Raw genomic sequence first — 137,043 nt, forward strand, 5'->3', positions numbered from 1 at the left:
GAATGATTTAATTCTATTGTTAACATTTGCTGATGGGACACATTCTTTATTACACCACAAAAGCACGACTTCATGTGCACAGGCTCCTCCTCATGTTAGAGAATACACATCATCGATCATCGCTTGCACTTTTAGGATTTGACAATCGTTCAGCGCAAACAGGACGGTAAAATATTTACTCGCTGTTGTGTGTCCGCATGTGCGCTGTCAGTGTTTTCTTATACGAATAGATTTTGCCACAAACTGAACAATCGAATACTTTTTCTCCTGTGTGCGCCGTCTCGTGCGCAATCAAAGTTACCTCTCTCACAAAACTTTTACCACATATCGAGCAACTGAAGCATTTTTCCCTCGTGTGCGTTCTCATGTGCGATAGCATGTTGGTCTTTTGAGAGAATCTTTTATCGCAAATGGAACAACTAAAAGGCTTTTCTCCCGTGTGTGTTCTAATGTGCGAGTTCAAAGTGGACCTCTGTGCAAATGTGTGCCTGCAAACCGAGCAGCTGAAAGGTTTTTCCCCCGTGTGCGTTCTCATGTGCGATATCAACGATTCGTTTCGAGTGAATTTTTCACAGCAAACCAAGCAACTGAAAGGTTTTTCTCCAACGTGTGCTCTCATGTGTGACATCAACGATACCTTTCGCGGGAATTTTTCGCCGCAAACCGAACAACTAAAAGGTTTTTCTCCAGTGTGTAACCTCATGTGTGTATTCAACGATACCTTCCGAGTGAAACTTTCGCCACAAACTGAGCAACTAAAAGGCTTTTCTCCCGTGTGTGTTCTCATGTGTGAAACCATATGGGACTTTCGAAAGAACCCTAAACCACAATCGGAACAACGGAAGCGTTTTTCTCTGTGTGTTCTCGTGTGTTTGGTGAACTTGTCCTCATGGGAAAAGCTTTCGCCACAAACTGAACAGAGCAAACATTCTTTACCTGTTTTCTTTTCAGGACATTCAGAGTGCTTGTTGTCCGTTTGAGTCCTAAGATCACCTTCACAGTCTGTATAGTTGCTCAAATGTTCTTGGGGATGGTCCCAGTCTTCCTCTTCAGCAGAATGTGACGACACGTCATCACTACATGACAGTGGAGCTGAGAGGTTGTCGGCTTGTGGTTCGCCCTCGTCGTCTTCCGTCTTCACAGAGACAACAGTCAGAACAGTTTCTTCCAGTCCTGGAAGAGGCTCTCTCCCCTGAGTGACCACAAGTTCCTCCTCTTCCTTCTTAAGCTGAGGGGGCTGTGGATCCTCCTGCCCCAAAGTGGAGCTCTCCCCATGCGACTGAGAAAGATGTTCTTCTTGATGACCAACCATTGCCTGCTAGAGGTCTGCAGGACACAAACAACCTGTATTCAACAGTCTAACAAATGTCATTATATTGAAGGTAAAATATTATTCATTACTATTCCAGTTATTTCCATTTCTATTTCCATTACTTTTTTTGTTGTTGTTCCCAGTGTCTGAAACATCCTGGGCGAAACGTTGGTATATTCACATACCTGCCAACTTTTGAAATCAGAAAAACCTAGTAGCCAGGGTCCAAGGGCCGCAGGCCCCGGTAGGTCCAGGACAAAGTCCTGGTGGGGGGTTCAGGGCTTCGCCCCCCGACGCAAAATGATTATTAGCATTCAGACAGGTTAAAATGTTGCTAAAACCATCACTTTTCTATCAGTCACAGTGACTTTTCAAAACAAAAATATTACAGCAAAAATCATAGGGGTTGATTGACATGTTTATTCTGTAAGCTAACTTCAATAGTTTGAAATTATTTTGACAGTTAATGCCAGTTATCCTGTCAACCTTTCACAAGACTTCAATTTGTTCATTGAAAGTATAAACAGTATAAACACTTTTTACAGTAAACAAATGGTAAAACAGTACTAAACAATTCCATAAAAAAAAAAATTGGTGTCATTATTAACTTTCTGTCCAAGCTTGTATAATCTACTGCCTTGTTCAATTGTAAAAAATATTCTGTGCCTAAAATTCACATTTCTATCTCAAGTATCATACTGTAAACATGGTAAGCTAACTTCATTAAAATTGATAGTCCTGTCAATAGCATGGAATTACAATTCAAATGTAGTTTTTTTGTAAGCCTTTCAAAAGAATTCAAAATATGAAAAATTAATGAAAATTAATTGAAGCCATCAGACACTTGAAAAGTGGCACATCACATCTCTAATGTAATCATTTGAACTTTTCAACAGAAATAGCACTGCAAAAATATTAAGGACATACTTCTGTATTTTGGTAGTTATGCTGTCAACATTTAACAAGATTTCTTCAACTTGGACTTGAAAGCATAAATAGTATAAACACTTTTAACAGTATAACAGTACTAAACAATTCCAATAGATAACATTGGTGTCATTACCTTTTTGTGGCTAAAATCCGAAAAACTTTGAAAGTTTTCCACTTGTATCGCTAGCAACGGCATTAGACTTGTGTTCTTTTGTCCCAACGTGGTCTTTTACATCGCTAATTCCTCCGTGTCCGATCGAAAAATCTTGTCTGCACAAGGTGCAATTCGCGTAGTTTTCACCCTTTTTGGAACGGATAATTATTCCCGGATAGGCTTTTGAATATTCTTCACGGAATGACTGCAAGTTTTCTTTTCGGTTTAAGACTCGTTTGCGATTTTTCTCCGGCTGATTCCATGATCGTTCGCTCGTTTGGAAAATAGCCTCGCGCATTTAAAAATTTTTTTTTTTTTTAATTAATGAAAACCCGTATTTTTTATCACTGCAACCGTAACCCGTAATAGGTTGATGAAAACCGTACTAATTACGGGAAAACCGGAGTAGTTGGCAGGTATGCATAGCCATAGCACACATAAACGTGTGTAAAGAGGGGAAACATCAAAAGACATTAAAGGGGAACATTATCACCAGACCTATGTAAGCGTCAATATATACCTTGATGTTGCAGAAAAAAGACCATATATTTTTTTAACCGATTTCCGAACTCTAAATGGGTGAATTTTGGCGAATTAAACGCCTTTCTAATATTCGCTCTCGGAGCGATGACGTCACAACGTGACGTCACATCAGGAAGCAATACGCCATTTTCTCAAACACATTACAAACACCGAGTCAAATCAGCTCTGTTATTTTCCGTTTTTTTCCGTACCTTGGAGACATCATGCCTCGTCGGTGTGTTGTCGGAGGGTGTAACAACACGAACAGGGACGGATTCAAGTTGCACCAGTGGCCCAAAGATGCGAAAGGGGCAAGAAATTGGACGTTTGTTCCGCACACTTTACCGACGAAAGCTATGCTACGACAGAGATGGCAAGAATGTGTGGATATCCTGCGACACTCAAAGCAGATGCATTTCCAACCATAAAGTCAAAGAAATCTGCCGCCAGACCCCCATTGAATCTGCCGGAGTGTGTGAGCAATTCAGGGACAAAGGACCTCGGTAGCACGGCAAGCAATGGCGGCAGTTTGTTCCCGCAGACGAGCGAGCTAAACCCCCTGGATGTCTTGGCTCACACCGTCCCTTATGCCACCGAAGATGATCAAGAGAAGAATATGGACCCTAGCTTCCCTGGCCTGCTGACATCAACTCCAAAACTGGACAGATCAGCTTTCAGGAAAAGAGCGCTGATGAGGGTATGTCTACAGAATATATTAATTGATGAAAATTGGGCTGTCTGCACTCTCAAAGTGCATGTTGTTGCCAAATGTATTTCATATGCTGTAAACCTAGTTCATAGTTGTTAGTTTCCTTTAATGCCAAACAAACACATACCAATCGTTGGTTAGAAGGCGATCGCCGAATTCGTCCTCGCTTTCTCCCGTGTCGCTGGCTGTCGTGTCGTTTTCGTCGGTTTCGCTTGCATACGGTTCAAACCGATATGGCTCAATAGCTTCAGTTTCTTCTTCAATTTCGTTTTCGCTACCCGCCTCCACACTACAACCACCCGTTTCAATACATTCGTAATCTGTTGAATCGCTTAAGCCGCTGAAATCCGAGTCTGAATCCGAGCTAATGTCGCTATAGCTTGCTGTTCTTTCCGCCATGTTTGTTTGTGTTGGCATCACTATGTGACGTCACAGGAAAATGGACGGGTGGTTAAAATCAGGCACTTTGAAGCTTTTTTAGGGATATTGCGTGATGGGTAAAATTTAGAAAAAAACTTCGAAAAATATAATAAGCGACTGGGAACTGATTTTTAATGGTTTTAACCCTTCTGAAATTGTGATAATGTTCCCCTTTAAGAGTGAAACTCATGTGAATAATCACTGAATGGAGAACTGGGGGTGGGATTAAATAAATTATCTTCCCACTCCCTTTCAAGCAAAACTGGACAATCATGCATTACATACTATACATTACCTTTTGCACTATATACATTTATATTATTATGTGCTGTCAACTTTGTACTTTTTTATGTCATTGCCTGAAATAAATAAATAAATAAATGAAAAAAAATGAATGAATGAAAGCTTCAGAATTAAAGCACATTCACAACTTGAATTGCCAACTTTTAGTTTTGTCATTATGTGCTGTCAAATGTTTAATATATGACTATTTATATCGACAATTAGATTTGTTTCTGTTCATCGGTTTCCCACCTTTTTCTGTAAAGGGCGCGGGAAGTTGGCAGACCTGTCAGTGATCCTTTTCTGTCTCCTTGTAATGTTTGTCTGAAAATCTCAATTTCCCCTTCGGGCATTAATAAAGTATTTCTGATTCCGAAACGTTTCAGATTGGCCATAAAAATGCCCCCACATTAAAGAGCGTTTATAAAACACCATTAATATTCACCACAGGTTTTTTTTAAAGAACACATATTTTCTATTGTTCTAATAGTGTTAAAACTAAAAGGCTACGGAACATATAAAGGTACATAAAAGACTTTGGATAGTACCGAGCACTTTTAATCTATGAAAAAGTGTTACGTAGGGGACTGACAAACACGCTGTTCACGTTTTTTTGCCATTTCCATATGTATTTTTATTTCATTCACTCAATGTGGAATAAAATAAATAATAAACATTAAAATAAATAAGGAATGAAAAGGAGCAGAAAGAAGTATAAACGTGCATCTTCTGTCCCCTATTCACACAAATACAACATAACTACACTGCAAAATATGAAATCTAAGTAGGATGAAATATCTCAAATAAGGGTGATATTTGCTTATTTTCTGTCTGATAAAATAATTATTCTCCCTAAGCAGATTTTATGTTAGAGTGTTTTACTTGTTTTAAGTGTCCTAAATGATCTCAGTAAGATATTACAGCTTGTTGCTGAGATTTGATGACCTATATTGAGTAAAACATGCTTGAAACTAGAATATTAACTGGTGCAAAGCTGTGTCATCAACACTAACATGTATAAAACAACTTTATTAAAGTAATAATGTCTTACTTCAAGCATGGAAAAAAAAATCATGATGTATGCATATCATTATGCCAAGATAATGGAACTAGCATTTAGAATATTTTTCAACATATTGAGCAAAAAGGTGTCTTTTTTTTTTCCTACCAAGAAAAGTGCACTTGTTATTAGTGAGAATATACTTATTTTAAGATATTTTTTGGGTTCATTTAGGTTAGCTAATTTTACTCGTTTTGGAAAGTTTTGACAAGCCGAATTTTCTTGTTCTATTGGCAGATAATTTTGCTTAGTTCAAATAAAATAACCCTCATTTTTGTATTTTTTTCCCTTGTTTTTGAACACTGACTTTTTGCAGTGTATTTATTTACTACCTACAAGAAAAGTGCACTTGTTATTAGTGAGAATATACTTATTTTAAGATATTTTTTGGGTTAATTTAGGTTAGCTAATTTTACTCGTTTTGGAAAGTCTTGACAAGCCGAATTTTCTTGTTCTATTGGCAGATAATTTTGCTTAGTTCAAATAAAATACCCCTCATTTTTGTATTTTTTTTTTCTTGTTTTTGAACACTGACTTTTTGGAGTGTATTTGTTTACTACCTACAAGAAAAGTGCACTTGTTATTAGTGAGAATATACTTATTTTAAGATATTTTTCGGGTTCATTTAGGTTAGCTAATTTTCCTATTTTTGGAAAGTCTTTACAAGCCGAATTTTCTTGTTCTATTGGCAGATAATTTTGCTTAGTTCAAATAAAATACCCCTCATTTTTGTATTTTTTTTTCTTGTTTTTGAACACTGACTTTTTGCAGTGTATTTATTTACAATTGTCGGAGGCAGATATTTACATATATCCGTATTTAAGTGTTACTTCTTTAATTTCATAATCATATTACAAAACAGCTAGTGTTTTTCTTCCAATTGTGGTCTTTTGGTTGTCTGCAAATACTGTGTGCTAACCTTGAGTGTGGAATGTAATAAAGAGAGATACTCCTTCTTCTTATCTATTCTTATGTCCAGGTGCGGAGGACAATGGGATGTGTTTTGGGCTGAAAAGACAAGACAGCGAGGGAGGGAGGGAGAGAGACTTTATAGGATAGCGGGTTTTCCATTTCGGGGGGGAGACCATCTTAGCTGCGCGATTGAATGTTCTATGCTGGACTGGTCTCAGTATATTTACAAAGCTTTGCAAATATATTACAAAATACCTATTCTGTCTCTGGTGGTTCTTCTACTCAGCTTTAAGTGTCGTAAAGAGTTTGGGAGCGACCAAGGGAGGAAGAACTGGTCCAAACGCAACACTACCTACAAGAAAACTGCACTTGTTATTAGTGAGAATATACTTATTTTAAGATATTTTTTGGGTTCATTTAGGTTAGCTAATTTTACTCGTTTTGGAAAGTCTTGACAAGCCGAATTTTCTTGTTCTATTGGCAGATAATTTTGCTTAGTTCAAATAAAATACCTCTCATTTTTGTATTTTTTTCCCCTTGTTTTTGAACACTGACTTTTTGCAGTGTATTTATTTACTACCTACAAGAAAACAGCACTTGTTATTAGTGACAATATACTTATTTTAAGATATTTTTTGGGTTCATTTAGGTTAGCTAATTTTACTCGTTTTGGAAAGTCTTGACAAGCCGAATTTTCTTGTTCTATTGGCAGATAATTTTGCTTAGTTCAAATAAAATACCCCTCATTTTTGTGTTTTTTTTTCTTGTTTTTGAACACTGACTTTTTGCAGTGTATTTATTTACTACCTACAAGAAAAGTGCACTTGTTATTAGTGAGAATATACTTATTTTAAGATATTTTTTGGGTTAATTTAGGTTAGCTAATTTTACTCGTTTTGGAAAGTCTTGACAAGCCGAATTTTCTTGTTCTATTGGCAGATAATTTTGCTTAGTTCAAATAAAATACCCCTCATTTTTGTATTTTTTTTTCTTGTTTTTGAACACTGACTTTTTGGAGTGTATTTGTTTACTACCTACAAGAAAAGTGCACTTGTTATTAGTGAGAATATACTTATTTTAAGATATTTTTCGGGTTCATTTAGGTTAGCTAATTTTCCTGTTTTTGGAAAGTCTTGACAAGCCGAATTTTCTTGTTCTATTGGCAGATAATTTTGCTTAGTTCAAATAAAATACCCCTCATTTTTGTATTTTTTTTTCTTGTTTTTGAACACTGACTTTTTGCAGTGTATTTATTTACTACCTACAAGAAAAGTGCACTTGTTATTAGTGAGAATATACTTATTTTAAGATATTTTTCAGGTTAATTGAGGTTCGCTAATTTTACTCGTTTTGGAAAGTCTTGACAAGCCGAATTTTCTTGTTCTATTGGCAGATAATTTTGCTTAGTTCAAATAAAATACCACTCATTTTTGTATTTTTTTTCTTGTTTTTGAACACTGACTTTTTGCAGTGTATTTATTTACTACCTACAAGAAAAGTGCACTTGTTATTAGTGAGAATATACTTATTTTAAGATATTTTTGGGTTCATTTAGGTTAGCTAATTTTACTCGTTTTGGAAAGTCTTGACAAGCCGAATTTTCTTGTTCTATTGGCAGATAATTTTGCTTAGTTCAAATAAAATACCCCTCATTTTTGTATTTTTTTTTTCTTGTTTTTGAACACTGACTTTTTGGAGTGTATTTGTTTACTACCTACAAGAAAAGTGCACTTGTTATTAGTGAGAATATACTTATTTTAAGATATTTTTCGGGTTCATTTAGGTTAGCTAATTTTACTCGTTTTGGAAAGTCTTGACAAGCCGAATTTTCTTGTTCTATTGGCAGATAATTTTGCTTAGTTCAAATAAAATACCCCTCATTTTTGTATTTTTTTTTCTTGTTTTTGAACACTGACTTTTTGCAGTGTATTTATTTACAATTGTCGGAGGCAGATATTTACATATATCCGTATTTAAGTGTTACTTCTTTAATTTCATAACCATATTACAAAACAGCTAGTGTTTTTCTTCCAATTGTGGTCTTTTGGTTGTTTGCAAATACTGTGTGCTAACCTTGAGTGTGGAATGTAAGAAAGAGAGATACTCCTTCTTCTTATCTATTCTTATGTCCAGGTGCGGAGGACAATGGGCATGTGTTTTGGGCTGAAAAGACAAGACAGCGAGGGAGGGAGGGAGAGAGACTTTATAGGATAGCGGGTTTTCCATTTCGGGGGGGGAGACCATCTTAGCTGCGCGATTGAATGTTCTATGCTGGACTGGTCTCAGTATATTTACAAAGCTTTGCAAACATATTACAAAATACCTATTCTGTCTCTGGTGGTTCTTCTACTCAGCTTTAAGTGTCGTAAAGAGCTTGGGAGCGACCAAGGGAGGAAGAACTGGTCCAAACGCAACACTACCTACAAGAAAAGTGCACTTGTTATTAGTGAGAATATACTTATTTTAAGATATTTTTTGGGTTCATTTAGGTTAGCTAATTTTACTCGTCTTGGAAAGTCTTGACAAGCCGAATTTTCTTGTTCTATTGGCAGATAATTTTGCTTAGTTCAAATAAAAAAACCCTCATTTTTGTATTTTTTTTTCTTGTTTTTGAACACTGACTTTTTGCAGTGTATTTATTTACAATTGTCGGAGGCAGATATTTACATATATCCGTATTTAAGTGTTACTTCTTTAATTTCATAATCATATTACAAAACAGCTAGTGTTTTTCTTCCAATTGTGGTCTTTTGGTTGTCTGCAAATACTGTGTGCTAACCTTGAGTGTGGAATGTAAGAAAGAGAGATACTCCTTCTTCTTATCTATTCTTATGTCCAGGTGCGGAGGACAATGGGCATGTGTTTTGGGCTGAAAAGACAAGACAGCGAGGGAGGGAGGGAGGGAGGGAGGGAGGGAGAGAGACTTTATAGGATAGCGGGTTTTCCATTTCGGGGGGGAGACCATCTTAGCTGCGCGATTGAATGTTCTATGCTGGACAGGTCTCAGTATATTTACAAAGCTTTGCAAATATATTACAAAATACCTATTCTGTTTCTGGTGGTTCTTCTACTCAGCTTTAAGTGTCGTAAAGAGCTTGGGAGCGACCAAGGGAGGAAGAACTAGTCCAAACGCAACACTACCTACAAGAAAAGTGCACTTGTTATTAGTGAGAATATACTTATTTTAAGATATTTTTTGGGTTCATTTAGGTTAGCTAATTTTACTCGTTTTGGAAAGTCTTGACAAGCCGAATTTTCTTGTTCTATTGGCAGATAATTTTGCTTGGTTCAAATAAAATACCCCTCATTTTTGTTTTCTTGTTTTTGAACACTGACTTTTTGCAGTGTATTTATTTACTACCTACAAAAAACTCACATTTCAAAATTTACCGTGAAGGGCTGACAACAAATAAAAAGATATTCCTGAAGTTGAAATAGTTTTACGGAGCGTTTAATATATAATAATACAATATATGACAGAAGTGCATTCATTCATTCATTCAGCAGCAGCAGCAGGTTACGTTATATAAAAAAAGGAAAGGGAATCTCCGTTAATGACGAATATTTTCCCGGCTTAAATTACTAAAAAATCTCATTAATAATCAATCAAAGGTTAATAGAAGCCTAAAAAAAAATCAAAACTGACCTAAATGAGAGAAAATAGGCGTAAAAGAGATGGTGTTTTAACTGTGTGCGTAGCTTTTACATGCCCCCCTCGCAACAACATGGCCGGAAACATGAATTATATTCGTTAACGATATTATTAGGCAGGTTTTGAGAACATAAAAACACAAAATACCCTACAAATGAATATTGACCGAAATCACGGACTTAAAAGAGTAGAAAGCTTAACAAAACGTCTCACCAGCTTCACAAGCCAACCGTTTTCTCCACGTTTTGTTTCCGGTGTGCATCGCTATAAAGTCCTCCTTGCAACAAACACTGAAATGAGAGACGTCGAGACACAATGTAAAAAAAACAACAACTAAATCATATTTACAGTTTACACATCTATTACTCACAAATTTCGCCCCAAAGACGAACAAAACAGATCTAGACGTATAATTAGTTGTCACTTAGAACTGGGTTACATATCTTCGCCGGATATTTTCTTCATCTCCGTTCTTCATCAAATGCGCCTTTTCCGGTATCCTTTCAAAATACACTTCTGTCTTCTACAGGAAGTGCAAATATATTTAACATTTAAATATTAATGTAAAAATAATATTTACAGTTTACACATCTATTACTCACAAATTTAGCCCCAAAGATGAACAAAACATTTCTAGACGTATAATTAGTTGTCACTTAGAACTGGGTTACATATCTTCGCCGGATATTTTCTTCATCTCCGTTCGTCATCAAATGCGCCTTTTCCGGTATCCTTTCAAAATACACTTCTGCCTTCTACAGGAAGTGCAAAAATAAAATCCCTAAAAAAAATAAAAATAAAAAATATAAATATATATATATATATATATATATATATATATATATATATATATATATATATATATATATATATATATATATATATATATATGTGTGTGTGTGTGTGTGTGTGTATATACAGTATATACAGTACAGGCCAAAAGTTTGGACACACCATCTCATTCAATGCGTTTTCTTTATTTTCATCACTATTTACATTGTAGATTGTCACTGAAAGCATCAAAACTATGAATGAACACATGTGGAGTTATGTACTTAACAAAAAAAAAGGTGAAATAACTGAAAACATGTTTTATATTCCAGTTTCTTCAAAATAGCCACCCTTTGCTCTGAATACTGTTTTGCACACTCTTGGCATTCTCTTGATGAGCTGCAAGAGGCAGTCACCTGAAATGGTTTTCACTTCACAGGTGTCACAGTGTTGATGCCTTCAGTTACAATCTACAATGGAAATAGTCAGAAAAATAAAGAAAACGCATTGAAATGAGAAGGTGTGTCCAAACTTTTGGCCTATATATATATATATATATATATATATATATATATATATATATATATATATATATATATATATATATATATATATATATATATCAGTGACGTGCAGTCATGGAAAGAAAAAAAATGTAAAAAGAAAAAAAAATAATTAAATTGTTATATGTATCCAGTGATTATACTATAAAGTTATTTTCCATTTAACTTCACCAGTCTTAGATTATTTCTATTCAAAATCGCTGAATTTTCACATTTGCCGTTCAAATACTGAGAAGAGACGGTGCGGTGAACAGCAGCCAGTTGAGGCACGTCACTCAGTGCCTCAACATGGATTGCGCAATGACTCGGCTAACTGCTGGCCTGCTGTGCAGTGAGACTGTATTGCTATATGAACTATATTATACATTTCCATAGTTTAGTTAGCTGAGGTGTATAATGTACAGTGTATTTTGTCAACAACTGTATGTGTGTAACGTATTTCTTGTGCTGAGCGATCATAAAACGGCTGCAAAAGACGCACTGTGTGAGGCTCGCCTCCTGCAACCCCGCCGTAGAATTGTTATATCAACTAAAGCCCACACTTAAACTTTCCACGTGCAAGATTGAATCTATTTAAAAAAATGATTTCATAAGAAGCCAAAAAGTGCAAAAACAATAATGTTGGTGTTGGAGGAGTTGTGAATGACTGCAGGGCCACAACATTAGATACACCTGCAGACTGCAGGTGTACCTAATTCACAACTCCTCCAACACAAACATTATAGTTTTTGCACTTTTTGGCTTCTTATTAATTAACTTTTGTAACCTATTTTCATGGGATTTCTTCTTTGTGATGTTAAGTTCCTGTTATGCGCTGTTATACAGTATATGCCTTGAGCTCTTATTTTGAAGGCGCTAAGAGCGGAAGTGATGTCACGTTGCGGAGGTTTTTGAAAGAAGGTAAATAAAGTGGTCCTCGTGTAAACTGGAGCCTCCGTGTTTGTTATTTTGTAGTTTCATACAGTATAGGCGACATTTATAAACCCTCGGTTACACTTTTTTAAATAGATTCAATCTTGCACGTGGAAAGTTTAAGTGAGGGCTTTAGTTGCGGCACATGGACTTAATTTCTAAGTACGGTAAAGGTAAGACCATAAAACGTTGTTTTTTTTAATTAAATGTGCTTTTTTGTGTGCTACAGTTTGTATGTGTAAAGTTAAAGTTAAGTTAAAGTACCAATGATTGTCACACACACACTAGGTGTAATGAAATTTGTCCTCTGCATTTGACCCATCCCCTTGATCACCCCCTGGGAGGTGAGGGGAGCAGTGGGCAGCAGCGGCACCGCGCCTGGGAATCATTTTTGGTGATTTAACCCCCAATTCCAAGCCTTGATGCTGAGTGCCAAGCAGGGAAGAATGCTGGTATGAGCTTTTAAACATAACCCGTTAACTGCTGCCAATCAAATGGTGAATAAGATACTCTTTAGGGTTCATATGTTTGTAAATCTGACTGTGATGAAGTCAGTGCCTCACCAGCCATCAACCTCACCGCACGTCACTGATATATATATATATATATATATATATATATATGGGGGCAGCACGGTGAAAGAGGGGTTAGTGCATCTGCCTCACAAGACGAAGGTCCTGAGTAGTCTTGGGTTCAATCCCGGGGTCGGGATCTTTCTGTGTGGAGTCTGCATGTTCTCCCCGTGACTGCGTGGGTTCCCTCCGGGTACTCCGGCTTCCTCCCACCTCCAAAGACATGCACCTGGGGATAGGTTGATTGGCAACACTAGATTGGCCCTAGTGTGTGAATGTGAGTGTGAATGTTGTCTGTCTATCTGTGTTGGCCCTGCGATGAGGTGGCGACTTGTCCAGGGTGTACCCCGCCTTCCGTCCGATTGTAGCTGAGATAGGCTCCAGCGCCCCCCCCGCGACCCCGAAGGGAATAAGCGGTAGAAAATGGATGGATACATATATATATATATATAGTAATGTAATGTAATTAGATAAAGCACCTAAATCGATGTGATAAATAAAACCCGACACTAACTTCAATTCAGAAATGTATACAGAAGGTTACAGTAGCTTTTTAGTAACAATTAGGAGACACCTCTGCTCAAGCCGATCAAACTTCCGGCCTTCACAATAATAGCGCTGTAGTCACATCCGGTCCAACTGCGCTCACAAAATAGAAAATGGCTTAAACAAATGTGCTTAAAATAGGTTAAATATCTTAACACTTCGAATCGGACAATTGTTGTGTAGAATTTATGTTGATCATGTTATCGTTCAAAATAAAACGGTATAAAAATGTACACCTTTCAACACGAGATATGTTGCGCATGCGCACGCACGACCACCATCTTGGAAACGTGACACATTGCACATTTGTACACATTAATACACACGACACACACACGCAAAATTGTACTATTGTTACTAAAGACCAAATAATTGAATACCAGAGTCAGTTGTATCATCATTTTTTAATATCTCGTCAATAATTTCAACTGGATGTCGCAAAAGAGGGAGCGTTCGATTGTTACACTGATTTGACTGAAGATGGCAGCATTCTTCGCATGGATGGCCCATAAAGATGTGATTACAAATGACTCAAATGTTGCCAATATATTGGCTATTTTCCCCAATTCCATGTAAAGTTATATCTTAATAGTATAAGCCGTCAAAAAGGTTGATGGGCCATTCCATTGCAAATAAAATAACATTTTAAGACATCAAATGTATGAGGCAAAGTGTCCTGCACCTTGATAGAATTATACTTTTAAAAATAATACCCGTTACCTAAATTATTATTTTTAATTTTATTTATTTATAACTCATTTTTGTTGAATCTCTGTAATTTAAACATGCTATATACACTATATTGCCAAAAGTATTTGGCCACCTGCTTTGACTCACATATGAAATTGAAGTGCCATCCCATTCCTAACCCATAGGGCTCTATATATACCTTTTGCAGCTATTACAGCTTCAACTCTTCTGGGAAGGCTGTCCACAAGGTTGCCGAGTGTGTTTATAGGAAATTTCCACCATTCTTGGTGAAGCCACACACTGATGTTGGTGGAGAAGGCCTGGCTCTCAAGTTCATCCCAAAGGTGTTCTATCGGGTTCAGGTCAGGACTCTGTGCAGGCCAGTCAAGTTCATCCACACCAGACTCTTGTCATCCATGTCTTTATGGACCTTGCTTTGTGCACTGGTGCACAGTCATGTTGGAAGAGGAAGGGGCCTGCTCCAAACTGTTCCCACAAGGTTGGGAGCATGGAATTGTCCAAAATGTTTTGGTATCCTGGAGCATTCAAAGTTCCTTTCGCTGGAACTAAGGACCTAGGCCGCCGTAGACCGGCCTTCACTTTCATTGCGCCTTGGGGTTTCGTGTCGAGCCCTTTGACTCGCGCGTGCGTTAGACTCCTTGGTCCGTGTTTCAAGACGGGTCGGGTGGGTAGCCGACATCGTCGCCGACCCCTGACGCCCGGTGTACGAGGGCTGGTCCCCGCCCGTGCGGCGCGACGCGGTTGGGGCGGTAGTCGCGCCGGGAGCAGAGGGGGCCCGTCCCTCCCCGCGGGGAGAGAGGGCGCAGCGATACTTTGTTCCATGGCCCCGGAGAACGGCGAGGTCCGGGCGGGGGACGCTGTAAAGCGCGCGGCGGGAAGCCCGGACGCGCCCAGAAGGACGCGCCGGACCCCGACTCGCGCACCATCTTCGTCCCGAGCCTTTCCAAGCCGACCTAGAGCCGGTCGCGACGCACCGCTTGGGGGAAATGCGCCCGACAGGGGCCAGCCGGCAAGGCAAGAGGGTCCCCGAGGGGATCCCCCACACGCCGAGTGGCCGTCCAGAACCCACCGGGTTGAATCCCCCGCGCGGACTGCGCGGACCCCACCCGTTTACCTCTCAACGGTTTCACGCCCTGTTGAACTCTCTCTTCAAAGTTCTTTTCAACTTTCCCTTGAGGTACTTGTCCTCTATCGGTCTCGTGCCGGTATTTAGCCTTAGATGGAGTTTACCACCCGCTTTGGGCTGCATTCCCAAGCAACCCGACTCCGAGAAGACCGAGCCCCGGCGCGCCGGAGGCCGACACCGGCCTGGCACCATCCACGGGCAAAGCCTCCATCAGAAGGACTTAGGCCCCCGCGCGGCACCAGGCAAAGCGGTCTTCTGTACGCCACATGTCCCTCGCCCGACCACCGGGCGGGGATTCGGCGCTGGGCTCTTCCCTCTTCGCTCGCCGCTACTGAGGGAATCCTTGTTAGTTTCTTTTCCTCCGCTTAGTGATATGCTTAAGTTCAGCGGGTCGCCTCGTCTGATCTGAGGTCGTATTTGAATGGGGGTCAGAGGGGTGGCTCCCCCCCGGGGGGGGGGGGGGGGGACTCACCCTCTGTCATCTCTCTTTCGCCGGGAAGCCCGCCGGGCCCCCGCGCGCACCGCCTCCTCCAAAGCACGCACCCGCCCGCCGCCCGTCGCACGCCTAACGCGGTCAGCCTGAGACGCGAGGTCCGCCGGCAGCCGGCCCAACTCCTGAAAAACAACCCCACACCATAATTCCTCCTCCACCAAATTTCACACTCGGCACAATGCAGTCCGAAATGTAGCGTTCTCCTGGCAACCTCCAAACCCAGACTGGTCCATCAGATTGTCAGATGGATAAGCGTGATTCATCACTCCGGAGAACGCGTCTCCACTGTTCTACACCAGGGCTTTACAGCACTGCATCCCACGCTTTGCATTGAACTTGGTGATGTATGGCTTAGATGCAGCTGCTCGGCCATTGAAACCCATTCCATGAAGCTCTCTGCGTACTGTACGTGGGCTAATTCGAAGGTCACATGAAGTTTGGAGCTCTGTAGCAACTGACTGTGGAGAAAGTCGGCGACCTCCTTGCACTTCAGCATCCGCTGACCCCTCTCTGTCAGTTTACGTGGCCTACCACTTCGTGGCTGGGTTGCTGTTGTTCCCAAACGCTTCCATTTTCTTATAATAACTTGCGGGGAAATATCACGACCGGATTTGTTGCACAGGTGGCATCCTATGACAGTTCCACGCTGGAAATCACTGAGAGCGGCCCATTCTTTCACAAATGTTTGTAGAAACAGTCTCCATGCCTAAGTGTTTGATTTTATACACCTGTGGCCGGGCCAAGTGATTAGGACACCTGATTCTCATCATTTGGATGGGTGGCCAAATACTTTTGGCAATATAGTGTATATATATATATATATATATATATATATATATATATATGTGTGTGTGTGTGTGTGTGTGTATGTATATATATATATATATATATATATATACAGTGGGGCAAAAAAGTATTTAGTCAGCCAGGAATCCAGGAATTCACATTGTAGGAATTTTAAATAATTTATTTGTAAATTATGGTGGAAAATAAGTATTTGGTCACTTCAAACAAGGAAGATCTCTGGCTCTCACAGACCTGTAACTTCTTCGTTAAGAAGCTCTTCTGTCTTCCACTCGTTACCTGTATTAATGGCACCTGTTTGAACTGGTTATCTGTATAAAAGACACCTGTCCACAGCCTCAAACAGTCAGACTCCAAACTCCACTATGGCCAAGATCAAAGAGCTGTCAAAGGACACCAGGAAAATAATTGTAGACCTGCACCAGACTGAAGTTTGCCAGAGAGCACATGGATGATACAGCAGAGGATTGGGAGAATGTCATGTGGTCAGATGAAACTAAAATAGAACTTTTTGGTATAAACTCAACTCGTCGTGTTTGGAGGAAGAAGAATACTGAGTTGCATCCCAAGAACACCATATCTACTGTGACGCATGGGGGTGGAAACATCATGCTTTGGGGCTGTTTTTCTGCTAAGGGGACAGGCCGACTGATCCGTGTTAAGGAAAGAATGAATGGGGCCATGTATCGTGAGATTTTGAGCCAAAACCTCCTTCCATCAGTGAGAGCTTTGATTGTCATGCTGGGTCTTCCAGCATGACAATGATCCCAAACACACCGCCCGGGCAACGAAGGAGTGGCTCCGTAAGAAGCATTTGAAAGTCCTGGAGTCTCCAGACCTCAACCCCATAGAAAATCTGTGGAGGGAGTTGAAAGTCCGTGTTGCTCGGCGACAGCCCCAAAACATCACTGCTCTCGAGAAGATCTACATGGAGGAATGGGCCAAAATACCAGCTACTGTGTGTGCAAACCTGGTAAAGACCTATAGTAATCGTTTGACCTCTGTTATTGCCAACAAAGGTTATATTACAAAGCATTGAGTTGAATTTTTGTTATTGACCAAATACTTATATTCCACCATAATTTACAAATAAATTCTTTAAAAATCCTACAATGTGAATTCCTGGATATTTTTTTTTCACATTCTGTCTCTCACAGTTGAAGTGTACCTATGATGAACATTATAGACCTCTGTCATCATTTTTAGTGGGAGAACATGCACAATCGGTGGCTGACTAAATACTTTTTTGCCCCACTGTATATATATGTGTGTGTATATATATATATATATATATATATATGTGTGTGTGTATATATATATATATATATATATTTATATATATATACACACATACTTATACAATGTATTTCGTGCCCTTGCTATTTCTATACTAAAAACCCCTGTTACTTTCAGTCCTGTTACTCAGATGAGTCATCTTGGGCTTAGGAACACCAATACACATATTGATTATGATCAGATTCAGAGCTGGGGAAAAAAACTCAAATTTCTATTTAGAGATTTACATCAGGCGAATGCTAGTGAGTCGGTGGAATGGTCCTCATTCAGCTTCGTGTGTCTGCATGTGAGCCGTCATAAAGGACTTGCGAGAAAAGCTCTCGCCACAAACTGAACAACTAAAAGGATTTTTACCCGTGTGTCTTTTCATGTGTGTGTTCAAAGTGGACCTCTGAGCAAACTTATCGCCGCACACCGAACAACTGAAAGGTTTTTCCCCCGTGTGTCTTCTCATGTGCGCGTTTAAAGTGGACCTCTGCGCGAAGCTGGCGCCGCAAACTGAGCAGCTGAAAGGCTTCTCCCCCGTGTGCGTCCGCATGTGCAAAACCATGCTGGACTTTCGAAAGAACGTTAAACCGCAATCGGAACAGCCAAAGGGTTTTTCCCCGTTGTGCGTCCGCATGTGTCGAGTCAAAGCGCTGTCGTGAGAAAAGTTTTCATCGCAAACTGAGCAAGTGAAAGGTTTGTCGACTGGTTGCTGTGTTCTGTGTAAAGGCACTGTTGACCTTGGAGACATTTGTTCCCCACAATCCAAGGAACCAAAGGGTTCTTCTTCTTCTGCAGTATGTTTCTGCATGTGTAGATTCAAACTGTACTTGTGTGAAAAGCTCTCATCACAGACTGAACAACTAAAAGGTTTTTCGCCCGTGTGCGTTCTCATGTGTGTTACCATGGTTATCTTTTGAGGGAATCTCTTATCACAGACGGAACATTGAAAAGGTTTTTCCCCTGTGTGCGTTCTCATATGCAAGACCATGCTTGTTTTCCGAGAAAATCTTTTGTCACAAACGGAACACCTGAAGGGTTTTTCTCCGGTGTGCGTTTGCATGTGCCCACTCAAATTGCTCTTGCAAGAAAAGCTTTCGCCGCAAACCGAGCAACCGAACGGTTTTTCACCTGTGTGCGTCCTCAAGTGTAATACCATTGTTACCTTCTGAGAGAATCTTTTGCCGCACACCGAACAACTAAAAGGCTTTTCCCCCGTGTGCGCGCGCATGTGTCGACTCAAATTGCGTTTATAAGAAAAGCTTTCACCGCAAACCGTGCAAATAAAAGGCATTTCTCCGGTGTGCGTCCTCGTGTGAGACACCAGTGTTACCTTTTGAGAGAACTGCTTACCGCAAACTGAACAGCTAAAAGGTTTTTCTCCGGTGTGTGTCCGCATGTGTGTAATCATATTTACCTTGAAAGAAAATCTTTTAGCGCAAACAGAACAACAAAAGGGTTTTTCTCCTGCGAAAGGTTGCACGAGTGTTTTCGAGCATTCCGAGTCCTCCATGTCATAGTGAACCCTCATATCGCCGTCACAGTCTGTATCGCTGCTTAGACGCTCGTTGTCCCGGTCTTCAGCCTCACCATCTGATAGTGGAGCTAAGAAGTTGTCTGCTTGCGGTTCGTCTTCGTCGTCTTCAATCTTCACAGACACAACAGTCAGTGGCAGCTTGGTGAGATCAGCCTCCTCTGGGCCGAGAAGACACTCTCCCTCCTGAGTGACCCACAGTTCCTCCTCTTCCTCTTTAATGTGGGGGATTAGAGCTGGATCCTCTTGCTCCGAAGTGGAACCCCCCTCCGGCTGAGGGGGACACTCGCCCTGACGACCAATCAGCTGCTGGACGACTGCGGGACAAAAACATCACAAACACACTTTAATTCATCCACCAATTTTTTTTACACCGCCTGTCCTCAATAGAGTCTAGTCAGCCTATTTAGCCTCTCTTGGCTTGTTGTGGATCTGAGATAGTTCTTAAAGGGGAACATTATCACCAGACCTATGTAAGCGTCAATATATACCTTCATACCTGCCAAATTTTGAAATAAGAAAAACCTAGCAGCCAGGGTCCAGGGGCCGCAGGCCCCGGTAGGTCCAGGACAAAGTCCTGGTGGGGGGTTCAGGCTTCGCCCCCCGACGCAAAATGACTATTAGCATTCAGACAGGTTAAAATGTTGCTAAAACCATCACTTTTCTATCAGTCACAGTGACTTTTCAAAACAAAAATATTACAGCAAAAATCATATGGGTTCATTGACATGTTTATTCTGTAAGCTAACTTCACTTTTTTATCTTGTAATTCTGACTTTCTAATCACAAAATTTCAACTTTTTATCTCATATTGTCGACTTTCTTATTTCATCATTTCAAATTTTTACCTCATAAATATGATTTTTTGTTTAGTGGCGGAAACAGGCTTCCACAGTATCTACTTTACATGTCAAATATAAAACCAAATGAGATACTGTACTGTCATTATTTTTATATTTCATCTTCAGATGCCTACTTGTGTGTTTTTATTTAAAATGAGCATTTATTCCAAATCAGTTTACCATTATTTTTTCCACTAGTGGGCTTATCAATAACTTACTTTACTTTGGTCGAGCTCCCTCTTGAATCATAGGTTCTTCCATACCTGCCAACTTTTGAAATCAGAAAAACCTAGTAGCCAGGGTCCAGGGGCCGCAGGCCCCGGTAGGTCCAGGACAAAGTCCTGTAGGGGGGTTCAGGCTTCGCCCCCCGACGCAAAATGATTATTAGCATTCAGACAGGTTAAAATGTTGCTAAAACCATCACTTTTCTATCAGTCACAGTGACTTTTCAAAACAAAAATATTACAGCAAATATCATATGGGTTGATTGACATGTTTATTCTGTAAGCTAACTTCAATAGTTTGACATTATTTTGACAGTTAATGCCAGTTATCCTGTCAACCTTTCACAAGACTTCAATTTGTTAATTGAAAGTATAAACACTTTTTACAGTAAACAAATGGTAAAACAGTACTAAACAATTCCATTAAAAAAAAAATTGGTGTCATTATTAACTTTCTGTCCAAGCTTGTATAATCTACTGCCTTGTTCAATTGTAAAAAATATTCTGTGCCTAAAATTCACATTTCTATCACAATTATCATACTGTAAACATGGTAAGCTAACTTCATTAAAATTAATAGTCCTGTCAATAGCATGGAATTACAATTCAAATGTAGTTTTTTTGTAAGCCTTTCAAAAGAATTCAAAATATGAAAAATTAATGAAAATTAATTGAAGCCATCAGACACTTGAAAAGTGGCACATCACATCTCTAATGTCATCATTTGAACTTTTCAACAGAAATAGCACTGCAAAAATATTAAAGACATACTTCTGTATTTTGGTAGTTATGCTGTCAACATTTAACAAGATTTCTTCAACTTGGACTTGAAAGCATAAATAGTATAAACACTTTTAACAGTATAACAGTACTAAACAATTCCAAGAGATAACATTGGTGTCATTACCTTTTTGTGGCTAAAATCCGAAAAACGTTGAAAGTTTTCCACTTGTATCGCTAGCAACGGCATTAGACTTGTGTTTTTTTGTCCCAACGTGGTCTTTTACATCGCTAATTCCTCCGTGTCCGATCGAAAAATCTTGTCTGCACAAGGTGCAATTCGCGTAGTTTTCACCCTTTTTGGAACGGATAATTATTCCCGGGTAGGCTTTTGAATATTCTTCACGGAATGACTGCAGTTTTCTTTTCGGTTTAAGACTCGTATGCGATTTTTCTCCGGCTGATTCCATGATCGTTTGGAAACAATGACAACAGGTGCCTCGTGCTTGGCAGCGGTGCTATAAATAGCCTCGCGGAATGGCTCGATAGGAAGTTACGGGAAGCAGGTCGAATGTCATTGTTGTTACGCGATTTCGTGAATAAAACTTAAATTTTTTTTTTTTTTTAATTAATGAAAAACCGTATTTTTTATCACTGCAACCGTAACCCGGAATAGGTTGATGAAAACCGTACTAATTACGGGAAAACCGGAGTAGTTGGCAGGTATGTACCTTGATGTTGCAGAAAAAAGACCATATATTTTTTTAACCGATTTCCGAACTCTAAATGGGTGAATTTTGGCGAATTAAACGCCTTTCTATTATTCGCTCTCGGAGCGATGACGTCACAACGTGGCGTCACAACGGGAAGCAATCCGCCATTTTCTCAAACACCGAGTCAAATCAGCTCTGTTATTTTCCGTTTTTTCGACTGTTTTCCGTACCTTGGAGACATCATGCCTCGTCGGTGTGTTGTCGGAGGGTGTAACAACACCAACAGGGGCGGATTCAAGTTGCACCAGTGGCCCAAAGATGCCAAAGTGGCAAGAAATTGGACGTTTGTTCCGCACACTTTACCGACGAAAGCTATGCTACGACAGAGATGGCAAGAATGTGTGGATATCCTGCGACACTCAAAGCAGATGCATTTCCAACGATAAAAGTCAAAGAAATCTGCCGCCAGACCCCCATTGAATCTGCCGGAGTGTGTGAGCAATTCAGGGACAAAGGACCTCGCTAGCACGGCAAGCAATGGCGGCCGTTTGTTCCCGCAGACGAGCGAGCTAAACCCCCTATCGACCCTAGCTTTCCTGGCCTGCTGACATCAACTCCAAAACTGGACAGATCAGCTTTCAGGAAAAGATAGCGGATGAGGGTATGTCTACAGAATATATTAATTAATGAAAATTGGGCTGTCTGCACTCTCAAAGTGCATGTTGTTGCCAAATGTATTTCATATGCTGTAAACCTAGTTCATAGTTGTTAGTTTCCTTTAATGCCAAACAAACACATACCAATCGTTGGTTAGAAGGCGATCGCCGAATTCGTCCTCGCTTTCTCCTGTGTCGTTTTCGTCGTTTTCGCTTGCATACGGTTCAAACCGATATGGCTCAATAGCTTCAGTTTCTTCTTCAATTTCGTTTTCGCTACCTGCCTCCACACTACAACCATCCGTTTCAATACATGCGTAATCTGTTGAATCGCTTAAGCCGCTGAAATCCGAGTCTGAATCCGAGCTAATGTCGCTATAGCTTGCTGTTCTTTCCGCCATGTTTGTTTGTGTTGGCTTCACTATGTGACGTCACAGGAAAATGGACGGGTGTTTATAACGATGGTTAAAATCAGGCACTTTGAAGCTTTTTTTTAGGGATATTGCGTGATGGGTAAAATTTTGAAAAAAACTTCGAAAAATGAAATAAGCCACTGGGAACTGATTTTTCTGAAATTGTGATAATGTTCCCCTTTAACTAGTTTCAGTTTCACTTTCTCCACCTGCAAGAGTCACAGGTAACGTTAAGGTTCTTCAGATATTGCGTACAGTGGGATCCAAACACTGGTTGCAGAATCTGATACACTAAATACAAACATTTTAATAGCTCCGATGTACATTAATTACAAGACAATAAGTTGCACAATAAGTCAGAGTACCGTATTTTCCGCACCATAAGGCGCCCTGGGTTATAAGCCGCGCCTTCAATGAACGGCATATTTCAAAACTTTGTCCACCTATAAGCCGCCCCGTGTTATAAGCCGCATCTAACTGCGCTAAAGGGAATGTCAAAAAAACAGTCAGATAGGTCAGTCAAACTTTAATAATATATTAAAAACCAGCGTGATGTGGGCGCGCATGGAGTCGTATATCAACATGGACGGAGCTGCGTGAAAAAAGCCACCCGGCCTCTTCGCGTAAACTTCCCTTAACCACTCGCTCATCTTTTCTTCATCCATCCATCCCTTCGAGTTAGCTTTTATGATGACGCCGGCTGGAAAGGTCTCTTTTGGCAAGGTCTTCCTTTTGAATATCACCATGGGTGGAAGTTTCTGGCCATTAGCATGGCAAGCTAGAACCACAGTGAAGGATGACTTCACTGTAACCCCCCCCCTAGAGGGGGGGGGGGGGTTACCCACATATGCGGTCCTCTCCAAGGTTTCTCATAGTCATTCACATCGACGTCCCACTGGGGTGAGTTTTTCCTTGCCCGTATGTGGGCTTTGTATCGAGGATGTCATTGTGGCTTGTGCAGCCCTTTGAGACACTTGTGATTTAGGGCTATATAAATAAAGATTGATTGATTGATTGATTGATGACTTCTCATTCCCTGTGGTGCGAATATTCACCGTACGTGCTCCCGTTGTATCCACAGTGCGGTTCACAGGAATATCAAAAGTCAGTGGAACCTCGTCCATGTTGATAATGTTCTCTGGCCGGATCTTTTTTTCAGCTATCTTGTTTTTACAATATGCACGGAAAGTAGCCAGCTTTTCTTGAAAGTCTTTAGGCAGTTGCTGTGAAATAGTAGTCCGTGTGCAGATGGAGAGATTGCGTCTTTTCATGAACCGGAAACCTGTCGCTTAGTAGGAGCCATTTTGTGGTCTTTACAGATGTAAACACACAAAGGAAATGAAACGTAATATCCGCGCGCTTCTTCTTCTTCTTCTACGCGGGCGGGTGGTTGCTTACAGTAGAAGAAGAAGCGCTTCCTGTTCTATGGGGGCGGGTGCTTACCTTGGCGGTTGCTTGCGTAGAAGAAGAAGCGCTTCCTGTTCTACCGGGAAAAAAGATGGCGGCTGTTTACTGAAGTTGCGAGACCGAAACTTTATGAAAATGAATCTTAATATTTATCCATATATAAAGCGCACCGGGTTATAAGGCGCACTGTCAGCTTTTGAGAAAATTTGTGGTTTTTAGGTGCGCCTTATAGTGCGGAAAATACGGTACCTTGATGTTGCAGAAAAAAGACCATATATTTTTTTAACCGATTTCCGAACTCTAAATGGGTGAATTTTGGCGAATTAAACGCCTTTCTATTATTCGCTCTCGGATGTTTGTAATGTTCTCAAACACATTACAAACACCGAGTCAAATCAGCTCTGTTATTTTCCGTTTTTTCGACTGTTTTCCGTACCTTGCTCTGATTATTACTTTGCACGCTCTTGGCATTCTCTCGATGAGCTCCAAAAGGGTCGTCACCCGAAATGGTTTTCACTTCACAGGTGTGCTTGAAGCTCATTTAGAGAATGCCAAAAGTGTGCAAAGCAGTAATCAGAGCAAAGGGTGGCTATTTTGAAGAAACTAGAATATAAAACATTCACACATTGTTTATGTAGCATGTATATTAAAGTTAAAGTTAAAGTACCAATGATTGTCACACACACACTAGGTGTGGTGAAATTTGTCCTCTGCATTTGACCCATCCCCTTGTTCACCCCCTGGGAGGTGAGGGGAGCAGTGGGCAGCAGCGGTGCCGCGCCCGGGAATCATTTTTGGTGATTTAACCCCCAATTCCAACCCTTGATGCTGAGTGCCAAGCAGGGAGGTAATGGGTCCCATTTTTATAGTCTTTGGTATGACTCGGCCGGGGTTTGAACTCACAACCTACCGATCTCAGGGCGGACACTCTAACCACTAGACCACTGAGTAGGTAGACCACTGAGTATATAACCTAATCATATTGTTTCTTCAATTTAAAAATAGCTGACCGTTTTTTTCCCCTTCTCTGGGATTATATTCCCAGTTTTTGATCTCGGACGTCTGGTCACTTACTGCAGTGTTTTTCAACCTTTTTTGAGCCGAGGCACACCCCCAGCAGAAATCATTAAAAAAACTAAACTCAGTTGACAGTAAAAAGTTGTTGTCGCAATTGTTGGATATGACTTTAAACCATGACCAAGCATGCATCACTATAGCTCTTGTCTCAAAGTAGGTGTACTGTCACCACCTGTCACATCACGCCCTGACTTATTTTGAGTATTTTTGCTGTTTTCCCGTGTGTAGTGTTTTAGTTCTTGTCTTGCACTCCTATTTTGGTGGCTTTGTCTCTTTTTTTTGGTATTTTCCTGTAGCAGTTTCATGTCTTCCTTTGAGCGATATTTCCCGCATCTACTTTATTTTAGCAATCAAGAATATTTCAGATGTTTTTATCCTTCTTTGTGGGGACATTGTTGATTGTCATGTCATGTTTTTACTCCAAAGTAAGTCTTTGCTGTCGTCCAGCATTCTGTTTTTGTTTACTTTGTAGCCAGTTCAGTTTTAATTTCGTTCTGCATAGCCTTGCCTAAGCTTCACTGCCTTTTCTTAGAGGCACTCACCTTTTGTTTATTTTTGGTTTAAGCATTAGACACCTTTTTACCTGCACGCTGCCTCCCGCTGTTTCCGAAATCTACAAAGCAATTAGCTACCGGCTGCCACCTACTGATATGGAAGAGTATTACACGGTTACTCTGCCGAGCTCTAGACAGCACCGACACTCAACAACAACACATCATTTGCAGACTATAATTACTGGTTTGCAAAAAACATTTTTAATCCAAATAGGTGAAATTAAATAATCTCCCACTGCACACCAGACTGTATTTTATGGCACACTGATTGATAGCATATAAGAATATTCTATTACTGTTAAGCAAAATATGCATAAACTATGGACATGAACCATGAAACTAAAAACATGAAAAAACTCACTAAACTGTGGCTTGAAACAAATAGCAAGAACTATGGACATGAAACAAAAAGACTTACTGGACACGGCATGAATCGAACAGCATGACTATGGCAAGAAAAGTCAGAACAGAGCATGAACAGATCATCAAGAACTATGGCATGGACAGAGCAAATACAGAGTAATGTCGCCAGGACGACTAACTGGCAAAACAGGCTTAAATAATAGTCTTTGATTAAAGCAGGTGCGTGAGTCAAACACATGAGACAGGTGAAACTAATCAGTCGTCATGGAAACTAAAACAAACAAGGGTGCACAAAAACAGGAACTAATTGGAGTCCAAAAGTAACAGAACATAACTAAACAAAACATGATCTAGACCACAGATCATGACACAAGACAGCAGCAACAGAGATACAGTCTGTAAGATATATAGATATCTAATGTATTCATACATTGTTTATGTAGCATGTATATATAACCTAATCATATTGTTTCTTGAACTTAAAAATAGCTGACCATTTTTTCCCCCTTCTCTGGGATTATATTCCCAGTTTTGATCTCGGACGTCTGGTCACTTATAGCCAGAGGTGGGTAGAGTAGCCAGAAATTGTACTCAAGTAAGAGTACTGTTACTTTAGAGATGTATTACTCAAGTAAAAGTAAGGAGTAGTCACCCAAATATTTACTTGAGTAAAAGTAAAAAGTATGTTGTGAAAAACTATTCAAGTACTGAGTAACTGATGAGTAACATACACACTCATATCACATATATATATATATATATATATATATATATATATATATATATATATATACACACATACATACATATACATTGATATATACAGTATATAATTTATATGTATTTATTTTGCTGTTTTTGTTTACATGTTAAAGGTGTTTTAATGAATATACATGCATGTTTAACATATAGATTCCTTTCTTTCATGAAGACAAGAATATAAGTTGGTGTATTACCTGATTCTGATGACTTGCATTGATTGTAGTCAGACAGTTGTGATGATAACTTCCACGTTTTCAAATGGAGGAGAAGAAAAGTTCCTCCTTTCTGTCTAATACCACATGAAAGTGGTTGGTTTTTGGCATCTTATTTGTCCAGCTTCCATATTCGTTTTTATACACTTTACAAGAAATATATTGGCGTCAAACTCCGTAGCTTGCTAGCTTGTTTGCGCTGGCTTTCGGACACTCTTGTTTTGAAAGCGCAGGCGCGATGGAGCGGCACTTTTATTGTGAAGACAGGAACGTCCTCGTGCGGTTGAAATAAAAAAGTATCTTTTTTCCTTCACACTTTTGATTGATTGATTGGAACTTTTATTATTAGATTGCACAGTACAGTACACATTCCGTACAATTGACCACTAAATGGTAACACCCCAATAAGTTTTTCAACTTGTTTAAGTCAGGTCATGTGACCGCCTGGCTCTGTTTGATTGGTCCAACGTCACCAGTGACTGCATCTGATTGGTGGAACGAAGTGAAACGTCACCAGTAAGACAGGCACTTTGAAGGTCTGTCTGACAGACCAAAACAAACAAAGCGTGCATTAACAGATCGATAAAAATTAGTAGCGAGTAGCGAGCTGAATGTAGATAAAAGTAGCGGAGTAAAAGTAGCGTTCCTTCTCTATAAATATACTTAAGTAAAAGTAAAAGTATGTTGCATTAAAACTACTCTTAGAAGTACAATTTATCCCAAAAGTTACTCAAGTAGATGTAACGGAGTAAATGTAGCGCGTTACTACCCACCTCTGTTTATAGCATATAAGAATATTCTATTACTGTTAAGCAAACTATGAATAATAAAACATGTGTCCTTTATCATAGCTACACGTATGACAAAAAAGCGCGTGAAAATCAGTGGTATTCAGTGAGGTAAGATGAATTAAATGCGCTGACAGTTCATTGCTCCTGCCAAATGAATTGCACTGATCACCACTCCAAGATGGCGGCCCCGCGTCTCGTCAGCGCCAGTAGGCAGTAGCGTACGTGTGTACATTGGCCGCCATCTTGGATTATATATTTCCACTTTGGTATGAGAGCGATTTTAAATCTCTCTCATGTTGTCTCCCGGTCTCTGTAATTTTTAGCGAGTGACGCAACATTGCGTGACGGCGACGTAAACAAACCTTTATCGCGGATCACGTTTGGAGTCTCGCTAACAGCGTCCAGTTGTTGTCGTTGCAGCGTGTTCTCCTCTCTCGTTCGAGCAAGTTCCTCCTCGTACGACGTGATCGTTGTCTCAAACATCTCGAATATTTCATCAGCCGCCGCCATGAGCCGCTCCCTCACAAACTGTTTGATGAACGACATTTCGATGACGTCTTTCCCGGCGGTTAAAAACAAAACACAACAGGGCGCGTTTGGTCTTCTCGGGTGCTATCGCTAACTTTCGTTTTTTTTCTTCTTCGACGGAGGATTTGCCGCAGCCATGTCAATGACGTCACACTGCTGCCATCCAGTGGCCGTAATGAATAGTGCTCATATTGTGCAAAAACAGACTTCTGAGGCTTTTTGTGCAGAACAGCGTGAAATAAAAACGTTGCAATATTAATAATTCAATGAAAATGTTTTAATTTAATCAAATATAGTAATTTTGATTGCCAGCACACTTGTGACGCTAATGAGGACAATTGCTCTATAGAAAAATAATCCATGGAACATTTTTTAGTTGGGAGAGTGGCCGTGCCAGCAACCTGAGGATTCCTGGTTCGATCCCCACCTTCTACCAACCTTGTCAAGTCTGTTGTGTCCTTGGGACAAGACACCTCACCCTTGCTCCTGATGGGTCGTGGTTAGGGCCTTGCATGGTAGCTCCACACTGCAAAAACTGAAGTCTAAGTAAGATTAAATATTTCAAATAAGGGTGATATTTGCTTATTTTGTGTCTGATAAGATAATTCTTCTCACTAAGCCATACTTGCCAACCCTCCCGAATTTTCCGGGAGACTCCCGAAATTCAGCGCCTCTCCCGAAAACCTCCCGGGACAAATATTCTCCCGAAAATCTCCCGATTTTCAGCCGGAGCTAGAAGCCACGCCCCCTCCAGCTCCATGCGGACCTGAGTGAGGACAGCCTTTTTTTCATGACGGGAGGACAACAGGGTGACAAGAACTAAATCATCCAGACTAGAGATAAATTGTATTATTATGTTTATCTTACCTAAAAATAAATATATTTATTAATTAAAAAAAAAAAAAAAACTAAATACATGTTTACTATATTTTGCTAAAAACATCAAAATTAATTTTATTTTTATTTGTATTTTTTCCTGACTCCTTATTACATCTAGCCATAGAATTATACATTAAAATAAACATGTTTGAAATAAGTGATTTTAAATTATCATAATAATTCATTTAAAATGACCATATTTAATTATTAAAATAATTGTTTGTTTATCAACAACTTTAGCATTTTATTCATTACATTTTGAAACTCTCAGAAGCCAAGTTATGTTATATTCCTTAATATTTATTTATGCAAGTTTGAAGTATCAATTATCTAAACACAGTTTTGTTTGCATATTTTCAGGATATATATATATATATATATATATATATATATATATATATATATATATACTGTATATATATATATATATATATGTATGAAATACTTGACTTGGTGAATTCTAGCTGTCAATATACTCCTCCCCTCTTAACCACGCCCCCAACCACGCCCCGCCCCACCCCGACCACGCCCCCACCTCCCACCTCCCGAAATCGGAGGTCTCAAGGTTGGCAAGTATGCACTAAGCAGATTTTATGTTAGAGTGTTTTACTTGTTTTAAGGGTTTTGGTGCCGCCTCGGGAAAAGACTTATCCCTGCAGCTATAGCCGCCCTAAACAGCAGGCCCGGGCGACCTGTCTGACAAGCCTGTAAATGTGTTGGTCATGTATGATGTCTTTTTGTTATTTTTGTTCGTGATGTGTAATGTCTATTGTTTAAATGTACGGCAGTGAAAATGAATTTCCCCAACGGGGACCAATACATCTAAATCATACTTGCCAACCCTCCCGGATTTTCCGGGAGACTCCCGAAATTCAGCGCCTCTCCCGAAAAACCTCCCGGGACAAATTTTCTCCCGAAAATCTCCCGAAATTCAGGCGGACCTGAGTGAGCCTGTTTTCACGTCCGCTTTCTCACAATATAAACAGCATGCCTGCCCAATCACGTTATAACTGTAGAACGATGGAGGGCGAGTTCTTGGTTTCTTATGTGGGTTTATTGTTAGGCAGTTTCATTAACGTCCTCCCAGCGCGGCAACAACAGCAGTCACGTTTTCATCTACCGTAAAGCAGTTCGTCTGCAGTAAACAGCAATGTTGTGACACTCTTAAACAGGACAATACTGCCATCTACTGTACATGCATATGTGACAATAACATCTAGGGCTTTTAGAGAGTGCAGTGCACAACTGCGCACACAACAAGGAGACGAAGCGGAATGCATCATCAGAGAGGGTGTTCAGCATGGTTAGAAAAATAGTGACAGAGAATAGAACAAGGATGGACAATTCAACCCTTAACTCAACAATGAGTAGATGAGTGTTATGTGTGTGTATATGTGTAAATAAATGAACAATGAAATTCAAGTATTTCTCTTATTTATGTATATATATATATATATATATATATATATATATATATATATATATATGTGTGTGTATATATATATATATATATATATATATATATATATATATTAGAGATGCGCGGATAGGCAATTTATTTCATCCGCAACCGCGGCAGAAAGTCGTCAACCATCCGCCATCCACCCGATGTAACGTTTGATCAGAACTGCATCCGCCCGCCATCCACCCGTTGTTATATATCTAACATTAAAAAAAAAAAAAAAAAGGGTGAAAACTACGCGAATTGCACCTTGTGCAGACAAGATTTTTCGATCGGACACGGAGGAATTAGCGATGTAAAAGACCACGTTGGGACAAAAAAACACAAGTCTAATGCCGTTGCTAGCGATACAAGTGGAAAACTTTCAACGTTTTTCGTCGCCCAAACAGATTCTTTGGATGTGATAAATGCCGAAGTTTTATTTACGGAGGCAATAATTGAGCATGGACTTCCAATCGCACTGGCTGATCACATGGGACAGTTAATAATGTAATGCAACCTTTAAAAATCATTACGCGGTGATCGCGATCCCAAAAATAAACTTTTCTTGCATGATAATGTCCAGAAAAATTCGCTTTATATTACTATAGAGTCCTTTTAACGAATGAGTTTGATGGTTTATCACAAACCTTAAATGAAAGAAGTCCTTTGTTCTCCTGCAGCATGCATGCGCTTTGGCCTTGCTTCGTGTTTGGTGCGCCATCCTGTCAGCTGTATTTCACAGCACGACATACTGTTAAAAGTGTTTATACTATTTATACTTTCAATTAACAAATTGAAGTCTTGTGAAAGGTTGACAGGATAACTGGCATTAACTGTCAAAATAATTTCAAACTATTGCAGTTAGCTTACAGAATAAACATGTCAATCAACCCATATGATTTTTGCTGTAATATTTTTGTTTTGAAAAGTCACTGTGACTGATAGAAAAGTGATGGTTTTAGCAACATTTTAACCTGTCTGAATGCTAATAATCATTTTGCGTCGGGGGGCGAAGCCCTGAACCCTCCACCAGGACTTTGTCCTGGACCTACCGGGGCCTGCGGCCCTTGGACCCTGGCTACTAGGTTTTTCTGATTTAAAAGTTGGCAGGTATGGTGAGGTTATAAAGCTTTTGCCTGTTAAAGAAAGGAGACTGATCCAACGCAGCACAGACTTGCGCGTGCCACGCTGTCACGACCCAGACGCACACCAGTGCGCAATCATATGGGAGCCGCGCTGAGCGCACCTCCAAGCGCATCTCGCTGCCGGCGGCGGCCAGGTATGGGCCCACGCTCCAGCGCCATCCATTTTCAGGGCTAGTTGATTCGGCAGGTGGGTTGTTACACACTCCTTAGCGGGTTCCGACTTCCATGGCCACCGTCCTGCTCTCTATATCAACCAGGGTGAGCCCCACCCCTTTCGTGAGCGCACTGCCACCCCTGTTACGCGCCCCCGGCAACAGGGGTGGCAAGCAGGTAAGCTGCGCGGGCGAAGCGCGCGGAGTGACCCCTGTTACGAGCCCCCGGCCACGGGGGTGGCGGGCAGGTAAGCTGCTTACCTGCTGCGCGTGACGCCGGCCGCGGCGAAAGCGGACGAGGCGGGGTGTCGGTGCGGTGGGCGCGGTGGTGACCCTGGACGTGCGTCGGGCCCTTCTTGCGGATCGCCTATATATATATATATATATATAAAATAAAATAAATATATATATATAGCTAGAATTCACTGAAAGTCAAGTATTTCTTATATATATATATATATATATATATATATATATATATATATATATATATATATATATATATATATATATATATGAAATACTTCACTTGGTGAATTCTAGCTGTAAATATACTCCTCCCCTCTTAACCACGCACCCGCCCAAACCCCGAACACGCCCCCCCCCACCTCCCGAAATTGGAGGTCTCAAGGTTGGCAAGTATGATCTAAATCTAAATCTAATCTAATCTAAATGATCTCAGTAAGATATTACAGCTTGTTGCTGAGATTTGATGACCTATATTGAGTAAAACATGCTTGAAACTAGAATATCAAGTGTTGCAAAGCTGTGTCATCAACACTCACAAGTATAAAACTACTTTTTTTAAAGTAATCATTTCTTATTTCAAGCATGAAAATAAAAAAATCATGACTTTGACACAATTGTGTCTCATACACCTTCCGCCTGAATGCAGCTCAGATAGGCTCCAGCGACCCCCCGCGACCCCGAAAGGGACAAGCAGTAGAAAATGGATGGATTAAAATAGATGACAGCCAAATGGACTTTGCTGTTTAATTTTCAATGAAACAATAGAAAATACATACTTGTATAGTAGTACAGTTGTTATTAGTGAGAATATACTTATCTTAAGGTATTTTTTGGGTTCATTGAGGTTAGCTCATTTTACTTGTTTTGGAAAGTCTTGACAAGCCAAATTTTCTTGTTCTATTGGCAGATCATTTTGCTTAGTTCAAATAAAATACCCCTCATTTTTGTATTTTTTTCCCTTCTTTTTGAACACTGACTTTTTGCAGGACACCATCAGTGTGTGTGAATGGGTGAATGTGGAAATAGTGTCAAAGCGCTTTTAGAGTACCTTGAAGGTAGAAAAGCGCTATACAAGTATAACCCATTGACCAGGGGTGCTCACACTTTTTCTGCAGGCGAGCTACTTTTCAATTGATCAAGTCGTGGGGATCTACCTCATTCATACATATCATTTATATTTACTTATTTATGAAATATATGCTTTTGTTAACAAGTTAAAGGTGTTTAATGATAATGCAAGCATGTTTAACACATATAGTTAATATTGTTAAAAAATTAAAGGTGTTTAATGATAATACAAGCATGTTTAACACATATAGTTAATATTGTTAACAAGTTAAAGGTGTTTAAAGATAATACAAGCATGTTTAACACATATAGTTAATATTGTTAACAAGTTAAAGGTGTTTAAAGATAATACAAGCATGTTTAACACATATAGGTAATATTGTTAATAAGTTAAAGGTGGTTAAAGATAATACAAGCATGTTTAACACATATAGTTAATATTGTTAACAAGTTAAAGGTGTTTAAAGATAATACAAGCATGTTTAACACATATAGTTAATATTGTTAACAAGTTAAAGGTGTTTAAAGATAATACAAGCATGTTTCACACATATAGGTAATATTGTTAATAAGTTAAAGGTGTTTAAAGATAACACAAGCATGTTTAACACATATAGATTCCTTTCTTTCATGAAGACAAGAATATAAGTTGGTGTATTACCTGATTCTGATGACTTGCATTGGTTGGAATCAGACAGTGGTGCTAAAAACGTCCGCATTTTCGAATGGAGGAGAAAAAAAGTCCTCCTTTCTGTCCAATACCACATGAAAGTGGTTGGTTTTTGGCATCTTATTTGTCCAGCTTCCGTACTCCTTTGTATACACTTTACAAGAAATACATTGTCGGCAAACTCCGTAGCTTGCTAGCTTGTGCACGCCAGCTTTCTGAGACTCTTATTTTGTTAGCGCAACTGTGCAACTGTGCAGTCGGTCTTTGGAGTTTTGACGACGGGTACGGCGCCAGAGTCTGTTGAAATAAAGTGTTTCTCGCCTTCCAGTCGGTAATTTTACTGAGCTGGCAGCAGCCAGCGTCATCTCAGAAGACCCTCGGGTGCCGTGAATGTCAATCAAGTGACGAAAGTGACGTCATAGTGAAGATTTATGATCGCTCATTTTTAGGACTATTTTTTTTAATGCCTGGCTGGCGATCGACTGACACACCCTCCGAGATCGACCGGTGGCTCGCGATCGACGTAATGAGCACCCCCGCGCATTGACAATCATTTTTAGATGGAAACAAACAGGCTTTCCGATTCTACAATATTTATTGGCAATAATCATAGTCAGAACAAACGAATGATCCACCAAACATACATTTCCAAAGTTTTGGTTACATGTTTATTGTGAAGATTGTGTGTACTTTGTTGGGGAGTTCTTAACACTTCCGTGTAAGCTTTTAGCACAAACTGGCCAGGAAAACATAAACCAGAAATGTTTTGACTTATTGGATTCATTTCCTGCAGTGGGTGCGTCTTAAACAAACGTGCATTTAAAATACATTCACTATGTTTTCTGGTGTACGCTGATTTCAATAGATATCATGTGTAGTATATTACTATATTTAAAACATCCGTGTTTAGTGCGAGCAGGCAAAGGTTCATTCTCCGCCGTGTGTCCGCATGTGCGCTGCCAAAGTTTTCTTATAAGAGTAACTTTTCCCACAAACTGGACAATCGAAAGCTTTTTCTCCCGTGTGCGTTCTTTCGTGGGCAATCAGAGAAACCTTCTGGACAAACGTCTCGCCGCAGATTGAGCAAACGAAAGGTCTCTCCCCCGTGTGCGTCCTCATATGCGACAGCATGTTTGTCTTCTGGCAGAATCCTTTCCCGCAGAGCGAACAACTGAAGGGCTTCTCTCCCGTGTGTATCCTCATGTGTGAGACCATGTTGGACTTCTGGGAGAATCTTTTACCGCAGACGGAGCAACTGAAAGGCTTCTCTCCGGTGTGCGTTCTCATGTGCAGCGTGAAATTGCTCTTGCGGGAAAAGCTGTCGCCGCACACCGAGCAAATGTAAGACTTTCCCTCGCCGTGTAAAACCAAACCGGAGCGGTGAGAGAATCTTTTACCCCAAACTGAGCGACCGAAGCTCTTTTTAGAGTTCATCTGCGCCTGCAAAGGTCTCCTCGTGTTAAGAGTTGCCTTCATTCCAGAGCATTCGGAATGTTTGTCGTCGGCGCGAGTCCGCACGTCTGCCTCGCAGTCTGTGTTGCTCAAAGGCTCCCGGTGGTCGTCCCGGTCTTCGGCCTCGCGAGAGTGCGACGTCGTGTCGTCGCTGTCTGACAGCGGCGCCAGGAGGTCGTCTTGTGCGTCGTCGTCCTCGGTCTTCACGGAGACGACGGTCAGATCGGCTTCCTCCTGAGTGGTCCACAGCTCTTCCTCTTCCTCTTTAATGTGGGGGAGCTGGGCGTCCTCCTGCTGCAGAGTGGAGATCCCCCCGTGTGGCGGAGGAGGACGTTGCTCTTGACGACCGACCAGCTGGGGGACGTCTGAAGGACATAAACACAAACACACTTTAGCTGAGACGTCAAACATTCTTGAAAATATAAACGTTGACAAGAACAAGAAAGTTTGATCATATTACGCCTATACTGTATATACCTTTATATATATATATATATATATATACAGTGGGGCAAACAAGTATTTAGTCAGCCACGATTGTGCAAGTTCTCCCACTTAAAATGATGACAGAGGTCTGTAATTTTCATCATAGGTACACTTCAACTGTGAGAGACAGAATGTGAAATAAAAATCCAGGTATTCACATTGTAGGAATTTTAAAGAATTTATTTGTAAATTATGGTGGAAAATAAGTATTTGGTCACTTCAAACAAGGAAGATCTCTGGCTCTCACAGACCTGTAACTTCTTCTTTAAGAAGCTCTTCTGTCCTCCACTCGTTACCTGTATTAATGGCACCTGTTTGAACTGGTTATCTGTATAAAAGACACCTGTCCACAGCCTCAAACAGTCAGACTCCAAACTCCACTATGGCCAAGACCAAAGAGCTGTCGAAGGACACCAGGAAAAGAATTGTAGACCTGCACCAGACTGTGAAGAGTGAATCTACAATAGGCAAGCAGCTTGGTGTGAAAAAATCAACTGTGGGAGCAATTATCAGAAAATGGAAGACAAACAAGACCACTGATAATCTCCCTCGATCTGGGGCTCCATGCAAGATCTCATCCCGTGGGGTCAAAATGATCATGAGAACGGTGAGCAAAAATCCCAGAACCACACGGGGGGACCTGGTGAATGACCTGCAGAGAGCTGGGACCAAAGTAACAAAGGTTACCATCAGTAACACACTACGCCGACAGGGAATCCAATCCTGCAGTGCCAGACGTGGCCCCCTGCTTAAGCCAGTGCATGTCTGAAGTTTGCCAGAGAGCACATGGATGATACAGCAGAGGGTTGGGAGAATGTCATGTGGTCAGATAAAACCAAAATAGAACTTTTTGGTATAAACTCAACCCGTCGTGTTTGGAGGAAGAAGAATACTGAGTTGCATCCCAAGAACACCATACCTACTGTGAAGCATGGGGGTGGAAACATCATGCTTTGCGGCTGTTTTTCTGCTAAGGGGACAGGCCGACTGATCCGTGTTAAGGAAAGAATGAATGGGGCCATGTATCTTGAGATTTTGAGCCAAAACCTCCTTCCATCAGTGAGCGCTTTGAAGATGAAAGCTTCCAGCATGACAATGATCCCAAACACATCGCCCGGGCAACGAAGGAGTGGCTCCGTAAGAAGCATTTGAAAGTCCTGGAGTGGCCTAGCCAGTCTCCAGACCTCAACCCCATAGAAAATCTGTGGAGGGAGTTGAAAGTCCGTGTTGCCCGGCGACAGCCCCAAAACATCACTGCTCTCGAGAAGATCTGCATGGAGGAATGGGCCAAAATACCAGCTACTGTGTGTGCAAACCTGGTAAACACCTATAGTAATCGTTTGACCTCTGTCATTGCCAACAAAGGTTATATTACAAAGTATTGAGTATAATTTTTGTTATTGACCAAATACTTATTTTCCACCATAATTTACAAATAAATTCTTTAAAAATCCTACAATGTGAATTCCTGGATTTTTTTTTCACATTCTGTCTCTCACAGTTGAAGTGTACCTATGATGAAAATGACAGACCTCTGTCATCATTTTAAGTGGGAGAACTTGCACAATTGGTGGCTGACTAAATACTTTTTTGCCACTGTATATATATATATATATATATATATATATATATATATATATATATATATATATATATATATATATATAAATATATATATATATATATATATATATATATACCTATACTGTATATACCTTTATATACATATATACATATACTGTATATATCAGTGACGTGCGGTCACTAGAGGCAGGTGAGGTGTGGCCTCACCTGCCATCATGGAAAGAAAAAAAATTTAAAAATAAAAAAAATAAAAATTAAATTGTTATATGTATCCAGTGATTATACTAAAGTTATTTTCCATTTAACTTCACCAGTTTTAGATTATTTTTATTCAAAATCGCTGAATTTTCACATTTGCCGTTCAAATACTGAGAAGAGACGGTGCGGTGAACAGCAGCCAGTCGAGGCACGTCACTCAGTGCCTCAACATTGACGGACTCGGCTAACTGCTGGCCTGCTGTGCAGTGAGACTGTATTGCTATATGAATTATATTATACATTTCCATAGTTTAGTTAGCTGAGGGATATAATGTACAGTGTATTTTGTCAACAACTGTATGTGTGTAACGTATTTCTTGTGCTGAGCATTCATTAAACGGCTGCAAAAGAGTACTGGCTGAGGCTCGCAGTAATCCGGCCTCCTGGTGGTAGAGGGCGGTAGTGATCCCAGAGATCATTCCTCGACCGCAGAAGAAGTGAGAACAAGCAACAGTTAGCAAGTCAAGTGCAGCGGTCGTTTATTATTTCCTCTCGCCTGAACTTTTATTCAAAACATGGAGGATTACATATGTAAAATAAAACAGTTTTCTAAATCGAAGCAGGAGGTAATAATCAAAGGTAGACCAAAAAGGTTTGCTTCAGACTTCGGGACAGAAGACCCGTTCTTTTCAAACGGCGTGGTACACACGCAAAGGCTGGCTGTGTGGATGTCCAGCAAGAAAGGTAAGACCATAATAATGTTTTTTTAATTAAATGTGCTTTTTTGTGTGCTACAGTTTGTATGTGTAAAGAATGCTGGTATGAGCTTTTAAACATAACCCGTTAACTGCTGCCAATCAAATGGTGAATAAGATACTCTTTAGGGTTCATATGTTTGTAAATCTGACTGTGATGAAGTCAGTGCCTCACCAGCCATCAACCTCACCGCACGTCACTGATATATATATATATATATATATATATATATATATATATATACACATACATACATACATACATACATACATACATACATACATACATACATACATACATACACATATATATATATATATATATATATATATATATATATATATATATATATATATATATATATATATATATATATATATATATATATATATTGGGGACGGCGTGGCGCAGTGGAAGAGTGGCCGTGCGCGACCCGAGGGTCCCTGGTTCAATCCCCACCTAGTACCAACCTCGTCATGTCCGTTGTGTCCTGAGCAAGACACTTCACCCTTGCTCCTGATGGGTGCTGGTTAGCGCCTTGCATGGCAGCTCCCTCCATCAGTGTGTGAATGTGTGTGTGAATGGGTAAATGTGGAAGTAGTGTCAAAGCGCTTTGAGTACCTTGAAGGTAGAAAAGCGCTATACAAGTACAACCCATTTATCATTTATCATTTATATATATACTGTATATATACCTATACTGTATATACCTTTATATATATATATACATATACCTATACTGTAAATACCTTTATATATATATACCTATACTGGCTCACCTGCACTGGCTTCCTGTGCACTAAAGATGTGACTTTAAGGTTTTACTACTTACGTATAAAATACTACACAGTCTAGCTCCATCCTATCTTGCTGATTGTATTGTACCATATGTCCCGGCAAGAAATCTGCGTTCAAAGAACTCCGGCTTATTAGTGATTCCCAGAGCCCCAAAAAAGTCTTCTATTGGGGCTCCAGTACTCTGGAATGCCCTCCCGGTAACAGTTAGAGATGCTACCTCAATAGAAACATTTAAGTCCCATCTTAAAACTCATTTGTATACTCTAGCTTTTAAATAGACCCCCTTTTTTAGACCAGTTGATCTGCCGTTTCTTTTCTTTTCTTCTCTGCCCCCCTCTCCCTTGTGGAGGGGGGGGACACAGGTCCGGTGGCCATGGATGAAGTGCTGGCTGTCCAAAGTCAGGACCCGGGGTGGACCGTTCGCCTGTGCATCGGTTCGGGACATCTCTGCGCTGCTGACCCGTCTCCGCTCGGGATGGTCTCCTGCTGGCCCCACTATGGACTGGACTCTTACTATTATGTTAGATCCACTATGGACTAGACTCTCAAACTATTATGTTAGATCCACTATGGACTGGACTCTCAAACTATTAAGTTAGATCCACTATGGACTGGACTCTCACACTATTATGTTAGATCCACTATGGACTGGACTCTCACTATTATGTTAGATCCACTATGGACTGGACTCTCACTATTATGTTAGATCCACTATGGACTGGACTCTCACACTATTATGTTAGATCCACTATGGACTGGACTCTCACTATTATGTTAGATCCACTATGGACTGGACTCTCACTATTATGTTAGATCCACTATGGACTGGACTCTCACTATTATGTTAGATCCACTATAGACTGGACTCTCACTATTATGTTAGATCCACTATGGACTGGACTCTCACACTATTATGTTAGATCCAATATGGACTGGACTCTCACTATTATGTTAGAACCACTATGGACTGGACTCTCACTATTATGTTAGATCCACTATGGACTGGACTCTCACTATTATGTTAGATCCACTATGGACTGGACTCTCACACTATTATGTTAGATCCACTATGGACTAGACTCTCACACTATTATGTTAGATCCACTATGGACTGGACTCTCACTATTACGTTAGATCCACTATGGACTGGAATCTCACTATTATGTTAGATCCACTATGGACTGGACTTTCACAATATTATGTTAGATCCACTATGGACTGGACTCTCACTCTTATGTTAGATCCACTAAGGACTGGACTCTCACACTATTATGTTAGATCCACTATGGACTGGACTCTCACTATTATGTTAGATCCACTATGGACTGGACTCTCACTATTATGTTAGATCCACTATGGACTGGACTCTCACACTATTATGTTAGAACCACTATGGACTGGACTCTCACTATTATGTTAGATCCACTATGGACTGGACTCTCACTATTATGTTAGATCCACTATGGACTAGACTCTCACTATTATGTTAGACCCACTATGGACTGAACTCTCACTATTATGTTGGATCCACTATGGACTGGACTCTCACTATTATGTTAGATCCAATATGGACTGGACTCTCACACTATTATGTTAGATCCACTATGGACTGGACTCTCACACTATTATGTTAGATCCAATATGGACTGGACTCTCACTATTATGTTGGATCCACTACGGACTGGACTCTCACTATTATGTTAGATCCACTATGGACTGGACTCTCACTATTATGTTAGATCCACTATGGACTGGACTCTCACACTATTATGTTAGATCCACTATGAACTAGACTCTCACTATTATGTTAGATCCACTATGGACTGGACTCTCACTATTATGTTAGATCCACTATGGACTGGACTCTCACAATATTATGCTAGATCCACTATGGACTGGACTCTCACTATTATGTTAGATCCACTATGGACTGGACTCTCACTCCTATGTTAGATCCACTATGGACTGGACTCTCACTATTATGTTAGATCCACTATGGACTGGACTCTCACTATTATGTTAGATCCACTATGGACTGGACTCTCACACTATTATGTTAGATCCACTATGGACTGGACTCTCACACTATTATGTTAGATCCACTATGGACTGGACTCTCACACTATTATGTTAGATCCACTATGGACTGGACTCTCACACTATTATGTTAGATCCACTATGGACTGGACTCTCACTATTATGTTCGATCCACTATGGACTGGACTCTCACACTATTATGTTAGATCCACTATGGACTGGACTCTCACTATTATGTTAGATCCACTATGGACTGGACTCTCACTATTATGTTAGATCCACTATGGACTGGACTCTCACACTATTATGTTAGATCCACTATGGACTGGACTCTCACTATTATGTTAGATCCACTACGGACTGGACTCTCACTATTATGTTAGATCCACTATGGACTAGACTCTCACTATTATGTTAGATCCACTATGGACTGGACTCTCACTATTATGTTAGATCCACTATGGACTGGACTCTCACTATTATGTTAGATCCACTATGGACTGGACTCTCACTATTATGTTAGATCCACTATGGACTGGACTCTCACACTATTATGTTAGACCCACTATGGACTGGACTCTCACACTATTATGTTAGATCCACTATGGACTGGACTCTCACACTATTATGTTAGATCCACTATGGACTGGACTCTCACACTATTATGCTAGATCCACTATGGACTGGACTCTCACACTATTATGTTAGATCCACTATGGACTGGACTCTCACACTATTATGTTAGATCCACTATGGACTAGACTCTCACTATTATGTTAGATCCACTATGGACTGGACTCTCACTATTATGTTAGATCCACTATGGACTGGACTCTCACACTATTATGTTAGATCCACTATGGACTGGACTCTCACACTATTATGTTAGATCCACTATGGACTGGACTCTCACTATTATGTTAGATCCACTATGGACTGGACTCTCACACTATTATGTTAGATCCACTATGGACTGGACTCTCACACTATTATGTTAGATCCACTATGGACTGGACTCTCACACTATTATGTTAGATCCACTATGGACTGGACTCTCACTATTATGTTAGATCCACTATGGACTGGACTCTCACTATTATGTTAGATCCACTATGGACTGGACTCTCACTATTATGTTAGATCCACTACGGACTGGACTCTCACTATTATGTTAGATCCACTATGGACTGGACTCTCACACTATTATGTTAGATCCACTATGGACTGGACTCTCACACTATTATGTTAGATCCACTATGGACTGGACTCTCACTATTATGTTAGATCCACTATGGACTGGACTCTCACTATTATGTTAGATCCACTACGGACTGGACTCTCACTATTATGTTAGATCCACTATGGACTGGACTCTCACTATTATGTTAGATCCACTATGGACTGGACTCTCACTATTATGTTAGATCCACTATGGACTGGACTCTCACTATTATGTTAGATCCACTATGGACTGGACTCTCACTATTATGTTAGATCCACTATGGACTGGACTCTCACTATTATGTTAGATCCACTATGGACTGGACTCTCACTATTATGTTAGATCCACTATGGACTGGACTCTCACTATTATGTTAGATCGATCGATTCTATGTTTGATCGATTCTATGTTTGTCCAAATGGTGTTGCCATAGAGATTCTGCAGCAGTTAGATTGTCATTGCATGGCCTATTTTAAATATTAGTGAACAATAAAGAAGTGAAAGGTTAGTCAACATGTAAACAACCTTTAACTTACTCCGATAAACAGCATCCAGTTGTTGACGCTGTCGCTCGTTCTCCTCTTTCGTTCTAGAAAGTTCCTCCTCGTACGACACCATCGCTCTTTCAAAAAGCCCGAATATTTCATCAGCGGCCGCAACGAGTCGCTCCCTCACCAACACTCTCAACATTTTTAATGTTGTTTTTTTGTTTTTGTTGTTGTTGTTTCGACGCTTTGTCCGTCGTCCTTTTTGACGTGTCGATGCCAACTTCCGCCTTTTTTCTTCTTCGACGGATGTTCGCGGCCGAAGGCTTCTGACGACACGCTGCTGCCACCTGGCGGTAGCATTGAAAAGTGCTCAAAATGGGAAGTGAGGGAGGAAAATATGACAGGATTTAAATGGTCTTTGTTGAAAATAATGTGCGCAATACGCTCAGGATATTATAAACAAACAATAATACTAAAAAAAAATACATACAAATAAAAATGTTTTAAAACCCCTCTTCTGTAACGTAATGGGTGTAGTGCAGAGACAAGCCAGCAGAGGTCAGTGTCTCGCTAGGCATGAAACGAAGAACTTTGGTTTGTACTTTTTTTGCGATGTTAATTTTTTCCAATCAAATCAGTAGTACAACAGTAGGACATTTGGATATCCCATCCATCTATTTCCTACCGCTTGTCCCTTTTTTTGCGGGGTCGCGGGGTGTGCTCATACTTGCCAACCTTGAGACCTCCGATTTCGGGAGGTGGGGGGCGGGGGCGTGGTCAGGGGTGGGGCGGGGCGTGGTTGGCGGCGTGGTTAAGAGGGGAGGAGTATATTGACAGCTAGAATTCACCAAGTCAAGTATTTCATATATATATATATATATATATATATATATATATATATATATATATATATATATATATATATATATATATATATATATATATATATACCACGCCCCTAGGCCAGCCTGTACCCACCCACTCTGTGCCCTATAAAAACCATGGTATGCGAATGCTCCCATTAAAATCTCCTGATGATTGAGGGTACCCCCCCTCATGAAACAGGCCTGTAGAGATGAAATAGTCTTGTGATTTTTTTCCCACACATACATATATATATATATATATATATATATATATATATATATATATATATATATATATATATATATATATATATATATATATATATATGTCTTAATAAGGTTATCCAAAAAATAGTGCTCGATACCGTAGTAGAGCGCAATATATGTATGTGTGGGGAAAAAAAATCACAAGACTATTTCATCTCTACAGGCCTGTTTCATGAGGGGGGGTTCCCTCAATCATCAGGAGATTTTAATGGGAGCATTCACATACCATGGATTATATAGGGCACAGAGTGGGTGGGTACAGGCTGGTGTAGGAGCGTGGTGATTGGCTCATGTGTTACCTAGGAGGTGTTTCCGTCTGTGGCGGCATGCTGTTACAATTTCGCTGCGCTTGTTGAGGGATGACAGGTCTGGACGGTAAATAATAAACAGTTTTTCTTTCTAGCATAGGTTGCATCTTTTATTACCACTATTGTAAGGTGTGCTGGATGCAAGAATTTGCCATGTTATTGAATATTCAACATTATTGTCTTTGAGGTCCCAAATGTGTTTGCTGAGTTCTGTGGTATTTCGCAGGTTTTGGTTCCTGAAAGAAGCCTTGTGATTGTTCCATCTGGTTTTGAACTCTCCCTCAGTTAATCCTACATATGTGTCGGATGTGTTAATGTCCTTGCGTGTTACCTTAGATTGGTAGACAACCGATGTTTGTAAGCACCCCCCGTTGAGAGGGCAATCAGGTTTCTTTCGACAGTTGCAACCTTTGTTGGTTTTGGAGTCGCTCTGTCCGGGGGCCGACGGCTCATTTGCAATTGTTTTGTTGTGGTTTGAGATGATTTGTCGTATATTGTTCATACAGCTGTAGCTCAATTTAATGTTGTTCTTGTTGAATACTTTTCTTAGGGTGTTGTCTTTGGGAAAGTGTTTGTCAATCAGATTGAGGAATTTGTGTCCAATGTTAGTTGAGACGTTTTTGCTGTATGGGGGGTTGTACCAGATGATGTCGTTTCGTTTTCTGTTCTTTTTCGGTTGGTTTCCTGGCGTGGGTTCATAGGTGTGGGTGAAATTGTATCCGCTTTCATCAAGGGCTTTTTGGTACGGGGGGGTTGCTTGGTCAAATTCAGCTTTGCTAGATGACAGCATCGATAGCCTTTTATTAATTCCGGTAGGTATTCTTTTCGTGGTGGTGGGTGGGTGGTTGCTGTCATGGTGCACGTATTGGAGTGTTGTGTTGGGTTTCGTGAATGGTTGGTAGCTGTTATTTCTCAGGTTGAAAGTGACGTATATATATATATATATATATATATATATATATATATATATATATATATATATATATATATATATATATATATATATATATTAATGTATGTGTGGGAAAAAAAAATCACAAGACTACTTCATCTCTACAGGCCTGTTTCATGAGGGGTTCCCTCAATCATCAGGAGATCATCAGGAAAAAAAATCTCCTGATGATTGAGGGAACCCCTCATGAAACAGGCCTGTAGAGATGAAGTAGTCTTGTGATTTTTTTCCCACACATACACATATTGCGCTCTACTACGGTATCGAGCACTATTTTTTGGATAACCTTATTAAGACATATATATATATATATATATATATATATATATGTATATATATATATATATATATATATATATATACATATCTACATCCTGAAAATATGCAAACAAAACTGTGTTTAGATAATTGATACTTCAAACTTGCATAAATAAATATTAAGGAATATAACATAACTTGGCTTCTGAGAGCTTCAAAATGTAATGAATAAAATGCTAAAGTTGTTGATGAAAAAGCAATTATTTTAATAATTAAATATGGTCATTATAAATGAATTATGATCATTTAAAATTAATTATTTCAAATATGTTTATTTTAATGGCTGGATGTAATAAGGAGTCAGAAAAAATACAAATAAAAATACAATTAATTTTGATGTTTTTAGCAAAATATAGTAACAATTTATTTGTATTTTTTGTTTGTTTTTTAATTAACAAATATATTTGTTTTAGGTAAAATAAACATAATAATACAATTTATCTCTAGTCTGGATGATTTAGTTCTTGTCACCCTGTTGTCCCCCCGTCGTGAAAAAAGGCTGTCCTCACTCAGGTCTGCATGGAGCTGGAGGGGGCGTGGCCTCCAGTTCCGGCTGAAAATCGGGAGATTTTCGGGAGAATATTTGTCCCGGGAGGTTTTCGGGAGAGGCGCTGAATTTCGTGAGTCTCCCGGAAAATTCGGGAGGGTTGGCAAGTATGGCTGGAGCCTATCTCAGCTGCATTCGGGCGGAAGGCGTCGTACACCCTGGACAAGTCGCCACCTCATCGCAGGGCCAACACAGATAGACCAGGGGTCAGCAACCCAAAATGTTGAAAGAGCCATATTGGACCACAAATACAAAAAAGTAATCGGTCTGGAGCCGCAAAAAATTAAAAGCCCTATAAAAGTGTTATAATGAAGGCAATACATGAAGTGTCCATATTAGCCTACTATCAAAATGACTGTGTCGCAGGCTGACGCAAATCTTTGTTGACAGAAATGTTGAAATGCAATATTTACTCTACACATTTTTACAACATTGGAAAACATTAGTACAACTTCTGGGAGTTGACGTGTCGACAGCCTGTTTTCACGTCCGCTTTCCCACAATATAAACAGCGTTCCTGCCCAATCATGAGGGCGAGTTATTGGTTTCTTATGTGGGTTTATTGTTAGGCAGTTTCATTAACGTCCTCCCAGCGCGGCAACAACACACAACAACAGCAGTCACGTTTTCGTCTACCGTAAAGCAGTTTGTCTGCCGTAAACAGCAATGTTGTGACACTCTTAAACAGGACAATACTGCCATCTACTGTACATGCATATGTGACAATAACATCTACGGCTTTTAGAGAGTGCAGTGCACAACTGCGCACACAACAAGGAGACGAAGCAGAATGCATCATCAGAGAGGGTGTTCAGCATGGTTAGAAAAATAGTGACAGAGAATAGAACAAGGATGGACAATTCAACCCTTAACTCAACAATGAGTAGATGAGTGTTATGTGTGTGTATATGTGTAAATAAATGAACACTGAGAAATTCAAGTATTTTTGTTATATATATATATATATGTATATATATATATATGTATGTGTGGGGAAAAAAATCACAAGACTATTTAATCTCTACAGGCCTGTTTCATGAGGGGTTCCCTCAATCATCAGGAGATTTGAGGGAACCCCTCATGAAACAGGCCTGTAGAGATGAAATAGTCTTGTGATTTTTTTCCCCCACACATACATATATTGCGCTCTACTACGGTATCGAGCACTATTTTTTGGATAACCTTATTAAGACATATATATATATATATATATATATATATATATATATATATATATATATATATATATATATATATATATATATATATATATATATATATATATATATATGAAATACTTGACTTGGTGAATTCTAGCTGTAAATATACTCCTCCCCTCTTAACACGCCCCCTCTGCCCCCACACACACCTCCCGAAATCGGAGGTCTCAAGGTTGGCAAGTAAGAGCTAGCCTAAATAGCATGTTAGCATGGATTAGCTTGCAGTCTGGCAGTGACCAAATATTCCTGATTAGCACTCCATAACAAGTCAACAACATCAACAACGCTCACCTTTGTGCATTCACGCACAGTATAAAAAATTTGGTGGACAAAATGAGACAAAGAAGGAGTGGCATAAAACACCTCTTTCTGTGGCAGCGTCGGAGAAAGTTATACATGTTAACAAACTGTTGAGTCACAGTCCACACAACGGTGAGTTCAAGGGCCGCTGAAATTAGTAGGACAAAACGGCGCTTTCCAAATACTCTCATCAGTGAAGCACAAACATATTAAACAGTGGGCTTTCCAACAATTCGGAAGGTTTGTGTCATGTTTGTCCTCCGAAAGAAACCATATTAAAACAAAAAAAACATTTTTCACCGCATTTTTTTGCCATTTCCATACATTTTTGAAAAAGCTCCATGGAGCCACCAGGGCGCCGCTCAAGAGCCGCATGTGGCTCTAGAGCCGCGGGTTGCTGACCATCGAGATAGACAGACAACATTCACCCCCCCCCCCCCCCCACAACCCCGAAAGGGACAAGCGGTAGAAAATGGATGGATGGATGTTTGAGTTGGTCCTATAAGTGGTGGTTGGATTAGATGAGTTTATTTCAAAGGGAACAATACAATTTCATTAAAAAAACATGACTACACATGGTTTTAAAAAAAAGCCAGAATTAGCCAGAAGGCTAATTTTCATCTGTAGTCCCTGGCCATTGATGTAAAAAAAAAAAAGCAGTAAAATTACAATTTAAAAGAAAAAGAGAGAGAAAAAGAAAAAAAAAGCTCACAATACATATACGATATGATAAAAAATAAAATCACAACATAACATTTATCTGGTAAAACAAAATATAAAAAGAAAACAAAGAAAAAAGAAGAGAATGAAGAAAAAGAAGAAGAAAAAGAAGAAAAAAAAGAAGAAAAAAAGAAGAGAAAGAAGAAAAGGAAGAAGAAAAAGAAGAAAAAATAAAAAATAATAATAAGTTAAAGAAGAATAAGAAGGAAAAGAAGAAAAAGAAGAAAGGGAAGGAAAAGAACAAAAAGAAGAACAGAAAAGAAAACAAATAAAGAAGGGAAGAAAAACGAAGAAAAAAGAAGAGAACGAAGAAAAAAAAGAAGAAAAAAAGAAAAAGAAGAAAATAAGAAAAAGAAGAAAAAGAAGAAAAAGAAGAAAAAGAAGAAGGAAAAAAAGAAGAGAAAGAAGAAAAGGAAGAAGAAAAAGAAGAAAAAATAAAAAATAATAATAAGTTAAAGAAGAATAAGAAGGAAAAGAAGAAAAAGAAGAAAGGGAAGGAAAAGAACAAAAAGAAGAACAGAAAAGAAAACAAATAAAGAAGGGAAGAAAAACGAAGAAAAAAGAAGAGAACGAAGAAAAAAAAGAAGAAAAAAAGAAAAAGAAGAAAATAAGAAAAAGAAGAAAAAGAAGAAAAAGAAGAAAAAGAAGAAAAAGAAGACGAAGAAGAAAAAGAAGAAACAATTGTAAAATTACAATTTAAAAGAAAAAGAGAGAGAAAAAGAAAAAAAAGCTCACAATACATATACGATATGATAAAAAATAAAATCACAACATAACATTTATCTGGTAAAACAAAATATTCAACAACTAGCCTGAAAAATGAAAGCATGCATAACGACTTTGATATTGTAATGATTAAAACAAAGCCTTGTCTTTAAATATATATTTAAGATTTGTATTTAATTAGTTATTAGTTTCAACATTTCAGTTTTTCCTGGTGTTTTGTTTTTTTTGCTTCATTTTTAAATTTTTGCATTTTTTTTTTTGTTCCCTTTAATGTTTGTTTCATGTTATTTCAACAATGTGCAAACCAAATCTGTGGTCCGCAAACAACCCCAGTGCTGCATTTTGGACATCCCTGTAGTGAAAATGAGGGGAATGAAAGTTTATTATTTTAAAGCTCATTCCATTCCTGATTCAGTATGTATTCATTTTGTCTTGTATTAAATGACATTGTTGTATTGCATTTAATAAAATACAATAATGTCCCGCTCTTCATGACAGGTGATCCAGCTTTCTACAAGTTAAGTATGAGATAGTCTGGAGTCGTTTTTGCACCTTCACCCTAAAAGAAGAAACAAAAAGAAACCCTCAGTGAAAAAGTGTCTACACTCATTATAGCCGATTACTTCCATTTTACGCTTAATTAATCTTATGAATGTTCTCTCATAAAGGGAACTTTCCATCCCACATCAGCATCATCAACAACAACAACAAAAATCCAATTAGCTCCCATGGGACTCCTTCACGTGTCCGGCACACTCAGCAGAGTTGGAACATTGAAACTTTGGAAGAAGAAGATGAATAAGAAGAAGAAAAAAAGAAGTGGAAGTAAAAGAAGAAGAAGAAGACGAATAATAATAAGAAAAACAGGAAGAAGAAAAAAAAGTGGAAGAAGTAGAAGAAGAAAGAAAAGAAAAAGAAGGTGGAAGAGAAGAAAAAGAAGAAGGGGTGGAAAAAGAAAAATAAGAAAAAAGAAGAAGAAAAAAGAAAATGAAGAAAAAAAGAAGAGAAAGAAGAAAGAGAAGAAAAAGAAGGAAAAGAAGAAAAAGAAGAAAAAGAAGTAGAGAAAGAAGAAAAAGAAGAAGAAAAAAAGAACAAAAAAAAAGAAAAAAAAGAAAAAGAAGTAAAAGAAGAAAAAGAAGAAAAAGAAGACAAAGAAGAAAAAGAAGAAACATAAGGTGGAAGAGAAAAAGAGGAAGGTGGTGGAAAAAGAAAAAGAAGAAAAAAAGAAAAAGAAGAAAAAAGAAAACGAAGAAAACAGAAGAGAATGTAGAAAAAGAAGAAGAAAAAAAAGAAAAAGAAAAAGAAGAACATAAGAAAAATAAGAAAATGAAGGAAAAGAAGACAAAGAAGAAAAATAAGAAAAATAAGGTGTAAGAGAAAAAGAGGAAGGTGGTGGAAAAAGAAAAAGAAGAAAAAGAGGAACATAAGAAAAAAGAAAACAAAGAAAAAAGAAGAGAATGAAGAAAAAGAAGAAGAAAAAGAAGAAAAAGAAGAAGAAAAAAAAGAAGAGAAAGAAGAAAAGGAAGAAGAAAAAAAAAAAAAAAAAAAAGAAGAATAAGAAGTTAAAGAAGAATAAGAAGGAAAAGAAGAAAAAGAAGAAAGGGAAGGAAAATAACAAAAAGAAGAACAGAAAAGAAAACAAATAAAGAAGGGAAGAAAAAACGAAGAAAAAAAAGAAAAGAACGAAGAAAAAAAAGAAGAAAAAAAGAAAAAGAAAAAGAAAAAAATAAGGAAAAGAAGAAAAAGAAGAAAAAGAAGAAAAAGAAGGAAAAGAAGACAAAGAAGAAAAAGAAGAAAAATAAGGTGGAAGAGAAAAAAAGAAAGGTGGTGGAAAAAGAAAAAGAAGAAAAAGAGGAAAATAAGAAAAAAGAAAACAAAGAAAAAAGAACAGAATGAAGAAAAAGAAGAAGAAAAAGAAGAAAAAGAAGAAGAAAAAAAAGAGAAAGAAGAAAAGGAAGAAGAAAAAGAAGAAGAAAAAAGAAGAATAAGAAGTTAAAGAAGAATAAGAAGGAAACGAAGAAAAAGAAGAAAGGGAAGGAAAAGAACAAATAGAAGAATAGAAAAGAAAACAAATAAAGAAGGGTAGAAAAAAAGCAGAAAAAAGACGAAAAAGAAAAAGTAAAAAACAAGGAGGAGGACAAGAAGGAGGAAGAAAAAAGAAGAAAGAGGAGGAGGAGGACAATAAGAAGAAGGAGAAAATGAAGAAGAAGAAAGGGAAGAGGAAGAGGAAGAAGAAGAGGAAGAAGAAGAAGAAAGGGAAGAGGAAGAAGAAGAGGAAGAAGAAGTAGAAGTCTTTTTCCTGCAGGGACGCTGGAACCAAACAAAAGCAAACAGAGTTAAAGAAACAGTCAGAAGTGAAAGTGTTTGCAAAGTACAAAGAAGAATAACTGATAAACATGTTGAACCTTCTTAAAAACGACATCATCTTCTTCTTCTCACTACGTCAATCACAACTTATTTACTTATCATTATATATTTTTAAAAACTATTATTCATAGAGTAAATTGTGTACACATGAGATGAAGAAGTGAATCCAATGTGTAAGTAAGTGCTATGCAATAGAATTCAATCAACTCTGCTTCTTCCAACTCCTTCTCCAACTTGGAAATTGTGACGAATAAACCGAAGCCATAAAGCATCTCGAAAAAGTACAAAGTATGAGTATTGCCATGGTCTAGTAGAGTACAGTACAGTATTGCCATGGTCTAGTAGAGTACAGTACAGTATTGCCTTGGTACAGTAGAGTACAAGTACAGTATTGTCATGGTCTAGTAGAGTACAGTACAGTATTGCCATGGTCTAGTACAGTACAGTAGAGTATTGCCTTGGTCTAGTAGAGTACAGTACAGTATTGCCTTGGTACAGTAGAGTACAAGTACAGTATTGCCATGGTCTAGTAGAGTACAGTACAGTATTGCCATGGTCTAGTACAGTACAGTACAGTATTGCCTTGGTCTAGTAGAGTACAGTAGAGTATTTGCAGTATCGTGCATGTGTCACGTGCATCATCGCCACCTACAGGACTGCAGAAAAACTGTATTTTCCATCCAAGCGGTCCAGCGGAGACTTTGTGTGTCGCTGACTTCAGCAATAATTTCATTCTGTCCTTTTTAAGGGACAAAACCACAGAAAGTAAAGCAGGGGTCGTACTTGAGAGTAGTCCGTGTACAGCTTGGAGAAAATGAAGGCTTTTCTTCAAACGTCTTCGTTTTCCTCCGCGTGGAGAAGAACGAGGAGTCCTGGTCCTCAGGAGATAATCAAGAGAGCGCTGAAGAAGACGTGATTGTGTCTTTTTTTTGCATCTTTGACAGCAGGTTGGAGTGGGCATCTTTCCTGGCATCCACTTTCGGCAACGGAACCCGCCTTTGTGGACGCGCTGGGGAAAAGCTCCCACGCGGGAGCAGCATGAAAGGAAGTTCCACAAAAAGCTCACCGAGGCAGCAACGGCGGGAAGAAGAAGAAGAAAAAAGGTGTCGACGCTACAAGTGGAACTTAAAAAGGGTAAAAAAAAGAAATGCTGATGCGGCTTAACGGGCTTCGCCATAATGTGGTGTGACACACATACACATGCAACAGAGAAGAAAAGAAGAAAAAGAAGAAGAAGAAAAGAAGAAAAAGAAGAAAAAGAAGAAAAACAGAAAAGAAAACAAAAAAAAAAAAGGAAGAAAAAAAGAAGAAGAAACGCACATGCGCACGTAACCGAGTTAAATTACACCTTTGTTATTTATTATCTTTTCTTTGTGAGTTTTATCTTCAAATAGTTCTCTTTTCTGCTCGAAGAAAAAAGAAAAAACAAAGAAAAAAGAAGAGAACGAAGAAAAAGAAGAAAAGAAGAAAAAAAGAAGAAAAAGAAGAAAAGGAAGAAGAAAAAGAAGACGAAAAAAAGAAGAAAAAGAAGGAAAAGAAGGAAAAGAAGAAAAAGAAGAAAAAGAAGAAAGGGAAGGAAAAGAAGAAAAAGAAGAAAAAGAAGAAAGGGAAGGAAAAGAACAAAAAGAAGAAGAACAGAAAAGAAAACAAATAAAGAAAGGAAGAAAAAAATAAGAAGAAACACACATGCGCATGTAACAGAGTTAAAATACACCTTTTTTATTTATTATATTTTCTTTGTGAGTTTTATCTTCAAATAGTTCTCTTTTCTGCTCGAAGAAAAAAGAAAAAAACGAAGAAAAAAGAAGAGAATGAAGAAAAAGAAGAAATGAAAAAAAAGAAGATAAAGGAGAAGAAAAATAAGAAAAAGAAGAAGAACAGAAAAGAAAACAAATAAAGAAAGGAAGAGAAAAAAGAAGAAGAAATACAAATGCGCATGTAACGGAGTTAAAATACACCTTTGTTATTTATTATATTTTGTGTGTAAATTTTATCGAATAACGAATAAGAAGAAGAAAAGAAGAAAAAGAAGAAGAAAAAAGAAAAGAAAGAAGAAAAAGAAGAAAAAAAAGAAGAAAAAAAAGAAGAGAAAGAAGAAAAAGAAGAAAAGGAAGGAGAAAAAGAAGAAAAAAAAGAAGAAAAAGAAGAAATAGAAGAAAAAGAAGAAAGGGAAGGAAAATAACAAAAAGAAGAACAGAAAAGAAAACAAATAAAGAAAGGAAGAAAAAAAGAAGAAGAAACACACATGCACATGTAACAGAGTTAAAATACACCTTTGTTATTTGTTATATTTTGTTTGTGAATTTTATCTTCAAAAAGTTCTCTTTTCTGCTCGAAGAAAAAAGAAAAAACTAAGAAAAAAGAAGAGAACGAATAAAAAGAAGAAATGAAGAAAAAAAGAAGAAAAAGAAGAAGAACAGAAAAGAAAAGAAATAAAGAAAGGAAGAGAAAAAAGAAGAAGAAATACAAATGCGCATGTAACGGAGTTAAAATACACCTTTGTTATTTATTATATTTTGTGTGTAAATTTTATCAAATAACGAATAAGAAGAAGAAAAGAAGAAAAAGTGTAACGACGTGGTCGCATAGTGATGCGGGTGTGGTTCTCCCAAGGATGCAGACGGCTTCGGACACAGCTTGCAGGTAGGAAAAATGATTTATTTTAAATATAAATCATATGAAGAATAAACAAAAGACATGCACGTAGCACAAAAGGCAAAACAAAAGGACTAGCGTGGGAGCTAGCAGGAAAAACTAGCATAGCATGAGATCTAAGTAGTCGTTAACAGTTGTATGAGAACAAACTACGAAGCCAGACCGAGTGAGGCCAGAGCAAAGACTAAATAGCCCTCTGATTAGCGCCCGGGCAACAGGTGCGCGTCCCGAACACTAACCAGAGGCAGGTGCGTACAATCTGCCGTCATGGCAACAGAAACAAACTAAACTCAAGGTGCTGAAAACACGTGACACAAACATAAACAAACTATGATCCGGGCAGCGGATCGTAACAAAAAGAAGAAGAAAAAAGAAAAGAAGGAAGACAAAGAAGAAAAGAGGAAAAAAAACAAGAAAAAAAAAGAGAAAGAAGAAAAAGAAGAAAAGGAAGGAGAAAAAGAAGAAAATAGAAGAAAAAGAAGAAATAGAAGAAAAAGAAGAAAGGGAAGGAAAATAAAAAAAAGAAGAAGAACAGAAAAGAAAACAAATAAAGAAAGGAAGAAAAAAAAGAAGAAGAAATGTACATGCGCATGTAACAGAGTTAAAATACACCTTTGTTATTTGTTATATTTTGTTTGTGAATTTTATCTTCAAATAGTTCTCTCTTCTGCTCTAAGAAAAAAGAAAACAAAGAAAAAAGAAGAGAATAAAGAAAAAGAAGAAAAGAAGAAAAAAAGAAGAAAAAGAAAAGAAGAGAAAGAAGAAAAACAAAAAAAGGAAGAAGAAAAAGAACACGAAAAAAAGAAGAAAAAGAAGGAAAAGAAGAAAAAGAAGAAAAAGAAGAAAAAGAAGAAAGGGAAGGAAAAGAACAAAAAGAAGAAAAACAGAAAAGAAAACAAATAAAGAAAGGAAGGAAAAAAGAAGAAGAAATGCACATGCGCATGTAATAAAATACAACTTTGTTATTTGTTATATTTTGTTTGTGAATTTTATCTTCAAAAAGTTCTCTTTTCTGCTCGAAGAAAAAAGAAAACAGAGAAAAAAGAAGAGAACGAAGAAGAAGAAGAAAAGAAGAAAAAGAAGAAGAAGAAAAGAAGAGGAAGAGGAAAAAGAAGAAAAGAAGAAAAAAAAGACGAAAAGGTGAAAAAGAAGAAAAAGAAGAAAGGGAAGGAAAATAACAAAAAGAAGAAGAACAGAAAAGAAAACAAATAAAGAAAGGAAGAAAAAAAAGAAGAAGAAATGTACATGCGCATGTAACAGAGTTAAAATACACCTTTGTTATTTGTTGTATTTTGTTTGTGAATTTTATCTTCAAATAGTTCTCTTTTCTGCTCAAAGAAAAAAGAAAACAGAGAAAAAAGAAGAGAACGAAGAAAAAGAAGAAAAAGAAGAAGAAAAAAGAAGGGAAAGAAGAAAAAGAAGAAAAAGAAGAAGAACAGAAAAGAAAACAAATAAAGAAAGGAAGAAAAAAAGAAGAAGAAACGCACATGTGCATGTAACGGAGTTAAAATACACCTTTGTTATTTATTATATTTTGTGTGTAAATTTTATCGAATAACGAATAAGAAGAAGAAAAGAAGAAAAAGAAGAAGAAAAAAGAAAGAAGAAAAAGAAGAAAAGAAGAAAAAAAAGAAGAGAAAGAAGAAAAAGAAGAAAAGGAAGGAGAAAAAAAAGAAAAAAAGGAGAAAAAAAGAAGAAAAAGAAGAAATAGAAGAAAGGGAAGGAAAATAACAAAAAGAAGAAGAACAGAAAAGAAAACAAATAAAGAAAGGAAGAAAAAAAAGAAGAATAAAAGTACATGCGCATGTAACAGAGTTAAAATACACCTTTGTTATTTGTTATATTTTGTTTGTGAATTTTATCTTCAAATAGTTCTCTCTTCTGCTCGAAGAAAAAAGAAAACGAAGAAAAAAGAAGAGAACAAGGAAAAAGAAGAAAAGAAGAAAAAAAGAAGAAAAAGAAGAAGAAGAAAAGAAGAAAAAGAAGAAAAACAAAAAAAGGAAGAAGAAAAAAAAGACGAAAAAAAGAAGGAAAAGAAGAAAAAGAAGAAAAAGAAGAAAGGGAAGAAAAAGAACAAAAAGAAGAAAAACAGAAAAGAAAACAAATAAAGAAAGGAAGGAAAAAAAGAAGAAGAAATGCACATGCGCGTGTAACGGAGTTAAAATACAACTTTGTTATTTGTTATATTTTGTTTGTGAATTTTATCTTCAAAAAGTTTTCTTTTCTGCTCGAAGAAAAAAGAAAACAGAGAAAAAAGAAGAGAATGAAGAAGAAGAAGAAAAGATGAAAAAGAAGAAGAAGAAAAGAAGAAAAAAAAGAAGAAAAGGTGAAAAAGAAGAAAAAGAAGAAAAAGAAGAAAGGGAAGGAAAAGAACAAAAAGAAGAAGAACAGAAAAGAAAACAAATAAAGAAAGGAAGAAAAAAAAGAAGAAGAAATGTACATGCGCATGTAACAGAGTTAAAATACACCTTTGTTATTTGTTATATTTTGTTTGTGAATTTTATCTTCAAATAGTTCTCTTTTCTGCTCAAAGAAAAAAGAAAACAGAGAAAAAAGAAGAGAACAAAGAAAAAGAAGAAAAAAAGAAAAAAAGAAGAAAAAGAAGAAGAAGAAAAGAAGAGAAAGAAGAAAAAGAAAAAAAAGGAAGAAGAAAAAGAAGACGAAAAAAGAAGAAAACGAAGGAAAAGAAGAAAAAGAAGAAAAAGAAGAAAAAGAAGAAAGGGAAGGAAAATAACAAAAAGAAGAAGAACAGAAAAGAAAACAAATAAAGAAAGGAAGAAAAAAAGAAGAAGAAATGTACATGCGCATGTAACAGAGTTAAAATACACCTTTGTTATTTGTTATATTTTGTTTGTGAATTTTATCTTCAAATAGTTCTCTCTTCTGCTCTAAGAAAAAAGAAAACGAAGAAAAAAGAAGAGAACAAAGAAAAAGAAGAAAAGAAGAAAAAAAGAATAAAAAGAAGAAGAAGAAAAGAAGAGAAAGAAGAAAAATAAAAAAAAGGAAGAAGAAAAAGAAGACGAAAAAAGAAGAAAAAGAATGAAAAGAAGAAAAAGAAGAAAAAGAAGAAAGGGAAGGAAAATAACAAAAAGAAGAAGAACAGAAAAGAAAACAAATAAAGAAAGGAAGAAAAAAAAGAAGAAGAAATGTACATGCGCATGTAACAGAGTTAAAATACACCTTTGTTATTTGCTATATTTTGTTTGTGAATTTTATCTTCAAATAGTTCTCTTTTCTGCTCTAAGAAAAAAGAAAACGAAGAAAAAAGAAGAGAACAAAGAAAAAGAAGAAAAGAAGAAAAAAAGAAGAAAAAGAAGAAGAAGAAAAGAAGAAAAAGAAGAAAAACAAAAAAAGGAAGAAGAAAAAGAAGACGAAAAAAAGAAGGAAAAGAAGAAAAAGAAGAAAAAGAAGAAAGGGAAGAAAAAGAACAAAAAGAAGAAAAACAGAAAAGAAAACAAATAAAGAAAGGAAGGAAAAAAAGAAGAAGAAATGCACATGCGCGTGTAACGGAGTTAAAATACAACTTTGTTATTTGTTATATTTTGTTTGTGAATTTTATCTTCAAAAAGTTTTATTTTCTGCTCAAAGAAAAAAGAAAACAGAGAAAAAAGAAGAGAACGAAGAAGAAGAAGAAAAGATGAAAAAGAAGAAGAAAAAGAAGAGAAAGAAGAAAAACAAGAAAAAGAAGAAAAAGAAGAAAAAGGACAAAAGAAGAAAAATAAGAAGAAAAAGAAGAAAAGGTGAAAAAGAAGAAAAAGAAGGGAAAAAAAAAGAAAGGGAAGGAAAAGAAGAAAAAGAAGAAGAACAGAAAAGAAAACAAATAAAGAAAGGAAGGAAAAAAAGAAGAAAAAATGTACATGCGCATGTAACAGAGTTAAAATACACCTTTGTTATTTATTATATTTTGTTTGTGAATTTTATCTTCAAATAGTTCTCTTTTCTGCTCGAAGAAAAAAGAAGAGAATGAAGAAAAAGAAGAAAAGAAGAAGAAAAAAAGAAGGGAAAGAAGAAAAAGAAGAAAAAGAAGAAGAAAAAAAGAAGAAAAAAAGAAGGAAAAGAAGAAAATGAAGAAAAAGAAGGAAAAGAAGAAAATGAAGAAAAAGAAGACAAAGAAGAAAGGGAAGGAAAAGAAGAAAATGAAGAAAAAGAAGACAAAGAAGAAAGGGAAGGAAAAGAAGAAAAAGAAGAAGAAGAGAAAAGAAAAGAAATAAAGAAAGGAAGAAAAAAGAAGAAGAAAGGTGTGTGCGTAGGTAACGAGTGTTATTCTGTGTGTTTAGGCGTAAGCCAAAGAAAGACGGGATATGGACATTCAAGTTCAAGTTGAAGTATTGTCTGATTGTTGTCTGCAGGTTGGAAGGAAAAGAAATAAAAGTGAGGACAGTGGAAAAAGTCTCATCGTCGTGCCGAGCCACAACTGTTACTCACACGCACGTGCGTCCATAACGTCTCATCGTTGTGCCGAGCCACAACTGTTACTCACACGCACGTGCGTCCATAACGTGCCTCCCCGGTGTTTCAGCGGGGAATTGCACGTTAATTATTTGTTTGACGTTTTTTGTGTTATCTTTATCTGCGCTTGTTGCGTAAGTTTTATCAGTTTTTTTCTCCACTTGTTGCAGCAGTTATTTGTACGCGTGTTGCGTTAGTCATTTATTTTCTTGTTGTGGTAGTTTTTCCTTCGCACGTTGTGTTCGTTATATTTTGGCTTGTTGTGGTTAGTTATTTCTTAGGTTGTTGTGTTCATTCTTTGCTTGTTGCGTGATTTATTAGCTTGTTGCGGTATTTATTCACTTTTTGCAGCAATTGTCTCCCTTTTTGTGTTAGTTATTTCTTCGCTTGTTGCTTTATTTCTTCCTTAGCTTGTTGCGGTATTTATTCGCTTGTTGTGTTAGTTTTTTCTTCGCTTGTTGCATCAGTTATTTCTTTGCTTCTTCCAATTGATTTTTAGTTCTTTCTCTGCTTGTTGTGTTAGTTATTTGTCCGCTCGTTGTATCAGTTATTTCTTTGCTTTATGCTGTACTTTTTTCTCTGCTCGTTGCATTCGTCATTTCTTTGCTTGTTATTTTATTTGTTTGTTTTACGTTTTTTTGTGCTACCTTTATCTCGGATGCGTATGTTTTCTCAGTTTTTTCTCCACTTGTAGCAGCAGTTTTTTGTTCGCTTGTTGCGTTAGTCATTTCTTTGCTTCTCCCAGTTGTTTTTTCTCTGCTTGCTGCGTTGGTTTATTTGGTTGTTGTTGTAGTCATTTCTTCACACGTTGTGTTCGTTATATTTACGCTTATTTTGTTAGTTTAGTTATTTCTTGTTGTGTTCTTTCTTTGCTTCTTGCGTGATTTATTAGCTTGTAGTGTTAGTTATTTGCCTTTTGTGTTAGTTCTTTCTGTGCTTGTTGTGTTATTTGCAGCATTTTTTTCTCCCCTTGTTGTGTTAGTCATTTCTGTGCTTGCTGCAGTCAGGTTCAAACACTGATGACATCTATTAAACAGACAAGAAGCAAGGAATCATGCAGAGACAAGAGTCCAATTTAGCTCATGAGGAGAACGCATGGAGCTGCACACTTAGTCAAAGTCTCGCCCTAAGGTACATCTCCCGCGTCCCTCTATTTATTCAGGAGTCCCACAGTCAACATCACTGAGGCCGCCTCTAAAAGGAGTGGTCACACATGTCATGCAAAGCAGCTCCAGTACGCACAATACGTGACGGAATGTGCTGGGGGCCTTGTGACTTCGCCTTGTCTCTTCTTCGTCTGCGTGCTGTCGTCTTATCTTCGTTGAGGTCCTTGAAGTCCTTGGCTGTTAGCGGGCTAAAACAGAGATAACATATGCGGCTGAGGACACCTCTCAGACAAGAAGTTTTTGTCCTTGCACAGATAGAAAAAGTCTAACTTGAGCACAATAGCTAATAACTATAGAAATGGACTTTAAGCATACTAAAGTTGTGTGATAACTTACACATAATTATTCTAACAGTTGCGTTATTTGCTCTTTGCAGCATTTTTTTCTCCCCTTGTTGTTAGTTTTTTCTTAAGTTGTTGCGTTAGTTCTCTCTGCTTGTTGCTTTATTTATTCGCATGCTGCGTTAATTCTTTGTCTTTTTTGTTGCGTTAGTTATTTGTTGGCTCTTTGTATCAGTTTTTTTTTTCACTTTTGAAGTTGTTTTTTTTCTCCGCACATTGCGTTAGTGATTTTTTGGTTTGTCACGTTATTTTTTCCAATGCTCGCTGTGTTATCGTTCCCTCTGTTTGTTGTGTTAGTTTATTAGTTTTTTCCTCCACTTGTTGCGGCATTTATTTCTTCGCTTGTTACGGCAATTTCTTCTCTGCTTTTCGCGGTTGCTTTTCCTCCACTTGTTGCGTTAGTGATTTTTTCATTTGTTACGTTATTTTTTCCAATGCTCGCTGTGTTATCGTTCCTTCTGTTTGTTGTGTTAGTTTGTTAGTTTTTTTCTCCACTTGTTGCGGCATTTATTTCTTCGCTTGTTATGGCAATGTCTTCTCTGCTTTTCGCGGTTGCTTTTCCTTCACTTGTTGCATTAGTGATTTTTTCGTTTGTTACGTTATTTTTTCCAATGCTCGCTGTGTTATCGTTCCTTCTGTTTGTTGTGTTAGTTTGTTAGTTTTTTTCTCCACTTGTTGCGGCATTTATTTCTTCGCTTGTTATGGCAATTTCTTCTCTGCTTTTCGCGGTTGCTTTTCCTCCACTTGTTGCGTTAGTGATTTTTTTGTTTGCTACGTTATTTTTTCCAATGCTCGCTGTGTTATCGTTCCCTCTGTTTGTTGTGTTAGTTTATTAGTTTTTTTCTCCACTTGTTGCGGCATTTATTTCTTCGCTTGTTACGGCAATTTCTTCTCTGCTTTTCGCGGTTGCTTTTCCTCCACTTGTTGCGTTAGTGATTTTTTCGTTTGTTACGTTATTTTTTCCAATGCTCGCTGTGTTATCGTTCCCTCTGTTTGTTGTGTTAGTTTATTAGTTTTTTTCTCCACTTGTTGCGGCATTTATTTCTTTGCTTGTTACGGCAATTTCTTCTCTGCTTTTCGCGGTTGCTTTTCCTCCACTTGTTGCGTTAGTGATTTTTTCGTTTGTTACGTTATTTTTTCCAATGCTCGCTGTGTTATCGTTCCCTCTGTTTGTTGTGTTAGTTTATTAGTTTTTTCCTCCACTTGTTGCGGCATTTATTTCTTCGCTTGTTACGGCAATTTCTTCTCTGCTTTTTGCGGTTGCTTTTCCTCCACTTGTTGCGTTAGTGATTTTTTCGTTTGTTACGTTATTTTTTCCAATGCTCGCTGTGTTATCGTTCCCTCTGTTTGTTGTGTTAGTTTATTAGTTTTTTTCTCCACTTGTTGCGGCATTTATTTCTTCGCTTGTTACGGCAATTTCTTCTCTGCTTTTCGCGGTTGCTTTTCCTCCACTTGTTGCATTAGTGATTTTTTCGTTTGTTACGTTATTTTTTCCAATGCTCGCTGTGTTATCGTTCCCTCTGTTTGTTGTGTTAGTTTATTAGTTTTTTTCTCCACTTGTTGCGGCATTTATTTCTTCGCTTGTTATGGCAATTTCTTCTCTGCTTTTCGCGGTTGCTTTTCCTCCACTTGTTGCATTAGTGATTTTTTCGTTTGTTACGTTATTTTTTCCAATGCTTGCTGTGTTATCGTTCCCTCTGTTTGTTGTGTTAGTTTGTTAGTTTTTCCTCCACTTGTTGCGGCATTTATTTATTCGCTTGTTACTGCAATTTCTTCTCTGCTTTTCGCGGTTGCTTTTCCTCCACTTGTTGCGTTAGTGATTTTTTCGTTTGTTACGTTATTTTTTCCAATGCTCGCTGTGTTATCGTTCCCTCTGTTTGTTGTGTTAGTTTATTAGTTTTTTTCTCCACTTGTTGCGGCATTTATTTCTTTGCTTGTTACGGCAATTTCTTCTCTGCTTTTCGCGGTTGCTTTTCCTCCACTTGTTGCGTTAGTGATTTTTTCGTTTGTTACGTTATTTTTTCCAATGCTCGCTGTGTTATCGTTCCCTCTGTTTGTTGTGTTAGTTTATTAGTTTTTTCCTCCACTTGTTGCGGCATTTATTTCTTCGCTTGTTACGGCAATTTCTTCTCTGCTTTTTGCGGTTGCTTTTCCTCCACTTGTTGCGTTAGTGATTTTTTGGTTTGTCACGTTATTTTTTCCAATGCTCGCTGTGTTATCGTTCCCTCTGTTTGTTGTGTTAGTTTATTAGTTTTTTCCTCCACTTGTTGCGGCATTTATTTCTTCGCTTGTTACGGCAATTTCTTCTCTGCTTTTCGCGGTTGCTTTTCCTCCACTTGTTGCGTTAGGGATTTTTTCGTTTGTTACGTTATTTTTTCCAATGCTCGCTGTGTTATCGTTCCCTCTGTTTGTTGTGTTAGTTTATTAGTTTTTTCCTCCACTTGTTGCGGCATTTATTTCTTCGCTTGTTACGGCAATTTCTTCTCTGCTTTTCGCGGTTGCTTTTCCTCCACTTGTTGCGTTAGTGATTTTTTCGTTTGTTACGTTATTTTTTCCAATGCTCGCTGTGTTGTCGTTCCCTCTGTTTGTTGTGTTATTTAATTAGTTTTTCCTCCACTTGTTGCGGAATTTATTTCTTCGCTTGTTACGGCAATTTCTTCTCTGCTTTTCGCGGTTGCTTTTCCTCCACTTGTTGCGTTAGTGATTTTTTCGTTTGTTACGTTATTTTTTCCAATGCTCGCTGTGTTATCGTTCCCTATGTTTGTTGTGTTAGTTTATTAGTTTTTTTCTCCACTTGTTGCGGCATTTATTTCTTCGCTTGTTACGGCAATTTCTTCTCTGCTTTTCGCGGTTGCTTTTCCTCCACTTGTTGCATTAGTGATTTTTTCGTTTGTTACGTTATTTTTTCCAATGCTCGCTGTGTTATCGTTCCCTCTGTTTGTTGTGTTAGTTTGTTAGTTTTTCCTCCACTTGTTGCGGAATTTATTTCTTCGCTTGTTACGGCAATTTCTTCTCTGCTTTTCGCGGTTGCTTTTCCTCCACTTGTTGCGTTAGTGATTTTTTCGTTTGTTACGTTATTTTTTCCAATGCTCGCTGTGTTATCGTTCCCTATGTTTGTTGTGTTAGTTTATTAGTTTTTTTCTCCACTTGTTGCGGCATTTATTTCTTCGCTTGTTACGGCAATTTCTTCTCTGCTTTTCGCGGTTGCTTTTCCTCCACTTGTTGCATTAGTGATTTTTTCGTTTGTTACGTTATTTTTTCCAATGCTCGCTGTGTTATCGTTCCCTCTGTTTGTTGTGTTAGTTTATCAGTTTTTCCTCCACTTGTTGCGGCATTTATTTCTTCGCTTGTTACGACAATTTCTTCTCTGCTTTTTGCGGTTGCTTTTCCTCCACTTGTTGCGTTAGTGATTTTTTCGTTTGTTACGTTATTTTTTTCCAATGCTCGCTGTGTTATTGTTCCCTCTGTTTGTTGTGTTAGTTTATTAGTTTTTTTCTCCACTTGTTGCGGCATTTATTTCTTCGCTTGTTACGGCAATTTCTTCTCTGCTTTTCGCGGTTGCTTTTCCTCCACTTGTTGCGTTAGTGATTTTTTCGTTTGTTACGTTATTTTTTCCAATGCTCGCTGTGTTGTCGTTCCCTCTGTTTGTTGTGTTAGTTTATTAGTTTTTTTCTCCACTTGTTGCGGCATTTATTTCTTCGCTTGTTACGGCAATTTCTTCTCTGCTTTTCGCGGTTGCTTTTCCTCCACTTGTTGCGTTAGTGATTTTTTCGTTTGTTACGTTATTTTTTCCAATGCTCGCTGTGTTATCGTTCCCTCTGTTTGTTGTGTTAGTTTGTTAGTTTTTTTCTCCACTTGTTGCGGCATTTATTTCTTCGCTTGTTACGGCAATTTCTTCTCTGCTTTTCGCGGTTGCTTTTCCTCCACTTGTTGCGGCAGTGATTTTTTCGTTTGTTACGTTATTTTTTCCAATGCTCGCTGTGTTATCGTTCCCTCTGTTTGTTGTGTTAGTTTATTAGTTTTTTCCTCCACTTGTTGCGGCATTTATTTCTTCGCTTGTTACGGCAATTTCTTCTCTGCTTTTCGCGGTTGCTTTTCCTCCACTTGTTGCGTTAGTGATTTTTTCGTTTGTTACGTTATTTTTTCCAATGCTCGCTGTGTTATCGTTCCTTCTGTTTGTTGTGTTAGTTTGTTAGTTTTTTTCTCCACTTGTTGCGGCATTTATTTCTTCGCTTGTTACGGCAATTTCTTCTCTGCTTTTCGCGGTTGCTTTTCCTCCACTTGTTGCGTTAGTGATTTTTTCGTTTGTTACGTTATTTTTTCCAATGCTCGCTGTGTTATCGTTCCCTCTGTTTATTGTGTTAGTTTATTAGTTTTTTTCTCCACTTGTTGCGGCATTTATTTCTTCGCTTGTTACGGCAATTTCTTCTCTGCTTTTCGCGGTTGCTTTTCCTCCACTTGTTGCGTTAGTGATTTTTTCGTTTGTTACGTTATTTTTTCCAATGCTCGCTGTGTTATCGTTTCCTCTGTTTGTTGTGTTAGTTTATTAGTTTTTTTCTCCACTTGTTGCGGCATTTATTTATTCGCTTGTTACGGCAATTTCTTCTCTGCTTTTCGCGGTTGCTTTTCCTCCACTTGTTGCATTAGTGATTTTTTCGTTTGTTACGTTATTTTTTCCAATGCTCGCTGTGTTATCGTTCCCTCTGTTTGTTGTGTTAGTTTATTAGTTTTTTCCTCCACTTGTTGCGGCATTTATTTCTTCGCTTGTTACGGCAATTTCTTCTCTGCTTTTCGCGGTTGCTTTTCCTCCACTTGTTGCGTTAGTGATTTTTTCGTTTGTTACGTTATTTTTTCCAATGCTCGCTGTGTTATCGTTCCCTCTGTTTGTTGTGTTAGTTTATTAGTTTTTTTCTCCACTTGTTGCGGCATTTATTTCTTCGCTTGTTACGGCAATTTCTTCTCTGCTTTTCGCGGTTGCTTTTCCTCCACTTGTTGCGTTAGTGATTTTTTCGTTTGTTACGTTATTTTTTCCAATGCTCGCTGTGTTATCGTTCCTTCTGTTTGTTGTGTTAGTTTATTCGTTTTTTTCTCCACTTGTTGCGGCATTTATTTCTTCGCTTGTTACGGCAATTTCTTCTCTGCTTTTCACGGTTGCTTTTCCTCCACTTGTTGCATTAGTGATTTTTTTGTTTGTTACGTAATTTTTTCCAATGCTCGCTGTGTTATCGTTCCCTCTGTTTGTTGTGTTAGTTAATTCGTTTTTCCTCCACTTGTTGCGGCATTTATTTCTTCGCTTGTTACGGCAATTTCTTCTCTGCTTTTCGCGGTTGCTTTTCCTCCACTTGTTGCGTTAGTGATTTTTTGGTTTGTTACGTTATTTTTTCCAATGCTCGCTGTGTTATCGTTCCCTCTGTTTGTTGTGTTAGTTTATTAGTTTTTTTCTCCACTTGTTGCGGCATTTATTTCTTCGCTTGTTACGGCAATTTCTTCTCTGCTTTTCGCGGTTGCTTTTCCTCCACTTGTTGCATTAGTGATTTTTTCGTTTGTTACGTTATTTTTTCCAATGCTCGCTGTGTTATCGTTCCCTCTGTTTGTTGTGTTAGTTTATTAGTTTTTTTCTCCACTTGTTGCGGCATTTATTTCTTCGCTTGTTACGGCAATTTCTTCTCTGCTTTTCGCGGTTGCTTTTCCTCCACTTGTTGCGTTAGTGATTTTTTGGTTTGTCACGTTATTTTTTCCAATGCTCGCTGTGTTGTCGTTCCCTCTGTTTGTTGTGTTAGTTTATTAGTTTTTTACTCCACTTGTTGCGGCATTTATTTCTTCGCTTGTTACGGCAATTTCTTTTTGCGGTTGCTTTTCCTCCACTTGTTGCGGCAGTTATTTCTCTGCATGTGTGTTTACATCCACAAATCCAAGGCTTTTTAGAAGTCAGAAGCAACCAAATCCTCAGAAAGACCTCGTCAATGTCAGAATCCGCCCCTCTTCTGGTGGATTATTGAAGGATTAGAAGACGCAGTGAGACTGGCAGGTACTGTGACGCTGCAGCACTCTTCTATTGGAAGTGTTTTTCAAAGTCACTCATTTTTTAAAGTCACAAACGCGTGGTTTTACTATGCAACCAACTTTCAAGGTCAGTGCGGCTTTAATTGGAGGCTATTTTTAGCAACGGTCTCCCACTGTTGTCTCTTAACAATAACATCTTGAAAAGACAAACGTGAAAAAATAACTAAGTGACAACAACATTTAACGGGATTTTTTTTCTCTCGATAAGTCCAGCTAATGATTAAATCAAGTCTAACAAAGTTTATTTTGAATGACGTTCTGTCAGTATCATGTAAGCGTGAGGAAAAAGCTATCATTTTGTTTGTGTCACTTTTGGCATACTTGCCAACCTTGAGACCTCCGATTTCGGGAGGTGGGGGGTGGGGGCGTGGTTGGGGGCGTGGTTAAGAGGGGAGGAGTATATTGACAGCTAGAATTCACCAAGTCAAGCATTCCATACACACACACACACATATATATATATATATATATATATATATGTATATATATATATATATATATATATATATATATATATATATATATATATATATATATATATATATATATATACATATATATATATATATATATATATATCTACATCCTGAAAATATGCAAACAAAACTGTGTTTAGATAATCGATACTTCAAACTTGCATAAATAAATCTTAATATAACATAACTTGGCTTCTGAGAGCTTCAAAATGTAATGAATAAAATGCTAAAGTTGTTGATAAACAAGCAATTATTTTAATAATTAGATATGGTAATTTTAAATGAATTATTATGATCATTTAAAATTAATTATTTCAAATATGTTTATTTAAATGTATAATTCTATGGCTGGATGTAATAAGGAGTCAGAAAAAATACAAATAAAAATACAATTAATTTGGATGTTTTTAGCAAAATATAGTAAAAATGTATTTAGTTTTTTTTTTTTTTAAATTAACAAATATATTTATTTGTAGGTAAGATAAACATAATAATACAATTTATCTCTAGTCTGGATGATTTAGTTCTTGTCACCCTGTTGTACTCCCATCATAAAAAAAAGGCTGTCCTCACTCAGGTCCGCTTGGAACTGGAGGGGGCGTGGCCTCCAGCTCCGGCTAAAAACCGGGAGATTTTCGGGAGAATATTTGTCCCGGGAGGTTTTCGGGAGAGGCGCTGAATTTCGGGAGTCTCCCGGAAAATTCGGGAGGGTTGGCAAGTATGCTTTTGGTCTAATTTTGGCTTTTGAAGTCAAAAGGCAGGTTTTGCTACACATCATAAAACAATGACAACTTAAAAGTAGGGATGTCCGATACTGGCTTTTTGCCGATATCCGATATTCCGATATTGTCCAACTCTTTAATTACTAATACCAATATCAACCGATATATACAGTCGTGGAATTAACACATTATTATGCCTAATTTGGACAACCAGGTATGGTGAAGATAAGGTACTTTTAAATTTTTTTTATAAAATAAGATAAATACATTAAAAACATTTTCTTTAATAAAAAAGAAAGTAAAACAATACAAAAACAGTTACATAGAAACTAGTAATGAATGAAAATGAGTAAAATGAAGTGTTAAAGGTTAGTACTATTGTCATGTCTGTGTAATCATGTTTTGTTTTGTTTCGTTATTGGACTCTTTAGTTTCTGGCTTTTCACTCCCTTGTCTTGTTTCCATGGTTACCCATTAGTTTCACCTGTTCCACGTTTGGACTCATTGTGCACTCTTGTTTGTCACCATAGCAACCCATTAGTTTTCACCTGCCCTCACGACTCACGCACCTGTCTTTAATCATGTCACTATTATTTAAACCCATTGTTACCAGGAAGTCTCCCTGGCGACATCACACCCCTGACTTTCTGCTTCTCACTCTGTTTACCTCTGCGCACTTCATGCCGTGTCAAGTAAGTTTTTTTCGATTCATGCCACAGTTAGCGACTTTTGTTCATGTACATAGTTTTTTGCCCAAGTGCAAGTCTTTTTGTTCCTTTGTTAGTGTAAAATAAATAATGTCTTCACCTTCACGCCATGTCTGGTCCAAATGTTCATTTGCACCACGGGAGAACAAACCACGCCATAGTCCAAGTCTTGACAACTATTAGTGGAGCAGCAGCACGCACAATCATGTGTGCTTACGGACTGTATCCCTTGCAGACTGTATTGATATATATTGATATATAATGTAGGAACCACAATATTAATAACAGAAAGAAACAACCTTTTTGTGTGAATGAGTGTGAATGGGGGAGGGAGGTTTTTTGGGTTGGTGCACTAATTGTAAGTGTATCTTGTGTTTTTTATATTGATTTAATTAAAAAACAAAAAAAGACCAAAAAAAAACAAAAACGATACCGATAATAAAAAAACCGATACCAATAATTTCCGATATTACATTTTAACGCATTTATGTCCGATATTATCAGACATCTCTACTTAAAAGTAATCCCAATCTTGCTTTTGTTTTTTCTGAACAGACAATAAAAATTGGTGACATTTAGGATTTGGTTCCAAGAAGTAATAATAATTAAAAAAGCAGGTTTGGCGACACATCGTATGGAGCCCCTAAAGGGACATGGGGGAAACACATTTTTTTATAATTTTTTTTTGTTTTTGTTTTTTTAGACATGTATCTTGTGCGCACGAGAAACTTTTTATAAAGTTATAAAAAAAAATTAAAAAAATTTACAATTGTATTTTTTTTTTTTTTTTTTCATACATGTATCTCGTGCGCACGAGAAAGTTTAGATACATGTCTTAAAAAAAAAAAAAAAAAAAAGTTTATTTTTATTTTTTATTATTATTATTTTTTTGACATGTACCTCTTGTGCACGAGATACATGTCTAAAAAATGTTTTAAAATAATAATAAAATGTTTTTATTTATTTTTTATAACTTTATAAAAAGTTTCTCGTGCGCACGAGATACATGTCTAAAAAAAAAATTAAAAATAATAATAAAATGTTTTTATTTATTTTTAATAACTTTATAAAAAGTTTCTCGTGCGCACGAGATACATGTCTAAAAAAATAAAAATAAAAAAATAAAAAAAATTTCCCCCCATGTCCCTTTAGGGGCTCCGTACGATGTGTCGCGAAACCTGCTTTTTTAATTATTATTACTTCTTGGAACCAAATCCTAAATGTCACCAATTTCTATTGTCTGTTCAGAAACGAGAAACCTTGGAGGGGACCGCAGATGTGGGGACCCCCCCCTGGGCGACCGGCGCAATGGACGTCGAGTGGATCTTGCATAATATTGTGAGAGTCCAGTCCATAGTGGATCCAACATAATAGTGTGATAGTCCAGTCCATAGTGGATCTAACATAATAGTGTGAGAGTCCAGTCCATAGTGGATCTAACATAATAGTGAGAGTCCAGTCCATAGTGGATCTAACATAATAGTGTGAGAGTCCAGTCCATAGTGGATCTAACATAATAGTGAGAGTCCAGTCCATAGTGGATCTAACATAATAGTGTGAGAGTCCAGTCCATAGTGGATCTAACATAATAGTGAGAGTCCAGTCCATAGTGGATCTAACATAATAGTGAGAGTCCAGTCCATAGTGGATCTAACATAATAGTGAGAGAGTCCAGTCTATAGTGGATCTAACATAATAGTGAGAGTCCAGTCCATAGTGGATCTAACATAATAGTGAGAGTCCAGTCCATAGTGGATCTAACATAATAGTGTGAGAGTCCAGTCCATAGTGGATCTAACATAATAGTGTGATAGTCCAGTCCATAGTGGATCTAACATAATAGTGAGAGTCCAGTCCATAGTGGATCTAACATAATAGTGAGAGTCCAGTCCATAGTGGATCTAACATAATAGTGTGAGAGTCCAGTCTATAGTGGATATAACATAATAGTGAGAGTCCAGTCCATAGTGGATCTAACATAATAGTGTGAGAGTCCAGTCCATAGTGGATCCAATATAATAGTGTGATAGTCCAGTCCATAGTGGATCTAACATAATAGTGAGAGTCCAGTGCATAGTGGATCTAACATAGTAGAGTGAGTCCAGTCCATAGTGGATCTAACATAATAGTGAGAGTCCAGTCCATAGTGGATCTAACATAATAGTGTGAAAGTCCAGTCCGTAGTGGATCTAACATAATAGTGAGAGAGTCTAGTCCATAGTGGATCTAACATAATAGTGTGAGAGTCCAGTCCATAGTGGATCCAGTTAATAGTGTGAGAGTCCAGTCCATAGTGGATCTAACATAATAGTGTGAGAGTCCAGTCCATAGTGGATCTAACATAATAGTGATAGTCCAGTCCATAGTGGATCTACCATAATAGTGAGAGTCCAGTCCATAGTGGATCTAACATAATCGTGAGAGTCCAGTCCATAGTAGATCTAACATAATAGTGTGAGAGTCCAGTCCATAGTGGATATAACATAATAGTGTGAAAGTCCAGTCCGTAGTGGATCTAACAAAATAGTGAGAGTCCAGTCCATAGTGGATCTAACATAATAGTGAGAGTCCAGTCCATAGTGGATCTAACATAATAGTGTGAAAGTCCAGTCCGTAGTGGATCTAACATAATAGTGAGAGTCCAGTCCATAGTGGATCTAACATAATAGTGTGAAAGTCCAGTCCGTAGTGGATCTAACAAAATAGTGAGAGTCCAGTCCATAGTGGATCTAACATAATAGTGAGAGTCCAGTCCATAGTGGATCCAACATAATAGTGTGAAAGTCCAGTCCGTAGTGGATCTAACATAATAGTGAGAGTCCAGTCCACAGTGGATCTAACATAATAGTGAGAGTATTAGTGCCCAAGGCATGGGTAACTTTAATGCTAAAGGGTACATACAGATTTTGGAGCAACATATGTTGCCATCCACGCAAGGTCATTTTCATGGACGCCCCTGCTTATTTCAGCAAGACAATGCCAAGCCACATTCTGCACGTGTTACAACAGCGTGGCTTTGTAGTAAAAGACTAGACTGGCCTGCCTGTAGTCCAGACCTGTCTCCCATTGAAAATGTGTGGCACATTATGAAGCCTAAAATACCACAACGGAGACCCCAGGACTGTTGAACAACTTAAGCTGTACATCAAGCAAGAATGGGAAAGAATTCCACCTGAAAAGCTTCACAAATTGGTCTCCTCAGTGTTGTTAAAAGGAAAGGCCATGTAACACAGTGGTACAAAAGCCCCTGTGACAACTTTTTTTTGCAAAAATTAATTAATTAAAAGTTAATACATTTAATTAAAGTGTGTTTCTGAGTTTGAACATGACATCTTGTCTTTGCAATCTATTCAATTGAATAGAAGTTGAAAAGGATTTGTTGTATTCTCTTTTTATTGACCATTTACACAACGTGACAACTTCACTGCTTTTGGGTGTTTGTACATTTTGGAGCTGATCCGAATCAGCGTCTGGATTCAGGAGATAGTGCCTGGCGGAGGTCTGCGCTCTCGGATTGCGGAAGCGTTGGCTTAGCCACCAAAACAAAAACTCTTTGCCGTCATAAAAAAAAATGAAAAAAATGCCTCCCCCAATGAAATCCACCCTCGTCCTAGAAAGTGCTCCATCTCTACAAACATGAAGTTGAGTTGGTGTTGATATCGATTAGCTGCAATGACAAAGCTGCAGGTGATACGCGTCTCATTTAGCGAGCAGCGGCCCGCTCTCTATTGAACTCCTCGCCACTTAAATGCTTTTTTTTTTTTTTTGTGGTAGCAGCCACTTTCTCTTGTGTTCAAACACAAAGAGCCGGCCATTATTCTACCCACTGATATTACATAACGCCCAATTAGATCATAGCTTGAAAGAATAGCACTCAATACCCGTGTCGGACAGTTGTGTGCGTTTAATGAATCGAGAGACGCTCGCCGTGTTTTCCAACTAATATGTAACATATCAAATGGAACTCACGGAATTCATCTGTTCCAAGGTCTGCACAGGCCATGTTTTTTAGTCACATTTGTGTACAAAACCCAAAAAACCAGTGAAGTTGGAACCAGGAACACTTCAGAAAACCACTGTCAGTAACTACAGTTTGTCGCTACATCTGTAAGTGCAAGTTAAAACTCTACTATGCAAAGCAACAAACATTTATCAACAACACCCGGAAACGCTGGGACCGAGCTCATCTAAAATGGGGCTGATGCAAAGTGGAAAAGTGTTCTGTGGTCTGACGAGTCCACATTTCAAATGTTTTTTGGAAACTGTGAACGTCGTGGAAAAGAATCATTCGGATTGTTCTAGGCGCAAAGTGTAAAAGGCAGCATGTGTGATGGTATGGGGGTGTATTAGTGCCCAAGACATGGGTAACTTACACATCTGTGAAGGCGCCATTAATGCTGAAAGGTACTTACAGACTTAGACCATACTTGCCAACCTTGAGACCTCCGATTTCGGGAGGTGGGGGGTGGGGGGCGGGGCTAAGAGGGGAGGAGTATATTTGCAGCTAGAATTCACCAAGTCAAGTATTTCATATACAGGTAAAAGCCAGTAAATTAGAATATTTTGAAAAACTTGATTTATTTCAGTAATTGCATTCAAAAGGTGTAACTTGTACATTATATTTATTCATTGCACACAGACTGATGCATTCAAATGTTTATTTCATTTATTTTTGATGATTTGAAGTGGCAACAAATGAAAATCCAAAATTCCGTGTGTCACAAAATTAGAATATTACTTAAGGCTAATACAAAAAAGGGATTTTTAGAAATGTTGGCCAACTGAAAAGTATGAAAATGAAAAATATGAGCATGTACAATACTCAATACTTGGTTGGAGCTCCTTTTGCCTCAATTACTGCGTTAATGCGGCGTGGCATGGAGTCGATGAGTTTCTGGCACTGCTCAGGTGTTATGAGAGCCCAGGTTGCTCTGATAGTGGCCTTCAACTCTTCTGCGTTTTTGGGTCTGGCATTCTGCATCTTCCTTTTCACAATACCCCACAGATTTTCTATGGGGCTAAGGTCAGGGGAGTTGGCGGGCCAATTTAGAACAGAAATAACATGGTCCGTAAACCAGGCACGGGTAGATTCTGCGCTGTGTGCAGGCGCCAAGTCCTGTTGGAACTTGAAATCTCCATCTCCATAGAGCAGGTCAGCAGCAGGAAGCATGAAGTGCTCTAAAACTTGCTGGTAGACGGCTGCGTTGACCCTGGATCTCAGGAAACAGAGTGGACCGACACCAGCAGATGACATGGCACCCCAAACCATCACTGATGGTGGAAACTTTACACTAGACTTCAGGCAACGTGGATCCTGTGCCTCTCCTGTCTTCCTCCAGACTCTGGGACCTCGATTTCCAAAGGAAATGCAAAATTTGCATGGTTGGGTGATGGTTTGGGGTGCCATGTCATCTGCTGGTGTCGGTCCACTCTGTTTCCTGAGATCCAGGGTCAACGCAGCCGTCTACCAGCAAGTTTTAGAGCACTTCATGCTTCCTGCTGCTGACCTCCTCTATGGAGATGGAGATTTCAAGTTCCAACAGGACTTGGCGCCTGCACACAGCGCAAAATCTACCCGTGCCTGGTTTACGGACCATGGTATTTCTGTTCTAAATTGGCCCGCCAACTCCCCTGACCTTAGCCCCATAGAAAATCTGTGGGGTATTGTGAAAAGGAAGATGCAGAATGCCAGACCCAAAAACGCAGAAGAGTTGAAGGCCACTATCAGAGCAACCTGGGCTCTCATAACACCTGAGCAGTGCCAGAAACTCATCGACTCCATGCCACGCCGCATTAACGCAGTAATTGAGGCAAAAGGAGCTCCAACCAAGTATTGAGTATTGTACATGCTCATATTTTTCATTTTCATACTTTTCAGTTGGCCAACATTTCTAAAAATCCCTTTTTTGTATTAGCCTTAAGTAATATTCTAATTTTGTGACACACGGAATTTTGGATTTTCATTTGTTGCCACTTCAAATCATCAAAATTCAATGAAATAAACATTTGAATGCATCAGTCTGTGTGCAATGAATAAATATAATGTACAAGTTACACCTTTTGAATGCAATTACTGAAATAAATCAAGTTTTTCAAAATATTCTAATTTACTGGCTTTTACCTGTATATATATATATATATATATATATATATATATATATATATATATATATAAAAGAAATACTTGAATTTCAGTGTTCATTTATTTACACATATACACACACATAACACTCATCTACTCATTGTTGAGTTAAGGGTTGAATTGTCCATCCTTGTTCTGTTCTCTGTCACTATTTTTCCAACCATGCTGAACACCCTTTCGCAGGTACCCAGAAAGGTTTCGAGTACCACCAAAAAAACTGAATCTCTGAAGACAGTATAAAAATCTGTGTTAAAGGTGTACAAATACTGTTTGTATAATAAGCATGTTATTTTTTTTTACAAATCAGGGTTAAGAGTTCAGTTCTAAAAAAAAAAGAAAAGAATGTGGCTTAAGTACAGTTTTTTAATTGAGCTGCTGCATTTTTTGGTTGGGTTGTTTATTTATTTTGAGTAACTTCTATACATTTCTAAAAGGGGAGGAATGTAATAGAGTGATCTATGTTTGTCTGTTGCCATCTCCTGGTGAATGTTGGCTATAGCGTACTGGGGTTACTTTTTGGTTGGCCAACGATTTACGTGGTGTTGCTCACCTGACGTCACTCGGGTCCGCATGGAGCTGGAGGGGGCGTGGCTTCCAGCTCCGCCTGAATTTCGGGAGATTTTCGGGAGAAAATTTGTCCCGGGAGGTTTTCGGGAGAGGCGCTGAATTTCGGGAGTCTCCCGGAAAATCCGGGAGGGTTGGCAAGTATGACTTAGACAAACTTAGACTTCCTTTTTCTTGTCATTCAAATTTGAACTTTACAGCACAAATAAGAACGACATTTCGTTACATAGGCTCATGGTAGTGCAGGATAAAAAAAAAGCAATAAGGTGCATATATAAATAAATAAATATATATACCGTATTTTTCGGAGTATAAGTGTCATGTCTGTGTAATCATGTTTTGTCTTAGTCATGTTTTGTTTAGTTATTGGACTCTTTAGTTTCTGGCTTTTCACTCCCTTGTCTTGTTTCCATGATTACCCATTAGTTTCACCTGTTCCACGTTTGGACTCATTGTGCACTCTTGTTTGTCACCATAGCAACCCATTAGTTTTCACCTGTCACGTCACGCACCTGTTTCACGTTTTGAGTCACGCACCTGTTTTCGTTAATCATGTCTGTAGTATTTAAGTTCATTGTTTTTCAGTTTGTCTTTCTGGTGACATCCCCACATTTATGCTCTGCACATTTCTGACTCTTTTTTCATGTCCATCGTTCACGCTGCTCCTTTTTGTCCATGCCAAGTAAGTTTTGTTTATTATTGCCACAGTTAGTGTTTTTTTGTTGTTCATAGTTTTTGCCTTTGTGCAAGTGTTTGGCTTCATAGTTTGTTCTCCGCCATTGTGCGCGCCTTTTGTTTACTTCCTTGTTTTGTATTTATAGTGTTTAAATAAGAATGTACCTTCATTCCCGTCTCGCCCGAGCCAACTTTCCGTTGCCGTCGAGAAAAACTAAACCCCAGGACCAAGTCATGACAATAAGTCGCACTGGAGTATAAGTCGCACCTGTTGAAAGTGCATAATAAAGAAGGAAAAAAACATATATAAGTCAAACTATGAAAAAAACTGCGACTTATAGTCCGAAAAATACGGTAAATAATATATGAATATATATATATATAATAAATGAATATATATAAATATATATAAATAAATAATAGATTGCTGTACAGATAAATATATTGCACTTTTTCACATGCGTCCACGTTTATGGATGTATGTTATATTGTCTTTTTTTTAAATTCCAGCGAGTTAATCCATTTTGGGGGTAGTTGAGGGGATAATTTAATCATACTTGCCAACCTTGAGACCTCCGATTTCGGGAGGTGGGGGGAGGGGGGTGGGGGTGGGCGTGGTCGGGGTGGGACGGGGGCGTGGCTAAAAGGGGAGGAGTATATTAACAGCTAGAATTCACCAAGTCAAGTATTTCATATATATATATATATATATATATATATATATATATATATATATATATATATATATGTATGTATATATATATATATATATATATATATATGTATATATATTTATTTTATTATATATATATTTTATTATTTATATATATATATATATATATGTATGTATGTATATATATATATGTATGTATATACATATATATATATGTATGTATGTATATATATATGTGTATATATATATATATATATATATATATATATATATATATATATATATATATATATATATATATATAAAATAAATACTTGAATTTCAGTGTTCATTTATTTACACATATACACACACATAACACTCATCTACTCATTGTTGAGTTAAGGGTTGAATTGTCCATCCTTGTTCTATTCTCTGTCACTATTTTTCGAACCATGCTGAACATCCTCTCTGATGATGCATTGATGTGTGGCACGCACAAAAGTGCTTTCATCAAATGCACTAGATGGCAGTATTGTCCTGTTTAAGAGTGTCACAACATTGCTGTTTACGGCTTTACGGTTTACAAAAACGTGACTGCTGTTGGTGTGTGTTGTTGCCACGCTGGGAGGACGTTAATGAAACTGCCTAACAATAAACCCACATAAGAAACCAAGAACTCGCCCTCCATCATTCTATAGTTATAACGTGATTGGGCAGGTACGCTTTTTTCTATTGTGGAGGACCTGAGTCCGCCTGAATTTCGGGAGATTTTCGGGAGAAAATTTGTCTCGGGAGGTTTTCGGGAGAGGCGCTGAATTTCGGGAGTCTCCCGGAAAATCTGGGAGGGTTGGCAAGTATGAATTTAATTATGATGCGTTCAAGAGTCTTACGGTCCGAGGGAAAAAGCTGTTACAGAACCTGGAGGTTGCGGAACCTCTTTCTAGAGTCCGGCAGTGAAAACAGTCCTTGGTGGGGGCGGGAGGAGTTTTTGCAGATTTTCTGAGCCCTGGTCAGGCAGCGGCTTTTTTGGGATCTCCTGGATAGGAGGAAGAGGAGTCCTGATGATCTTTTCCGCTGTCCTCACCACTCTCTGGAGAGACTTCCAGTCTGAGGCATTGCAGGCTCCAGTCCAGACAGAGATGCAGTTGGTCAGCAGGTTGGAGCAACATATGTTGCCATCCGAGCATCGTTATCATGGACGCCCCTGCTTATTTCAGCAAGACAATGCCAAGCCACGTGTTACAACAGCGTGGCTTCATAGTAAAAGCATTATGAAGCCTAAAATAGCACAACGGAGACCCCCGGACTGTTGAACAACTTAAGCTGTACATCAAGCAAGAATGGGAAAGAATTCCACCTGAAAAGCTTCAAAAATGTGTCTCCTCAGTTGCCAAACGTTTACTGAGTGTTGTTAAAAGGAAAGGCCATGTAACACAGTGGTAAAAATGCCCCTGTGACAATTTTTTTGCAATGTAAAAAAAAAAGTTTCTCAGTTGGAACATTAAATATCTTGTCTTTGCAGTCTATTCTATTGAAAATAAGTTGAAAAGGATTTACAAATCATTGTATTCTGTTTTCATTTACGAATTACACAACGCGCCAACTTCACTGGTTTCGGGTTTTGTAAAAGAAATGACAGTTTTTCAAACCTGCGTGTTCCCGAACATGCCGATCTTGCCGCCATGGTGGACCGTGAGCGCCGGGTGCATGTCCCTCACAGTCTTGAACAGGTCTTCAAACTCCTGGTTCACCGCAATGTCCTTGATTGCCGGCGGCGAACACGTGTTTAGAGGAGAACAACCACCGTCGCCCGGGCAACGTGTGCAAAACTTACGTAAAAGTTCAGTTCCTCCACGGCTGGATCCGGGTTCTCCTGGATGGACTTGAGGATTCTGGAACAGCCGACACTCTGGATGGGGTTCCGACCCAGCTGGAACATTACACACAAGGCATACATTGATTGCTGATATGTCAAAAAAAACAAGAACCAGAGTAGTAATAAATAAAAAAAATAAAAAAAAAATAAAAAAAAATGTATATATATATATATATATATATATATATATATATACATACCGTATTTTCCGCACCATAAGGGGCCCTGGGTTATAAGCCGCGCCTTCAATGAACGGCATATTTCAAAACTTTGTCCACCTATAAGCCGCCCCGTGTTATAAGCCGCATCTAACTGCGCTAAAGGAATGTCAAAAAAACAGTCAGATAGGTCAGTCAAACTTTAATAATATATTAAAAACCAGCGTGATGTGGGCGCGCATGGAGTCGTATATCAACATGGACGGAGCTGCGTGAAAAAAGCCACCCGGCCTCTTCGCGTAAACTTACCTTAACCACTCGCTCATCTTTTCTTCATCCATCCCTTCGAGTTAGCTTTTATGATGACGCCGGCTGGAAAGGTCTCTTTTGGCAAGGTCTTCCTTTTGAATATCACCATGGGTGGAAGTTTCTGGCCATTAGCATGGCAAGCTAGAACCACAGTGAAGGATGACTTCTCATTCCCTGTGGTGCGAATATTCACCGTACGTGCTCCCGTTGTATCCACAGTGCGGTTCACAGGAATATCAAAAGTCAGTGGAACCTCGTCCATGTTGATAATGTTCTCTGGCCGGATCTTTTTTTCAGCTATCTTGTTTTTACAATATGCACGGAAAATAGCCAGCTTTTCTTGAAAGTCTTTAGGCAGTTGCTGTGAAATAGTAGTCCGTGTGCGGATGGAGAGATTGCGTCTTTTCATGAACCAGAAACCTGTCGCTTAGTAGGAGCCATTTTGTGGTCTTTACAGATGTAAACACACAAAGGAAATGAAACGTAATATCCGCGCGCTTCTTCTTCTTCTACGCGGGCGGGTGGTTGCTTACAGTAGAAGAAGAAGAGCTTCCTGTTCTATGGGGGCGGGTGCTTACCTTGGCGGTTGCTTGCGTAGAAGAAGAAGCACTTCCTCTTCTACGGGGAAAAAAGATGGCGGCTGTTTACCGTAGTTGCGAGACCTAAACTTTATGAAAATGAATCTTAATATTAATCCATATATAAAGCGCACCGGGTTATAAGCCGCACTGTCAGCTTTTGAGTAAATTTGTGGTTTTTAGGTGCGGCTAATAGTGCGGAAAATACGTATATATATATATATATATATATATATATATATATAATTAATCTTAGTAAATTTAATTAAGAAATACAATAAAAATAAAACAGTGAATTAATCTTAAATTATATTACAAAACCCAAAACCAGTGAAGTTGGTACGTTGTAAATAAAAACAGATTTTCAGTGTTGAAAATCCTTTTCAACTTATATTCAATTGAATTGACAAATAGATATTTAATGTTCGAACTGAGAAACTTTTTTTTGTGTGCAAATAATCATTAACTTATAATTTAATGGCAGCAACACATTGCAAAAAAGTTGGCGCAGGGGCATTTTTACCACTGTGTTACATGGCCTTTCCTTTTAACAACACTCAGTAAACGTTTGGGAACTGAGGAGACACATTTTTTTAAGCGACTCAGGTGGAATTCTTTCCCATTCTTGCTTGATGTACAGCTTAAGTTGTTCAACAGTCCGGGGGTCTACGTTGTGGTATTTTAGGCTTCATAATGCGCCACACATTTTCAATGGCAGACAGATCTGGACTACAGGCAGGCCAGTCTAGTACCCGCACTCTTTTACTATGAAGCCACGTTGATGTAACACGTGGGTTGGCATTGACTTGCTGAAATAAGCAGGGGCGTCCATGATAACGTTGCTTGGATGGCAACATATGTTGCTCCAAAACCTGTATGTACCTTTCAGCATTAATGGCGCCTTCACAGATGTGTAAGTTACCCATGTCTTGGGCACTAATACACCCCCATACCATCACACATGCTGGCTTTTGAAATTTGTGCCTAGAACAATCCGGACGGTTCTTTTCCTCTTTGGTCCGTAGGACACGACGTCCACAATTTCCAAAAACAATTTGAAATGTGGACTCGTCAGACCAGAGAACACTTTTCCACTTTGCACCAGTCCAGCTTAGATGATCTTGGGCCCAGCAAAGCCGGCGGTGTTTCTGTGGCGAAGACACAACAAACTCCCTTCTTGTCTCTCATGGACACACACCTGTTGTTGTTGACTTTGGACTTATCGGCTGCACAACATCAAGGCCGCGGAACACACACGCATCCACAAAAAATATATGCCACACACACATACCCCACCCCCAATCCAACGTCCTCTACGCAAATCCCATAGGGGTGATGAAAGGATGGGCAGCGCCTGAGAGCTGCGGCCTGCCACCATGGCCCCGCACTCCCTCCCCTCTGTTGCTAGATATCTCGAGATGTACGTTGTAATATTTATATGTGCTTTGCTATGGAGGTTTTTTCCCACTCCAGACTGGACCCCCTTAGGAGTCGAGTCTAGATTGTATTTTTTTACTCATCCTTCCCCAGCGTTGACCTTTTCCTCATCTTTTACGGGACGCCTTGTGGCGACCCATCAGCGTTCTTGTTCTGTAACCCTGTACACTGTTTGTTTGTCTAACCTTGAACGGGTTTGTGCTGTAAACAAAGTTTCGTTGTACTTGTGCAATGACAATAAAGACCTATCCTATCCTATCTTATCCTTCTGGCCAGCACGTCATTATTTTAAGGTATATTGACAAAATAATTACATAACCAGGAAGGCCTCGCCAAGCCCATTAATTTGAGACGTGACTCAATTGGGTTTTCTGCGATACCATTTTTGACCTTATCGCAGCTAAACATCTGGCAATCTCCTTAAGATCAAGGGCAATGGCTACCAAATAATAATCAGTCAATCCACCAAGTTTAAGACGATCGGTCATAAATGTCCTCTTATTGGGTTCATTCATTTATCTTACGTACGTTCAGGCATCGGAGGGTCTTGTTGACTTTGAGGCCGCAGGCGAGGTAGGCGGCTCCTTCAGGGGGGATTCTGTTGTTGCTTGTTGTCAGACACACACACAATTAGTGTCACGTTGACTCTTTCCACAGTAACGGAATCATTTTATTCATCAGCAGACAAGTCACCAAAGCTCAGGGCGACGCCTCCTACCTGACGTTTAGCTCCTCCAGGACATTGTTGTCTTTAAGAGCTTGTCCTAAAGCCCGAGCTCTTTCCTTGCCAAAGCCATTATAAGACAAATCCACACTTCTTAGGAAGAAGTTTCCCTAAAAAGATAAGTGTGTGTATCCCATTATGTAGTTTGGCTTTTTTTGTGACGCCGTGTGTTACCCCGAGCCCGTTGGCCAAGACGGCAGCTCCTCTTCCTCCGATGCTGTTCCAGGCCAGACTCAACCATCGCAAGCCGGTGTTCTCCGACAGAGCGTCTCCCAGAGTAAGTCCTGGGAGGGTTGTGGGGACAATCAAAGCAAACATCGTAAATGTCAACGACCATTTTTGGTTGCCAGACTCTAAATCCGGGGTCAGGCCCGCGGACTGGTTGGATGAGTTTGCTAAGTCTAAAAATGTACCTGAAATATTTGACGCTGTTCTAAATGTGTCCAGTGACGTGCGGTGAGGTTGATGGCTGGTGAGGCACTGACTTCATCACAGTCAGATTTACAAACATATGAACCCTAAAGAGTATCTTATTCACCATTTGATTGGCAGCAGTTAACGGGTTATGTTTAAAAGCTCATACCAGCATTCTTCCCTGCTTGGCACTCAGCATCAAGGGTTGGAATTGGGGGTTAAATCACCAAAAATTATTCCCGGGCGCGGCGCCGCTGCAGCCCACTGCTCCCCTCACCTCCCAGGGGGTGATCAAGGGGATGGGTCAAATGCAGAGGACAAATTTCATTACACCTAGTGTGTGTGTGACAATCATTGCTACTTTAACTTAACTTTAACTTTACACATACAAACTGTAGCACACAAAAAAGCACATTTAATAAAAAAAAACGTTATTATGGTCTTACCTTTACTTAGAAATGAAGTCCACAACTAAAGCCCTCATTTCAACTTTCCACGTGCAAGATTGAATCTATTTAAAAAAGTGTAACCGAGGGTTTATAAATGTCGCCTATACTGTATGAAACTACAAAATAACAAACACGGAGGCTCCAGTTTACACGAGGACCACTTTATTTACCTTCTTTCAAAAACCTCCGCTCCACTCCGTGTCACATCACTCCCGCTCTTAGCGCCTTCAAAATAAGAGCTCAAGGCATATACTGTATAACAGCGCATAACAGGAACTTAACATCACAAAGAGGAAAGCCCATGAAAATAGGTTACAAAAGTTATTTAATAAGAAGCCAAAAAGTGCAAAAACAATAATGTTCGTGTAGGAGGAGTTGTCTGCAGGTGTACCTAATGTTGTGGCCCTGCAGTCATTCACAACTCCTCCAACACGAACATTATTGTTTTTGCACTTTTTGGCTTCTTATGAAATAACGTTTTTAAATAGATTCAATCTTGCACGTGGAAAGTTTAAGTGTGGGCTTTAGTTGATATAATAATTCTACGGCGGGGGTGCAGGAGGCGGGGTTACTGGAGCCTCAGCCAGTACGTCTTTTGCAGCCGTTTTATGATCGCTCAGCACAAGAAATACGTTACACACATACAGTTGTTGACAAAATACACTGTACATTATATACCTCAGCTAACTAAACTATGGAAATGTATAATATAATTCATATAGCAATACGGTCTCACTGCACAGCAGGCCAGCAGTTAGCCGAGTCCGGAATCCATGTTGAGGCACTGAGTGACGTGCCTCAACTGGCTGCTGTTCACCGCACCGTCTCTTCTCAGTATTTGAACGGCAAATGTGAAAATTCAGCGATTTTGAATAAAAATAATCTAAAACTGGTGAAGTTAAATGGAAAATAACTCTATAGTATAATCACTGGATACATATAACAATTTAATTAATTTTTTTTCTTTTTACATTTTTTTTCTTTCCATGATGGCAGGTGAGGCCCCGCCTCACCTGCCTCTAGTGACTGCACGTCACTGAATGTGTCCACTGGATGTCGCAATAGCAAGTCTTTGTATCTCTGTCGATGATATGTACAAAATAAACCACATGATGTTAGTGCATCAGTCGAGGAAAATGATCAATCAATGTTTATTTATATAGCCCTAAATCACAAGTGTCTCAAAGGGCTGCACAAGCCACGACGACATCCTCGGTACAGAGCCCACATAAGGGCAAGGAAAAACTCACCCCAGTGGGACGTCGATGTGAATGACTATGAGAAACCTTGGAGAGGACCGCATATGTGGGTAACCCCCCCCTCTAGGGGAGACCGAATGCAATGGATGTCGAGTGAGTCTAACATAATATTGTGAGAGTCCAGTCCATAGTGGATCTAACATAATAGTGAGAGTCCAGTCCATAGTGGATCTAACATAATAGTGAGAGTCCAGTCCATAGTGGATCTAACATAATAGTGAGAGTCCAGTCCATAGTGGATCTAACATAATAGTGAGAGTCCAGTCCATAGTGGATCTAACATAATAGTGAGAGTCTGTTTGTTGTTGTTTTACTTTTGTAACTGTATGTAGAAATGGCTGGTTGCATCAGCTCTGCTCTTTGATGTCCTTTGTGTTCTTTGATGTTTCCCTCTTACACACATGCTTATGTGTGCTATGGCTATGAGTTTTCCCCCCTTGGCCTCAGTCTGGACCCCCTCTCCAGGGGCCCAGGCTTAGACTGAATATTTTTTGTAAGGGGCGCCGGAATTTGGCAGACCCATCAGCGATCCTGTTTTGTCTTATCCATTTTTTTAACGTAATGTTTTTATATACATGTTACAGGTTATATATCCTTTATTATTGAATGTATCAAATGCGATGAATATTTTAATGGACCACAATGGAAACAAGCCTTTTGGCTTTTTGTGCCATCCATTCGCCTTTTTAAAGGGGAACATTATCACCAGACCTATGTAAGCGTCAATATATACCTTGATGTTGCAGAAAAAAGACCATATATTTTTTTTAACCGATTTCCGAACTCTGAATGGGTGCATTTTGGCGAATTAAACGCCTTTCTAGTATTTGCTCTCGGAGCGTGGCGTCACATCGGGAAGCAATCCACCATTTTCTCAAACACCGAGTCAAATCAGCTCTGTTATTTTCCGTTTTTTCGACTGTTTTCCGTACCTTGGAGACATCATGCCTCGTCGGTGTGTTGTCGGAGGGTGTAACAACACGAACAGGGACGGATTCAAGTTGCACCAGTGGCCCAAAGATGCCAAAGTGGCAAGAAATTGGACGTTTGTTCCGCACACTTTACCGACGAAAGCTATGCTACGACAGAGATGGCAAGAATGTGTGGATATCCTGCGACACTCAAAGCAGATGCATTTCCAACCATAAAGTCAAAGAAATCTGCCGCCAGACCCCCATTGAATCTGCCGGAGTGTGTGAGCAATTCAGGGACAAAGGACCTCGGTAGCACGGCAAGCAATGGCGGCAGTTTGTTCCCGCAGACGAGCGAGCTAAACCCCCTATTGACCCTAGCTTCACTGGCCTGCTGACATCAACTCCAAAACTGGACAGATCAGCTTTCAGGAAAAGAGCGCGGATGAGGGTATGTCTACAGAATATATTAATTGATGAAAATTGGGCTGTCTGCACTCTCAAAGTGCATGTTGTTGCCAAATGTATTTCATATGCTGTAAACCTAGTTCATAGTTGTTAGTTTCCTTTAATGCCAAACAAACACATACCAATCGTTGGTTAGAAGGCGATCGCCGAATTCGTCCTCGCTTTCTCCCGTGTCGCTGGCTGTCGTGTCGTTTTCGTGGGTTTCGCTTGCATACGGTTCAAACCGATATGGCTCAATAGCTTCAGTTTCTTCTTCAATTTCGTTTTCGCTACCTGCCTCCACACTACAACCATCCGTTTCAATACATGCGTAATCTGTTGAATCGCTTAAGCCGCTGAAATCCGAGTCTGAATCCGAGCTAATGTCGCTATAGCTTGCTGTTCTTTCCGCCATGTTTGTTTGTGTTGGCATCACTATGTGACGTCACAGGAAAATGGACGGGTGTATATAACGATGGTTAAAATCAGGCACTTTGAAGCTTTTTTTAGGGATATTGCGTGATGGGTAAAATTTTGAAAAAAACTTTGAAAAATAAAATAAGCCACTGGGAACTGATTTTTAATGGTTTTAACCCTTCTGAAATTGTGATAATGTTCCCCTTTAAATGGATTAAATTCTTTAAGATGTCAATAAACTTCTCAATCAATCAAAGTCTCCCTGTAATGTTTGTCTGCTCTTGAATGGGATTGTGCTGAAAATATTAATTAATAAAGTATTTCTGATTCTAATTCTGATATATATGAGCAGAAAAATGGTAATTGGACCTGGAAAAATGCTATCGCAACAAGCTGAGATATCATCAGAGGTGGGTAGTAACGCGCTACATTTACTCCGTTACATCTACTTGAGTAACTTTTGGGATAAATTGTACTTCTAAGAGTAGTTTTAATGCAACATACTTTTACTTTTACTTGAGTATATTTATAGAGAAGAAACGCTACTTTTACTCCGCTACTTTTATCTACATTCAGCTCGCTACTCGCTACTAATTTTTATCGATCTGTTAATGCACGCTTTGTTTGTTTTGGTCTGTCAGACAGACCTTCATAGTGCCTGTCTTACTGGTGACGTTTCACCCCGTTCCACCAATAAAATGCAGTCACTAGTGACGTTTGACTCCGTTCCACCAATCAGATGTAGTCACTGGTGACGTTGGACCAATCAAACAGAGCCAGGGGTCACATGACCTGACTTATTGGGGTGTTACCATTTAGTGGTCAATTGTACGGAATATGTACTGTACTGTGCAATCTACTAATAAAAGTTCCAATCAATCAATCAAAAGTGTGAAGGAAAAAAGACCCTTTTTTATTTTAACCGTACATCCCGTCAAAAGCCTAAAGACTGACTGCACAGTTCCTGTCTTCACAATAAAAGTGCCGCTCCATCGCGCCTGCGCTTTCAGAATAAGAGTCTCCGAAAGCCAGTGCAAACAAGCTAGCAAGCTAGCAAGCTACGGAGTTTGCCGCCAATGTATTTCTTGTAAAGTGTATAAAAACGAATATGGAAGCTGGACAAATAAGAAGCCAAAAACCAACCACTTTCATGTGGTATTAGACAGAAAAGAGGAACTTTTTTTCTCCTCCATTTGAAAACGTGGACGTTATCATCACTACTGTCTGATTACAATCAATGCAAGTCATCAGAATCAGGTAATACACCAACTTATATTCTTGTTTTCATGAAAGAAAGGAATCTATATGTGTTAAACACGCATGAATATTCATTAAAACACCTTTAACATGTAAACAAAAACGGCAAAATAAATAAATGTAAATTATATACTGTATATATCAATGTATGTATACATATATATATGTGTGTGTATATATATATATATATATATATATATATATATATATATATATATATATATATATATATATATATATATATATATATATATATATGTGTGTGTATATGTTACTCATCAGTTACTCAGTACTTGAGTAGTTTTTTCACAACATACTTTTTACTTTTACTCAAGTAAATATTTGGGTGACTACTCCTTACTTTTACTTGAGTAATAAAGCTCTAAAGTAACAGTACTCTTACTTGAGTACAATTTCTGGCTACTCTACCCACCTCTGGATATCATAGGTCTGATGTTTGGAAAAACAATGTTAGATTCTTTGAAGTCTCAACAGTCTTTGAAGTTTACGAAGAAAACATGTTAAGTTCTTTGATTGTATTTAGTCTTTGATGTGCCCAAAACACATAAAGTCGGTTTGATCTTTGGTAAAAAATGTGTTTGTTCGATCCGTTGAGGCGATGTTCACCCTGTTGGCGGCCATTTCAAAGAATTTGTGCAAAATAATATTTGGAGTATTCCGCAAACCTACCGTCCACTTTTGTAAATATCACATGATTATTATTCGGCATGATGTTGCATCCTTACAGCTACTGTGTGGAACAATTTCCCCTGTGGATCATTAAAGTTAGTCTAAGTCTAAGTCTAAGTCTAAATATACATCAAATACAGTTTTTTCCTATTAACGTATGTTTGAAAAACATCAAAGACAATTTGGAGCCTGCAATTAAAAATAAAGGTGTTATCGCCAACATCAAAGACCTCATAGAGTAACTGACAGCGTTCATCAAATTCATCATCGTCCGGAGGAAAGAAAACTTCGAGGCTTTGTCGGAAAAGCAATAAAGAAGGATGCGCGTGTTCGAGTCCTCCGCATTGAAGACCGGTAAATGTGCCGGGATGACATTTCAGCACAAGCGGAATCAAACATGCACGGATGAAATACGACCCAGCGTACGCCCCCGTCACAAACACACACACACACACACACACCAATACAACAAGCAATATCCAACGCGGTACATCCCGGGTGTGCGTTTCCTCCACCGGCGTCCCGTCAAAGAGCTCATAAGCATGATAACTGAAAGGCCTTTTAATGAGAGACAATGTTCTTGACCTTTGAATGCCACAGTCTGCTGCCGCCGCCCAAATAAGGACGCGGCCTCTCGGCAAGCTGTCGCCTCTTCCATCATCCCCCCCAAAAAACGTCCAATAAACCGGAGACGCCTTGTCATAGTGACGCTGAATGGACCTGATGCTGGTCATCAGACAACTTGGCAAACTACAAACCCCAAAACCAGTGAAGTTGGCACGTTGTGTAAATGGTAAATAAAAACAGAATACAATAATTTGCAACCTATATTCAATTGAATATCAATCAATGTTTACTTATATAGCCCTAAATCACAAGTGACGACATCCTCGGTTCAGATCGCACATCAGGGCAAGGAAAAACTCAACCCAATGGGACCATAAGAAACCTTGGAGAGGACCGCAGATACAAAAATACTACTCAAAGATCCTCTATAAGACAGGAACACTGCTATTTTTAAAGGACCAACTGCAAAAACACTGCTCAAAGATCCTCTATAAGACAAGAACACTTCTGTTTTTATGACCTACTGCAAAAACACTACTCAAAGATCCTCTTTAATACAGAAAAACGTTGCAGTTTTTAATGACCTACTGCAAAAACACTACTCAAAGATCCTCTATAAGACAGGAACACTTTGCCGTTTTTAAGGACATACTGCAAAAATACTACTCACAGATCCCCTATAAGACAGGACATTTTTGCTCTTTTTAATGACCTACTGCAAAAATACTACTCAAAGATCCTCTATAAGACACAAACACTGCTATATTTAAAGGACCTACTGCAAAAACACCACCCAAAGATCCTCTATAAGACAGGAACACTTTGCTGTTTTTATGGCCTACTGCAAAAACACTGCTCAAAGATCGTCTATAAGACAGGAACACTTTGCTGTTTTTATTACCTATTGCAAAAATACTACTCAAAGATCCTCTATAAGACAGGAACACTTTGCTGTTTTTATTACCTATTGCAAAAATACTACTCAAAGATCCTCTATAAGACAGGAACACTGCTGTTTTTATGACCTATTGCAAAAATACTACTCAAAGATCCTCTATAAGACAGGAACACTTTGCTGTTTTTATTACCTATTGCAAAAATACTACTCAAAGATCCTCTATAAGACAGGAACACTGCTGTTTTTATGACCTATTGCAAAAATACTACTCAAAGATCCTCTATAAGACAGGAACACTTTGCTGTTTTTATGACCTACTGCAAAAATACTACTCAAAGATCCTCTATAAGACAGGAACACTTTGCTGTTTTTATGACCTGCTGCAAAAATACTACTCAAAAATCCTCTATAAGACAGGAACACTGCTGTTTTTATGACCTACTGCAAAAACACTACTCAAAGATCCTCTATAGGACAGGGACACTGCTGTTTTTATGACCTACTGCAAAAATACTACTCAAAGATCCTCTATAAGACAGGAACACTTTGCTGTTCTTATTACCTATTGCAGAAATACTACTCAAAGATCCTCTATAAGACAGGAACACTTTGCCCTTTTTAATGAGCTACTGCAAAAACACTACTCAAAGATCCTCTATAAGACAGGAACACTTTGCCCTTTTTAATGACCTACTGCAAAAACACTACTCAAAGATCCTCTATAAGACAGGAACACGTTGCTGTTTTTATGACCTACTGCAAAAATACTACTCAAAGATCCTCTATAAGACAGGAACACTGCTATTTTTAAAGGACCAACTGCAAAAACACTGCTCAAAGATCCTCTATAAGACAAGAACACTGCTGTTTTTATGACCTACTGCAAAAACACTACTCAAAGATCCTCTTTAAGACAGAAAAACGTTGCAGTTTTTAATGACCTACTGCAAAAACACTACTCAAAGACCCTCTATAAGACAGGAACACTTTGCCGTTTTTAAGGACATACTGCAAAAATACTACTCACAGATCCCCTATAAGACAGGACATTTTTGTTCTTTTTAATGACCTACTGCAAAAATACTACTCAAAGATCCTCTATAAGACACGAACACTGCTATATTTAAAGGACCTACTGCAAAAACACCACCCAAAGATCCTCTATAAGACAGGAACACTTTGCTGTTTTTATGGCCTACTGCAAAAACACTGCTCAAAGATCGTCTATAAGACAGGAACACTTTGCTGTTTTTATTACCTATTGCAAAAATACTACTCAAAGATCCTCTATAAGACAGGAACACTTTGCTGTTTTTATTACCTATTGCAAAAATACTACTCAAAGATCCTCTATAAGACAGGAACACTGCTGTTTTTATGACCTATTGCAAAAATACTACTCAAAGATCCTCTACAAGACAGGAACACTTTGCTGTTTTTATGACCTACTGCAAAAATACTACTCAAAGATCCTCTATAAGACAGGAACACTTTGCTGTTTTTATGACCTGCTGCAAAAATACTACTCAAAAATCCTCTATAAGACAGGAACACTGCTGTTTTTATGACCTACTGCAAAAACACTACTCAAAGATCCTCTATAGGACAGGGACACTGCTGTTTTTATGACCTACTGCAAAAATACTACTCAAAGATCCTCTATAAGACAGGAACACTTTGCTGTTCTTATTACCTATTGCAGAAATACTACTCAAAGATCCTCTATAAGACAGGAACACTTTGCTGTTTTTATGACCTACTGCAAAAACACTACTCAAAGATCCTTTTTAAGACAGAAAAACTTTGCCGTTTTTAATGACCTACTGCAAAAACACTACTCAAAGATCCTCTATAAGACAGGAACACTGCTATTTTTAAAGGACCAACTGCAAAAACACTGCTCAAAGATCCTCTATAAGACAGGAACACTTTGCCCTTTTTAATGACCTACTGCAAAAACACTACTCAAAGATCCTCTATAAGACAGGAACACTTTGCTGTTTTTATGACCTATTGCAAAAATACTACTCAAAGATCCTCTATAAGACAGGAACACTTTGCTGTTTTTATGACGTACTGCAAAAACACTACTCAAAGATCCTCTTTAAGACAGAAAAACGTTGCCGTTTTTAATGACCTACTGCAAAAATACTACTCAAAGATCCTCTATAAGACAGGAACACTGCTATTTTTAAAGGACCAACTGCAAAAACACTGCTCAAAGATCCTCTATAAGACAAGAACACTGCTGTTTTTATGACCTACTGCAAAAACACTACTCAAAGATCCTCTTTAAGACAGAAAAACGTTGCAGTTTTTAATGACCTACTGCAAAAACACTACTCAAAGATCCTCTATAAGACAGGACATTTTTGCTCTTTTTAATGACCTACTGCAAAAATACTACTCAAAGATCCTCTATAAGACACGAACACTGCTATATTTAAAGGACCTACTGCAAAAACACCACCCAAAGATCCTCTATAAGACAGGAACACTTTGCTGTTTTTATGGCCTACTGCAAAAACACTACTCAAAGATCCTCTATAAGACAGGGACACTTTGCTGTTTTTATGACCTACTGCAAAAATACTACTCAAAGATCCTCTATAAGACAGGAACACTTTGCTGTTCTTATTACCTATTGCAAAAACACTACTCAAAGATCCTCTATAAGACAGGAACACTTTGCTGTTTTTATGACCTACTGCAAAAATACTACTCAAAGATCCTCTATAAGACAGGAACACTTTGCTGTTTTTATGACCTACTGCAAAAATACTACTCAAAGATCCTCTATAAGACAGGAACACTTTGCTGTTTTTATGACCTACTGCAAAAACACTACTCAAAGATCCTCTTTAATACAGAAAAACGTTGCAGTTTTTAATGACCTACTGCAAAAACACTACTCAAAGATCCTCTATAAGACAGGAACACTTTGCCGTTTTTAAGGACCTACTGCAAAAATACTACTCAAAGATCCTCTATAAGACAGGAACACTTTGCCCTTTTTAATGAGCTACTGCAAAAACACTACTCAAAGATCCTCTATAGGACACGGACACTGCTATATTTAAAGGACCTACTGCAAAAACACCACTCAAAGATCCTCTATAAGACAGGAACACTTTGCTGTTTTTATGGCCTACTGCAAAAACACTGCTCAAAGATCCTCTATAAGACATGAAACACTTTGCTGTTTTTATTACCTATTGCAAAAATACTACTCAAAGATCCTCTATAAGACAGGAACACTTTGCTGTTCTTATTACCTATTGCAGAAATACTACTCAAAGATCCTCTATAAGACAGGAACACTTTGCTGTTTTTATGACCTACTGCAAAAACACTACTCAAAGATCCTCTTTAAGACAGAAAAACGTTGCCGTTTTTAATGACCTACTGCAAAAACACTACTCAAAGATCCTCTATAAGACAGGAACACTTTGCAGTTTTTAAGGACCTACTGCAAAAATACTACTCACAGATCCTCTATAAGACAGGAACACTTTGCCCTTTTTAATGACCTACTGCAAAAACACTACTCAAAGATCCTCTATGAGACAGGAACACTTTGCTGTTTTTATGACCTATTGCAAAAATACTACTCAAAGATCCTCTATAAGACAGGAACACTTTGCTGTTTTTATGACTTACTGCAAAAATACTACTCAAAGATCCTCTATAAGACAGGAACACTGCTGTTTTTATGACCTACTGCAAAAACACTACTCAAAGATCCTCTATAAGACAGGGACACTGCTGTTTTTATGACCTACTGCAAAAATACTACTTCAAAGATCCTCTATAAGACAGGAACACTTTGCCCTTTTTAATGACCTACTGCAAAAATACTACTCAAAGATCCTCTATAAGACAGGAACACTTTGCTGTTTTTATGACCTACTGCAAAAACACTACTCAAAGATCCTCTATAAGACAGGAACACTTTGCTGTTTTTATGACCTACTGCAAAAATACTACTCAAAGATCCTCTATAAGACAGGAACACTTTGCTGTTTTTATGACCTACTGCAAAAATACTACTCAAAGATCCTCTATAAGACAGAAACCCTTTGTTTTTAAGGGCCTACTGCAAAAACTCTACTCAAAGATCCTCTGTATGACAGGAACACTTTGCTGTTTTTGTATGTTTTAATGATTTTTATGGCGCTATACCTGCTCGCTCTCCCAGAGCGTTGTGGCTCAGGTCCAGACGCTGCAGGGTGGCGTTGCGGTGCAGGGCGGGGCTCAGGTGATCCGCAGCCTGGTCGCCAAGACGATTGCCTGACAGGTCCAGACGAAGCAGGCTGTTGTTCTCCTTCAGCATGGAGGACACGGCCTGGCAGCCTACGTCCCCGACACGGTTGTCGGACATGTCCACCTCTGGCATACATTAGCAGACATGGACGTAAGTATTGGGACACATATAGACGGTTGTCGGACATGTCCACCTCTGGCATACATTAGCAGACAAGGACGTAAGTATTGGGACACGTACAGACGGTTGTCGGACATGTCCACCTCTGGCATCAGCAGACATGGACGTAAGTATTGGGACACGTACAGACGGTTGTCGGACATGTCCACCTTTGGCATCAGCAGACATGGACGTAAGTATTGGGACACGTACAGACGGTTGTCGGACATGTCCACCTCTGGCATACATTAGCAGACATGGACGTAAGTATTGGGACACGTACAGACGGTTGTCGGACATGTCCACCTCTGGCATACATTAGCAGACAAGGACGTAAGTATTGGGACACGTACAGACGGTTGTCGGACATGTCCACCTCTGGCATCAGCAGACATGGACGTAAGTATTGGGACACGTACAGACGGTTGTCGGACATGTCCACCTCTGGCATCAGCAGACATGGACGTAAGTATTGGGACACGTACAGACGGTTGTCGGACATGTCCACCTCTGGCATCAGCAGACATGGACGTAAGAATTGGGACACGTACAGACGGTTGTTGGACATGTCCACCTCTGGCATCAGCAGACATGGACGTAAGTATTGGGACACGTACAAGCGGTTGTCGGACTTGTCCACCTCTGGCATCAGCAGACATGGACGTAAGTATTGGGACACGAACAGACATGGACGTAAGTATTGGGACACGTACAGACGGTTGTCGGACATGTCCACCTCTGGCATCAGCAGACATGGACGTAAGAATTGGGACAAGTACAGACGGTTGTTGGACATGTCCACCTCTGGCATCAGCAGACATGGACGTAAGTATTGGGACACGAACAGACATGGACGTAAGTATTGGGACACGTACAGACGGTTGTCGGACATGTCCACCTCTGGTATCAGCAGACATGGACGTAAGTATTGGGACACGTACAGACGGTTGTCGGACATGTCCACCTCTGGCATCAGCAGACATGGACGTAAGTATTGGGACACGTACAGACGGTTGTCGGACATGTCCACCTCTGGCATCAGCAGACATGGACGTAAGTATTGGGACACGAGCAGACATGGACGTAAGTATTGGGACACGTACAGACGGTTGTCGGACATGTCCACCTCTGGCATCAACAGACATGGACGTAAGTATTGGGACACGAGCAGACATGGACGTAAGTATTGGGACACGTACAGACGGTTGTCGGACATGTCCACCTCTGGCATCAGCAGACATGGACGTAAGTATTGGGACACGTACAGACGGTTGTCGGACATGTCCACCTCTGGCATCAGCAGACATGGACGTAAGTATTGGGACACGAGCAGACATGGACGTAAGTATTGGGACACGTACAGACGGTTGTCGGACATGTCCACCTCTGGCATACATTAGCAGACATGGACGTAAGTATTGGGACATGTACAGACGGTTGTCAGACATGTCCACCTCTGGCATCAGCAGACATGGACGTAAGTATTGGGACACGAGCAGACATGGACGTAAGTATTGGGACACGTACAGACGGTTGTCGGACATGTCCACCTCTGGCATTAGCAGACATGGACGTAAGAATTGGGACACGTACAGACGGTTGTCGGACATGTCCACCTCTGGCATCAGCAGACATGGACGTAAGTATTGGGACACGTACAGACGGTTGTCGGACATGTCCACCTCTGGCATCAGCAGACATGGACGTAAGTATTGGGACACGAGCAGACATGGACGTAAGTATTGGGACACGTACAGACGGTTGTCGGACATGTCCACCTCTGGCATACATTAGCAGACATGGACGTAAGTATTGGGACATGTACAGACGGTTGTCAGACATGTCCACCTCTGGCATCAGCAGACATGGACGTAAGTATTGGGACACGAGCAGACATGGACGTAAGTATTGGGACACGTACAGACGGTTGTCGGACATGTCCACCTCTGGCATCAGCAGACATGGACGTAAGTATTGGGACATGTACAGACGGTTGTCGGACATGTCCACCTCTGGCATCAGCAGACATGGACGTAAGTATTGGGACACGTACAGACGGTTGTCGGACATGTCCACCTCTGGCATCAGCAGACATGGACGTAAGTATTGGCACACGTACAGACGGTTGTCGGACATGTCCACCTCTGGCATACATCAGCAGACATGGACGTAAGTATTGGGACACGTACAGACGGTTGTCGGACATGTCCACCTCTGGCATCAGCAGACATGGACGTAAGTATTGGGACACGTACAGACGGTTGTCGGACATGTCCACCTCTGGCATCAGCAGACATGGACTTAAGTATTGGGACACCTACAGACGGTTGTCGGACATGTCCACCTCTGGCATCAGCAGATATGGGCGTAAGTATTGGGACACGTACAGACGGTTGTCGGACATGTCCACCTCTGGCATCAGCAGACATGGACGTAAGTATTGGGACATGAGCAGACATGGACGTAAGTATTGGGACACGTACAAGCGGTTGTTGGACATGTCCACCTCTGGCATCAGCAGACATGGACGTAAATATTGGGAAACGAGCAGACATGGACATAAGTATTGGGACACGTACAGACGGTTGTCAGACATGTCCACCTCTGGCATCAGCAGACATGGACGTAAGTATTGGGACACGTACAGACGGTTGTCGGACATGTCCACCTCTGGCATCAGCAGACATGGACGTAAGTATTGGGACACGTACAGACGGTTGTCGGACATGTCCACCTCTGGCATCAGCAGACATGGACGTAAGTATTGGGACACGTACAGACGGTTGTCAGACATGTCCACCTCTGGCATCAGCAGACATGGACGTAAGTATTGGGACACATACAGACGGTTGTCGGACATGTCCACCTCTGGCATCAGCAGACATGGACGTAAGTATTGGGACATGTACAGACGGTTGTCGGACATGTCCACCTCTGGCATCAGCAGACATGGACATAAGTATTGGGACACCTACAGACGGTTGTCGGACATGTCCACCTCTGGCATCAGCAGATATGGGCGTAAGTATTGGGACACGTACAGACGGTTGTCGGACATGTCCACCTCTGGCATCAGCAGACATGGACGTAAGTATTGGGACACGTACAGACGGTTGTCGGACATGTCCACCTCTGGCATACATTAGCAGACATGGACGTAAGTATTGGGACACGTACAGACGGTTGTCGGACATGTCCACCTCTGGCATACATTAGCAGACATGGACGTAAGTATTGGGACACGTACAGACGGTTGTCGGACATGTCCACCTCTGGCATCAACAGACATGGACGTAAGTATTGGGACACGAGCAGACATGGACGTAAGTATTGGGACACGTACAGACGGTTGTCGGACATGTCCACCTCTGGCATCAGCAGACATGGACGTAAGTATTGGGACACGTACAGACGGTTGTCGGACATGTCCACCTCTGGCATCAGCAGACATGGACGTAAGTATTGGGACACGAGCAGACATGGACGTAAGTATTGGGACACGTACAGACGGTTGTCGGACATGTCCACCTCTGGCATACATTAGCAGACATGGACGTAAGTATTGGGACATGTACAGACGGTTGTCAGACATGTCCACCTCTGGCATCAGCAGACATGGACGTAAGTATTGGGACACGAGCAGACATGGACGTAAGTATTGGGACACGTACAGACGGTTGTCGGACATGTCCACCTCTGGCATTAGCAGACATGGACGTAAGAATTGGGACACGTACAGACGGTTGTCGGACATGTCCACCTCTGGCATCAGCAGACATGGACGTAAGTATTGGGACACGTACAGACGGTTGTCGGACATGTCCACCTCTGGCATCAGCAGACATGGACGTAAGTATTGGGACACGAGCAGACATGGACGTAAGTATTGGGACACGTACAGACGGTTGTCGGACATGTCCACCTCTGGCATACATTAGCAGACATGGACGTAAGTATTGGGACATGTACAGACGGTTGTCAGACATGTCCACCTCTGGCATCAGCAGACATGGACGTAAGTATTGGGACACGAGCAGACATGGACGTAAGTATTGGGACACGTACAGACGGTTGTCGGACATGTCCACCTCTGGCATCAGCAGACATGGACGTAAGTATTGGGACATGTACAGACGGTTGTCGGACATGTCCACCTCTGGCATCAGCAGACATGGACGTAAGTATTGGGACACGTACAGACGGTTGTCGGACATGTCCACCTCTGGCATCAGCAGACATGGACGTAAGTATTGGGACACGTACAGACGGTTGTCGGACATGTCCACCTCTGGCATCAGCAGACATGGACGTAAGTATTGGGACACGTACAGACGGTTGTCGGACATGTCCACCTCTGGCATACATTAGCAGACATGGACGTAAGTATTGGGACACGTACAGACGGTTGTCGGACATGTCCACCTCTGGCATCAGCAGACATGGACGTAAGTATTGGGACACGTACAGACGGTTGTCGGACATGTCCACCTCTGGCATACATCAGCAGACATGGACGTAAGTATTGGGACACGTACAGACGGTTGTCGGACATGTCCACCTCTGGCATACATTAGCAGACATGGACGTAAGTATTGGGACACGTACAGACGGTTGTCGGACATGTCCACCTCTGGCATACATTAGCAGACATGGACGTAAGTATTGGGACACGTACAGACGGTCGTCGGACATGTCCACCTCTGGCATACATTAGCAGACATGGACGTAAGTATTGGGACACGTACAGACGGTCGTCGGACATGTCCACCTCTGGCATCAGCAGACATGGACATAAGTATTGGGACACGTACAGACGGTTGTCGGACATGTCCACCTCTGGCATACATTAGCAGACAAGGACGTAAGTATTGGGACACGTACAGACGGTTGTCGGACATGTCCACCTCTGGCATCAGCAGACATGGACGTAAGTATTGGGACACCTACAGACGGTTGTCGGACATGTCCACCTCTGGCATCAGCAGACATGGACATAAGTATTGGGACACCTACAGACGGTTGTCGGACATGTCCACCTCTGGCATCAGCAGATATGGGCGTAAGTATTGGGACACGTACAGACGGTTGTCGGACATGTCCACCTCTGGCATCAGCAGACATGGACGTAAGTATTGGGACACGTACAGACGGTTGTCGGACATGTCCACCTCTGGCATCAGCAGACATGGACGTAAGTATTGGGACACCTACAGACGGTTGTCGGACATGTCCACCTCTGGCATCAGCAGATATGGGCGTAAGTATTGGGACACGTACAGACGGTTGTCGGACATGTCCACCTCTGGCATCAGCAGACATGGACGTAAGTATTGGGACACGTACAGACGGTTGTCGGACATGTCCACCTCTGGCATACATCAGCAGACATGGACGTAAGTATTGGGACACGTACAGACGGTTGTCGGACATGTCCACCTCTGGCATCAGCAGACATGGACATAAGTATTGGGACACCTACAGACGGTTGTCGGACATGTCCACCTCTGGCATCAGCAGATATGGGCGTAAGTATTGGGACACGTACAGACGGTTGTCGGACATGTCCACCTCTGGCATCAGCAGACATGGACGTAAGTATTGGGACACGTACAGACGGTTGTCGGACATGTCCACCTCTGGCATCAGCAGACATGGACGTAAGTATTGGGACACCTACAGACGGTTGTCGGACATGTCCACCTCTGGCATCAGCAGATATGGGCGTAAGTATTGGGACACGTACAGACGGTTGTCGGACATGTCCACCTCTGGCATCAGCAGACATGGACGTAAGTATTGGGACACGTACAGACGGTTGTCGGACATGTCCACCTCTGGCATACATCAGCAGACATGGACGTAAGTATTGGGACACGTACAGACGGTTGTCGGACATGTCCACCTCTGGCATCAGCAGACATGGACGTAAGTATTGGGACACCTACAGACGGTTGTCGGACATGTCCACCTCTGGCATCAGCAGACAAGGACGTAAGTATTGGGACACGTACAGACGGTTGTCGGACATGTCCACCTCTGGCATACATCAGCAGACATGGACGTAAGTATTGGGACACGTACAGACGGTTGTCGGACATGTCCACCTCTGGCATCAGCAGACATGGACGTAAGTATTGGGACACCTACAGACGGTTGTCGGACATGTCCACCTCTGGCATCAGCAGACATGGACATAAGTATTGGGACACCTACAGACGGTTGTCGGACATGTCCACCTCTGGCATCAGCAGATATGGGCGTAAGTATTGGGACACGTACAGACGGTTGTCGGACATGTCCACCTCTGGCATCAGCAGACATGGACGTAAGTATTGGGACACGTACAGACGGTTGTCGGACATGTCCACCTCTGGCATCAGCAGACATGGACGTAAGTATTGGGACACGTACAGGAAGTCATCTCCACAAGTATTTGCATACAGACAGCAAAGTCTTTGTCCAAATACCTTTGAGCCTAGAAATGTAACAAAACACTACATAGATTTCTCGTTTGATCTCACTTCTTATGTCGCAAGATTAGACACAATAGACATGAGGCGGTAAATTTTAAACATAGACTTAAGACAATTAAGAGACAAATGGCATACCATTAAATACTTGTGTGAGACATGATAAATAAAGCATGCTACAAAAGACATAAGGATATGAGACATAAAAACACATTAGACAGGAGACATGAGGTCTGAAATGTAAGATAAGCAGAGGTGGGACCAAGTCATTGTTTTGCAAGTCACAAGTAAGTCTCAAGTCTTTGCCCTCAAGTCCAAGTCAAGTCCCGAGTCAAGACAGGCAAGCCCCGAGTCAAGTCCAAAGTCAAGACTGGAAAGTCTCAAGTCAAGTCCTAAGTCCTGCATTTTGAGTTTCGAGTCCTTTCAAGTCCTTTTAACCACAGACTAATATATTAACACAGATTGTGTATGCTTTTCAAACGCTGTATTTATTTATTAAAACAAGTGCATTTTAAATTGCAGGAAAGAAAATTGTGCTGACATTGCACTTTATAATAGCACTATTAACCAGTCATTTTAAACATTAACTCATTCCTTTACAGAACAAACACATTGAAAAATAAAGTGCAAATGTACTTATTTGTACAAAAGTGTTAACATTGACAAAACATGACATATACGTGAACATAGCAAAAAAGTTGTACTTTTTATATGTCAGGGCCCTATGCTGCATTGCATTTGCAAAAGACCAAATTAGCCAAGAGTCTGTCAGTCATTTGTGCACGATGGGGGCGTAGTATGATGCCACCATGGCTGAAAACTCGCTCCACTGGAGCACTGGAGGCAGGCACTGCCAAGACTCTCATGGCCACTCGGAACAGTGAAGGAAGAGTCTTCATGTTCAATGCCCAGAACAAAAGGGGGGAGAGAGTTGTTTTGGGTTGGTGCACTACTTGTAAGTGTATCTTGTGTTTTTTATGTTGATTTAATTAAAAAAAAAAAAAAAAAAAAAAAAAAAAAAATATTTCTTGTGCGGCCCGATACCAATCGATCCACGGACCAGTACCGGGCCGCGGCCCGGTGGTTGGGGACCACTGAGGTAAACAACCAACAGTATGTCAGAAAGCTAGCTAAAACGGTACACTTATTCATAATATAGTATACATTTTAACTGACCTTTATTTTACTATTTTTGTCTTTTTTTAGGTGGCTAAAATACGCGGTGCTGCTGACCGCCGTCTAACGTTACGTGTGATATATTGACTAACGTAACCCTGCTTAAAAAAAATCACTGAACAAAAAGTATGAATAAGGTAGTGAACTGCAACAGATTCCCGTGTTTGCAATAACGTTATAACGTTAGCAGTGAGTTTACAGCCTCACTGATTTAACTACACTGCAAATAAAAGTCACGTTACTTAGCCAATAAACGTTATCTTACATTCAAAACTTACCCTTCTTTGTGCAACTTCAAATGCCGGACGAAGTTGGAAGTTGTTGCCTCTCCATCAGTCATTTTCGAACCGCATGTGTTGCATACTGCAAAACCGTTTTGTGTTGACCACCTCGTAATTTTTATACCCAAACAAAATTATTTTAGGTATCATTTTTTGTTCACTGGCGTGTGGTTTGGACATGTCTTCTTCGTTGGTTGTCCTGCAATTTGATTGGATGAATGCTGTGTGATGAAAACAAAGCAGATCTAATTTGATTGGCTGTTGTACTGAGAGCACACCAGCTGACACACGCAACGCTGATAGACAAGTACACAATGAAAAATACGGAGCGCTCCCGAATAACTTTTTCATCTTTGGGTTTTGGGGAAAGTAGCAAGTCATGTCAAGTCATGTCAATTCAAAAGGCTCAAGTCCAAGTGAAGTCACAAGTCATTGATGTTAAAGTCTAAGTCGAGTTGCAAGTCTTTTTACATTTTGTCAAGTCGAGTCTAAAGTCATCAAATTCATGACTCGAGTCTGACTCGAGTCCAAGTCATGTGACTCGAGTCCACACCTAAGACATAAGACAAAATACACTCATGAGATGAGACTTGAAACATGAAGCATGAGACATGAGATAACAAACAAAACAAAAGCTAAGACCCTGAGACAAGGCATGAGATGTAAGACATTTAAGATGTGAGACGTAAGACGGCATGAGACGGATGAGAATATTTAAGTAATGATGTTTTTTTAGGCACAAAAGTATTTGGACAAAATTCATGGAAAACTCACTTTTGACTGTCCAAATACTTGTGGACATTTTGTCTGTAGTTTAATGTGGAGACTGACATTTACCACAACAATGTGTGTGTGTGTGTGTGTGCGTGTGTGTGTGTGTGTGTGTGTGTGTGTGTGAGACGGAGACGAGCACCTGTAATGTGACAATTCTCCTTCAGCACGTCGGCGACGGCCGCTCCTCCCGTTCCCTCCAAGCCATTATCTCGCAGGTTGAGGCTGAGGATTGAAGTGTTGGTTGCCAGGGCGACCGCCAGCGCTTTGGCGCCCTACAAACATCATCAGCATCATCAGCGTCCTTCTTCGGCGTAACGATAAGAACGTGTCCAGCGAGGCGAGACGATTTGGGTCTTTTTTTTTCTTCTTCTTTTGGGACATTTAAGTGCAGGCGTCGCAGGTCACAGAGTCAACGTGAAAAAGATATTTTGTAGGAGAAGAAGATTGGACAACTTCTTTTTTCTTTTTTTTTTTTTTTTAACACAGCAGCATGACTGACAGCTGCACACGTCCAAAACCTGATTGATCACAGGACAGCGTCTCCAAGGACACGACTTGCCAAGAGACAAGTCCGCCCGCGCACACACGGGACTAAACATTAGGTACACCGTCCACGACACCAGTTAATGACACAAGGCAGATAGATATAAGACATACGGGGTGAGACATAAGACGGATAGAAAACATACCAGGCGAGACATGAGACATAAGGCAGATATAAGACATAAGAAGTGAGGCATGACACAGAAGAGGGGAAACACGATACGTAAGATAGATAAAAGGTGAGACATCATACGTTAAGTAGATATAAGACACGAGACAGACATAAGACATAAAAGGTGCGATATAAGACATATTAAAAGACACGAGACATAAGAGGTTAGACATGAGCCATAAGATAGGTATAAGACATAAAAGGTGAGACACAAGCCACATATAAACAGAGGTGGGTAGAGTAGCCAGAAATTGTACTCAAGTAAGAGTACTGTTACTTTAGAGATTTATTACTCAAGTAAAAGTAAGGAGTAGTCACCCAAATATTTACTTGAGTAAAAGTAAAAAGTATGTTGTAAAAAAACTACTCAAGTACTGAGTAACTGATGAGTAACATACACACACACATCATATATATATATATATATATATATATATATATATATATATATACATACACACACACACATATATACATATATATATATATATACACACACACACACACACACATATATATATATATATATATATACATACATTGATATATACAGTATATAATTTATATATATTTTTTTTGCCGTTTTTGTTTACATGTTAAAGGTGTTTTAATGAATATACATGCATGTTTAACACATATAGATTCCTTTCTTTCATGAAGACAAGAATATAAGTTGGTGTATTACCTGATTCTGATGACTTGCATTGATTGTAATCAGACAGTAGTGATGACAAACGTCCACGTTTTCAAATGGAGGAGAAAAAAAGTTCCTCCTTTCTGTCTAATACCACATGAAAGTGGTTGGTTTATGGCATCTTATATGTCCAGCTTCCATATTCGTTTTTATACACTTTACAAGAAATACATTGGCGGAAAACTCCGTAGCTTGCTAGCTTGTTTGCGCTGGCTTTCGGAGACTCTTATTTTGAAAGTGCATGCGCGATGGAGCGGCACTTTTATTGTGAAGACAGGAACTGTGCAGTCAGTCTTTAGGCTTTTGACGGGATGTACGGTTGAAATAAAAAAAATGTCTTTTTTCCTTCACACTTTTGATTGATTGATTGGAACTTGTATTAGTAGATTGCACAGTACAGTACATATTCCGTACAATTGACCACTAAATGGTAACACCCCAATAAGTTTTTCAACTTGTTTAAGTCAGGTCATGTGACCGCCTGGCTCTGTTTGATTGGTCCAACGTCACCAGTGACTGCATCTGATTGGTGGAACGGAGTGAACGTCACCAGTGACTGTATTTGTTGAAACGCAGGCACTATGAAGGTCTGTCTGACAAACCAAAACAAACAAAGCGTGCATTAACAGATCGATAAAAATTAGTAGCGAGTAGCGAGCTGAATGTAGATAAAAGTAGCGGAGTAAAAGTAGCGTTTCTTCTCTATAAATATACTCAAGTAAAAGTAAAAGTATGTTGCATTAAAACTACTCTTAGAAGTACAATTTATCCCAAAAGTTACTCAAGTAGATGTAACGGAGTAAATGTAGCGCGTTACTACCCACCTCTGCATATAAAACAGTACACATGAGAGGCGAGACATGAGACATAAGAGGGGAAACATGATACATCATATAGATGTACAAACCCCGTTTCCATATGAGTTGGGAAATTGTGTTCGATGTAAATATAAGCGGAATACAATGATTTCATTTACAACTCATATTCAATTGAATGCACTACAAAGACAACATATTTGACGTTCAAACTCATAAACTTAATTTTCTTTTTGCAAATAATAATTAACTTAGAATTTCATGGCTGCAACACATGCCTAAGTAGTTGGGAAAGGGCATGTTCACCACTGTGTTACATGGCCTTTCGTTTTAACAACACTCAATAAACGATTGGGAACTGAGGAAACTAATTGTTGAAGCTTTGAAAGTGGAATTCTTTCTCATTCTTGTTTTATGTCGAGCTTCAGTCGTTCAACTCCGCTGTCGTATTTTACGCTTCATAATGCGCCACACATTTTCGATGGGAGACAGGTCTGGACTGCAGGCGGACCAGGAAAGTACCCGCATTCTTTTTTTTACAAAGCCACGCTGTTGTAACACGTGCTGAATGTGGCTTGGCATTGTCTTGAAAAAGACGGCGCTTAGATGGCAGCATATGTTGTTCCAAAACCTGTATGTACCTTTCAGCATTAATGGTGCCTTCACAGATGTGTAAGGTACCCATGCCTTGGGCACTAATGCACCCCCATACCATCACACATGCAGTATCTAGCTTCAAGTGCTATCGGCACCTTGTTCCGTCGGTTGTTTTCTGTTTTGTACCTCTTTAAGTCTTTTTTCAAGATTAAATCATGTTCCTACCTGCAAGTCCTGTCCGGAGTCGTCCGTTTGCATCCGGGGAGAACGAACCTCGCAGTAAGCTGCGACCCACACGTAACAAAGATCTTCAATAGTACTGAAATCGTAGCCTCTAGCAAACAAGAGTATGACCATAATAGAACAACATAAAGTTGAAATACATGACGAAGATAAAGATTGTAAAAACCAACAGGGGTAAAAGTTAGGACCACAGTCCAGATTGTGAAGGGGGGGTAATATATGTTAGCTAACTAGACAATCAGATGGACAGTGGCTATACCGTATTATTGTATATAGTTCTCTGCAAACCTATGAAATGTTCTATTTTGTCTTCATTATTTTGTCAGAATGCACCAGAATGCTTCATTTGTATGTGAAAATCACAAATAAATCATCTGGGGGAGGATGAACCCCCCTACAGGGGTTTGGTTTACAAACTTTCAGCCCCACCTAAAACAAAATTCACCAGCCGCCCCTGATTATGATGCATTCTCATTTTAGGCAAAGTATAAGACAATACTTTCTTAACAGTATAATTGTAACCAGGAATAAGTCTTCAAGTAACAATATTCAAATACTAACATTGTTGGGTAAGCCAGAATGTGGTTTTATTCTGAATCCAGTGAAACAGATTGGTGGTTTATGTTTTAAGTATTTGGCAGACGCTTTTATCCAAAGCGACATACATCAAAAATACATATAAAACAATCACTGTAAACATTATAATTTAAGGGAAGAATGTAATACAAAATATCAAAAAACATGTCAAAATGTCAAGACGTGGATTTTTACGCAGCTTGCTGCAAGATTTGTTCTCCCGGGATGCAAACGGACTAAACCGGACAAGGCTTGAAGGTAGGAACATATTTTAATCTCTACTCAAAAACTCAACGAAGTACAAAACAAAAAGGCGCACAAGGCGAAGGCAAGCTTAACGCAGGAAACAAAAGCTAAGACTTAGCATAAACTATGGACATGAACCATGAAACTAAAAACATGAAACTAAAAACATGAAAAAACTCACTAAACTGTGGCTTGAAACAAATAGCAAGAACTATGGACATGAAACAAAAAGACTTGCTGGACACGGCATGAATCGAACAGCATGACTATGGCAAGAAAAGTCAGAACAGAGCATGAACAGATCATCAAGAACTATGGCATGGACAGAGCAAATACAGAGTAATGTCGCCAGGACGACTAACTGGCAAAACAGGCTTAAATAATAGTCTCTGATTAAAGCAGGTGCGTGAGTCAAACACATGAGACAGGTGAAACGAATCGGTCGTCATGGAAACTAAAACAAACAAGGGTGCACAAAAACAGGAACTAATTGGAGTCCAAAAGTAACAGAACATAACTAAACAAAACATGATTTAGACCACAGATCTTGACACAAGACAGCAGCAACAGAGATACAGCCTATAAGATATATAGATATCTAATGTATTCATACATTGTTTATGTAGAATATATGCATGTTTATATAACCTAATCATATTGTTTCTTGAACTTAAAAATAGCTGACCATTTTTTCCCCCTTCTCTGGGATTATAATCCCAGTTTTGATCTGGGACGTCTGCTCACTTATAGCATATAAGAATATTCTATTACTGTTAAGCAAACTATGAATAATAAAACATGTGTCCTTTATCATAGCTACACGTATGACAAAAAAAGCATGTGAAAATCAGTGGTATTCAGTGAGGTTGCTTCTGCCAAGTTAATTGCACTGATCACCACTCCAAGATGGCGGCTCCGCATCTCGTCAGCGCCAGTAGGCAGCAGACGCATGCTGCGTCTACTTATAAGATGTCTACGGTTGGACATGTCTGAATCCAAACAGGAAGTTAAACAACAACAACAACAACAAGGTAATGTCTTCCTCTTGCTGCACCAAACCTAATTCCAGTCAGCGGAGGCTAGCAGATGTTAGCGTGCAGTTAGCATGTAGCGGGCTGTCAAGTTATGGACATTCATGATCTGCTGGAATGAGAGGCTTTAACACGTTCTCTCCTCCTGGCGGGGATGTGACTTGGAATTAATGAGCCACTAAGTCTGCACTCGGGTCAGATAACACCAATTTCCAGTTCTCGTTCAGCATTTTAAAGTGGAAAAATAAGCAAATGTTTCCTCACGTCAACAAACGTGACGTTAACAAGCTAACTAGAATACGGGAAGACCGTTTGGGAAAGCGTGTTACGGTTGGGTCGCATGTTATTGGCGGATCGTTTCCCCAAGATGTAGATGGAACTCCGGAGGCAGGGTTCAGGTATACGGCGTCTCCAAAGGGACATAGGCGAATTTTGTTTTAAATAATTTTTTTTTTTAAATTTATTTATTTTTTTAGACATGTATCTCGTGCGCACGAGAAACTTTTTATAAAGTTATAAAAATTTTTTAAAAATTAAATAATTTTTAAAAATCTTTTTTTAGACAATTATCTAATGTGCACAAGAAAGTTTATTTTGCCAAGAGATACATGTCTAAAAAAAATATATATATATTTTTAATACTTTTCTTGTGTGCAAGAGATACATTTCTATAAAAAATAAAAAATAAAAAAAATAAAAAAATTATTATTATTATTTTTTTTTTAGACGTACGCACCAGAAACTTTCTGGTGCGCACGAGATACATGTCTTGAAAAAAAAAAAAAAAAAAAAAAATAATAATAATATATTATAATTTTTTTTAATTTTATTTTTTTTAGACATGTATCTCGTGCGCACCAGAAAGTTTCTGGTGCGCATGTCTAAAAAAAAAAAAACTATCTTGTGCGCAAAAGAGCAAAAAAAAATAATTTAAATAAAAAATATATATTTTTTTTAGACATGTATCTCGTGCGAGATAGTCTAAAAATAAAAAATAAAAATTATTACATTTTTTATTGTTTTTAATTCAATTTAATTTAACTTTATAAAAAGTTTCTCGTGCGCATGAGATAGTTTCTCGTGCGCACATGTCTAAAAATGTTTTTATTTTTATGTTTAATACTTTTCTTGTGCGCACAAGATAGTTTCTCATGCGCAAGAGATACATGTCTAAAAAAAAAAATATATATATATATAAAAATTTTATTATTATTATTATTTTTTAGACGTGCGCACCAGAAACTTTCTGGTGCGCACGTCTAAAAAAAAAATTAAATAAATAAATTATTATTATTATTATTATTATTATTATTTTTAGACGTGTATGTATCTGTTGCGCACGAGAAACTATCTTGTGTGCAAAAGAGCAAAAGAAAATTATTTAAAAAAAATATATATATATTTTTTTAGACATGTATCTCGTGTGAGATAATTGTCTAAAAATAAAAAATAAAAATTATTACATTTTACATTTTTTTTTAATTCAATTTAATTTAACTTTATAAAAAGTTTCTCGTGCGCATGAGATAGTTTCTCGTGCGCACATGTCTAAAAATTTTTTTTTTTTTAATTTTTAATACTTTTCTTGTGCGCACAAGATAGTTTCTCGTGCGCAAGAGATACATGTCTAAAAAAAAAAAAATAAATAAAATAATTAATTATTATTTTTTTTTTTTTAGACGTGCGCACCAGAAACTTTCTGGTGCGCACCAGAAACTTTCTGGTGCGCACGAGACACATGTCTTAAAAATAATAATAAAATAAAATAATAATAATAATAATTTATAATATTTTTATTTTTTTAAATTTTATTTTAGACATGTATCTCGTGCGCACCAGAAAGTTTCTGGTGCGCACGTCTAAAAAAAAAAAAAAAATAATAAATTTAAATTATTATTATTTTTTTTAGACATGTATCTCGTGCGAGATAATTGTCTAAAAATAAAAAATAAAAATAATTACATTTTTTAATTTTTTTAATTCAATTTAATTTAACTTTATAAAAAGTTTCTCGTGCGCATGAGATAATTTCTCGTGCGCACATGTCTAAAAAAAAAAGTATTTTTATTTTTAATACTTTTCTTGTGCGCACAAGATAGTTTCTCATGCGCAAGAGATACATGTCTAAAAAAAAAAAAAAAAAAAAAAAAAATGTAATTATTTTTTTTTTTTTAGACGTGCGCACCAGAAACTTTCTGGTGCGCACGAGATACATGTCTTAAAAATAATAATAAAATAAAATAATAATAATAATAATTTATAATTTTTTTTTTTTTTTTTTTTTTTTTAGACATGTATCTCATGCGCACCAAAAACTTTCTGGTGCGCACGTCTAAAAAAAAAAATAATAATAATAATACATTTAAATTATTATTATTATTTTTTTTTTTAGACATGTATGTATCTGTTGCGCACGAGAAACTATCTTGTGCACAAAAGAGCAAAAGAAAATCATTTAAAAAAAAAAATATTTTTTTTTTAGACATGTATCTCGTGCGAGATAATTGTCTAAAAATAAAAAATAAAAATTATTTAATTTTTTAATTTTTTTAATTCAATTTAATTTAACTTTATAAAAAGTTTCTCATGCGCATGAGATAGTTGCTCGTGCACACGTCTAAAAATTTTTATTTTTTTATTTTTAATACTTTTCTTGTGCGCACCAGAAACTTTCTGATGCGCACGAGATACATGTCTTAAAAATAATAATAAAATAAAATAATAATAATAATAATTTATAATATTTTTTTATTTTATTTTTTTTAGACATGTATCTCGTGCGCACCAGAAAGTTTCTGGTGTGCACGTCTAAAAAAAAAATAATAATAATAGATTTAAATTATTATTATTATTATTATTTTTAGACATGTATGTATCTGTTGCGCACGAGAAACTATCTTGTGTGCAAAAGAGCAAAAGAAAATGATTAAAAAAAAAAAATATTTTTTTTTAGACATGTATCTCGTGCGAGATAATTGTCTAAAAATAAAAAATAAAAATTATTTAATTTTTTAATTTTTTTTAAATTCAATTTAATTTAACTTTATAAAAAGTTTCTCGTGCGCATGAGATAGTTTCTCGTGCGCACATGTCTAAAAAAAATAAAAATAAAATAAAAATTATTTAACATTTTTTTCCCCCATGTCCCTTTAGGGGCTCCGTACAGGTAAGATAATGATTTATTTTTCATAAATCTGGCAAAATACAGAAAAGCGTACCGATTGCACGGGAAGCTAAGGAAATAGCTAACGGGAAAACTTAGCATTGAACCAAAGCGCAAACAAGACAGCCAGATTGAGTGTGTCCCGAACACTAATCAGAGGCAGGTGAAAATAATCAGCACCCATGGCAACCAAGAAAAACACAAACCCAGTGGTGCTGAAACAGAACTAAAGGAGTCTTTAACCAAACAAAACATGATCCGGGCTGTTTTTATTAATCTTTCACAAAAATCACAAGTCAAAGATGTACTTTATAACAAGAACACTGTACTGTTTTTAGGAATCTTTTGTAAAAAACTCTTTTAAAAATCTACTTTGTCAACGATCTTCTATAGAACAGGAGCGCTTGGCTGTTTTTAAAAATCTGCTACACAAAATCATAGGCCAAAGATCAATTCTATGACAAGAGGAATGTACTGTTTTTAAGAATCTGCAGCAAAAGCAGTTTTTAAGATCTACCTTGTCAAAGATCTTTTATATAACAGGAGCGCTGGGCTGGTTTTAGTAATCTTTCACAAAAATCACAAGTCAAAGATGTACTTTATGACAAGAACACAGTGCTGTTTTTAGGAATCTTCTGTAAAACACTCTTTTAAAGATCTACTTTGTAGTAATAACTCCCTTATTAGTGCCCGGGTGCAGGTGAGTGTCCTGAACACTAATCAAAGGCAGGTGAAAATAATCAGCACCCATGGCAACCAAGAAAACCCAAACCCAGTAGTGCTGAAACAGAACTAAGGGAGTCTTTAACTAAACAAAACATGATCCGGGTAATTGCTCATGTGGGAAATTCACCAAAAGAACCCTGAAATACGCCGACTTTAGCACTTTTAAACCGGTCCTGAGACCATGCAGTAGCCCACCTGAGGTCCAAGTCCACGGTGCGCCAAGGACAAGCGGTCTTCCTGCAAGTGCTGCACGACATAGGAGACCGGGACCACCTTGAAGCGCTTGCATGCCTCCGTGTAGCGCGTCCGCCGGGACCACTCAGAAGACGCCTTCTCGTCTGCCACAGAATGAGACATGAGATAGGAGATATAAGACATGAGACACATGTCCAAGGTGTGAGACGTGAGACGAGCCGTGAGATGCGGGACATGGGATAAAACAACATGGAACAAGAGACACCAACAAAAAAAACAGGACGAGACATGTGACATAAGCAGCTAGGCACAAGATACAACATGAGGTATGAGACGTGAGACATGAGACTTATCATTCATTCTTTTGGGTTGTGTGTCTGCAAAAAAAAGTGTTCATGTCCATTTTGCGTTGAGTTCTTTCAAAATAAATTAACAAAACAAATTGTCCAAATTGATGTGAACGCTCCGAGACATGAGACAAATACCACATGATAAACCACAAAAAATAGATGAGACCTGGCACATGAGATGCAAACACGAGTTGTGAGACATGAGACAACATGTGAGACATCTGGCATGAGAAACTATGACACGGGACACAAAACAACAGATGAGACATCAAGCACAAATGAGCTATGAGACATTTGAAGTGGGACATGAGAAGCAAAACAAGAGTTGTGAGACATGATAGAAGACATGACTAGACATGTGTGACATCTGGCATGATAAACTATGACATGAGACACAAAACAACAGATGAGACATGACTCACAAGACATGAAGTGCAAATGAGGTATGAGACGTTTGACGTTGGACATGAGATGCAAAACACGAGTTGTGAGACATGAGACAAGACGTGAGACATGGCTAGACATATGTGACATCTGGCATGATAAACTATGACATGAGATATAAAACAACAGATGAGACATGAACCACAAGACATGAAGCGCACATGAGATATGAGACATTTGACGTTGGACATGAGATGCAAAACACGAGTTGTGAGACATGAGACAAGACGTGAGACATGGCTAGACATGTGTGACATTGGATAAGAGAAACTATGACATGAGACACAAAACCACAGATGAGACATGAATCACAAGACATGAATATATGAGGTATGAGACATTGGATGTGGGACATGAGATACAAAACATGAGTTGTGAGACATGAGACAAAGCTAGGCACGTGTAACATGAGAAAGTGAAAGGAGACACAAGACATGAAGCACAAATGAGATATGAGACATTTGAAGTGGGGCATGAGATGCAAAACATGAGTTGTGAGACAAGAGACAAGACGTGAGACATGACTAGACATGTGTGACATCTGGCATGAGAAACTATGACATGAGACATTAAGCAATAAAAGAGACATGAATCACAAGACATGAAGCAGAATATATGAAATATGAGATATTTGACATGGGACATGAGATACAAAACACAAGTTGTGAGACATGAGACAACATGTGAGACATGTGTGACATCCGGCATGAGAAACTATGACACGGGACACAAAACAACAGATGAGACATGAAGCAAAAATGAGGTATGAGACATTTGAAGCGGGACATGAGATGCAAAACATGAGTCGCGAGACATGAGACAAGACGTGAGACATATGTGACATCTGGCATGATAAACTATGACATGAGATATAAAACAACAGATGAGACATGAATCACAAGACGTGAAGCACAAATGAGGTATGAGACGTTGGACATGCGATGCAAAACATGAGTTGTGGGACACGAGACAGGGCTAGGCACGTGTAACATGATAAAGTGAAAGGAGACACAAGACATGAAGCACAAATGAGGTATGAGACATTTGAAGTGGGACATGAGATGCAAAACAAGAGTTGTGAGACATGAGACAACATGTGAGACATGTGTGACATCTGGCATGAGAAACTATGACATGAGACATCAAGCAATAAAAGAGACATGAATCACAAGACGTGAAGCACAAATGAGGTATGAGACAAGAGACGTGAGACATGACTAGACATGTGTGACATCTGGCATGAGAAACTATGACATGAGATACAAAGCAATACATGAGACATGAATCACAAGACATGAAGCAGAATATATGAGATATGAGACATTGGACGTGGGACATGAGATACAAAACATGAGTTGTGAGACATGAGACAAAGCTAGGCACGTGTAACATGAGAAAGTGAAAGGAGACACAAGACATGAAGCCCAAATGAGATATGAGACATTTGAAGTGGGGCATGAGATGCAAAACATGAGTTGTGAGACAAGAGACAAGACGTGAGACATGACTAGACATGTGTGACATCTGGCATGAGAAACTATGACATGAGACATTAAGCAATAAAAGAGACATGAATCACAAGACATGAAGCAGAATATATGAAATATGAGATATTTGACATGGGACATGAGATACAAAACACAAGTTGTGAGACATGAGACAACATGTGAGACATGTGTGACATCTGGCATGAGAAACTATGACACGGGACACAAAACAACAGATGAGACATGAAGCAAAAATGAGGTATGAGACATTTGAAGCGGGACATGAGATGCAAAACATGAGTTGTGAGACATGATAGAAGACGTGAGACATGCCTAAATGTTTGTGACATCTGGCATGATAAACTATGACATGAGACACAAAACAACAGATGAGACATAAATGACAAGACATGAAGTGCAAATGAGGTATGAGACATTTGATGTGGGACATGAGATACAAATCATGAGTTGTGAGACAAAGACAAGACGTAAGACACAGCTATACATGTGTAGATTTTGGACATGAGAAACTATGACATGAGACACGAAACAACAGATGAGACATGAATCACAAGACATGAAGCGCACATGAGGTATGAGACATTTGACGTGGGACATGAGATACAAAACACGAGTTGTGAGATATGAGACAACATGTGAGACATGTGTGACATCTGGCATGAGAAACTATGACACGGGACACAAAACAACAGATGAGACATGAAGCAAAAATGAGGTATGAGACATTTGAAGTGGGACATGAGATGCAAAACACGAGTTGTGAGACATGAGACAAGACGTGAGACATGGCTAGACATATGTGACATCTGGCATGAGAAACTATGACATGAGATATAAAACAACAGATGAGACATGAATCACAAGACATGAAGCGCACATGAGGTATGAGACATTGGACGTGAGACATGAGATGCAAATCATGAGTTGTGAGACATGAGACATAGCTATACAAGTGTACATTTTGGACATGATACACTATGACATGAGACACGAAACAACAGATGAGACATGAATCACAAGACATGAAGTGGAATATATGAACTATGAGACATTTGACGTGGGACATGAGATACAAATCATGAGTTGTGAGACATGAGACATACAGTAGGTATACAAGTGTACATTTTGGACATGATACACTATGACATGAGACACGAAACAACAGATGAGACATGAATCACAAGACATGAAGTGCAAATGAGGTATGAGACGTTTGAAGTGGGACATGAGATGCAAAACACGAGTTGTGAGATATGAGACATAATGTGAGACATCTGGCATGATAAACTATGACATGAGACACGAAACAACAGATGAGACACGAATCACAAGACACGAAGCGGAATATATGAGATATGAGACATTTGTCGTGGGACATGAGGTGCAAAACGTGAGTTGTGAGACATGAGACAAGGCGAGGCACGTGTAACATAACACGAGAAAGTGAAAGGAGACACAAGACATGAAGCACAAATGAGGTATGAGACATTTGAAGTGGGACATGAGATGCAAAACACGAGTTGTAAGACATGAGACAACATGTGAGACATGTGTGACATCTGGCATGAGAAACTATGACATGAGACATTAAGCAATAAAAGAGACATGAATCACAAGACGTGAAGCACAAATGAGGTATGAGACACTTGACGTGGGACATGAGTTGTGAGATGAGACTTGAGACATGACTAGACATGTGTGACATCTGGCATGAGAAAACTATGACATGAGACATAAAGCAATACATGAGACATGAATCACAAGACATGAAGCAGAATATATGAGGTATGAGACATTTGACGTGGGACATGAGATGCAAAACACGAGTTGTGAGACATGAGACAAGACGTGAGACATGACTAGACATGTGTGACATCTGGCATGAGAAAACTATGACATGAGACATGAATCACAAGACATGAAGCAGAATATATGAGGTATGAGACATTTGACGTGGGACATGAGAAGCAAAACAAGAGTTGTGAGACATGATAGAAGACGTGAGACATGACTAGACATGTGTGACATCTGGCATGATAAATTATGACATGAGATATAAAACAACAGATGAGACATGAATCACAAGATATGAAGTGCAAATGAGGTATGAAACGTTTGAAGTGGGACATGAGATGCAAAACACGAGTTGTGAGACATGATAGAAGACGTGAGACGTAGCTAGACATGTGTGACATCTGGCATGAGAAACTATGACATGAGACACAAAACCACAGATGAGACATGAATCACAAGACATGAATATATGAGGTATGAGACATTGGACGAGGGACATGAGATACAAAACATGAGTTGTGAGACATGAGACAAAGCTAGGCACGTGTAACATGAGAAAGTGAAAGGAGACACAAGACATGAAGCACAAATGAGATATGAGACATTTGAAGTGGGGCATGAGATGCAAAACATGAGTTGTGAGACAAGAGACAAGACGTGAGACATGACTAGACATGTGTGACATCTGGCATGAGAAACTATGACATGAGACATTAAGCAATAAAAGAGACATGAATCACAAGACATGAAGCAGAATATATGAAATATGAGATATTTGACATGGGACATGAGATACAAAACACAAGTTGTGAGACATGAGACAACATGTGAGACATGTGTGACATCTGGCATGAGAAACTATGACACGGGACACAAAACAACAGATGAGACATTAAGCAAAAATGAGGTATGAGACATTTGAAGCGGGACATGAGATGCGAAACATGAGTTGTGAGACATGATAGAAGACGTGAGACATGGCTAGATGTTTGTGACATCTGGCATGAGAAACTATGACATGAGATATAAAACAACAGATGAGACATGAATGACAAGACATGAAGTGCAAATGAGATATGAGACATTTGATGTGGGACATGAGATACAAATCATGAGTTGTGAGACATGAGACAAGACGTAAGACACAGCTATGCATGTGTAGATTTTGGACATGATAAACTATGACATGAGACACAAAACAACAGATGAGACATGAATCACAAGACATGAAGCGCAAATGAGATATGAGACATTTGAAGTGGGACATGAGACGCAAAACACGAGTTGTGAGACATGAGACAACATGTGAGACATGTGTGACATCTGGCATGAGAAACTATGACACGGGACACAAAACAACAGATGAGACATGAAGCACAAATGAGGTATGAGACATTTGAAGTGGGACATGAGATGCAAAACATGAGTCGCGAGACATGAGACAAGACGTGAGACATGACTAGACATTTGTGACATCTGGCATGATAAACTATGACATGAGATATAAAACAACAAATGAGATATGAATCACAAGACATGAAGCGCAAATGAGGTATGAGACATTGGACGTGAGACATGAGATGCAAATCATGAGTTGTGAGACATGAGACATAGCTATACAAGTGTACATTTTGGACATGATAAACTATGATATGAGACACGAAACAACAGATGAGACATGAATCACAAGACATGAAGTGGAATATATGAGATATGAGACATTTGACGTTGGACATGAGATACAAATCATGAGTTGTGAGACATGAGACATAGCTATACAAGTGTACATTTTGGACATGATACACTATGATATGAGACACGAAACAACAGATGAGACATGAATCACAAGACACAAAGTGCAAATGAGGTATGAGACGTTTGAAGCGGGACATGAGATGCAAAACACGAGTTGTGAGATATGAGACATGATGTGAGACATCTGGCATGATAAACTATGACATGAGACACGAAACAACAGATGAGACACGAATCACAAGACACGAAGCGGAATATATGAGATATGAGACATTTGACGTGGGACATGAGGTGCAAAACGTGAGTTGTGAGACATGAGACAAGGCGAGGCACGTGTAACATAACACGAGAAAGTGAAAGGAGACACAAGACATGAAGCACAAATGAGGTATGAGACATTTGAAGTGGGACATGAGATGCAAAACACGAGTTGTAAGACATGAGACAACATGTGAGACATGTGTGACATCTGGCATGAGAAACTATGACATGAGACATTAAGCAATAAAAGAGACATGAATCACAAGACGTGAAGCACAAATGAGGTATGAGACATTTGAAGTGGGACATGAGATGCAAAACACGAGTTGTAAGACATGAGACAACATGTGAGACATGTGTGACATCTGGCATGAGAAACTATGACATGAGACATTAAGCAATAAAAGAGACATGAATCACAAGACGTGAAGCACAAATGAGGTATGAGACACTTGACGTGGGACATGAGTTGTGAGATGAGACTTGAGACATGACTAGACATGTGTGACATCTGGCATGAGAAAACTATGACATGAGACATAAAGCAATACATGAGACATGAATCACAAGACATGAAGCAGAATATATGAGGTATGAGACATTTGACGTGGGACATTAGATGCAAAACACGAGTTGTGAGACATGAGACAAGACGTGAGACATGACTAGACGTGTAAAATCTGGCATGAGAATCTATGACATGAGACATTAAGCAATAAAAGGGACATGAATCACAAGACGTGAAGCACAAATGAGGTATGAGACATTTGATGTGGGACATGAGATGCAAAACATGAGTCGTGGGACATGAGACAAGACGTGAGACATGACTAGACATGTGTGACATCTGGCATGATAAACTATGACATGAGACACAAAATAACAGATGAGACATGAATCACAAGACATGAAGTGCAAATGAGGTATGAGACATTTGACGTTGGACATGAGATGCAAAACACGAGTTGTGAGACACGAGACAAGACGTGAGACATGACTAGACATGTGTGACATCTGGCATGAGAAACTATGACATGAGACATAAAACCACAGATGAGACATGAATCACAAGACATGAATATATGAGCTATGAGACATTTGACGTGGGACATGAGATGCAAACCATGAGTCGTGAGACATGAGACATAGTGTGAGACATCTGGCATGATAAACTATGACATGAGACACAAAAACAACAGATGAGACACAAATCACAAGACACAAAGCACAAATGAGCTATGAGACATTTGACGTGGGACATGAGATGCAAATCATGAGTTGTGAGACATGAGACATAGTGTGAGACATCTGGCATGATAAACTATGACATGAGACACGAAACAACAGATGAAACACGAATCACAAGACACGATGCACAAATGAGCTATGAGACATTTGACGTGGGACATGAGAAGCAAAACACAAGTTGTGAGACATGAGACAAGACGTGAGACATGACTAGACATGTGTGACATCTGGCATGAGAAACTATGACATGAGACACAAAAACAACAGATGAGACACAAATCACAAGACACAAAGCACAAATGAGCTATGAGACATTTGACGTGGGACATGAGAAGCAAAACACGAGTTGTGAGACATGAGACAAGACGTGAGACATGACTAGACATGTGTGACATCTGGCATGATAATCTATTTCATGAGACATAAAACAACAGATGAGACATGAATCACAAGACATGAAGCACATATGAGGTATGAGACACTTGAAGTGGGACATGAGATGCAAAACATGAGTTGTGAGACATGATAGAAGACATGACTAGACATGTGTGACATCTGGCATGATAAACTATGACATGAGACACAAAACAACAGGTGAGACATGAATGACAAGACATGAATATATGAGGTATGAGACATTTGATGTGGGACATGAGATGCAAATCATGAGTTGTGAGACATGAGACATAGTGTGAGACATCTGGCATGATAAACTATGACATGAGACACGAAACAACAGATGAGACACGAATCACAAGACACAAAGCGGAATATATGAAATATGAGACATTTGACGTGGGACATGAGATACAAAACATGAGTTGTGAGACATGAGCCAAAGCTAGGCATGTGTAGCATGAGAAAGTGAAAGGAGACACAAGACATGAAGCACAAATGAGATATGAGACATTTGAAGTGGGGCATGGGATGCAAAACATGAGTTGTGAGACATGATAGAAGACGTGAGACATGAGTGACATCTGGCATGAGACATAAAGCAATACAAGAGACATGAATCACAAGACATGAAGCACAAATGAGGTATGAGACGTTGGACATGAGATGCAAAACATGAGTCGTGGGACATGAGACAAGGCGAGGCACGTGTAGCATAACATGAGAAAATGAAAGGAGACACAAGACATGAAGCACAAATGAGCTATGAGACATTTGAAGTGGGACATGAGAAGCAAAACAAGAGTTGTGAGACATGAGACAAGACGTGAGACATGGCTAGACATGTGTGACATCTGGCATGATAAACTATGACATGAGACACAAAACAACAGATGAGACATGAATCACAAGACATGAAGTGCAAATGAGGTATGCAACGTTTGACGTGGGACATGAGATGCAAAACAGGAGTTGTGAGACATGATAGAAGACGTGAGACATAGCTAGACATGTGTGACATCTGGCATGAGAAACTATGACATGAGACACAAAACCACAGATGAGACATGAATCACAAGACATGAATATATGAGCTATGAGACATTTGACGTGGGACATGAGATGCAAACCATGAGTCGTGAGACATGAGACATAGTGTGAGACATCTGGCATGATAAACTATGACATGAGACACAAAAACAACAGATGAGACACAAATCACAAGACACAAAGCACAAATGAGCTATGAGACATTTGACGTGGGACATGAGATGCAAATCATGAGTTGTGAGACATGAGACATAGTGTGAGACATCTGGCATGATAAACTATGACATGAGACACGAAACAACAGATGAAACACGAATCACAAGACACGATGCACAAATGAGCTATGAGACATTTGACGTGGGACATGAGAAGCAAAACACGAGTTGTGAGACATGAGACAAGACGTGAGACATGACTAGACATGTGTGACATCTGGCATGAGAAACTATGACATGAGACATAAAACAACAGATGAGACATGAATCACAAGACATGAAGCACATACTTGAAGTGGGACATGAGATGCAAAACATGAGTTGTGAGACATGATAGAAGACATGAGACAAGACTAGACATGTGTGACATCTGGCATGAGAAACTATGACATGAGATATAAAACAACAGGTGAGACATGAACTAAAGAATGAGACAAGAGATGTCAGACGTGTCATGAGATGGGTGGCATTTGAGGGATGAGACACTAAACAAGACATGAGACCTAAGAGGTGCGCTATGAGACATAAGGTGCAACACATGAGATGAGACTAGGCGGGCCAAGAGAAGCCATCACATGAGAAATGAGAGTTGGTATGAGACCAGAATAAGACAAATAACGAATGAGATAAAGGGACAAATATTCCTCTTTAATGTCACCTTCAGGTGGGCGGTCCTCACAGTCCTGGTCTTCGTCACCTCGGTCTAGCACGCCACCATCAGGTCGGCGGTTCTCACAATCCTGGTCTTCTTCACCTCGGTCTAGCATGCCACCATCAGGTCGATCCTTACAGTCCTGGTCTTCTTCACCTCGGTCTAGCACGCCACTATCAGGTGGGTCCTCACAGTCCTGGTCTTCATCACCTCGGTCTAGCACGCCACCATCAGGGCGGTCCTCACAGTCCTGGTCTTCGTCACCTCGATCTAGCACGCCACCATCAGGTCGGTGGTCCTCACAGTCCTGGTCTTCGTCACCTCTGTCTAGCACGCCACCATCAGGTCGGTGGTCCTCACAGTCCTGGTCTTCGTCACCTCGGTCTAGCACGCCACCATCAGGTCGGTGGTCCTCACAGTCCTGGTCTTCGTCACCTCGGTCTAGAGGGTCATGAGGGCGGGGCAGAGGCTGGCCCCGCCCACGCATGTCACCTGTGGTCATCATCAGGGCGAAGGAGACGCCAAGAAGGACTGGACTGGTGGAGACGTGGTTTTCTCCCGCCCGGCAGCAGTCACAACAGTGTGTGTGCCACCTCACCTTCTAGAAGCTTCCTCAGCAAGTGGAAAAGTGAGTAAAGTGCAAAAGGAGTCCGAGGTCAGCAGGTGGTGGTCTCCTTCCGTCTCAGCGCCGTCTTCCTCCCAACTTGAGAAGTCGTAACTGCCGCGTGTTCAATCCCTGCACTGCAGTGTGACGGTGGCTTTGTTGACAGGTTGCCACGGTGACGCCATCATCCACTCTGAGCCATGGCAACCGCCGGTACAATCAATGCGTTGACCCTTGACCCCGAGCGCACACGTTGCTATACAACTGCCTGGACAGCTCATGTGGCGACTGCCAAAACATTGCTCAAAGATCTTTTATATGACAGGAGCACTGTGCTGTTTCTCTAAGGCTCTACCCAGTCAAAGATCCTCCATATGACAAGAGGGCTATAAGACCCACCTAGACAAAGATCCTGAGCTGTTCATAGGAACAGTTTTACAGATCTACCTTGTCAAAGATCTTCTCTATAACAGGAGCGCTGGGCTGGTTTTAGTAATCTTTCACAAAAATCAAAGATCTACTTTATGACAAGAACACTGTACTGTTTTAGGAATCTTCTGTAAAACACTCTTTTAAAGATCTACTTTGTCAAAGATCTTCTATAGAACAGGAGCGCTTGGCTGTTTTTAAAAACCTGCTACACAAAATCATAGGCCAAAGATCAATTCTATGACAAGAGCAATGGACTGTTTTTAAGAATCTGCAGCAAAAGCAGTTTATAAGATCTACCTTGTCAAAGATCTTCTATATAACAGGAGCGCTGGGCTGTTTTTAGTAATCTTTCACCAAAATCACAAGTCAAAGATCTTCTTTATGACAAGAACACTGTACTGTTTTTAGGAATCCTCTGTAAAACACTGTTTTTAAGATCTACTTTGTCAAAGATCTTCTATAGAACAGGAGTGCTTGGCTGTTTTTAGTTATCTTTCACCAAAATCACAAGTCAAAGATCTACTTTATGACAAGAACACTGCACTGTTTTTAGGAATCTTCTGTAAAACACTATTTTAAAGATCTACTTTGTCAAAGATCTTCTATTTAACAGGAGCGTTGGGCTGTTTTTAGTTATCTTTCACCAAAATCACAAGTCAAAGATCTACTTTATGACAAGAACACTGTGCTGTTTTTAGGAATCTTCTGTAAAACACTCTTTTAAAGATCTACTTTGTCAAAGATCTTCTGTAGAACAGGAGCGCCTGGCTGTTTTTAAAAATCTGCTACACAAAATCATAGGCCAAAGATCAATTCTATGACAAGAGCATTGTACTGTTTTTAAGAATCTGCAGCAAAAGCAGTTTTTAAGATGTACCTTGTCAAAGATCTTCTATATAACAGGAGCGCTGGGCTGTTTTTAGTTATCTTTCACCAAAATCACAAGTCAAAGATCTACTTTATGACAAGAACACTGTACTGTTTTTAGGAATATTCTGTAAAACACTCTTTTAAAGATCTACTTTGTCAAAGATCTTCTATATAACAGGAGCGCTGGGCTGTTTTTAGTTATCTTTCACCAAAATCACAAGTCAAAGATCTACTTTATGACAAGAACACTGTACTGTTTTTAGGAATCTTCTGTAAAACACTCTTTTAAAGATGTACTTTGTCAAAGATCTTCTATATAACAGGAGCGCTGGGCTGTTTTTAGTAATCTTTCACAAAAATCACAAGTCAAAGATCTACTTTATGACAAGAACACTGTGCTGTTTTTAGGAATCTTCTGTAAAACACTCTTAAAGATCTACTTTGACAAAGATCTTCTATAGAACAGGAGCGCTTGGCTGTTTTTAAAAATCTGCAGCAAAAGCAGTTTTTAAGATCTACCTTGTCAAAGATCTTCTATATAACAGGAGCGCTGGGCTGGCTTTAGTAATCTTTCACAAAAATCACAAGTCAAAGTTCTACTTTATGACAAGAACACTGTGCTGTTTTTAGGAATCTTCTGTAAAACACTGTTTTAAAGATCTACTTTGTCAAAGATCTTCTATATAACAGGAGCGCTGGGCTGTTTTTAGTTATCTTTCACCAAAATCACAAGTCAAAGATCTACTTTATGACAAGAACACTGTACTGTTTTTAGGAATCTTCTGTAAAACACTATTTTAAAGATCTACTTTGTCAAAGATCTTCTATATAACAGGAGCGCTGGGCTGTTTTTAGTAATCTTTCACAAAAATCACAAGTCAAAGATCTACTTTATGACAAGAACACTGTGCTGTTTTTAGGAATCTTCTGTAAAACACTCTTAAAGATCTACTTTGACAAAGATCTTCTATAGAACAGGAGCGCTTGGCTGTTTTTAAAAATCTGCTACACAAAATCATAGACCAAAGATCAATTCTATGACAAGAGCAATGGACTGTTTTTAAGAATCTGCAGCAAAAGCAGTTTATAAGATCTACCTTGTCAAAGATCTTCTATATAACAGGAGCGCTGGGCTGTTTTTAGTAATCTTTCACCAAAATCACAAGACAAAGATCTTCTTTATGACAAGAACACTGTACTGTTTTTAGGAATCCTCTGTAAAACACTGTTTTTAAGATCTACTTTGTCAAAGATCTTCTATAGAACAGGAGTGCTTGGCTGTTTTTAAAAATCTGCTAAACAAAATCGTAGGCCAAAGATCAATTCTATGACAAGAGCAATGTACTGTTTTTAAGAATCTGCAGCAATAGCAGTTTTTAAGATCTACTGTACCTTGTCAAAAAGATCTTCTTTGTAACAGGAGCGCTGGGCTGGTTTTAGTAATCTTTCACAAAAACCACAAGTCAAAGATCTACTTTATGACAAGAACACTGTGCTGTTTTTAGGAATCTTCTGTAAAACACTGTTTTAAAGATCTACTTTGTCAAAGATCTTCTATATAACAGGAGCGCTGGGCTGTTTTTAGTTATCTTTCACCAAAATCACAAGTCAAAGATCTACTTTATGACAAGAACACTGTGCTGTTTTTAGGAATCTTCTGTAAAACACTCTTTTAAAGATCTACTTTGTCAAAGATCTTCTATGTAACAGGAGCGCTGGGCTGGTTTTAGTAATCTTTCACAAAAATCACAAGTCAAAGATCTACTTTATGACAAGAACACTGTGCTGTTTTTAGGAATCTTCTGTAAAACACTCTTTTAAAGATCTACTTTGTCAAAGATCTTCTATATAACAGGAGCGCTGGGCTGTTTTTAGTAATCTTTCACAAAAATCACAAGTCAAAGATCTACTTTATGACAAGAACTCTGCACTGTTTGTAAGAATCTTCTGTAAAACACTCTTTCAAAGATCTATTTGTCAAAGATCTTCTGTAGAACAGGAGCGCTTGGCTGTTTTTAAAAATCTGCTACACAAAATCATAGGCCAAAGATCAATTCTATGACAAGAGCAATGTACTGTTTTTAAGAATCTGCAGCAAAAGCAGTTTTTAAGATCTACCTTGTCAAAGATCTTCTATATAACAGGAGCGCTGCGCTGGTTTTAGTAATCTTTCACAAAACCACAAGTCAAAGATCTACTTTATGACAAGAACACTGTACTGTTTTTAGGAATCTTCTGTAAAACACTATTTTAAAGATCTACTTTGTCAAATATCTTCTATATAACAGGAGCGTTGGGCTGTTTTTAGTTATCTTTCACCAAAATCACAAGTCAAAGATCTACTTTATGACAAGAACACTGTACTGTTTTTAAGAATCTTCTGTAAAACACTCTTTCAAAGATCTACTTTGTCAAAGATCTTCTGTATAACAGGAGCGCTTGGCTGTTTTTAAAAATCTGCTACACAAAATCATAGGCCAAAGATCAATTCTATGACAAGAGCATTGTACTGTTTTTAAGAATCTGCAGCAAAAGCAATTTTTAAGATCTACTTTGTCAAAGATCTTCTCTATAACAGGAGCGCTGGGCTGGTTTTAGTAATCTTTCACAAAAATCAAAGATCTACTTTATGACAAGAACACTGTACTGTTTTTAGGAATCTTCTGTAAAACACTGTTTTTAAGATCTACTTTGTCAAAGATCTTCTATAGAACAGGAGCGCTTGGCTGTTTATAAAAATCTGCTACACAAAATCATAGGCCAAAGATCAATTCTATGGACTGTTTTTAAGAATCTGCAGCAAAAGCAGTTTTTAAGATCTACCTTGTCAAAGATCTTCTATATAACAGGAGCGCTGGGCTGGTTTTAGTAATCTTTCACAAAAACCACAAGTCAAAGATCTACTTTATGACAAGAACACTGTACTGTTTTTAGGAATCTTCTCTAAAACACTATTTTAAAGATCTACTTTGTCAAAGATCTTCTGTAGAACAGGAGCGCCTGGCTGTTTTTAAAAATCTGCCACACAAAATCATAGGCCAAAGGTCAATTATATGACAAGAGCAATGGACTGTTTTTAAGAATCTGCAGCAAAAGCAGTTTTTAAGATCGACCTTGTCAAAGATCTTCTATATAACAGGAGCGCTGGGCTGGTTTTAGTAATCTTTCACAAAAATCAAAGATCTACTTTATGACAAGAACACTGCACTGTTTTTAGGAATATTTTGTAAAACACTCTTTTAAAGATCTAACTTGTCAAAGATCTTCTATATAACAGGAGCGCTGGGCTGGTTTTAGTAATCTTTCACAATAATCACAAGTCAAAGATCTACTTTATGACAAGAACACTGTACTGTTTTTAGGAATCTTCTTTAAAACACTATTTTAAAGATCTACTTTGTCAAAGATCTTCTATATAACAGGAGCGCTGGGCTGTTTTTAGTATTCTTTCACAAAAATCACAAGTCAAAGATCTACTTTATGACAAGAACACTGTACTGTTTTTAGGAATCTTCTGTAAAACACTATTTTAAATATCTACTTTGACAAAGATCTTCTATAGAACAGGAGCGCTTGGCTGTTTTTAAAAATCTGCTACACAAAATCATAGGCCAAAAATCAATTCTATGACAAGAGCAATGTACTGTTTTTAAGAATCTGCAGCAATAGCAGTTTTTAAGATCTACCTTGTCAAAGATCTTCTATATAACAGGAGCGCTGGGCTGGTTTTAGTAATCTTTCACAAAAATCAAAGAACTACTTTATGACAAGAACACTACTGTTCTTAGGAATCTTCTGTAAAACACTGTTTTTAAGATCTACTTTGTCAAAGATCTTCTATATAACAGGAGCGCTGGGCTGGTTTTAGTAATCTTTCACAAAAATCACAAGTCAAAGATCTACTTTGTGACAAGAACACTGTACTGTTTTTAGGAATCTTCTGTAAAACACTGTTTTAAAGATCTACTTTGTCAAAGATCTTCTATAGAACAGGAGCGCTTGGCTGTTTTTAAAAATCTGCTACACAAAATCATAGGCCAAAGATCAATTCTATGACAAGAGCAATGTACTGTTTTTAAGAATCTGCAGCAAAAGCAGTTTTTAAGACCTACCTTGTCAAAGATCTTCTATATAACAGGAGCGCTAGGCTGGTTTTAGTAATCTTTCACAAAAATCAAAGATCTACTTTATGACAAGAACACTGTACTGTTTTTAGGAATCTTCTGTAAAACACTGTTTTTAAGATCTACTTTGTCAAAGATCTTCTGTAGAACAGGAGCGCTTGGCTGTTTATAAAAATCTGCTACACAAAATCATAGGCCAAAGATCAATTCTATGGACTGTTTTTAAGAATCTGCAGCAAAAGCAGTTTTTAAGATCTACCTTGTCAAAGATCTTCTATATAACAGGAGCGCTGGGCTGGTTTTAGTAATCTTTCACAAAAACCACAAGTCAAAGATCTACTTTATGACAAGAACACTGTACTGTTTTTAGGAATCTTCTGTAAAACACTATTTTAAAGATCTACTTTGTCAAAGATCTTCTATATAACAGGAGCGCTGGGCTGTTTTTAGATATCTTTCACAAAAGCACAAGTCAAAGATCTACTTTATGACAAGAACACTGTACTGTTTTTAGGAAAACACTGTTTTTAAGATCTACTTTGTCAAAGATCTCCTATAGAACAGAAGCGCTCTGTTGTTTTTAGGAATCTTCTACAAAATCACAAGTCAAAGATCGTTTATACTGTATCACAAGAGCAATGTGCTGTTTTTAGGAATTTTCTGTAGAAACACTGCTTTTCCTTAAAGCCCTCTGTGTCAAAGATCTTCTATATGACAAGAACAATGAGCTGTTTTTAAGGACATACCTGCAAAAAAGGTCTCAGATCTTTCATATGACAGGAGCTCTTTGCTGTTTTTCAGAATCTGCTCCCAAAACGCTTGCCAAAGATTCTCTATATGACAGTACACAAGAGGTCGCTGCTGTATATAATAAAAACCCAGACAAAGATCCTTTACTGAACAACTTGACTGTTTTTATGAATTTGCAGCAAAAACGCTGTTTTAAGGACCTGCCTTGTCAAAGATCTTCTATATGACAAGAACAACGGGCTGTTTATTAAGAATAACTGCAAAAACACTAGTCTAAGACAGGAGCTCGTTGCTGTTTTTAGGAATCTGCCACGAAAATCACTGTTTTTGATGACCTACCTTGTCAAATATTTTCCTTATACCAGAAAAACTGCTGTTTTTAGGTATCAGGTGCAAACATAATCTTTTTTTTAGTACCTACCTTGTGAAAGAGCTTCTATATGACAAGAACAAGCTGTTTGCGACGAATAACTGCAAAATCTACAGTCTAAGATTTTTATAACAGAAGAGCGCTGCTGTTTTTAGGAATCTGCTTTAAAAACGGTATTTTTAAAGACCTGCCTTGTCAAAGATCTTCTATATGACAAGAACAACGGGCTGTTTATTAAGAATAACTGCAAAAACACTAGTCTAAGACGGGAGCTCGTTGCTGTTTTTAGGAATCTGCCACCAAAATCACTGTTTTTGATGATCTACCTTGTCAAAGATTATACTTATACCAGAAAAAGTGCTGTTTTTATGTATCAGGTGTAAACACAATGTTTGTTTAGTACCTACTTTGTGAAAGAGCTTCTATATGACAAGAACAAGCTGTTTGCGACGAATAACTGCAAAATCAATAGTCTAAGATTTTTATAACAGAAGAGCCTGCTGTTTTTAGGAATCTGCTTTAAAAACGGTATTTTTAAAGACCTGCCTTGTCAAAGATCTTCTATATGACAAGAACAACGGGCTGTTTATTAAGAATAACTGCAAAAACACTAGTCTAAGACGGGAGCTCGTTGCTGTTTTTAGGAATCTGCCACCAAAATCACTGTTTTTGATGATCTACCTTGTCAAATATTTTCCTTATACCAGAAAAAGTGCTGTTTTTATGTATCAGGTGTAAAAACAATGTGTTTTTTAGTACCTACCTTGTGAAAGAGCTTCTATATGACAAGAACAAGCTGTTTGCGACGAATAACTGCAAATTCAATAGTCTAAGATTTTTATAATAGAAAAGCGCTGCTGTTTTTAGGAATCTGCTTTAAAAACTGTATTTTTAAAGACTTGCCTTGTCAAAGATCTTCTATATGACAAGAACAACGAGCTGTTTATTAAGAATAACTGCAAAAACACTAGTCTAAGATTTTTATAACAGAAGAGCGCTGCTGTTTTTAGGAATCTGCTTTAAAAACAGTATTTTTAAAGACCTGCCTTGTCAAAGATCTTCTATATGACAAGAACAAAGAGCTGTTTATTAAGAATACCTGCAAAAACACTAGTCTAAGACGGGAGCTCGTTGCTGTTTTTAGGAATCTGCCACCAAAATTCACTGTTTTTGATGATCTACCTTGTCAAATATTTTCCTTATACCAGAAAAAGTGCTGTTTTTATGTATCAGGTGTAAAACAATGTGTTTGTTTAGTACCTACCTTGTGAAAGAGCTTCTATATGACAAGAACAAGCTGTTTGCGACGAATAACTGCAAATTCATTAGTCTAAGATTTTTATAATAGAAGAGCGCTGCTGTTTTTAGGAATCTGCTTTAAAAACAGTATCTTTAAAGACCTGCTTTGTCAAAGATCTTCTATATGACAAGAACAACGAGCTGTTTATTAAGAATAACTGCAAAAACACTAGCCTGAGACGGGAGCTCTTTGCTGTTTTTAGGAATCTGCCACCAAAATCACTGTTTTTGATGATCTACCTTGTCAAATATTTTCCTTATACCAGAAAAAGTGCTGTTTTTATGTATCAGGTGTAAACACAATGTTTGTTTAGTACCTGCCTTGTGAAAGAGCTTCTATATGACAAGAACAAGCTGTTTGCGACGAATAACTGCAAAATCAATAGTCTAAGATTTTTATAACAAAAGAGCGCTGCTGTTTTTAGGAATCTGCTTTAAAAACGGTATTTTTAAAGACATGCCTTGTCAAAGATCTTCTATATGACAAGAACAACCAGCTGTTTATTAAGAATAACTGCAAAAACACTAGTCTAAGACGGGAGCTCGTTGCTGTTTTTAGGAATCTGCCACCAAAATCACAGTTTTTGATGATGTACCTTGTCAAATATTTTTCCTTATACCAGAAAAAGTGCTGTTTTTATGTATCAGGTGTAAAAACAATGTTTTTTTTAGTACCTGCCTTGTGAAAGAGCTTCTATATGACAAGAACAAGCTGTTTGCGACGAATAACTGCAAATTCAATAGTCTAAGACTTTTATAATAGAAGAGCGCTGCTGTTTTTAGGAATCTGCAATAAAAACAATGTTTTTAAGGACCTGCCTTGTCAAAGATCTTCTATACGACAAGAACAACGAGCTGTTTATTAAGAATAACTGCAAAAACACTAGTCTAAGACGGGAGCTCGTTGCTGTTTTTAGGAATCTGCCACCAAAATCACAGTTTTTGATGATGTACCTTGTCAAATATTTTCCTTATACCAGAAAAAGTGCTGTTTTTATGTATCAGGTGTAAACACAATGTTTGTTTAGTACCTACTTTGTGAAAGAGCTTCTATATGACAAGAACAAGCTGTTTGCGACGAATAACTGCTAAATCAATAGTCTAAGATTTTTATAACAGAAGAGTGCTGCTGTTTTTAGGAATCTGCTTTAAAAACAGTATTTTTAAAGACATGCCTTGTCAAAGATCTTCTATATGACAAGAACAACGAGCTGTTTATTAAGAATAACTGCAAAAACACTAGTCTAAGACGGGAGCTCGTTGCTGTTTTTAGGAATCTGCCACCAAAATCAGTGTTTTTGATGATCTACCTTGTCAAATAGTTTCCTTGTACCAGAAAAAGTGCTGTTTTTATGTATCAGGTGTAAACACAATGTTTGTTTAGTACCTACCTTGTGAAAGAACTTCTATATGACAAGAACAAGCTGTTTGCGACAAATAACTGCAAAATCAATAGTCTAAGATTTTCAAAACAGAAGAGTGCTGCTGTTTTTAGGAATCTGCTTTAAAAACGGTATTTTTAAAGACCTGCCTTGTCAAAGATCTTCTATATGACAAGAACAACGAGCTGTTTATTAAGAATAACTGCAAAAACACTAGTCTAAAATGGGAGCTCGTTGCTGTTTTTAGGAATCTGCCACCAAAATCAGTGTTTTTGATGATCTACCTTGTGAAATATTTTCCTTATACAAGAAAAAGTGCTGTTTTTATGTATCAGGTGTAAAAACAATGTTTTTTTAGTACCTACCTTGTGAAAGAGCTTCTATATGACAAGAACAAGCTGTTTGCGACGAATAACTGCAAATTCAATAGTCTAAGATTTTTATAACAGAAGAGTGCTGCTGTTTTTAGGAATCTGCTTTAAAAACAGTATTTTTAAAGACATGCCTTGTCAAAGATCTTCTATATGACAAGAACAACGAGCTGTTTATTAAGAATAACTGCAAAAACACTAGTCTAAGACGGGAGCTCGTTGCTGTTTTTAGGAATCTGCCACCAAAATCACAGTTTTTGATGATGTACCTTGTCAAATATTTTCCTTATACCAGAAAAAGTGCTGTTTTTATGTATCAGGTGTAAAACAATGTGTTTGTTTAGTACCTATCTTGTGAAAGAGCTTCTATATGACAAGAACAAGCTGTTTGCGACGAATAACTGCAAATTCAATAGTCTAAGATTTTTATAATAGAAGAGCGCTGCTGTTTTTAGGAATCTGCTATAAAAACAGTATTTTTAAAGACCTGCCTTGTCAAAGATCTTCTATATGACAAGAACAACGAGCTGTTTATTAAGAATAACTGCAAAAACACTAGTCTAAGACGTGAGCTCGTTGCTGTTTTTAGGAATCTGCCACCAAAATCAGTGTTTTTGATGATCTACCTTGTCAAATAGTTTCCTTGTACCAGAAAAAGTGCTGTTTTTATGTATCAGGTGTAAACACAATGTTTGTTTAGTACCTCCCTTGTGAAAGAACTTCTATATGACAAGAACAAGCTGTTTGCGACAAATAACTGCAAAATCAATAGTCTAAGATTTTCAAAAGAGAAGAGTGCTGCTGTTTTTAGGAATCTGCTTTAAAAACGGTATTTTTAAAGACCTGCCTTGTCAAAGATCTTCTATATGACAAGAACAACGAGCTGTTTATTAAGAATAACTGCAAAAACACTAGTCTAAAATGGGAGCTCGTTGCTGTTTTTAGGAATCTGCCACCAAAATCAGTGTTTTTGATGATCTACCTTGTGAAATATTTTCCTTATACAAGAAAAAGTGCTGTTTTTATGTATCAGGTGTAAAAACAATGTTTTTTTAGTACCTACCTTGTGAAAGAGCTTCTATATGACAAGAACAAGCTGTTTGCGACGAATAACTGCAAATTCAATAGTCTAAGATTTTTATAACAGAAGAGCGCTGCTGTTTTTAGGAATCTGCTTTAAAAATGGTATTTTTAAAGACCTGCCTTGTCAAAGATCTTCTATACGACAAGAACAACGAGCTGTTTATTAAGAATAACTGCAAAAACACTAGCCTAAGACGGGAGCTCTTTTCTGTTTTTAGGAATCTGCCACCAAAATTCACTGTTTTTGATGATCTACCTTGTCAAATATTTTCCTTATACCAGAAAAAGTGCTGTTTTTATGTATCAGGTGTAAAACAATGTGTTTGTTTAGTACCTATCTTGTGAAAGAACTTCTATATGACAAGAACAAGCTGTTTGCGACGAATAACTGCAAATTCAATAGTCTAAGATTTTTATAATAGAAGAGCGCTGCTGTTTTTAGGAATCTGCTATAAAAACAGTATTTTTAAAGACCTGCCTTGTCAAAGATCTTCTATATGACAAGAACAACGAGCTGTTTATTAAGAATAACTGCAAAAACACTAGTCTAAGACGTGAGCTCGTTGCTGTTTTTAGGAATCTGCCACCAAAATCAGTGTTTTTGATGATCTACCTTGTCAAATAGTTTCCTTGTACCAGAAAAAGTGCTGTTTTTATGTATCAGGTGTAAACACAATGTTTGTTTAGTACCTCCCTTGTGAAAGAACTTCTATATGACAAGAACAAGCTGTTTGCGACAAATAACTGCAAAATCAATAGTCTAAGATTTTCAAAACAGAAGAGTGCTGCTGTTTTTAGGAATCTGCTTTAAAAACGGTATTTTTAAAGACCTGCCTTGTCAAAGATCTTCTATATGACAAGAACAACGAGCTGTTTATTAAGAATAACTGCAAAAACACTAGTCTAAAATGGGAGCTCGTTGCTGTTTTTAGGAATCTGCCACCAAAATCAGTGTTTTTGATGATCTACCTTGTGAAATATTTTCCTTATACAAGAAAAAGTGCTGTTTTTATGTATCAGGTGTAAAACAATGTGTTTGTTTAGTACCTACTTTGTGAAAGAGCTTCTATATGACAAGAACAAGCTGTTTGCGACGAATAACTGCAAAATCAATAGTCTAAGATTTTTATAACAGAAGAGCGCTGCTGTTTTTAGGAATCTGCTTTAAAAATGGTATTTTTAAAGACCTGCCTTGTCAAAGATCTTCTATTTGACAAGAACAACGAGCTGTTTATTAAGAATAACTGCAAAAACACTAGTCTAAGACGGGAGCTCTTTACTGTTTTTAGGAATCTGCCACCAAAATCTGTGTTTTTGATGACCTACCTTGTCAAATATTATCCTTATACCAGAAAAAGTGCTGTTTTTATGTATCAGGTGTAAACACAATGTTTGTTTAGTACCTATCTTGTGAAAGAGCTTCTATATGACAAGAACAAGCTGTTTGCGACGAATAACTGCAAAATCAATAGTCTAAGATTTTTATAACAGAAGAGCGCTGCTGTTTTTAGGAATCTGCTATAAAAACAGTATTTTTAAAGACCTGCCTTGTCAAAGATCTTTTATATGACAAGAACAACGAGCTGTTTATTAAGAATACCTGCAAAAACACTAGCCTAAGACGGGAGCTCTTTGCTGTTTTTAGGAATCTGCCACCAAAATCACTGTTTTTGATGATGTACCTTGTCAAAGACTTTCTTTATACCAGAAAACACAAAAACAATGTTTTTAAGGACTTGCCTTGTCAAAGATCTTCTATATGACAAGAACAACGAGCTGTTTATTAGGAATAACTGCAAAAAAACTAGTCTAAGACGGGAGCTCTTTGCTGTTTTTAGGAATCTGCCACCAAAATCAGTTTTTTTGATGATCTACCTTGTCAAATATATTCCTTATACCAGAAAAAGTGCTGTTTTTATGTATCAGGAGTAAACACAATGTTTTTTTAGTACCTGCCTTGTGAAATAACTTCTATATGACAAGAACAAGCTGTTTGCGACGAATAACTGCAAAATCAATAGACTAAGATTTTTATAATAGAAGAGCGCTGCTGTTTTTAGGAATCTGCAATAAAAACAGTATTTTTAAAGACATGCCTTGTCAAAGATCTTCTATACGACAAGAACAACGAGCTGTTTATTAAGAATAACTGAAAAAACACTAGTCTAAGACGGGAGCTCGTTGCTGTTTTTAGGAATCTGCCACCAAAATCAGTGTTTTTGATGACCTACCTTGTCAAATATTTTCCTTATACCAGAAAAAGTGCTGTTTTTATGTATCAGGTGTAAACACAATGTTTCTTTAGTACCTGCCTTGTGAAAGAGCTTCTATATGACAAGAACAAGCTGTTTGCGACGAATAACTGCAAAATCAATAGTCTAAGATTTTTAGAACAGAAGAGCGCTGCTGTTTTTAGGAATCTGCTTTAAAAACGGTACTTTTAAAGACCTGACTTGTCAAAGATCTTCTATATGACAAGAACAACGAGCTGTTTATTAAGAATAACTGCAAAAACACTAGTCTAAGACGGGAGCTTGTTGCTGTTTTTAGGAATCTGCCACCAAAATCACTGTTTTTGATGATGTACCTTGTCAAAGACTTTCTTTATACCAGAAAACACAAAAACAATGTTTTTAAGGACTTGCCTTGTCAAAGATCTTCTATATGACAAGAACAACGAGCTGTTTATTAGGAATAACTGCAAAAAAACTAGTCTAAGACGGGAGCTCTTTGCTGTTTTTAGGAATCTGCCACCAAAATCAGTTTTTTTGATGATCTACCTTGTCAAATATATTCCTTATACCAGAAAAAGTGCTGTTTTTATGTATCAGGAGTAAACACAATGTTTTTTTAGTACCTGCCTTGTGAAATAACTTCTATATGACAAGAACAAGCTGTTTGCGACGAATAACTGCAAAATCAATAGACTAAGATTTTTATAATAGAAGAGCGCTGCTGTTTTTAGGAATCTGCAATAAAAACAGTATTTTTAAAGACATGCCTTGTCAAAGATCTTCTATACGACAAGAACAACGAGCTGTTTATTAAGAATAACTGAAAAAACACTAGTCTAAGACGGGAGCTCGTTGCTGTTTTTTGGAATCTGCCACCAAAATCAGTGTTTTTGATGATCTACCTTGTCAAATATTTTCCTTATACCAGAAAAAGTGCTGTTTTTATGTATCAGGTGTAAAAACAATGTTTTTTTAGTACCTACCTTGTGAAAGAGCTTCTATATGACAAGAACAAGCTGTCTGCGACGAATAACTGCAAATTCAATAGTCTAAGATTTTTTTATAATAGAAGAGCGCTGCTGTTTTTAGGAATCTGCATTAAAAACAAAGTTTTTAAGGACCTGCCTTGTCAAAGATCTTCTATATCAGTGGTCCCCAACCTTTTTGTAGCTGCGGACCGGTCAACGCTTGAAAATTTGTCCCACGGACCGGGGAAGACGGTGCGGCCCGGTACCAATGGGTCCGCTGTTTTTAGGAATCTGCTATAAAAACAGTATTTTTAAAGACCTGCCTTGTCAAAGATCTTCTATATGACAAGAACAACAATCTGTTTATTAAGAATACCTGCAAAAACACTAGTCTAAGACGGGAGCTCTTTGCTGTTTTTCGGAATCTGCCCCCAAAATCACTGTTTTTGATGATAAAATCACTGTTTTTGATGATCGACCTTGTCAAATACTTTCTTTATACCAGAAAAACTGCTGTTTTTAGGTATCAGGTGTAAAACCAATATATTTTTAGTACCTACCTTGTCAAAGATCTTCTATATGACAAGAACAACAATCTGTTTATTAAGAATACCTGCAAAAACACTAGTCTAAGACGGGAGCTCTTTGCTGTTTTTCAGAATCTGCCCCCAAAATCACTGTTTTTGATGATAAAATCACTGTTTTTGATGATCGACCTTGTCAAATACTTTCTTTATACCAGGAAAAACTTCTGTTTTTAGGTATCAGGTGTAAAACCAACATATTTTTAGTACCTACCTTGTGAAAGAGCTTCTACGTGACACGAACAAGCTGTTTTCGATTGTAACAATCCACATTTTCTGTTATTAATGTGTGAAACTGGTATCTAAACATGGTGTAGCTCCTTCTCTGAATGCAAGTGCTCCTACAGCAGGGATACACATTCTGTATTCCTACAAAATCCAACATCTGGCAAGACACTGCAGGTATTTTTTAAATTCTCTTTAAAAACATGTTCATGTCCTTTTTGTGTGTTAAGCTGTTTTTTTTTTTTGTAAAAAAGCTTAATGTTTAAAAAAATACATTTCATTAAGGCAAACTAATTGTGCTGTCATGGTGATATAAACTTGAAAATGATCTGGTACACTTATTAATGACAAAAAATGGTATCATATTTTGTAATGCAGTATAAAATACAGTACAATAATTGCTGCATAATCAGATAACATTCAAGTTGAAAAGAAATACTATTTCATGCAGTATATCATTTTTTTTCTGTCGAAATTAAAAGAATGAAAACATTTCGTAAAAATGTTTGACGCCAAATAAAATGATCTGGCGGTCAAGGATCCTCCATATAGACAGGAGCGCTTTCATGTTTTTAAGACCCTACAGCAAAAACACTACCAAAGACCCTATTTGTAACAGAAGGGATCATTTTTTTAAGGACCGCAGCTAAAGCACCAGTCAAAGATCCTGTATATGACAGGAGTGCTGGTGAAAAAGTGTCTAAAAAGGAGGTGAAGAAGAAATACAAGGAGAGCTTGAGTGTATTTAATAAATGTCTTAGTTTATTGGTACATAAATGCCAAGTCCTTGCAGTGGAATGCATTCGAATGGTTTCTCTTCCATCATTTCGACAATAGAAGTGATTAAAGCAGAGAGAGAGAGAGAAAGAGAGGCTGATCGGGTCACACGAGATCTTTATAGCAGCGGCAACCAACAACGCAAACACACTCAAAGAAAGACAATAAAGCAAAAAAAAAAAAAAGGGACAGGAAGTCAAGAAGAAAAAAAGACAGGAAGTCGCTTTAAGGCCCGCTGGACAAAGTACGACACGGTCTGACGGGCCCACACAGTGCTGGTAAACACCACCACAACAGTGCTGGTAAACACCACCACAACAGTGTTGGCAAACACCAAACAGTGCTGGTAAACACCACCACAACAGTGCTGGTAAACACCACCACAACAGTGCTGGTAAACACCACCACACAGTGCTGGT

At 38.7% G+C, this 137,043-nt stretch overlaps 3 protein-coding genes across 4 annotated transcripts in view; all 3 read right to left on the minus strand.

Annotated features, from left to right (window-relative positions):
- LOC133575319 (uncharacterized) overlaps positions 1–10,413 on the minus strand; it is a 10,664-nt gene extending 251 nt beyond the window's left edge. The window contains exons 1-3 of one of the 2 annotated variants that reach the window (XM_061927972.2): positions 10,324–10,413; positions 10,167–10,243; positions 1–1,326 (exon numbers count right to left, since the gene is read on the minus strand). The exon at positions 1–1,326 is cut by the window's left edge and continues 251 nt beyond it. In XM_061927972.2, the coding sequence (XP_061783956.1) occupies positions 176–1,312 (1,137 nt within the window). In that variant the 5' untranslated portion in view covers positions 1,313–1,326; positions 10,167–10,243; positions 10,324–10,413 and the 3' untranslated portion in view covers positions 1–175. Of the gene's footprint in view, positions 1,345–10,166; positions 10,244–10,323 lie in introns of both variants that reach the window. The other variant, XM_061927979.2, reaches the window with a different exon arrangement.
- Positions 10,414–17,801: 7,388 nt separating this feature from the next.
- Positions 17,802–43,431, minus strand: LOC133578235 (uncharacterized). The gene is made up of 4 exons (XM_061932494.2): positions 43,205–43,431; positions 35,069–35,952; positions 28,363–28,612; positions 17,802–19,583 (listed from the first exon to the last, which is right to left on the minus strand). The coding sequence occupies exons 1-4, from the start codon at positions 43,356–43,358 to the stop codon at positions 18,010–18,012; spliced, it is 2,862 nt and encodes a 953-aa protein (XP_061788478.2). The 5' UTR covers positions 43,359–43,431; the 3' UTR covers positions 17,802–18,009.
- A 16,682-nt stretch (positions 43,432–60,113) lies between these two features.
- On the minus strand, positions 60,114–121,056 carry LOC133575011 (uncharacterized). Its single transcript, XM_061927464.1, has 10 exons — positions 120,558–121,056; positions 110,879–111,021; positions 102,017–102,149; positions 92,936–93,142; positions 81,619–81,728; positions 81,439–81,554; positions 81,249–81,327; positions 78,197–78,292; positions 78,012–78,122; positions 60,114–60,205 (listed from the first exon to the last, which is right to left on the minus strand). The coding sequence occupies exons 1-10, from the start codon at positions 121,054–121,056 to the stop codon at positions 60,164–60,166; spliced, it is 1,536 nt and encodes a 511-aa protein (XP_061783448.1). The 3' UTR covers positions 60,114–60,163.
- Positions 121,057–137,043: the final 15,987 nt, after the last annotated feature.

Source organism: Nerophis lumbriciformis, linkage group LG03 (genome assembly GCF_033978685.3).
Source record: "Nerophis lumbriciformis linkage group LG03, RoL_Nlum_v2.1, whole genome shotgun sequence".
Classification (NCBI taxonomy): Eukaryota; Metazoa; Chordata; class Actinopteri; order Syngnathiformes; family Syngnathidae; genus Nerophis; species Nerophis lumbriciformis.

Coding starts and splice junctions, on each gene's coding strand:
- LOC133578235 (XM_061932494.2), bottom strand. CDS start 43,358: ATGTTGAGAGTGTTGGTGAGGGAGCGACTCGTTGCGGCCGCTGATGAA. Junction 35,953..43,204: donor ACTGGATGCTGTTTATCGGA/GTAAGTTAAAGG, acceptor TATGTCCTTCAG/ACGTCCCCCAGCTGGTCGGT. Junction 28,613..35,068: donor ACATGCGGACACACGGCGGA/GAATGAACCTTT, acceptor AGTTAGCGATAG/CACCCGAGAAGACCAAACGC.
- LOC133575011 (XM_061927464.1), bottom strand. CDS start 121,056: ATGATGACCACAGGTGACATGCGTGGGCGGGGCCAGCCTCTGCCCCGC. Junction 111,022..120,557: donor TGAGGACCGCCCACCTGAAG/GTGACATTAAAG, acceptor ATTCTGTGGCAG/ACGAGAAGGCGTCTTCTGAG. Junction 81,328..81,438: donor CTGGAGGAGCTAAACGTCAG/GTAGGAGGCGTC, acceptor TCTGACAACAAG/CAACAACAGAATCCCCCCTG.